This window comes from Paroedura picta, chromosome 1 (genome assembly GCF_049243985.1).
Source record: "Paroedura picta isolate Pp20150507F chromosome 1, Ppicta_v3.0, whole genome shotgun sequence".
Taxonomy (NCBI): Eukaryota; Metazoa; Chordata; class Lepidosauria; order Squamata; family Gekkonidae; genus Paroedura; species Paroedura picta.
The window spans coordinates 63,336,802-63,463,959 of record NC_135369.1 but is presented as its reverse complement, the minus strand read 5'-3'; the positions used below and the strand labels follow the sequence as shown (position 1 = coordinate 63,463,959).

At 43.3% G+C, this 127,158-nt stretch overlaps 2 protein-coding genes across 2 annotated transcripts; one reads left to right on the top strand and one right to left on the bottom strand.

Annotated features, from left to right (window-relative positions):
* Positions 1–35,367: 35,367 nt before the first annotated feature.
* LOC143839121 (carbohydrate sulfotransferase 9-like) lies at positions 35,368–40,111 on the top strand. Its single transcript, XM_077340958.1, has 2 exons — positions 35,368–35,619; positions 39,199–40,111. The coding sequence occupies exons 1-2, from the start codon at positions 35,523–35,525 to the stop codon at positions 40,005–40,007; spliced, it is 906 nt and encodes a 301-aa protein (XP_077197073.1). The 5' UTR covers positions 35,368–35,522; the 3' UTR covers positions 40,008–40,111.
* Positions 40,112–40,298: 187 nt separating this feature from the next.
* On the bottom strand, positions 40,299–121,945 carry XDH (xanthine dehydrogenase). The gene is made up of 37 exons (XM_077340945.1): positions 121,701–121,945; positions 109,955–110,012; positions 107,684–107,780; positions 106,394–106,502; positions 103,496–103,622; positions 101,262–101,323; positions 99,645–99,713; positions 97,871–97,933; positions 92,605–92,691; positions 92,006–92,147; positions 90,998–91,090; positions 88,458–88,609; positions 85,899–85,992; positions 85,043–85,152; positions 80,076–80,260; positions 79,221–79,395; positions 78,026–78,115; positions 77,571–77,740; positions 73,620–73,743; positions 69,801–69,920; positions 67,684–67,780; positions 67,130–67,254; positions 65,510–65,643; positions 64,404–64,491; positions 63,444–63,530; positions 61,295–61,486; positions 60,772–60,917; positions 59,881–59,962; positions 59,155–59,250; positions 58,907–59,035; positions 57,925–57,999; positions 55,027–55,079; positions 52,590–52,704; positions 50,893–50,958; positions 49,248–49,436; positions 46,145–46,312; positions 40,299–45,406 (listed from the first exon to the last, which is right to left on the bottom strand). The coding sequence occupies exons 1-37, from the start codon at positions 121,746–121,748 to the stop codon at positions 45,356–45,358; spliced, it is 4,068 nt and encodes a 1,355-aa protein (XP_077197060.1). The 5' UTR covers positions 121,749–121,945; the 3' UTR covers positions 40,299–45,355.
* Positions 121,946–127,158: the final 5,213 nt, after the last annotated feature.

The following is a 127,158-nucleotide window of genomic DNA, read 5'->3' as shown; positions in this document are numbered from 1 at the left end:
ATGTTTAGTGACTGCAGGAAGTACTGCAGGTAAATGCAGAATTACAGTGTCTTTCAGCATGTGCAGGTGACATTTTCTACCTGGTCAGCAACTTGTCGGATATACATATCTCACTTTAGAACACCTTCCTCTGTTCCACAACCCATGTATATCACAGGTGTGTGCATATTTATTCATTCAATTTATATACTGCCTCTCACTGTGATGTCTTGGGGCAGTGTATGTGGAAACCAATTTTTAGAAATTGAAATACTAATTAACTCCACAGGAAGTGAAGGATTGTTCTCATTCTAAAAGGTTCACAAAATTAAGAAGAAAAATTGTTGCTAGTAATCTTCAGCTGCCCAATTTAACTGTACATAGAAACTGCATCTTGCGTGGGCTAGTAGATTATTGCAGCAGACATAAATCCTCTACATTTCAGGACTCAATGCTTGTAGCTCTGCAATCAGGAGCTGATATTCTCAGCCCTCCCTGCATAGCACAAGTCAGTAGAAATCCATTACAGGCCAGATACCTCAGCAATGTTTATAAACCCAGCCCTACCGGGCCCTTCGGCATAATACAATTTTGTAGAGCTTTCCATTCCTAAAATGTTTAATTAGGATGGATTGTTAATTGGTAGCACTTCCCGGAAAGTTGTCTTATTTCCCTAGAATTACAATGAACATACAGTGAACATGGTGTTTCCCAGAACTCACTGCAAGCATATATCCTGCTGGCATTTTTTTCTCAAGGCCACTATATAGAAAAGCAGACTACAATCAAAGCTCAGCTTCAAGTGGGTAGGTAGCCATGTTGATCTGAAGCAACAGAACATAGTCCAGTGACACCTTTGGTGTAGTGGTTAGGAGTGCGGACTTCTAATCTGGCATGCCAGGTTCGATTCTGCACTCCCCCACATGCAACCAGCTGGGTGGCCTTGGGCTCGCCACAGCATTGATAAAACTGTTCTGACCGAGCAGGGAAATCAGGGCTCTCTCAGCCTCACCCACCTCACAGGGTGTCTGTTGTGGGGAGAGGAATGGGAAGGCGACTGTAAGCCGCTTTGAGCCTCCTTCAGGTAGGGAAAAGTGGCATATAAGAACCAATTCTTCTTCTTCGTCAAGACCAGCAAAATTTTATTCAAAGTATAAGCTTTTGTGTGCACACATACATCCTCAGGTACAATTAAAAGGGAATTACCAGTTCATGCATTTAAGTAGGTGAGCAGTAAATTAACATGCAGTATAATGAAGATGTTTAACAGATTCAGAGGCCAAATAGGAATAATATGCTTAATTTATATGGCTAGCATGTTTTGGTTTAATTCTGGGGGCAAACATAGTGAAGGAAATAAATCTGTCAAAATTGGGGGATAATGGGCAGGTATATCCTTAATTGTGGAATGCTGAGAGTAATTCAGACCCCACCATTATGCTTTATCCATCACTGCTCAAGCATGGCGGCAACCTTACAGCATCCTCTTTGAAGTGGGTGATTAACTGTGTAGAGCAGGGGTAGTCAACCTGTGGTCCTCCAGATGTCCATGGACTACAATTCTCATGGGAATTGTAGTCCATGGACATCTGGAGGACCACAGGTTGTCTACCCCTGGTGTAGAGTATCTCCCCTTTCCCCAGACCAGAGAAATACATTCCAACCTACCATTCCAAATTACATTACATTCTACTATTCATTATACACTACTTCTGCTATTCAGTGTAATTTAGAATGATAGATAGAATCATAGAATTGGAAGGGTCATCTAGTCCAGGGGTAGTCAACCTGTGGTCCTCCAGATGTCCATGGACTGCAATTCCATGGACATCTGGAGGACCACAGGTTGACTACCCCTGATCTAGTCCAACCCCCTGCACCATGCAGATTGTCTATGTAGAGTTATCTTCAGCCACTCCACTTTAAAAAAAAGATGCTGTAAAGATGCCTTCATGCCTTCATGCTTGAAGGGAGATGGATGGAGCATAATGGCAGGGTCTCATTTAATTACTCTCAGCAAGCATACCACAATTATGGAAACATCTGCCCTTTAATCCCCAGTTTTGACAGCTGTACTAATAATTCATTGCTATTGTGATTCTGTTGCATCTTTCCTGCATCCCATCCCATCAAGGGGTGGTATGCTGTCATTTTTAGGTCTTGAATTAAGGCGTTCATAAATATTTTAGAATTGTTGCAGGTGAGATGATTTGGGGGTGAGAATGAAGATTAATTCCTCATAGGTAATAGGTGACAACTCCAAAGATTGCAGCTTGTGGTTAGTTCAAGTGTCCTAGAAGGGATATTTGATGCGTCTGCAAAACCCATTTCCCCCCACAAATGTGTGTATGCCATATACCAAATTTTATGCCTGAGTTGTACCTTAAATCATCTTCTCCAAATTAGTACATGCATTATTTATTCCACACTTTTCTCCAAGGCATCTTAACAACCTCATTTCCTGTTATCTTCTCAACAACTGCCTTGTGAAGTAGGTTAGGCTGAGATGATGGCCCAAGGTCACCCATGGCAGTGTAGGCATTTGAACCTGAGGCTTCCAGGTCCTGGTTCAGTACTGACAACTGCATCAAACCAGCTCTAAAACATAAAACAATTCTACATGTTGGATATTTTTTTAACAATTTAAAGGTTTACGTAAAGGCATGTGACAGCTTTTGAAGTCTTGTCTTCAACTTGACCAAAAATCTTAGCAGTGCCTGCTACCTGTTTCCAGACAGGCCATTATATCAGCATCTCTGTAGTTATCTAGTGCCTCAGGCTGCTCCCCAAAATAGAAAAAGGGGTAGCTAAAAGCCTCCCCCCCATTTTCATACCCAAAGAAGAGATGCCAAACATTGTTAAAATGCATAATGAGATCTCCAGATACTATTTTTGCGAGACACCTCACTCTGACTTGCTAAGTTTATTTTAGATTCTAGCCACAAGAAACGGTTGGTGTTTGTGACAACAAAGAACAACTATTACAGAAAACATACAGGGATTTTCTCATGCTTAATGTGTAATACACCCAAGAGGACAACCTAGTCCTCTTCCTAGGTCAATTGTAAGGACAAAAAGTCATCTCCTATGTCCAAACACATCTGTAACTAAATAATCTTTGTTTTCAGTTAATCAGGATGTCAACTTGATCTCAGGTCACTGTTCATTCTGTCCCAAATAAATATGGGTGAAGGAAAGAAGGTTCTTGTATCCTGCAACTAGCAAATAAGACAATCTGACTCCACTATCACAAGGGACCCACACCCAAGGATAGGAAATTAGTTATATAAGATGTAGGATTCAGCTCTGACCCTGCTCCCGGTTCCTGCCAGGGAGCCATCCTTTGTCACTCTGAGATCTCCCCACTTGACCCCCTGGTTCTCTGCAAGACCCTTTTTGGCCGTCTCCCTAGCATAACTCTGATTCCCAAGCTACCTTGCATAACTTTTAATTCTGTTTCTCTCTCTTTCCTAGCATTCTCTTCCTCATGATCTTTGGAAATACACACACATCCTTGCAACTGTCTCTTGAACTAGCCATGAGTGAGACATAATTGGACATATAATTAACAAAGATTTTACTAACGTAGGCATTTGAACGATTTGAACTTGCCAAATATTTTGATTACTGCCTTTCAAATTTCCTTTCTGCCTTGCCTTAAGTCTTTCCCATTGTGGTTAATAAAAGTCAACTCTTTTAAAACAATGGTTATTTTCTGGGAAAATATCCCACCAATCTGCTGTCTGAATATGTATGTGTGGTATCTTCAAGTCACTGTATGGCAACACTGTGGGCCATTCCGCACAAGGACCAATGTTGCCAATTGGTTTCACAAAGCGGAAACGCTATTTTAAATAGTGGAATCTCAGCGTTCCACATACCTTAATTTGTAGTGGAATCCAGTAGCGTTTCATTCATTCCCCACAAGTTTCCGACCTCGCAGGAATTGCTAGAAAGGAAGCGAGTTTTTTCTGTGCTTGTTCCCACCCCTGGCCGTCAATCAAATGGAACAGCCAATGGGCGGTTGTTATCATGCTCCCAAAAAGCCCTTTCCCTTTAAGCACAGTTTAAAAAACACACACACACACATTGCAATGAATATGCGTTGATTTGTTGTAAACGGGGCTGTGCAAACTGTCAAACAGGGGGCTGTGTTGTGCTTGGGGACTTAGGGGAGCTTTAAAGCATTTTTGTGGAGGGACTGTAGCCGGAGAAGCCTCGCTGGGTGAATGAAGGCTTGCTGGTTTGTTGCTTTCCCCGCTCCGAGGGGGGGAAAAATGGCGATCGCTTCGCTGGAAATTCGGAGGAGAGAGCCAGGGGGAGGGACTTTGTTGCAACCGCTACATTGAGAACGCACATATCTTTTTTGCAAGTGTTGCAGGTTGTTGGCAAGAGTGTAGCGATTTTCTGAGGGTGAATCCACTTTTCTGGATTCCTTGGAAATCGCTACAACGAAGCGATTTTGGTGCTAGTGTTGCAGGAGTGTTGCAGATTGCTCACGACGTCATGCAGAACGTAGTTTTAGTGGCGAAAACAAAATGTAATACTAGTGCTATATTAAAGTGGTGCGGAATGGACCTGTGAATTACTGTCTTTCAAGCTCATGGCCTAAGAGCCCAGTGGTAGTTCACATGTGAATGGCCAAGTACATACGCTACCCCAGGATATCAGGATAATCAAATTAATTCCTCAAGAACTACAGAAAAGATATGGTCCTTGGTCCTACTATACTGGAAACATGGGAACCCAACTTCCCTGCAAGGTTGGGCAATAACTATCTTTGGCACTGAACTCACATGCAAAGTGTTTTGCAAGGAAAGTGAAGTAGAATAATGAGTCCAGCTGTTCAAGTGGTTATTTCCTTGGGAAGGAAATTATATATGAATTTCAGGCCCCAGCCTGAAAAAGGTGACCACACTAAGACTGAGAGAAACCTCTTCCCACAACAGTTCAGCTATGAAGAGAGAACTATAGTATCTTCCCCCAGGAATGGATTAACATTGTGCCCTGCAGCCCCTAACTTCTGGAACATAGTGCCCTCCATTCTTGTCCCACAATGCAGAAAGAACATTTCATCTCCCCAGAAGAATTTCCCAATGCCACTCTTACATGGGTTACTCTTGGCACTGCCATGCAGACCTGAGCATGCTGGTCTCAAGCTGGGTAAAAGGGGGGGGGGGTTAAGGAAAGACCTGGCAACCTACCTTGTAAAAAAAAATTCCAAGAAAATCCTATGGTACAACTCTTAAATGATTTCAATATGGTGCCCAATGTTGAGTCCCTTAGGCCAGAAGGTACCCGACAAGTGACTGAGAAAGAGCAAGGACCTGCACCAAGTAGCCCTGGGAGTGATCTCTGATGCCTCCCTATCTATGGGAGCTCATATCAATTGGCATTTTACCATCTGTGCCAGGCAAGGCTACTAGCATCCTACCTGTCTCCAGAACACTTGGCCACAGTCATCCATGCGATGGCCACTTCCAGATTAGACTTCTGTAACTCACGCTACACGGGCCTACCCTTATCTCTCACCCATAAATTGCAATTGGTTCAAAATACGTCTGCTGGTGTCCTCACAAAGCCATCTTAGAGGACCCACGTTCAGCATGTGCTGAGGCAGCTGAATTGGTTGCCAGTTAGCTTCCAGATCAGATTTAAGGTTATTAGCATCCCCATATTGAAGAGCCGAAATGCTGATATATATCTGAAATATATATATTTCAATAGAGGCTGAATTTCACAATTTGGACATTCATAACATTCACATTCAAAAGTGAGGACAACCGTGGATTATTATTTGAAAACAGGACATATCTAGATACCGTTCTGGTTGGATCCTATACTAGAATAAACAAGAACAAAGAACCTTTTATTACATGTATTCTGTATAATTTTACTACATCTATAGTAGCCTTGGGATAGGTTTTTTCTTTTGTATTGTATTCACTACAAACCGTCCCACTTGTCTGTATTTCCTTATTTCCCCCGCAAAGCTCTTTGTTCTGTGGGTTTGAATCGGTTGGTTGTCCCTGGCCCCCCGGAGGTACACCTGGCCTCAACCAGGGCCAGAGCCTCTTTAGTCCTGGCCCCGACCTGGTTCCGCAGGGCCTGTAAGATGGAGCTCTTCCATCAGGAATTTCGTTGAGACCAGGCTACGAAGATCAGGTCCTTCCCAGTACAGGCCCCATAGGCAGGACATCACCAGAGGATGCCCTCTCCTGGGCATGGTGGTGGCTGTTACTACAGGGTATGGATGGATGGAAGGGTTTATAGATTGTTTTTTTTTTGTGCCACCTGTATTGTTTTATATTGTATTGTTATGTATTTTATGTGTATTTTAAATTTTTATTGTAAACTGCTATGAGCCAGTAGAGTCCAGGAGTGGTGGCTAATAAATATGAATAATAGATAAATAAAAGCCACATTATGAAATAGCCTAAGTGCCCCTTCTGGTTGGTGTTTATGTTACAAAGTGAATATTAGTCAACAAGAACACTTAGAAAATTTATTGTGTCAGCAAACTAATTGTTTAGGGTTTGCCAAAAGGTCTTCCGAGGTTAGTACTATCAGTTTCTTTTTCTGTGTTCAACATTTCCCTAAGCCTTTATATCAGATTTCAACATTTCCTCAGGGGCAGGATTCCAACTGCATGAATATGTAGAACTTTTTTTTCCAACAAGAGACAAGTGCCAGTAAAACCAGCATGACCAGGAAAAGTTTGACAAGTTTTGTAACTGAAGTAATCTGAGCTCCTTCCATTTAAGGTGTCTCTATTTTCAAATAGTAAGGCAAATCTAGACAGCATCCTAAAAAGCAGAGACATCACCCTGTCAACAAAAGTGCGTTTAGTCAAGGCTATGGTATTCCCAGTTGCAATGTATGGCTGCGAAAGTTGGACCATAAGGAAGGCCGAGCGTCAAATTGAGGCTTTTGAACTCTGGTGCTATAGAAGACTCTTGCGAGTCCCTTGGACTGCAAGGTGAACAAATCGGTCAGTCCTAGAGGAGATCAACCCTGACTGCTCTTTAGAAGGCCAGATCCTGAAGATGAAACTCAAATACTTTGGCCACCTCATGAGAAGGAAGGACTCCCTGGAGAAGAGCCTAATGCTTGGAGCGATCGAGGGCAAAAGAAGAAGGGGACGACAGAGAATGAGGTGGCTGGATGGAGTCACCGAAGCAGTAGGTGCAAACGTAAATGGACTCCGGGGAATGGTAGAGGACAGGAAGGCCTGGAGGATCATTGTCCATGGGGTCGCGATGGGTCGGACACGACTTCGCACATAACAGCAACAACATTTTCAAATAATGATAACCAAAAGTATTGAACTCAAAACCTCAAACTGCCAAGAGGTCAGTAGTTCTGTTTTGGTTTATTAGAATCGTGTTCCAACAAGGGTTTCTTTTGCTAAATTAATTATTTTTCTTCTAAACAAATAGCCATTGATGGCCCTTTGGCATCAAGAAAATTCATTCCTTTGGAGCTTCTGTATATCAGGGTTGCCAGAATGTAATCTAGAGAATGCTCTTCTCCTTAAGGGCCCCTGCAGTGGTTGAGAAAGATACATTACTCATCTCTTCTCCATCTCCATCCACAGAGGGGCAAAACCTCACAGAGGGGCCAAACAGTCTGGCATGCTATTGCTGATGCTATTATGAATGCTAATACTCCAGAGTGCTGTTGTGAACTCTCTTCTACATATACTGGCAGTGTATACGGCAGTGATGTTGGTAGGACAGGACTTCCTTCACTCTTTTTTCTCACTGTGTCTACATAAATTGTGTCTTGCTTCTCTCTCTAAAGTACTGGAGAACTAATGGAATGAAGTGTGAAACCTGAGGAGTCTGTATTTGCAGGAAAGCAGGATGGGTAAAGGAAGGGAGAGAGGGGAAGTGGTTATTATTTTAATTTTTTTTACCTGGACTGATTTTTTGACCTGGATCTGCATGGAGCATTTATTCCAATCCCAGATTGATTCAGTCTCTGCTGTCTACACTGAATGCAATTTCCATTTTGATTTTGGTTGAGATAAATTTTCCCTCTGCAACAAGCATGATTGATCCGGAGTGACCCTACCTTTTCCCCACAATATCTTGGAGTGGATATAACCCTCCAAATTTGAAAAATCAGCATGAGTAAAGGTACAGCTCTTTGCTTTCCACAAAATAACTTGCTGCCAAGCCTCCAATACTGTAGAAAAGCCCTGATTGGCCAGGGCTTCAGTTCAAAGGCTTCCTCGTTCCCAGGTTGCAAGATTTCCATTAAAGGGGAAGCCCTTATTATTGTTATTATTATTGTTATTGCTATTGCTATTGCGATTGCGATTGCGATTGCTATTGCTATTGCTATTACTATTAATTAGATTTATTTCCTGCCACTCCCCGTAGGCTCGTGGCAGGTCACAATAGTCCTATCCCCATTAAAATACCCATTAAAAGACTTTAAAAACAATCCCAACATGGCGGAAGCTCTCATTATTCCTATCCCCTGCTATCAGAGCGGCAGGGAGGGTGGGGAAGAGATCTAACTTACTAGGGCCGGGGGGGGGGAATGCTGGCACTCATTCGCTGACCCCGGCCTCAACCAAAAACCTGGCGGAAGAGCTCCGTCTTGCAGGCCCTGCGGAAAGCTGGTAAGTCCTGCAGGGCCCGCAGCTCACCCGGGAGTTCATTCCACCAGGTAGGGGCCAGGACCGAAAAGGCCCTGGCCCTGGTCGAGGCCAGGTGTGCTTTTCTAGGGCCAGGAACGATCAGGAGATTCTCCCCCACTGAGCATAAGGCCCTGCGTGGGATATAGGGCAGTAGGCGGTCCCTAAGGTATGTGGGTCCCAACCCACGTATAGCCTTAAAGGTCAAAACCAGAACCTTGAACCTAATCCAGGCAGCAATTGGCAACCAATGCAGCTGCCTCAGCACAGGCTGAATATGGGCCCTCCAAGGTATACCAGTGAGCCTGGATAGTCAGGGAGGTATCGATGGTCACCCCCAGATTCCTGGCCTGGTGCGCGATGGTAAATTGCGCTCCTGCCAGGGTGGGTAAGCGCGCTGCCTGGTCCTGCCCTCTGCCTCCCAGCCACAGGACCTCCGTCTTGGAGGGGTTGAGTTTCAGCCGACTCTGCTCAAGCCATTCAGTCACTGCTTCCAAACATCTGGCGAATGGTTCCGGGGGGAGTCCAGGCGGCTGTCCATGAGGAGATAGAGCTGGGTGTCATCAGCGTACTGGTGGCAACCCAGCCCAAAGCTCCGTACCAGTTGGGCCAGAGGGCGCATAAAGATGTTGAATAACGTGGGGGAGAGGACTGCGCCCTGCGGTACCCCACAAGGGAGTCCCGTAGGGACGCAAGAACTCTTCCCCCACCGCAACCCTCTGGGTCCAGTTCTGGAGAAAGGAGCGTATCCAGCGCAAGGCTGTGCTCCGTATCCCCATGCCGGCGAGGCGATGGATCAGAAGGTCGTGATCCACGATGTCAAAGGCCACCGATAGGTCCAAAAGGACCAACACGGCCGACCCACCTCTGTCCAGCTGGCGACGGAGATCATCCAAAAGGGCAACCAACACCGTCTCCACCCCGTGGCCAGGACAGAAGCCTGACTGATATGGATCAAGTGCCGAAGTTTCCTTGACTGATATGGATCAAGTGCCGAGAGCTGGTCAGCCACAGCCCTGTCCACCACCTTGCCCGGGAACGCTAGATGCGATACTGGGCGATAGTTGGCAGGGTCCTGCAGGTCCAGCTTCTCTGGACAGAAGCTCCAGAAGCAGAGATTTGCCTCTTTAATTTATTCCCCCTCCTCTGCTTTCTCCAATCATCTCCCCCCCCCTTCAAGAAAAGAAAGAAAGAGGCTCCTGCTGTGTTTGGCTCTCCCCCCTTCTGAGCTTCCCTAATCATGTGCAGAACACTTTCCTGTTTCAATGAGAGGGAGGATAGAGGAAGACCCGAGTTCAAATCAATCTGAATTCAGCAGCATCCATAACAGAATAAACAAAGTAAGTGCAGAATCAACCCTGAAGTCCAGATGGCATTCAGAGACTTCAGAGGATGTGTGTGGTATCTTTATCTCCCTGTCTCATAAATAGAGGCACACTAAGCTTGCCAATCTCTAGGTGGGAGCCTGAGAATCTCCCACAATTACAATTTGTTTCCCAACTACACCAATTAGTTCTTCTGAGTAAAATGGCTGTTTTGAAGGGTGTCCACTGTGGCATTATACTCCACTGAGGTCCCTTTCATCCCCAAGGCCTGCCTTCTCCCCATCCTCAAATGACCCCCAAATCTCCAGGATTTCCAACCCAAAGTAGGCAACCCTGACACATACATTCCTAACCTTAACAATCAGCAGTCAAATAATCTTTTTTTTAGTTTAAAAGATTTTTATTTCTTCAAAAATAGGAAAAGTAAATAAAAATGATCACTCTGCATCAATTTTTTAATATATCTCCAAAATAGGACCAAGTTATCCAACAAGAAAGCTATACCACAAGACAGAATCCACTCCGTATTCAAATTACATTTCTAAAAAATGTAGACACTTTCCTTCTGCCCCAAACTGTAACAGGGAATCATGGACTGAACAGAAAAATTGTCATTCAGAATGATACATTGCTTTGTATGATTTATATTTTCTCCAGTGGAGGTTCTCTGTAAGTTTTGTCTCCAAGGATTTATTAAGCCAGGCATGAAACTAAGGAGATTTTAAACTATGTCAGGTAAACTATGCCAAATTTTAACAAAATATGAATTCCGTTATTCATGTTTTAGTTGTGGTTAGGAAATTTCAAACCAGCTCATTGTATTGCTTCCCCACCAGTTTGGAAGATGGGCCAAGCTGAATATTTACAGCAGTGGTTCCCAACCTTTTTGAAGTCCCCTTTCTAAGATGAATGATTTTTGTTTTTGTTTTTGCGGACTCCCATGAGCTGATAGTTGTCCTATTGGTATCTATTGACTGAAAACTGTATGGGGCTGCCATAAACCTGCTGGAACTGGATGGGGAAAAGAATGCCATTGTGGAGGGAATTGTGTAAAGAACAGTGCAAGAGAGCGTCTAGGGTGACACAGCATGACTCTGCTGCTTGACTCTGGTCCCTTAACAATGCAGGCAAAGTCACATTTGCGTAGCTCTCTGTGCCTGACAATGCAAGGGGTATAGCAGAAGACAAGGGAGAAGGGGGATAAAAATAAAACTTTTTTAAAAGTACATATCTACGCTTCCTGATCAGAATTCAGAACAAAAACAGGATAATAATTTACAACTCTGAACAATGAAAATACTATCAGTGCATATGTACCAAATGGAATGTAAGATAATAGTTCTATTCCATGCCGTTTCCCTTTTTCCTCCACCCATTCCACTATCTGTCCTAGCCTGAGAGCCTCTCCTCTACTTCCATGGATGGTCCTACGCCCAACACAAGCCATAAATTATTCACAAACAACTCCTGAAAGTAGCAATGACCCCAAAGTAACACTTCCACCAAGTAATAGGAACTTCCTGACACACTGATAAGCATTTCCTGTTTTGAGCTTTTAAAAATAATTTACCTCCCCCCATACATTTTATTGAGAGAGAGAAACAAACTACTGTACAGGATTCCTTTCTCCCTCCAATTCCTCTTATTTTAAATATTCTGATTATATTGTTTAGTCTCAAGTCCCATATTTTAAAAGACCACATTAATAAAAATATGTACAGTTCAAGACAACTAATCTTGGTCCAAGTTCCCTATAAATTGAAATGAATCATTCATTTTAATTTCCTTCTGCTTGAATGTGGACCAGGCCCCAGTTCTATGCAAGTCCCATTTGAATCAATAAAACCGCTGTATTTATCCAGGTATCTACGCACCATGCCTGCATTATTATTCAATTATTCAACATTTGCTGGAATTCTAGTTCCAGTTTTGCTTCCCCCTCCCCTCTCATAGTGAAGTGGCTTTTGAGTTTCACAGACTTTAACATCAGACTTAATACAACAAAAAAAAAAAGGTGGGGAGGAAAAAAGTGGGGAGAAAGAAGATGAAACTATTGATCAGGAGCTTGATGGAAATCCATTCTGCCATCATAAAATAGGGAGTTCTTTCAAATTAGTTTGGTTAGGCTGCAATAAACAGGTATATTTAAGATTAAAACAGAAGTCCAAGGATACTTTAGAGGCTAAAATAATTTATTCCAGACAGCAAAAGTTCTCATGATTTAGAGTTGACTTCATCAGATGCAGCCATAACAATAATGAATATATAAAAGGCTACAATAGATTTATATTAAAGAATGCCTGTTACAAAGATAGGTCAAGTTTAAATAAAGTCCTGTCAAATGTCATTTTATTCAGATTGGGTAAGGACTAGAAATGCCAACCCCTCCAGTAGAGGCAGGGGTCCCCTGCTTTCAGGTCCCCCCCTCTCCACCATAAAGAGAAGCCCCCCCCCAAAAAAAAATCAAGGAAGAATGCTGGAAATTAATGCAACATGCCAACATTTATTTGTTTGTTTGTTTATATACCGCCCTTCCCAAAGGCTCAGGGCAGTTTACAGGGAACAAGAAAGAAGATACAGATAACATATGATAACAACAGGTGATAATAACAATAACATTATAACAACATTAACATGATAATAACATGAGAGAATAACATGAGAGAAATCGTGAATGCATTATGTCTAAAGCATGATCTTTGCCTTTGTTCTCACTAGCAGTGGATCCTTTTGCACTTTCCCTTCTTATATTGTACTTTTATATGCTATTAAAGGCTTGTTGTTGTTGTTGTAAAAAAAAATAAAAGAGAGAATAATGGGATTGCAAAGGAGCCTCAGATCAATTCTTACTGAGACCCAGTGGGTTGTGCAGGTTCGTAGTAGTTGTAGGAGGAGGAGGGGGCTTGGGAGCCAATTGAAAGCGATGGTTTGGGTCAACCTCAACCAAATGCCTAGAAGTGATGTTGGCACATCAGGGATGTTGGATGGGAAACATTCTGGGTTTGGGGCAAAACTCTATGGTAGAAACTAATTCTACCACAGAGTTTTTGCCCCCAATCCAGTGTCAACCTCCCCCCCACCCCCAGATATCTCCAATCTTCCAACATCACTTCTGGGTCACGTAAGCCTGTTGTATTAACCTCCAGCGTTCCTCCCCACTCCCAGTGAATTTTCCCCTACCTTCCACAGGCAGCTCAGAGGAACTTAGCAACTTAGGCAGAATCAACACAAACAAAATCTTCCCAAAAAATAGAACTAGCATCTGAACCATATACTTTTGCAGCAATCTATTTAACATCGCCACAGTTCAGCCCAGTGCTCTGTGATAATCTGCTCTCAGTCCAACATTCATGTCCCAAACTTCTGAGGACTTAGATGGAGCAAGACTCAGTTTCAAAATGCACAAACTTGACTAGGTTGGCATGGCTAGTGAAACTACATAGAGCAGCTCAGGTCACAGTTGATAATGGATTTCTCATAAAGAATCGATTACCAGAGGTTAAGCTAGAGAGAGATTTAATTCTGACATGGATTTTCCTACATTAATTCAAACAGGCAGTAAAAATAGAATTTCCTGTTGAAATATGAAAAGATTCCTGTTTTTGCAAATGTCTGTAACACCAGGAACCTAAAGACTGCAGGCTAAGCCCCCATGAAAGATGGGACAGGATGGCATTCATACTTTCCACTGTCACTTGCTAAAAGGAAAGCGGAATTTGTGATGTCACTGAGAATTTCCTAAAAAGAAATATTTTCGGCTTTTGGAAACTATTTTTGATACTTTTGTGTCAATGCTCTTATCGGCTAACTATTTGTGTGGAAGGGGACAAATTCTAGGGATATGCAGGAATACATCCGGGATTGATTGCTGGTAATTAATAGTGGGTAGATAACGAACACTGGACAATGTTGCTTCTTTCTCATCCTTATCTCTGCATTGTGCCATAACTTGTAAAGTTGCTCTTCAGAAATACTCCCCGTAATCTGCTTCCTGCTCATGACTTCTTTATTTCATAATTTTAAGAAAATGTAGTTTAAAATAAAAAAAATTAAAAAATAACGTTTAGTTGCTGTGGTCCATGAATTAATATGCCACAAATTTTGATTGTGGTGATGGGGCATGGAAGATAGGAATAACAGTTTTTAAAATATTTTAAAGCATGGCACACAACTTGTAAACATTCTAATACAGAAGCTTATTCACCTGAATATAAAAGTTGCCCTGGCTTTAATAACCCAGGGCATTTCCGCACCCATTAAATGTAGTGAAATGCTTACATTACATAGTCATTATATTCCAGCCCCTCCATATGATGTTGCCAACATCCAGCATCTGGCCAGTAACTGGCTGGCTACATCCTCCATTTTAAAGCACTAAGTGGGGAACTGCATAAAGTGGATTTCCCAACCTATTTAGTGCAAGCTACAGGAGAGCAACCAGCAGAAGGAAGTTATGGAAGCTAAAACGCACTAAATGTGCCTGCCTCATCCTGCCCTCACACCTGCCTCCCTCTCCCTTGCTCCCAGGGACCAGAATGTCTTTTTAAAAATGGCTAACATCCTGCAGCAATGAATAGGTAGACAAGCGTGCAGGCGATGCCCCCCCAAATTTTCTCCCAAAGTTGTAACACAAAGCATGCCTCATGTGTCATTTTATCAGCTTCAACTGATAAAGCCCTCTTGGAATGATATGGACAATGACAAGAGATCATGTATCCAGCTGGGTGCTTTCTGTGCTGATAGAAGTAAGTCCTGCCATTGTCTTAAAGCAGGGGTAGTCAAACTGCGGCCCTCCAGATGTCCATGGACTACAATTCCCAGGAGCCCCTGCCAGCAAATGCTGGCAGGGGCTCCTGGGAATTGTAGTCCATGGACATCTGGAGGGCCGCAGTTTGACTACCCCTGTCTTAAAGCCATAGCTACAAACCAGAACAAGAACATGAATGGAGGGAGCCCAAAGATCAGACAATTGCTTGCACCTCTTGTAGGCTGCTAACAGGAAAACATCTCTTTCTCCTGAGCCCTAGTAACCTCCTCACCTGGTGAGAATGGAAAGTACATATCTATTTTAAAACCAGAAAAGGGGAAAAGTCATGGCGCTCACACACTGCAGTTTTACTGGAAATGGTGAAATACTGAAGCAGAAATTGTGTACAGGGCTGCTATTGTTAGAAATATAGTTGACCTGATTTTGTAATTACTAATGAAATTGTTATCTGTCAAGCTCATGCACCAATTCCTCATCCATCTTTTTTAAAACTTATATTTATTAAATCATCTCAAAAATCTCCAAGTCAGTCCAATGAGCAACTAAATAGAAAATCCATACAAAACAATCAAGAAAAAGGACAGCCTAGTATTACATAAGAGGCAAAGGAGGGAGAGTTGAAAATGAAATTATTAGGACGTAAATTAATGAAGAACAGTGATGAGTATTTCTAGCAGACCCACCACTTCCTTTTCCAGAAATTTATCACCCATTTGATTATGCTTATTCCAGTAAGAGACACATTGAAACTGAGGAGCAAATCAGACCTACTTATGGGTCCTCTGGGAAAAACCACAATGCTAAAGTAAACACACTTTGCAGTAATAAAATTCCTTGTGGCAGACACACACCCTTAGGGTAACGCTTAGATGTTCAGTCTGGCAGTTCTGAATGAGATGGCAGGTATAATAGCACCATTCTTTTGTCATCTGCTACTTGCTGGAGAATGAGCCTCTTGTGGCGGAGAGTGGTAAGGCAGCGATATGCTGACTGGAGCTGTCTGCCCATGAGGTTGGGAGTTCGATCCCAGCAGCCGGCTCAAGGTTGACTCAGCCTTCCATCCTTCCGAGGTCGGTAAAATGAGTACCCAGCTTGCTGGGGGGTAAACGGTAATGACTGGGGAAGGCACTGGCAAACCACCCCGTATTGAGTCTGCCATGAAAACGCTAGAGGGCGTCACCCCAAGGGTCAGACATGACTCGGTGCTTGCACAGGGGATACCTTTACCTTTACCTTTACCTTACTTGCTGGAGAAACACTGAGGGGCTTTCCGCACCGGGATCCTTGTAGCAAATTGTTTGCTGAACGAAAAATCGCCATTTAAAATAGTGCAATTCGTCATTATGCATACCTGACTTTGTAGTGGAATCCAGTTGCGTTTCTATCGTTTCCCACAAGCTTCCGGTCTCAGCAAAAATCGCTAGAAAGGAAGCGCTATTGCCGAGCTCGTCCCGCCCCTGGCCGTCAAGCAGCCAATGGGCAGCCGTTAGCATGCTCCCAAACAGCCCCTTTCCCTTTAAGAAAGGTTTTTTTTAAAAAAAAAAAACACACACACACCCATTGCAACGAATATGTGTTGATTCGTTGCAATGGAGAGACCCATCAGCTGGCAGGTGTGTTTGAGCTGTCGTTTCATCGTTGCCACGCTCCCCCCAAGTGAAAAAAAAAATCCCCCCCCCTCACGGGCCCGATTTTCGGCCGAAAACAGTATAAAAAATAAAGGGAAAATACATCAGCAAACGGGCTTCTCTGTTGTTTGTGCTTAGTGACTAAACAGCTCTGGGGAGGGACTGAAGCCGGGGAAGCCTCTAAACAGGCTTGCTGGTGGGTTGAACTTCGCTCGCTCGGAGAAAAAAAAATGGCGATCGCTTCGCCGGAAGATCAGAGGAGAGAGCCAGGGGGAGGGACTTTGTAGAAACCACAACAATGGTAACGCACAGAACTTTCCCGCTAGTGTTGCAGATTGGTTGCAGGGGTGTAGCGCTTTCCGGAGGGTGAATCCACTTTTGGGGATTTCCCTGAAAGCGCTACAAGGAAGCGCTTTTTGCGGATTGGTTTCAGGTGTGTGGCAGATTGTCAACGACGTTGTGCATAATGGCAAATCAGTAGCGTTTTCAATTTGCAACCATTGTGCAATTTTGAAGGCGTGCGAAAAGCCCCTGAGTTACAATGAGAGTTGGCATTGAGTTTTTCTAGCCTCAGGCTCTATGCCTTAAACTCCAGAAGAAGAGCTCTGCTGGATCAGACCAGTGGTCCATACTGTATCACACAGTGGCCAACCAGTTCCTCTGGAGGTCCAACAACAGGACACAAAGGCAAAGGCCTGCCCCTAATGTTGTATTTTGGCCCTGGTATGTCTAGTAGCTATAGCTGAGTCATGAAAAGGCATTTCTTTACTTTGATGAAAGGGGATCAGTGGTAACTGCAGCCCAAATCACATTCCTAACCCATCTGCAGTGCAGGCAGTTGATGGCACACTGATGGCTTCCCTGAATTTATGCATGAGGCCACCCTGGCTCTACGATTTCAGCTACCAAATATGTATAGCTTATGCTCCTTCTTAGCAAAATTTCATGATGCCTGAGGGAGGTCTAGCACTTCCTGTCCCCTTAGCTGCAAGGTCTACAGGTCAAGGATAGTGACACTGCTCAAGGGGCTCCTGACCCAGGTCCATATGATTCAGGACTGGTCTGAAGGTCAACACTTCCCCATCCAGATGTTGCCCCAGGGTGTTCACTTAAGCTGTACTGTGTACCATTCAAGCAACCGGACCCACACTTATTAAAGCCAACATCGAATACTAATGCTTAGGCCATGCTTTCTCAACCAGGATTTTGTGAAACCCTGGGGTTTCCTGGTAGCCCTGGAAGGGTTTTCTGAATGGGTTGGAGTTAATTATTTTATATATATATTTTAAAAATTGTTAAATATTTATTGGGTGATAGCACAATAAATAGACATGTCAATTCACTCTCTATGCCAATACCATTCCTTTTGACTTTTTCCTGTTGTGTAATGGCAGATTTTACCTAGGCCTTTGTATCACATTTGTCATGCTCAAGGTAGCCAGTTGGTTTGTTCAGCTCCCTAGTCTGATATAGTTCATAGTTTTCACTTCAAGGAGGGACAGCTAGACTCATGGTGAGGGTGCAATCTTGGGTTGGAAATTTTCTGACAATAGAAGATAATTTCCAATTATTTTCCCCCTCCTGTTGCAGAAATCCAGTTTTCCCCTCCATTGTTCTTGAGAGAGTCCTGCTCCCATATGAGCAGCATTTCAAGGACCATTTTGGGTTGCAGTGGGAAGAGGGAGGAGAAGAAATCCTGCACTATTGATGAAAGTGATGAAAAAAACCCTGGCAAGCCGGGTTCGATTCTGCACTCCCCCACATGCAGCCAGCTGGGTGACCTGGGGCTTGCCACAGCACTGATAAAACTGTTCTGACCGAGCAGTGATATCAGGGCTCTCTCAGCCTCACCTACCTCACAGGGTGTCTGTTGTGGGGAGAGGAAAGGGAAGGCGAGGAAGGGGGAGAAAAAAGTGGCATATAAGAACCAAAGTGGCATATAAGAACCAACTCTTCTTCTTCAAAATCTCCTATTTTTCCTATTGGACCAAGCAAAGGGACCACCTGTTCAATGATCCCCTGTCATAAAAATGTCTGAAACAATTTGTCATCTGTTAGGTGACAGGGAAGGAAATGCATGCTGACATTGTTGCTGCCAAAAGTAATGGAAGGCATCCACTACATGGCAACAAGAGTTATCTTTGTTCAACATGGGGTCTCCAAGCTTCCTGGTTTTAGTCAAAATACTTCCGTTTGAGTATTTGCTCAGAATGAGGGGTGGCTGGAAAGCGGATGCCAGAGCTCAATAAGCTCTTTGCTGACTTGTGCTTGAATTCCTCCCCTGCTGCTTACTTGCTCCAATAATCTTCTCTTTCTGCTAATGTGTGTAGTCCTTACCCGCATATAGGGGAAAGCAATGAGCAAGAACAGAGTTGCTTAATGTTAGGACTAGAGATGAGCATGAACCCGCTCATGGACTAAATTAATTTTACCTGGTTCATTATTTGCAAAGCGATGTTTGTAAACTGAAGCGCAAACATGAACTTCCGCAAGTTTTGATGCATTCAAATGAGTAGCCGTGTTGGTCTGAAGTAGCACAATAAAATCAGAGTCCAGTAGCACCTTTAAGACCAACAAAGATTTATTCAAGGCATGAGCTTTCAAGTGCATTTAAACCTCTGCTTTCTGCTCTTCATGAAAAATAAATGAGCAGTGGGGAGCAAAAAACTCCAAACCATTTACTTTCTGCTTTCTGCCACTCAGCTTTTTGGTTTAAATCAGTGGTCCCCAACCTTTTTATCACCAGGTACCGGTCAATGTTTGACAATTTTACTGAGGCCAGGGGGGGGGGTAGTCTTTTGCCAAGGGATGTTGTCGCCGCCACCTGAGCCCCTGTTCCACTTGTTTTCCAGCCGGCGCCCCTGACTTCCAGCTGGGGGGCGCTGCCATCAGCAGCTGTGCAGTGCCACACCGAGGGGGAACCCCAGCCATGGCGGCCGCTGGAGAGCAGCATAGGTGAGCCGACGGTAGAGTGGCAGGGCAGCCCGTGAGGCAGCAGCCGGGGAGGAGGATGAAGAGGAGCCACGGCACGATACCGACTGACCCACGGACCAGTACCAGTTGTCGGACCAGGGGTTGGGGACCACTGGTTTAAATAACTCAGAGCCATTTAACCCCATTTTCTGTTTGCTGCTGCTTTTGGCAGTAGGCAGAAAGCAGAGGAGAAATGGGTTGGAGCCATTTAACCCTCTGTTTTCTGTTCCTTTCCACTTTTCACAGGGAGAACAAAGGAGGGATCTAAATGGCTCATAAACTAGCATATCAATTCATGGTTCAGTTCATGGTTCATGGTTCATGCACGAAGCTGCAAAGATGCAGTTTATACCCATTTCTAATTAGGATACTAGTAATTTCCCTTTCCTCTCCCCTATTATGTCAGGCATTATATCTGGTGTTATTCTTATTCTTACTAGACAGAATTGTTATTATCATGTTGTTGTTTTTTTCTGAGAGAGAAAGCAAAACCAAATGTCATTTCTATTCCTGCTGTCATAAACATCGATAATGACAGCTTGTTGGGAAATGCTGGCTTTCTTACAGGAGGACCAGCTTAAGTGCAGCTTGTTTTTCAGTATATTAAATGTACAGTGCACTATCACTGACCACTCAAGTCTTCTTGTGCTTGTAATGACAAACCACAACGTATCACGGTGATAAAAAGTATACCTGTGACTCTTTTCTCCAATTGCCAGTTCCCTTCTTGAGAAAAGGTAGTGTATAATGTCATGTGTAATCCTTGCTCGCATAATAAACTCTTTGGTGGTTGGCATTATTATATCTCCAGAGCAAATTAGGTCCATTGTAGTGAAACTGGGACAAACAAGTGCAAAATTAATGAGCAAGGGAGTAAGATACGAAGCAAATTGAGGCTACCTAGTACAAAAGTCATATTTCAGTGATATGAAATATTTATTTGTGATGGTTTGGATTTTTTTAAAGCAGCAATTTAGTTAATGAGTTACAATGGCAAAACATCCCAGTGTGAATTTATATATCTTATATAAGAAAAGGACCCAAGTTACATAGTCCTGGGAGACACATGAGTGCTATTTACCTTTGACCCCCTCCCCATGACACATATTTGAAAAGTGTGGCATAATGACTGTCTGAATTTCCTGGCTCCCTGCACCCTGCAGCCGGCAGGGAACAGAAGGTTTCCCATGAAGCAGAATACCTGGCCTCTACAGATACACCATGTGCTATGCCAGGATCTCTCAAGAGTTGTGAGAGTTCAGGATAACACCTGTATGGCAAGGCTAAAAACAGTGAACCAGGTCTGGAGAATAATCCCCTCACCTGATAACTTCCCTACAGCAGATCGCTTGGACCCATTAGGCACGGCAGCAACCATGCTGGGCTGCGCTTCCCATGTACTCATGGGGAAGGGAATTCCCCAGAGTATGGGCTGCCCTGGCGTAGCACACGCAAATGCCGTAGCTGGAAAACCCAACACGCTGCCTGGAGGCAGCAGCAGTGAGGAGGGGAGTGGGGAAAGTGGGGGGAATGGGGCCCTCACTGCACAATACCACTCTCCCACCAAGATGGGGGTGGGGGACTCCCCAGTCAGTTCCGCAGCTCCACGGAGCTGACAGGGGCATGCAGTATCTCTCTAGGGACACCAAAGGTTGAGGTAAGGGCTGGGCCACAAGGCCAAGCTCTTCCGCTTATGCATGGGGCTGGCCTCATCCCCCGCTGGCACCCGCAGCAACCCAGGGAACGAGGAACATTCCGCATTCCCTTGTTGCGGGTCTTCCGGAGTGCTACACAGGGCCAGGACTGGGATGGCGGCACAAGGGCGGCTGTCCTGTTGCCGCCATCCCGGATTTCCAGCCCCATGCAAAATGAGTCTTACTGAGGCATCCTTATGTAGGAGCAAAAGGCAACACTTGTCCTGCCTTGACTCTTTCTGTGACTGCTGCCTGTCTGCAAATGCTGCCACAAGACCTTCAAGCCCAGGCTGCCAAAGCGGAACGTGTTGGGAAACAGAACAGCTTTAATTCAAACAGCTGCTCCAAAACAAACAATAACATCTCAATTGGGGAAAGAGAAAAATAAGAGATTGCTTGTCACACTGCAGCCCAGAACTGTAAGATGTGTATAATAGTCTCAAATACTTAATATATTTAAGGGTGACAGCCCCCAGCCCCTCATCCCTGCTGCTATTGAAAAACATAATTGCTGGGCTGACCGTGTAATGCCACTCCCAGGAAAAACCTGAACGTGATGTCATGCCACTTTTAGCATTCCGCAGGGCCTGCAACACAGAACTCTTCCACCAGGTCTATGGCTGAGGCCTGTCACTCTTCTGCTTCTGTGAGGTCCCTACCATTTCGGTCCTTTATCATACCCATCTTTGCATGAAACATTCTCTTCATATCTCCAATTTTCTTGAAGAGATCTCTGGTCCTCCCTATTCTATTGCTTTCTTCTATTTGTTTGCACTGTTCATTTAAGAAGGCATTCTTATCTCTTCTAGCTATTCTCTGGCATTCTGCATTCAATTGGGTGTATCTTTCTCTTTCTCCTTTGCCTTTCACTTCCCTTCTCTCCTCAGCTCTTCCTCAGCTTCCTCAGAGAGCCATTTTGCTTTCTTGCATTTCTTTTTCTTTGGGATGGTTTTAGTTGCTACCTCTTGTACAATGTTGCGAATCTCCATCCATAGTTCTTCAGGCACTCTGTCTATCAGATCTAATTCCTTAAATCTATTTGTCACCTCTACTGTATATTCGTCAGGTATATGATTTAGTTCTTACCTGAGTGGCCTAGTGCTTTTCCCTACTTTCTTCAATTTAAGCCTAAATTTTGCAACAAGAAGCTGATGATCTCAATCACAATCAGCTCCTGGTCTTGTTTTTACTGCCTGTATAGAACTTCTCCATCTTTGGCTGCAGAGCACATAGTCAATTTGATTTCTGTGTTGACCGTCTGGTGATGTCTATGTGTAGAGTTGTCTCTTGGGTTGTTGGAGAAGAGTGTTTGCTATGACCATAGTATTCTCTTGACAAAATTCTACCAGCCTGTGCCCTGCTTCATTTTGTTCTCCAAGGCCAAACTTGCCTGTTATCCCGGTTATCTTTTGGCTTCCTACTTTAGCATTCCAATCCCCCATGATGATAAGCACATCATTGTTGCTTCTAGAAGGTGTTGTAGGGCTTCATAGAACTGATCGACTTCATCCTCTTCAGCAGCAGTGGTTGGGGCATAGACCTGGATTACTGTGATGTTGAATGGTTTGCCTTGGATTCAAACTGAGATCATTCTGTCATTTTGTATCCCAAGACTGCTTTTCCTACTCTCTTATTGATTATGAAGGCTACTCCATTTCTTCTGTGAGATTCTTGTCCACAGTAGTATACCTGATGGTCATCTGAATTAAATTCACTCATTCCTGTCCATTTGAGTTCACTGATTCCTAAATGTTGATGTTCAGTCTTGTCATCTCTTGTTTGACCATGTCCAGTTTGCTTTGATTCATGGATCTGACATTCCAGGTTCCTATGGAATAAAAATCTTTACAGCATCGGACTGTCTTTTCACCTCCAGTTACCTCCACAACTGAGCGTTCTTTCGGCTTTGGCCCAGTCGCTTCATTCATTCTGGAGCTACTCATACTAGCTGTCTGTTCATCCCCAGTAGCATATTGGACACCTTCCGACCTGAGGGGCTCATCTTCCAGCGTCATATCGTTTTGCCTTTTGAACTTGTCCATTGGGTTTTCATGGCAAAGATACTGGAGTGGTTTGCCATTTCCTTCTCCAGTGGATCACCTTTTGTCAGAGCTCTCAGCTATGACCTGTCCATCTTGGGTGGCCCTGCACGTTATAGCTCATAGCTTCACTGAACTATGCAAGCCCCCTTGCCACAACAAGGCAACGATCCTTGATGGGGTACCAAGGTACAAGATGCCTGTTTCAGACATGATGCCAGCTTCCCTTCCTTTCTTCTATCCCTCCTCAAAATAGTGATACAAGTGATACAAGTGCTCAAGAAGACCCTCTTGCTATTGTCTTCATAGAAGAAGAGCTGTTTTTTATATTCCACTTTTCACTACCTAAAGGAGTCCCAAAGTGGCTGACTAAGATCTTTTCCTTCCTCTCCCCAGGTTTTTTCCTTCCTCTCCCCTGTGAGGTAGGTGGAGCAGAGAGAGCTCTAAGAGAACTGCTCTGCAAGAACAGCTCTAAGAGAACCATGACCAGTTCAAGGTCACTAGAAGCAGGAGACTTTCCATCTCCTAGGTAAATGATTTATTTGGAACCATACACTATAGTTGAGAAAAGTCAGCTGATCATAGCCAATTTGCTGATTCAACTTCAAGAATTCATTCTCGGAATCTAACCTGTGTTCTATTTTTAGAAGCCCAAGAGGTCATTAATGCCCATGCTATTACCTTGATTCAAGAAACTTGGGGCAAAGAATTCATTTATTTTTCTGGTTCTATATCTTTTGTTAGCTGACCTACCCCTAGCTCCAAGGGTGGTAGACCAAAGGGTGGCCTTGCTTGTTTGATTTATTCCTCTCTTAGTTGCCACAGTTTATAGCTCGTCCTAGATTTTGGTTATATTTTGAGTATTAAACTTGTATTCAAAGGCCATCATCTTGTCTTACTCACCACTTACAATTTTCCAAGGTTAACCATTGGTAAATATTCTTCTAAATGAAATGACATCAAATCTAGGATATTCTGCACTCTACAAGATCCCCCCCCCCCAAAAAAAGCCTTTATTTCATTATTTGAATACCTGAATGGGATGTTGTAATCAGTTAATTATTTTTTCTCCCTATGGTGCTGATGTTGATGATTTGGACCTCTTAACCCTGGATTGGTTTCTAAAGACTCCAAGACAAACACTAGGGAAAAGATTTCCTTCCAGTATCAATTTAAATTAGGATTTAATATCCTTAATGGCATTAGAGATTTGGGAGATTCAGGAGAATTTACAACAATTACTGAGAAGAATGGGGAGTGGGGTGGATTTCTGTTTGACTTCCCCAAATCTTTTCCCTAATTGCTCCAGGTTTGGCATGGGCGAACCACTGGGCTGCAACCACCTACCACTTGATGTGGCCTTTTGGTGACAGTTAGATTGACAATCAGAGATAGAGCTGTTCAGTAAATGTTCAGTAAATCTGTTCAGTAAATGTCATGAACTCACTGGGGTTGCTAATAAATCTCAGGAGGCCTTTAAGATTTATTATTTCAACACGTCACAAATTCTTATGTCCCAGTTCATTAATGAAGCCTCATCAGTTAGGCAATCAATAATTCTGGAACAAATTTTCTATCTTTTTGAACACTTTTTGGTCAAAAGGCCATCCAGGCAAATTTGGTTCTAAAACTGGCAATAAATCTTGGTTTGACAGAGATTTCTTGCGTGCCAAGAAATCTGCAGTTTCTACCACATATAGGCATATTAAATCTAAGAGATTATTGGCTACCTTGATTAGCCAAAAGAGACAATTTAATACAAAAAACAAAAGCTATTAAAGGAAGCCTGGAATAGGCTGATGACAGGCATTAATAATCATAATGCCATAAATTTTGGACCCCAGTTAATAAGGGCCTTGAGGCAACTTTTAAAATATGATGTCATATCTCTCCAAGGGACTGGGAAAGCTATTTTGAAAACATCTTTGCCTGCAAGTAGCAGTATACATAATTTATAAGAAAACCTTCCTCCCTGCCCCACCCCCAAAATAGCCAGCCTCATCAGAAATCTCAAAATAGGTAAGTCTCCTGGTTCTGATTTAATTGTTAATGAACTCTTTAAGAATAACGTCTCTGGCTGAAGTAAAATCTTAGCCCCTTTCTTTTCAAATATCTGTAATTCTGGTTCCAGACCACAATTCTGTCTTAATTCGATAATTCTTCATATTTTTTTAAGTGATAATTCTTGTCCTGATAATTATAGCCTGATTAGTTTGCTATCTTGTTTAGGTAAATTATTTAATTCTTATTTGCTCATAAAATTATGAAGTTGGGTAACAGACAATCAAGTCCTTATGCCCTCTCGGATTGGTTGTAAAAGATGAGCCTCTGTTGGGCAGTTCTTGTCCATGTAGCTGAGAAACACACTCAGCTAGGGGTGAACTTTATGTGATATTTATTATTTAAAAAAGACTTTTGACTGTATTATGGGGGAAACTCGCAATGATCTCTATGGATCATCTGCTTCTTTGGTTTATTTGTAAATTATATCAAAATAGCATTGCACCAGTAAGATGTGGGAATAATGGTCAATTGACCAAAGAGATCAAAGTAAACAGGAGGGTGTTATAAGCTTACCTTTTGGCTCCCTTCTTCCTTATATAAATAGTGTTGATAGTCACCTTTCTGGTGAACTTGTTCATCCCTCCACCTGTCCCAAAGATTTGTTTCAAATCTGTTTTACATCAATTATGCCATGCTGCTATCTCGAACTTGTGTTGGTTTGATGCCTATTGAATGCCTTTGCATTTTAATGCTCAAAGAAGTCCTTAACTATGTATTATCAAAGGACCAAAGTTGGGTTTTTTTTGTAAAGGTGCTCCATCACATCATTTAACTTGGACTATAAATGGCCATTTGATTGATCAGGTGAACAGCTTTCATTATCTTTGCATCCTTTTTATTCTTATAATCTGTCCTGAGTAAGTCACAACACTGCTGCTAAAAGTTAGCATCAGTTCATTTGCCAGCTCTCCTAAGATTTGAAAGATGTAACTATCTACCTGGTGCCATTGGGGCCTTTCAGATGAAGGTAGTTTCTTCATTATTATATGGTATACCAGTTTGGTATATGGTATACCAAAGAGCCAGTTTGGTGTAGTGGTTAGGAGTGCGGACTTCTAATCTGGCATGCCGGGTTTGATTCTGCACTCCCCCACATGCAGCCAGCTGGGTGACCTTGGACTCGCCACAGCACAGATAAAGCTGTTCTGACCAAGCAGTGATATCAGGGCTCTCTCAGCCTCACCCACCTTACAGGGTGTCTGTTGTGGGGAGAGGAATGGGAAGGCAACTGTAAGCCGTTTTGAGCCTCCTACAGGTAGAGAAAAATGGCATATAAGAACCAACTCTTCTTCTTCTTCTTCTTCTTCTTCTTCTTCTTCTTCTTCTTCTTCTTCTTCTTCTTCTTCTTCTTCTTCTTCTTCTTCTTCTTCTACCATGGACCATAGCTAAGGTCAATGATATGACTTTTGTTTAACCTCCTTTTTACGTTCATTGTTAAGTCTGCCAAAGTGTATTTCTGGTCCAGCCATCCGTCTGGAATTTGCTGAACTATTTCTGGTGGCTAAAGCTTGGATAGCAACATTCCTTTTCAGATTAAAAACCATTTATTCTCTAGAAGGGTTGTTTTTATACCGTCTTGCAAAGGATGGCTTTCGGAACTCATGGCTAAAATTAGTCGAAGATAGGCTACAGCAGATGGGCTTCTTCTTTGAGATCATTAACCAAATGGAATATTTCTGATTACGTCTAGTGTGCTGCGTTTAAATAAATGGAGCACTGGCTGTAGAGCTCAACGGGTCTGTTCCTCCCAGCATAAGGGGTCTATGCAAAGGACCTTTCTGACATGGTCAGTCATACAAACATCCTGTAACCCTTATACAAATCTGATATCATCTTCCTTCCAGGATGAGAAGCTGGAAAATAAGTGACAATCACAGTTCTAGCCCGGAAGAAAACAGGAAGAGCCAGCACTGAATACCAAGTTTAATTCTCCTTGTACCTGTTTGTGTGTTGGAAGATGTGCTCTTTCTCTCACCCCCTGCCCTTGGCTCCATTTTAGAGCCAGTTCACCTAGCCCACAGGGCTTACAGCAGGTGCCTGAAATCCTCACCCATGCTGGCTTCCTGCTCCTTTCCAGACAAATTATGCATGGCTTCCACAGACCTATGATTAAACAGTTTGTGCAGCACCTCGGCCCTACATTCTGGTACTTTGCAGTGGTGCAATTAAAACTTCATGCTGGACATAGTAACATCTTTGTATCACCCCAGGCAGGGACGAAGTGTCAAGCCCCAAACTCACACAACTCTGAGGGCCATTCTGCACTCGTTCAAAATTGCACAATGGTTGCAAAATTGAAATCTCTACTGTTTTGCTGTTATGCACACCTTCGTTGACAATCTGCAACACTCCTGAAACCGATCCGCAAAAAGCGCTTCATTGTAGCGCTTTCAGGGAAATCCCAAAAAGTGGATTCACCCTCCGGAAAGCGCTACACTCTTGCAACCAATCTGCAACACTAGCGGGAAAGTTCTGTGCGTTACCATTGTTGCGGTTTCTGCAAAGTCCCTCCCCCTAGCTCTCTCCTCTGATCTTACGGCGAAGCGATCGCCATTTTTTTTTCTCGGAGCGAGCGGAGATCAACGCACCGGCGAGCCTTCGTTTACCCAACGAGGCTTCCCCAGCTGCAGTCCCTCTCCAGAGCTGTTTAAAGTCACCAAGCACCAAGCAACACACAGCCCCGTTTGCTGGTTTATTTTCCCTTTATTTTTCACTGTATTTTCGGCCGAAAATCGCGCCCGTGCGGGGGGGGGTTGTTTTTTTTTCACTTGGGGGGAGCGTGGCAATGATGAAACGGCAGCTCAAACACCACCTGCTAGCTAGATGGGTCTCTCCGTTGCAACGAATCAACGCAGATTTGCTGCAATGTGTGTGTGTGTGTTTTTTTTAAACCTTCCTTAAAGGGAAAGGGGCTTTTGGGGAGCATGATAACGGCCGCCCATTGGCTGCTTGACGGCCAGGGGTGGGACAAAGCTTGGCAATATCGCTTCCTGGCTAGCGATTTTTGCCGAGACCGGAAACCTGTGGTAAACGATAGAAACACAACTAGATTCCACAACAAAGGTATGTATGCATAACAATGAATTCCACTATTTAAAATTGTGTTTTTTCGTTCCGCAATCAATTTGCTACATAGATCCTGGTGTGGAATGGCCCTGAAAGTGGGTCCACACTTGAATAGAGACAGGCTGATTAGGAGATAGGGTTGCTGGGAAAAACCTGGAGATTTGTAGGTTGGAGCTTGGGAAGAGCAATGTTGGGAATGAGTGGGACCTCAGCAGGGTCTAATGCCCTACAGCCCACTCTCCAAAGCAGCCATTTCCTCCAGCAGGATGGATCTTGATGGTCTGGAGATCAACTGGAATACCCAGAAAGCTCCAGGTGCCACCTACTTTGGGTGCCTGATGAACTGATCCTGGGGCTACTTTCTCTTCCACCAGGCAGTGCAAAGGTGAAAAGCATGAGCAAGCTATGTTTGGGAAGTCCCTGATTCAAATCCCAGCTCAGTCATAATGGCCACCGACTACTCAGCGTCACTCAGCCTTCCGGCCACCAATAGAGGGACAAGAATGCTGGCCTACTTTGCAGAGTTACTCGAAGGAATTCAGAGAGGTTTTGCCTCATGCAGCTGAGGAAGCCAGCTGTTCTCTACAGTAGCTTGTTCCAGATTTAAAAACCTCTTAGACTGCATTCCAAGGTCTTACTTAACCACAAGTAAAAATTGTGCACCAACGCAAGTAGCTGCTGGGCTCCTGTGCATGCCTCAGTCTCCTCCCTCCCCTCCCAGGTAGTGGATAGTGGTCCAAAGCAAACTCTGGGATCCTGCAAGATTAAGTACAGTGTCTGGAAGCAGGCAGAGCCTTTAAAGTGTCCCCACCTTCCCACTTGATTTAGCTGCTGTACATCTGGAATTTGCTGTATTAATGCACATGTAGCTATCTGAGGATGTAAAAAATATTGCTCCATGGATACATATGCATGTGCATCAAGTTGCAACCAACATATGAAAAACCCAGCAATAGACTTTCAAGGTGAGGAGGAAGAAGTGCTTTACCATTCACTTCCTCTGCATAGCTTTCCTTGGTGAGTTCCCATTATTGATTTATTGATTTATTAATTTATTTATACTTTGACTTTTACCCCGCCACTCTTGGCAGTGTCATCTCATGGTGGCTTACAATATAAGTCAAAAATACACAGTATAACCTATAAAACCCTATTAAAACATTGAAACATTAAACAGTCTCAAACAATATCAAAAGATGGTGGTATCCTGCTTAGCTTCTGGAAGTTGACAAGACCAGGCTATACCATGCTGCCTCCCTCCTCCCTCCGTAGTGGTACAAGGCAACCAAAGTTAAGCACCCTGAAGGCCCGTCGTTTCCAACAGAAGATATTGAAGAGCTGGGTTGGGAAATTCCTGGAGGTTCAGGGGTCGAACCTGGAAGGGGAGGGAGTTCAGAGGGAATGTTACACCACAGAGAAGGCCCTCAGGAACTGCCATGTTCTCCTGGAGAACTGGTTAATGCAGCCTAGAGACCACTTGTAATTCCACAAAATCTCCAGGCAGTACCTGGATGTTAACAACCCCAGCTACTGTTCTTTTTGTACTGATGAATTGTAGAAGGCTCTTAAACTTCCTGTTAAATCAAGGTATTGGCAGCATTTGCTGCTCAAAAATATCTAAAAATGTGGTTCCCAACTGAAATCTTGTAAAAAGGAATGGGAGTAAGTTTCCCATTTACTCCTCCACTGTACATAGTAAAAATATCCCTTGATGAATGGGAGACATCACATACCAAGGTTCTGACACCCGGAGACAGACGCCAGTACAACCTGACCTCCTCTGCAAACCCTTGTGTTAACAACAATAGCCATTTGTCTTGATGTTTTTTTTTTTTGTCTTTTTATTTAGCCTGGAATAGCAAAGGCTCCAGTTTGTGCATTGTACCTAGATTCCACTCATGTTTGCTTTGTTTTGTGCAAAAAAAAAAAAAAAACACCAACCCCAAAACAAACACAGGTGGCAGTTCTTTTTATATTTTGAAGAACAAAAAAACTTAACAAGGGACCTAACAATCTGGAAACAATTCAGAATCTACCATATACTGAGTGCATGCAAATGTAATTAACTACAAATGTAGTTATCTTCTTGCATTTCTCCACACGTCTTCAAAAATGCATTTGACTGGTGTCCTTATCAATTATACGGATACTGGCCCTGTTAGATCCATGGGTTCAGAGAGACCAGGACACTGGGAGTTCATTTCAGTTCTTTATTGTGATCCCAGCATGATCATAACAAGAACCAAAACTGAACTGAAGAAACCCACACCCAACCCCAACTCATATATTCAAAAGCCCCACAATAGATCTTCCCACTTTAAACTGACTGGATCCAGCAGACGGGATGTAGCTGCACATCGGTCAATCACAATGAAGGCTTATAACCCTGGCTTGGCCCTCAAGCTTGGTCCTTGGCAGAATACAGACACAACAGGCCCCTTCCACACTGGGTGTTTGCTTAGCTTGGATGCTAACAGGAATTGAGATTTTTCTCATTTCCACTCAATAACTTTTTTGAAAGACTGCAACAAGTCCACTGAGTGATGAGGAAGTGCAGATCTTTCTTGGTCCAACCCACAATGATTATTGTGTCCTTTGCAGTGGCCAATCCACCCATCACACACACACACAACCAGGTGCAGGGGCTGTTGGACTATTCTGGGGCCAAGGGCAGGGCAGGATAAGTGAAGCTATCAATTGCCATCTTGTTAATTGTTAATTGTGTTTTTAGGAATTTAGGAGTTTAACAGTGTTTTTATCATTTTATTGTAAACTGCCATGAGTCAACCGAGACTGGCGATATAGAAATCAATAAATAAATTTTAAAAGCTGTAATTGTTGTTGCTGCACTGCAGAACAACATTTTGGTAAGTCTCTGCCCCCATCCCAGTCCCTCAAGGTTTGCTAATCAAGGACTGGCAACCCTATGAGAAGGGGTGCAGCATTAATACTCAAATAGCCCAGATTAGATAGCCCATGATTACCCAAGAAGTAATTATGCTGCAAACTTCTATCTGACAAATGTAATATGAGATGGGATCCATACACTCTCTGTGTGCAAGGAACTCATGAATCAGCCCCCACCTGTCCAATGGCTTGGCTCCGAATCCTTTCCTCTGGTGCTAGCAGCTCTCTGATCAGTGTTGCACAATGACTAGAATGCATCTGGTACAGGAGAGAGCTGAGGACATTCTCATTATTACCTTTTTAACCCACCATTTTGCCAGCATTTTATACAGTTTAGGCCAATAGACAAAGATGTTAGCCAAGACCACCCAGTGAATTTCACCTTTGTGTGGGGACTCCAACCCAACCTCTCAGTCACTTGGGTTCTCACTCTTCTAAAAAAAGCACGTGAAAGGAGACAATTCATCACTCTTTCATGATGATGTAAAAGGATTTTGACCAAAATGAACAGACTGGAAAGTTTCCATAGTTACCTATTAAAAGAAGGTACATGGGTTTCATCTATTTTATGCTTTAAAAGTGTGTGAGTTATTCACAGAGATTTCAGTGCAAAGGAAGTTAGGCATTTGGACCTAAATTCCATTGAAAACAAAATGGATGTGAGCCAAAAGTGAAGTCCTATTCACCTCAATGGAACTTAATCCTGCCTAATTTTCTTCGGATTGGAGTCTACCAGAGTTCCCCAGTGCCACTGAACAACAGACAGTGTATCTTCAGCCCCCCCAGAAGGGGAGCAGAGTGCTCTCTTCCTATGTAGGCACATTCTAGTCATTGCAAGAAATTGGGCAGAAAGCAGCCAGCACTAGTGAGTAAGATGGTGATGGTGTACAATGCTTCTAAAATCAGTGCAAGAAGCCAGTGGGCAAGAACGGTTAGAATGTCAGCCTAGACCCTGGGAGAGCCAAGGTGCTTCAAATCCATACTATGCCGTAAAGCTCAATCAGTGATCACGCTAGTCACGCTGCCTCAGCCTAACCTCCCGCACAAGATTGTTGTGAGGATAAAGTAGAAAAGGGGAGAATGCAGTCAATCATTTCGGGTCCCCATTGGGGATAAAAGTGGAGTATAAATAAATAAATAAACCAGCAAACTCTCTGTCCTAAAATATAAATATATTGAGGTTGGTTAAAATATGGGTCAATCAATATTAGGGCCATTCAGTTGAACCAAGTTGTATTCAAGAATATAAGCTTTCTTGTGTGAGCACACTTCGTCAGATATAATGAAACAGTTTCCCGAACCATAGGCACAGGGAGTGAGAAGGCAGTTATTCAGTGTGTGAGGAGGAGAGTATGCCTGCACGTGCTTTGCACATTCAGTACTCATCACTGTCAACACTGTCCCATACAGCTATAGGTGACCTTGAGGACACTTCAAACAGGTCATGCCACTCAAAGCAAGCATTCAGCTGAAGGAGAGGCCCCTTAAATAATTCAACAGCATCTTTCATAAGCTGAAACAGAGGTTTTCCTGGTTTCTATCTTGAGCAGAGTCTTCAGCCTTGACTTAGCTCTGGGAGTAACACATAAAGCAGATGTGCCTTTAAAGCTGGGAGCACTTATAAGCTTCTCCTTTCCTTCATCATTTCAGTGAAGCACATATAGGCATTCATACCGTTTCCCATGAATTTGCTGCCCTCTGGTGGAAAGTTTACACAGCAAAGAAAAAAGCCTGAGACTTCCTGTGCAAGAAGACAACACCAAGGCAAAGAGCCAGCAGTCACCAAGGATATACTGGACAAGAACTACAGTCAGTTCTGGCCCTAAGTCAGCTGCCTGTATGAGACACATATTCCCAGATCTATTCTGATCCATGCATTATGGGTTGAATCCAGAGAATCATGAGTGGAATCACTTTCACAACTTTACTCTCTTTCTCTCTCTACACACACACACCGAAACACACTCTAGTCCTGATGGTCAGAGAACCTTTTGTAATGCTGTAAGACATGACATGAGGGGAAGTTCCGATGGACAATGTCTTCAGGGATGGAGACTAGAGCGAAAGCCTTCTCTTAGCTCTAGTCTTTCGCCTGAAAACCCTGCTTGATAATATGACACGGCTGAATACTGTGCTTGCTCTGTGGCCAGTGGAAAACACAATCTGGAACTGACATACTTCAAGGATGGCATTCTGCCCCTCTATCCCCAAAATTATTTCACTCTTTTATTGATGTGGAAACAGATTTGATGTCTGTTTGTCCCGCCCCTGCCCATGACAGACAGGCAAGGGAAAATGGGAGTATGCCAGCAGAAGTTAAAGGTGACAGCAGCTGAGGACCAAGCAGGGCGGAAGTCCGGCGGCAGAAGAGGCGGCTGGCCAGGACCAGTGCTGAGACCCACCGCCTCCCCCACCACAGCACCCATTCATCCTCTCACTGTGCCCAGCCTCTACCTGAGGCTGGGCAGCCCACTCGCCTTCTGTGGCTTTCAGGCTAGGATAAAGGAGTCTGCTGGGGAGTCCGGTCTGGGTGCAGAAGATGGGTGGCAGCTTGCACCAGCTGTGCCCAGCCACCACTGCATCCCCTTTATCTTCCAGCTACACCAGTCTCCACCGAATCCGAGGTCTCCTCCAGGTCTCCTCCTGGCTTGATGCCAAGGTGAGGGGGCTGGAAGATGGACAGCAGTGGTGGGGGGTCATGCACATTACGTGGAATGTTAACCACTGCACCAAGCTGGCTCTGAGGGCTGGAGGCTGAGGATACCAGGGTTGGAGGGGGGAATGACTTCAATAGGAAATAATGCTAGAGATTCCACCTTCTAAAGAAGCCCTGTTGTCAGGGGAACTGATCCTTATTGGCAACACCTTATCCCCTGAATTGTTTGTTTGTTTGCTCTTTTGGCTCTACTGCTGACTTCTGAGCAATCAGGCCCAGCTAAGAAATTGTCCCATAACATCTCTATAGTCAAATCAAATCAAATACATTTATTTTCGTCAGCGACCAGTACAAAAATAGGTAAAGGTATCCCCTGTGCAAGCACCGAGTCATGTCTGACTCTTGGGGTGATGCCCTCTAGTGTTTTCAAATTCTTATTTTTATCCAAAAGGAGTTCCTTTAATTTGCCTTGTCTAGAAGTAGCCCTTAAGTGAGTGAAGATGGAATACAGCAATTCCTGATGTAATTGGTTATAAATACAGCAATCAAAACCCACATGTTCAGTGTTCTCGATGTTACCATCCTGGCATATACAAATACGTTCCTGGGATGGAAGCTTATTATATTTTCCCTCTACCCATGCTGAAGGGAGAGCATTATAGCGTGATAATGTAAATGCCCTTCTAAATTCAGAATTGTCAATATTAGAAAGACTAGTAAATAAGCCCGCTGCAGTCTGAATGGGAGTGTCAGGGGCCGGCTCTGCAGCCATGCTGGGGAGGGGTCCGGACCCGAGGGCAGTCATGGGGCAGTGTGCGAGCTGGATCCAGCTTGTCCTGGCCTCCCCCCCCCGCCTGCCCGCGGGGCGGCCTACCTTGCTCTGAATGTCGCCGGTGTAGCTGGAGGTGAGAGCACGGCAGGCGCGGCAGTAGGTGAGCAGCGTGGCTGCGGCGGGGGCAGGGGCGGCGCAGGCCGTGGGGCCGGAGACAGTCGGCGAGTGGGCCTCTGGCCAACATTGCGCGGCAGCTGAGGGATGCAGTGGGGGAGTGAGCGGTTCGCAATTGGTCCCTTGTCACCGGACTGACAATCGGAGGGCCCTTTGCACCTGCCGATTAGGCCCTCCGATTGTTAATCCGGGGGAAGGGGCCTATCGGCACCCTTCCTCATCACGGACAGGGCCCACCTTGGGGGGCCTTACCGAATTATTTAATCCACTCCACGAGGTGCGGTTAAAGATAGGACATAAAAGATTTAGAAGAGAGGTGTCATACAATGGATTATTGATTCTATTCAAATCATGCTGTCTTTCCACCTCCTGTATTCTTTGCTTTACCAATTCTTTGGCATGGTCAAAACCCAAAGAGAGCAGAAATTGTTGGGATAGACCATAAAATCCTAGCTTCCTGTTGATGGCCTGTACCCATGGAGCAGTAAATGAGTTAAATAATATTAAATAGGATAGACCCCTGGGAAAGAAAATCTATAGTCACAATGGCAGATATAACACACACACTCCCACACATTTTAATGTCATGCACCCTCATGCAGAAAACAAAGCTGTGAGCTGAACTTCATTGGTCAACTCAGTATCATTGTCTGTTGGTGACAGATGTATCAGGAAACAAAGCCTGTGTACAAACAGGACTTTAGCCTTACCCTGACTGCAGTTTCTTCCCAGAGTAAACACCCAGGGGCCTGTTGCTGGCATTTCGTTAGGTATCTACTTTGCCTGCTGTCCCTAGCAGCAGCCGCTTTGGTAGTCCAGCAGGCCAGACAATGCGTTTCTTCTCTCGTCTCTTCTTGGCTTCCCTCGTTTTCGTTTCCTTGCTGTGGTGCAGCCATCTTCTCTGCAGTCGCTCACCTCAGAGCCAAGGTAGTGTTTTTTCATTCACAATGGAATGGTCTGCAAAGCAATTCTAATGTAGTAGATGAGTTCTCAGATTATCATCAGATTAGTATCTTCTAAAAAGGGCCATCAGAGGGGTTGGGACGTTAACAGCAATTAACCATGCAACCCTAAACAGAGTTACACTTTTCTAAATCAACTGATGTTAGTGGGCTTAGAACAATGCATCACTGTTTAGGTTTGCACTATTAGAAGGGCAAATTTTGTCAACTGCAAACTTTTATCGTCTTCGCAATGGTGCCGTAGTAGCCCCAAAGCTGTGGAAGCTTCTGTGAGGAGTATTCACAGTTCTATTCCTCACTAGCTTATATGTGAGCCCTATCTTACTACCAGTGTTTATTTTCTCACACATAAACACACACACACCAAGTTCTACTCTTCTCCTCAAATGAAAGACATTTCAAATCAACTTTTCTAACCAACTTTCATGCTGCCCCTTAGCAGTCAGGAGATAATCACCGATTTCGTCCTCCTAGTAAGGAAACTTGCCCAGAACCCAACAAGACCACCCTTGGTCTCATACCCAGATTTATTCTGATACTCAAGCCTGTTTAATTTCCAGAGAAAGGCATCCTTCACTTCCCCTCCCTTTTTTTTAGCACATGAAAAAAAATGTGATCACAAAAGGAAAAATACTGACTAAGTAATTTCTGTTTGTAGCAATTGAACGGAGGCTGGGATTTTAAAATGTTTATCTCTACACATTCAAAGATGAAAAGAGAAGAGGACAAGCACCATTCTCTCTTGTTCTCTCCTCAAAATGACTCCTTTTTTCTGTAATGAAAAGATCATTCCCTTCTTTGAATCCTATATTTACTAAATCCCTTCTCCCCCAAACCTGCTTCAGTTTTCAGTGGAACAATAGTAGTTTCTATTGGTAGATACTTACAGGGGCCTTCATGGTGAATGAGAGGTCAGTTGCCTCACAGAAAAATCCTTTTATACAACACAGGAAAGGTAATGTCTGTAACAACTACTGACTTACCTGAGATCCATACTGGAATCCAAATTGGAAAATCAAGGGCCTTTTCGCACAGGGATCTTTGTTGCAAATTGTTTGCGGAATGAAAAATCGCCATTTAAAATAGTGGAATTCGTCGTTATGCATACCTGCCTTTGTAGTGGAATCAGTTGCGTTTTTTAGCATTTCCCACAGGCTTCCGGTCTCGGCAGAAATCGCTAGAAAGGAAGCGCTATTGCCAAGCTCGTCCCGCCCCTGGCCGTCAAGCAGCCAATGGGCAGCCGTTAGCATGCTCCCAAACAGCCCCTTTCCCTTTAAGAAAGGTTTTTAAAAAAAAAAAACGACCCATAGCAATGAATCTAGGTAGATTCGTTGCTACGGAGAGACCCATCCAGCTGCCTAATGTGAGCTGTCGTTTGATTGTATGATCGTTTGCACGCTGCCTCGAGTGATAAAAAAAAAATCCCCCCCCCCCTCTCACGGGCCCGATTTTCGGCTGAATTTATTTGTAAAAAATAAAGGGACTTTATTTCAGCAAACGGGCTTTTCAGTGGTTTGTGCTTAGTGACTAAAGGTGAAGGACTGAAGCCAGGGAAGCCTCTAAACAGAAAGAGGCTCGCCGGTGCGTTTATCCCCACTCGCTCGGAGAAAAAAAAATGGCGATCGCTTCGCTGGAAGTTTGGAGGAGAGAGCCAGGGGGAGGGACTTTGAAGAACCAGCAACAATGGTAACGCACAGGTCTTTAGCGCTACTGTTGCAGATTGGTTGCAGGAGTGTATCGCTATCCGGAGGGTGAATCCACTTTTCTGGATTCCCCTGAAAGCGCCACAACGAAGCGCTTTTTGCTGATTGGTTTCAGGATTGTTGCAGATTGTCTACGACGTCGTGGGTTATGGCAAATTAGTAGCGTTTCCAAATAGCAACCATTCTGCTACTTTGAAGCCGTGCGAAATGGCCCCAAATTTAGGTGAGCCTCAGCGTCCTACTTTGTGCACCCTACATCTTCCAGTGGTGAGAAGTTCCAAGGGCTAGTGCTTGCTGGTGTTGATTCCCCTTTGGAAGGCAGCATATCTGGTGTTTTTGTCATATTCTCTTTATTTGCAAATATGTAAAGCAAAAGAAAGGTATAGCTGCAGGGTTGCAGATCTGCCTGTCCACATAGATCTGCAGAGAAGAAGAGATCTTCCACCCCATGTGCTTCAGCACCTCAATAAGAGTCTGACTGCTTCTCTTCCAACGTTTAAATGCTGAGATTTCTTTTCATGCCAATATTGATCTTTCGCCCCTCCTGCTGCCACCAGCTAGGTTGGAAGATCATTTCTTCTTACCCACTCCTCCGCATGCAGCCACAAAAGATCCTTTTGTGTACAAAATGTATATAAGTTGGGGTTTTCTCAGGGGGTTCCAGTCTTCTTGTTGCTTCCTTCAACATGTACTCACTGCTGAGATCAATAAAGGGCTGCTTGTTTGTCCAGTAGCCTGGCGTTCTTTCCTACAAACCCACATATTATACATACTTCCTGATGTTTTCCAAACAATTTTCTCCTATGTCCTGATTGGCTTAATTGGAGAGGCCCTGCTCCTTTGAGCACACTTCCTCCCTCACTACTTCAACAACAGTTAGTCAGTTAGACTCCTCTCCTCTTGACACAGGCATCGCACTTCTTTATAAAACCATTTGATTTTTTTAAGCAGCTGGTGATCTGTTCCTCCTTTGCATATTTAAACTCTACCAACAGTGCCTAGGTTAATTTTCCTTGAATGCTATGGAAAGGAAGGATATGAGTTTTTCAAATAAAGCATAAATAGCTAAATCTGCTCTAACCTGTCTAGAGCATATTTAGAGTTAGTGTGGTGTTAGAAAGCTAGACTAGAGTCTGGGAGATACAGGTTTAAACCCTCACTCTGCCATGGAAGTTTTCTGGGTGACGGTGTGCTTGTCACACGTTCGCCCTGATTTGCCTCAGAAGGTTGTTGTGAAGATAAAATGAAGAATGTTGTAAACCATTTGGGGTCTCCATAGGCATAGTGACCATATGTCATGAAAACAGTGGGACGATCTGTACTTTTTGGCCAGACCATTGACGGAATGTCCCGCTGCCGCGCTCGGGAGGCGATGGTGAGCCAAGGAGGGCGGGAGGGAGAGAGGTGAGGGAGGGAGGGGGGTGCAGCGTCTCTGCCGCTGCACTCGGGAGGCACCAGTGAGCCGGGGAGGGAGGGAGGGAAGTGATAGGGTACTGTTGTGGTGGCAGCTGCGGCAAAAAGCACACCCCGCAGAAATCCATCTCAATGTTTCTTCCACTGATTATCCAGGAGCCTTGACCTGTCTAGCCCAGAAAAGCAAACAATTTGCAACAAAGATCCCTGTGCGAAAAGGCCCTGAATGTCTATTGCCTGGCTGCCACAAAGTCCTAGGACCTCCTGGCTACAGTCCACACATGCCATATGATAAGTAAATAAATAAGCCACTTGGGTTAGTTCCCCAGCAATGCTTCCAGATAGGCTAGAGAAAAGAACTTGATCCCAGCATCTTTTGCAAACTCTGTTTACCAGATCAACTCCCCTCCTCATCTCATGTTATGCAGGTGACATAAGCGTAGAGGCAGAGGATTTGCCAGTGACATTTGATACTCTCCTACATATTCAGCAGCTCAGGAAAAAGACACTGAGATCCTTTTGTGGTCAAACTGCTAAAATGACTGAGCTTCCCTGTAACGAGCAGAAAGCTTCCCAGGTGGTGTCTTCAATCCTGGTGAACAATAAACTTCAGTTACTGTACTGCAAAGTCCCAGCCACTGGGGTGGAAGGCTGGGAGCATCAGTTGGAGACACTGGAGGAGAAAGAAAACATTACCCTGCAGCTGCCAGTTCCCATTCACCAACACTTTGGCACACCAAGGATGCTGAGCCAGTACAACCTGACATCAATGGAGACTCTGCTGAAATCTTACACAAAAGTGATCTTCATCAGGGAACCTTTCCAGAGACTCATCTCTGCTTACATGCATGGACTGGCAGGTAGCCTAACCTTCAAGGAGTTTGTCCAACACATCTTACACCGAGGATCCAGTAATGCCAGCATTGAGTGGAAACCACTGGTCAGCCTGTGCCAGCCATGCCTCGTCCACTATGATTATATTATCATGTTTGGCTTCCTTAGCAGTGAAGTGCCCCATCTGATGCAACGGGCTGGGCTTCTAGGGGACCACCAGCTTCCTAAGTTCATAGACTTTAAAATCCATTGGACCTACGACTGGCTAGAAGAACAGATGTTCAGCACACTCTCCCGGGCACAGAAGAAACATCTGTGCCACTTCTTCCGCTTTGACTTCGCTGCATTCCACTTTCCTAACAGCTTGCTCTGGGACCCTACTTGCCTTGCAGGGAGCACTTAGGGCCTTTGTGACTTGGTGGATGGATCATTTCTTTGCTATAAGAGAATGTTGCAGAATTGAGCTGCTCTAGGTCAGGTTTACTATTGCTGTGCAAATGGTAGGCTCTCCGCAGGTTCTACTTAAGACAGGGTCAGACTAGATGAGTCCTTGGACCTTTTAAAAAATCATTTAGCAGCAGGAATTGCCTGAATTGGATCAGGACCATAGCACTGGGAAAGGGGGACGTTTCTTTTCAAAAGCAGTCCCACAAGCTATAATACAAGATGGTTTTTAATAAACAAACTTCCAAAATGTTTTTAAAAGCACATTTATATTTCAAGATTGTCAATTTTCAAGAAGAATTTCTTATACATTCAGGTCATAAAGATATTAACTAATAGTAAATCTCAATAAAAATAATTTGCAAAGTATACACTTGAAAATGAGCAAAATACTTCCTGGAATCATGTCATACAGGGTTAACAACAATATGTCTCTATCATCCTTTTTCAGGATATCATACTATTTTTGTGCCTTTGTTTAGTATAACATTAAGGGCTTTAAAGAAAAACATTATACAAGAAGTATTGCCAAAAGTTACCTTTTGAATTCTCCAATTATAGCAGAAGAGCCATGGATTGATCTAGAACGGTAAATGCCATTCAGTAGGAAACGATAGTTGTATGTTTCTAACCTTACAGTATAACACTGGGATTGAGCTGTATTTTAATTTAGTCTTTCTATATATAAATCACAAATTCCATACAGACCACAGCAAAGAACATTGTAATAATCATTTAAGAGATTAGACCAATCCACTGTCTTTGCTCCAACTGAACCCCAAAAATGTGAACTATTAAAATGTTACTAATGAGTTGCCATCTTGGTAGTCACAGCAATCAACTGATGTTACCTTATTATTAAAGTACAACAATATCATTCAGTGTTCCTAATCACAGGAATATCACAGGCACCTAGGAGGATCCCAATATACAACCAAATTATAGGAAACCTGTTTGGAGTGTGCTTAACTCATATCCATACTTCCTTTTACGAGTTAGTTCTTCTATTGCGCAAGCACCATTACTTGTAATCAAGGCTCTGAAGCTTCCATACATTATGGTCACGCTACTGTCAAGAGGAAACAGTCACTAGTTTCCTATATACAAAGTGTCAACAATTATAGAATGTGATCAAAAGGCATGATGCAAATCAATATCATCAATTGAACTACTGGCTCCTTGCTTTCAAGGCATGAGAGATTATGAAGTTACATTTCATCAACACACAGTCCAATCCTAAACCCTCCCTTTTATTCATTTATACCCCACTTTTCTCCCCATCATTCTCTTCTCTGTTTTATTCTCGTAACAACCCTGTGAGCTAGGTTAGGCTGAGGGCAGGTGACTAGGCCAAGTTGACCCAACAAGATGCTGTCACATTCAAACCTGCAATTCTCAGATCCTAGCCACTGCTGTAAGCGTTAGGGTTGTGTGTTCTAGGCATCCAAGCTGAAAAATATCTCATCAGACTCTGGGTTAACTCCAAGCCATGACTTCGCAGCTGAAAGTGAAGAAAGGATTTAAAGTGGCCGAGATCCCCCCAGTGCCCTGGATACCCCCAAATGATTCTCCATTATAGCACTGACTATAATGGTTCACATAAGTTATAACAGAGTCAAAAAAAATTCAGCATAACTAGATATTTACTGAATCCAAATACCAAAGCAGTATGGAGATTTGGGAATATTGGTAAATACTGATATTTTTCTGGTTCAATATATCTGAACCCGCAAATACCATTTGTGGGCTGTTTTGCATACCCCTAGTAGGCATTACACTGCACAATGGATCTAGAAGGATGTAACTCTGCTTGGGAGATCAGAGTATAGGTTGTACTGTTTCTGTTTTAACAGGTAAAAGGAGTGGTAGGGTCAGCTAGATTGCATTCAGACATATCTGGTAATATCTATGAAACCGCACCTCTTGTGAAACGGATACTTTTCATGATTAGTCAGGACTCCCCTGATTTCCCCACCACAGAAATTCAAGCTATCCCTTTGTAAGTGCAACTGAATGGCAATTCATGAAAACATTCATATACCATGCTGTTCCACTTTGCACTTTAACATCCTCTGGATGAATCTGCTAAAGTAAGGACTCTGGAAGTCTTTACTTCCAGTACAAACATCCCATCACAGAAAAAAAATGCAAACTAACTTGGGTTCTTGTTTGGAGTATTTTTGACAAACAATTGAGTGTTTTATTCAACCTCTTTGTACTACAAATTATGGAATCGGACAAATTCCTTCGAATTTTAGAATCATAGAGTTGAGAGGAACCTCCAGAGTCATGTTGTCTAGCCCTCTGCACAATGCAGAAACTCACAACTACCTGCCTACCTACAGTGACCACAATTTCATGCCCAAATGATCCCCCCCCATACCAAAAATCTCCAGAATTCAGCCTGGTCTAGAGGAAATTCACCTACCATCCCACAGTGGTGATTAGGAATTCCCTGAGTATCCAAGGAAGGGCCACAAGAGCAAATACTGGCCCTTCCTGCCCACCCACTCACAATCTGCCCAAGTTCATAAAATCAGCATTTTTGTCAAATGACTATCTAGCCTCTGCTTAAAAACTTCCAAAGAAGGAAAACCCACTACCTCCTGAGGATGCCTGTTGCACTGAAGAACTGCTCTGTTAGGAACTTCTTCCAGATGTTTAGCTGAAAATTCTTTTGAATTAATTTCAACCCATTGATTCTGGTCCGACCTTCTGGGGCAACAAAAAACAACTCTGCTCCATGACAGCTCTTCAAGTATCTGAAGATTGTTATCTTCTCTCCAGGCTAAACAGACCAAGCTCCCTCAACCTTTCCTCATACAACTTGGTCTCCAAACCCTTCACCATTTTTGTAGTCCTGCTCTGGACATGTTCCACTTTCTCTACATCTATCTTCAGTTGTTCCCAAAACTGAACTCATTACTCCAAGTGAGGTCTTACCAGAGAGAAGTAAAGTGGTAACATTACCTCATGTAATTTGAACACTACACTTCCTTTAAAATAATCTATAAATTAAAATAGTTCTAAATCCTGGTTGTCTTTTTAGCTACTGAGTCACACTGCTGACTCATGTTCCATATCTGGTCTAGATCCTTTTGACATGTACTACTGCCAGACAAGTCTCGCCCATCCTTTAGTGATGCATATGATTTTTCCTATCTAAATAAAGAAATTTATATTTATCACTGTTGAAATTCATTTTATTCATTTTAGCCCAGTTTTCTAGCCTGTCAAGATCATCTTAAGCCAGTTTGGTGTAGTGGTTAGGAGTGTGGACTTCTGATCTGGCATGCTGGGTTCGATTCTGCACTTCCCCACATGCACCCAGTTGGGTGACCTTGGGCTCGCCACGGCACTGATAAAACTGTTCTGACCGAGCAGTGATATCAGGGCTCTCTCAGCCTCACCCACCTCACAGGGTGTCTGTTGTGGGGAGAGGAAAGGGAAGGCAACTGTAAGCCTCTTTGAGACTCCTTCGGGTAGAGAAAAGCGGCATATAAGAACCATCTCTTCTTCTTCATCTTGTATTCTGATTCTCTCTTCTGGTGTGTTTGCTACCCTTCCCAGTTTAGTGTAATCTACAGATTTAATAAGTACCCCCTCAATTCCTTTATCCAAATCATTTATAAACTAGAATTTAAGCCTGCTGTAATGAAAATACAGCGGGCACTAGCAGGGCTCCTGGCAGGGCTCCCCATGCCAGCCCCCCCTGCCCAACAGCACAGTTTAGGCATGGGGAGTCAGCATCCCAGGGAGGGCAGGGATGTCGGGGGAGTGGTGGTGGTGGGGCCTCCCCATGGCTCAGGACCACTGCGCAGGGGCCGTGTAGCGTCCCATGGGGTCAGGAACATTCCCCAGGCCCCTCCCTGCAGCTTTGGAGGCAGATTCTTATAGTGTGGAGGCCCTGTGGAGTGGGCTTGCCGCCTCAGCAAGCTGCAGGAGGGCGCACGCCCCCCCCCCCGCGGGGAGGTACCTCAGTGGTTTTGGCTCGGGGCCGTTGCTGGCAGTCGTGGTTTGGGGGGGCATGGCATGGCTCAGGGCTCCAGGATGTTGTGGCGGCTCTCCGTTGTGGGGGGGGGGCGGTTAGGGAGGCACGTGGCATCGCAGTCTGGAGGCTCCGGGGCGGGTCTTGGGGGAGGCAGGCGGTTTACGGCCACTGAGTATCATGGATGGCAGGCCTTGGTTCTCCTCCTTGGTGTCCCATCTTTGGGAGTGGTGGTGGCGCAGGTCGTGCGGGCTAGAACACCTGTCAGTTCAGGTGAGGGGCCAATCAGCGTTGGCCCCGATCCCGGACAGGTACGGCCTACAGTGGCCTTACTGTTTTATTTAAGAGGAACGGATATGTTGAATACAGCGCCCAGAACAGATCCCTGAGGCACTCCACTCATCCTAACAAATTAAGAATGCTCTTGGAAGCCACCCATTCCAGCCTATGATAAGCAAATCCACGGGGGAGGGGGCATTCCACAGGATGAAAAGAACCCTGGCTTTCCAGACCATATCAGTACTAAATGATGGCATCTTCCATTACGGAATCAGGTTACAGTTGTACATGCACTCACAGTACATTCCCAGGCATAGTTATGACCTTCTGAGCCCATTGATTTCAATGGATTTAACTTTGCTTAAGATCGTCCTGTTAGCTGTGGGGAAGCTTCTATGGAATCAATGTATCTTGCTTCCAAGTTATGAACTCAAATGCAGGGTATGAAGACAACTCTCATTGTGCCACTGCACAAATCTGCATTTTGTTTTAATGTATCTGATACGCTCAACAAACAGGAAAAGAATTTGGAAAGAGAAGCTGGGAGTTTGTCTATTAGACGCAATGAAATCTTTTTATATCCATGGGAAATTCAGCATCGTCCTAGTGCATTGTTGCCTTCAGCCATCCATTCCAAAGATTAAGGGGAAAGCAGAAAAAGAAAGATGGGTTGAACCGAAGCCTGCCAAAATTGTCCTTTCTTTGAATTTAAGGCTCATATTTTAAAATGAACAGATTCACAAACAGGTTATAAGCATTTCTATGAGCTCCGCCACAAGCTTAAATTAATCTTATAAGGAGTTTCAATTTCACAGACAGCAAAGCCATCATTTTTTCTCTTCATTAAATTTACATCCCAGCAATAATCCATCAGTGATAACCCTTTTCTTAGGCAACTGAATATTTAACAGCCAGATTTTTAAAATGTCATGAATCATTGGGGCAGTCACAAGAACGCAGTTCAGTCTTCAGACATGAGCGTTGTATCTTTCGGTCCCCTGAGGTAAAACCAGCTTCATGAGTGGAGACCGTTTCTTCAATCATACTCTCACAGACCATGGCTTAAAGGTGCCTGGCTCAGCAGAGGGACACTGGACAGGGGGAAAAAATTAAATGATTTTAATATGAAGGCAACAAACAGCTCTCTTTGTCTGAAATTCCTATACCTGTTCAAAATGTGACAGATTGTGGTTGCCTGTCACATGGCACAACTGCCTTTTGATCTCCTTATATTCCTTCTGGCCAAAGACAATGGGGAAATCAATGAGTGGAAATCCAGTGCATTTTCCCCTCACAGGCAGCTGCCATAGCAGTCCCTGATTCAGGTTCCAAAGTCATCTTCCCAATTTTTGGGTCGTATAGTTGTCCTGAGAAAGCAAATGACCGCTCCAGGAGTTCAAAGACAAGGATATTAGAGGATCTCTGCACTAGAATCCTGCTTCCTGCTACTTAAAGAGAGTAGGAAACCAATCAGGTTTGGGAGGAATCAGCAAATGTCTGGCAGTCCCACATGCTGATCTGGGAAAGCTACCACCCTGCATCCCAGACACTGTAGACTCAGGAGTGTGGTTATGGCTAAGCAGGGAAAACCATTAGAAACTGCTTCTAGGTTGAACCCTTGTTCTCCTGAACCTTGCTGGTACAGAACTGTGCCACAGAAGACAAAAATACTAAAAAAAGAAGTGAGCAACATTTACCCTTTATCGGGTCCACAAGGATAGTTAATAGATAAGTAATAAAAACATGTCTTAAAAACCATAAAACTCAAAATGTAATTAAAATAATTAAAACCAAGCTGCAATGCACATAAAAACATGAAAACAACATACCAGTTTGGTGAAGATATCAACACACACATTGCGTATTCTCTCTGGGGTGGCTGGGCTGTCAAGTCTGAAGGGTTGGTTGAGACCTGATTCTGCCCTCGCAGAGAATATTGCATCTTTAATAGCATAAAACACAGAGGCTGACAGGAACAGGGGAGGCTCTCCCACAGCCTACAGAGAGTAAAGAAAATTAAAGACTGCATCCATCACAGCATATTCAACAGGGAAACTTTTGTGGAATGGATTGTCCTTGACTTACAATAAATTCAGGACTTGGAAATGATCTTCATAGATTCACAGTTTCACTACTAGTATCAGTTTGGCCAGGACACAACTTTAGGAGATTTTTTTTAAACCTCCTTTGCACAATTTAAACTGCCTGTAAACACTTTGTGACTTCACCACTCACACACATTTTCAGAAGCAACAAATGTGAAGAAAACTATCTAGAGCACTGTAAGAGTAAGGACTTACAGCTTAGAGCCTCTTGTGGCGCAGAGTGGTAAGGCAGCCGCCTGAAAGCTTTGCCCATGAGGTTGGGAGTTCAATCCCATCAGCCGGCTCAAGGTTGACTCAGCCTTCCATCCTTCCGAGGTCGGTAAAATGAGTACCCAGCTTGCTGGGGGGTAAACGGTAATGACTGGGGAAGGCACTGGCAAACCACCCCGTATTGAGTCTGCCATGAAAACGCTGGAGGGCGTCACCCCAAGGGTCAGACATGACTCGGTGCTTGCACAGGGGATACTTTTACCTTTACCTTTAAGAGTAAGGACTAGATTGGCTTACTCAAAAAAGATATGTCACAGCCCTATGTTCACAGGAAGGCCCTCCCCAAAAGGCTCCCAGATGCTAGTTCATCATGAGCATTTGGCAATGCATCCAGCCTTCGGAAATCCTTCTATATGTAGATGACACAGCAAGCCCACTCTTCTGCAAAGCTGTACATAGGCTTCCAATAGCAGTCATGGTTTGTGTCTGTTGTCATATATTTGCGCCCAGCTGAAGACCAACAGGGAAAGGGGGGAAAGGGCTACACTGAGAATTATGGGGCTTCTCTCTTACATGTTTGGACAAAGGATGAATCATACCGAGTGTTCTTCTTGGAACACATGCATGTTTTATCAAACAATAAAGTGCAATTTGGGTTCAAAACAAAATTGGTTCCATAACCTAAATAGGCACAAAAATTGCTGAACAACTCAGGCTTTAGTAACATGATTGATGTGCTATGAATTGGGGGTGGGGGGTGGGGGGTATCCCAGTTCATATCATTAAGTACTGCTTGGCTGGATCCAGCTTGAGCATGGTGCAGTGAGAGAAGGGGCTTCCGTCTTCTTTCCTGCACCATTTACTTAGCTGCAACAACCATTGGGGAGGTTGTCCCGCTTGTGTGGGCTCTACATATGCAGCACATGGTCTCCAAAGCAAGGCAAGGAGAGCCCATGCAGTGATTTTACCATATGAAAATGGTACAGGGAGAGAAGGGTGAAGCTTTCTTTTCCACACTGCAACCTTGCAGCAGTTGAGCAAGGCCAGGGGTCATGTCACATGGATAAGCTGCCCATCTGTCCTGACTTCCATGGGACACTCATGCCTTTGAGGACATTGTCCCGTGTCCTGCCCGGGTCTTCAAAAGTCCCGCTAGCCACAGCTAGCGACCAGCGGATAAACTCGCCGCGGCTCAGCACAGCTCTGCCCGGCCCCGGATGCCCTGCCTTTGCCTTCGCCAGCACTGCCACAACTTGAGGTGAGGTCCATGGCAGTGGCAGCAGCGGTGGCAGAGCAGCCAGCCTGGCCCAGGTGGAAAACCGACGGGCTTGCAGGAGACAAAGGAAGGGGCTGGCGCTTTCGCTTTTGGCAGCCGGCCTGCCTGCCTGCCTGCACCAAGAAACTTGGCTAGGGAGCGGGCCCACGGCAAGGGGAAGGAGCCAAGGGGAAAGGGCTCTTGCCGGGGGGTGGGAGTTCGGCATAAAGTCCTGCTTTTCCTGTGAGCGCGATAGGATGAGAGCTGTGCGCTCGGGAGGCGCGTGCACCAGATGGATCCTTGCAAGAAGTGACGGTCGGAGGGAGGGAGGGCCCAGGTTGCCGCCTCTGCCCACGTGACCTTCGGGCCAGGCTGGCCCCCTTCCAGGTGTCCCGCTTCCAGGTGTCCCTCTTTATCTTTTTAAAAATCTGGTCACCTTACACATGGATTGTTTAGTTAAGGCCTCAGGAAGATATTTCCAGTTTCCTCATCTAGAAAGCTAGTTTGCAGGCCTAAATAGTGACACCCTTCTTAGTGCACTGTCACACTGCACAGTGAAGCTGTCACACGGCTGAGGATTATCTCCCACCAAGCAGAGCTTCCAGCTCGATGGTTTACAGTCACAGCTCTATCTAAAAGTACTGCAACAGCATGGCTTAATAAATGATACTGAGTTAATGTACAACAGATAAAATGCAGATGAATGAAGCAGAAGGGATCAAGCTGAATATCTAATTCTCCAAATGGAGTTTATTTAAAGAAGCCTGCAGTACCTTTATTATCCTCGTTTACTGCATTAGAGAGAGTAACTACCCTTGCAAGGAGGGAATATTTATAATGTTATAAAAATTTGACAGCCAGAAACATCAGTAAAATGAATAAATTCACAATGGTGAGAACACCTTACAGCAAAGCTGCAGCTTTTAGGACAATGTATTGTGTATTTTCCCAGCTGAACAGAGTCCATAAAACTTTTCCAGGTAGTAAATACTCATCCCAGAGGAGACAGAGTTGCCAACACAAAACTGGCAACTGGTAGGAGACCAACCTGGGTTGGGGGATGGGGGGTTGAGGTCCTACTAGTTAAGCCATAGAGTTTTGCCCAGATGCTAGAATGTCCCCAGCAATGTGCTCACATCACTCCTGAACACATGGAAAGTGACATCAGTACATCAGGATGCTGCATGACCCCCTTCATTTCCTCACATATTTTTCTTCTACAGCTGAGCAGTGGCAGACAATGATCACTGGAAGTGGGGAATTCCAACCCCCCCCCCCAAAAAAAAGAACGTAGCAATTCTAAATAGAGTACAGCAGTGGAAATAAATAGCAGCTTTGCTGTATCTCTCAATAATAATGTACCTTGGATGAATAAATGGCTTTGCTATTCGGACAGTCCCGCAGAAGAGACACATGGAACTCTGTCGGAATGTCGCCAAATGCAGGAATTTTGTACATTCCAGGCCCTCGGGTGTACAAATTGCCTTCTGGAGAATAGCGTAGCTCTTCTAAAGTAAACAATCCAAGCCCTTGGACAAATGCTCCTTCTATCTGCAAAAGCAAGCCACGTTGAGTTACATTCCGCTTTGTCCTGCGGTTTTGGTGGTTCCCATTACTGGGGGCACTTTCTGTCAGTTCTGGTTTCTGGGCCACCTTGCAAACCTAAAAGATGTTTGGAATTTCCCTCTGTACATTAGAAATGTGATTCATAAAAATTAAGAAATAAATAGATGTCTTCTCCATCTTAAGCGGATATGGCATTATAAACACTTACTGTACATATTGCCAGTGCACTGTGGAAAAACTGCTGCTTCCAACTGTATCTTGAACTGTATCATGTATCACAGTTATGTTATGCCAGGTTTACATATGATGAAAGCTATGAAATGCATATTATTTGCTAATAACTGGTATCTAAAAGAAAGAAATTGTATAGCTGGAGGCTTTTCTATTAATGTTTGTTTGGGCCTAGGACACTTTTGATAATAAATATGTGAAAACAACTACTAGTTGATGTGGGTACTACTGATGGTAGATACTGTTTGCAACTATGACTACACTAAGCCCTTGCAGGCTTAAGTGAACTCCCTCACTTCATTCTAGAGAATTTACTAGCTAATGCAAGAAAGCTCAAAACTGAGCTGCATGTTTGATTCTAAGGTCCCAACAACCAAATCTTCAAGCAGTCTGCAGATCTCAATAGAGAAACAAAGCCCAAAGCTGCTAAGGAAGGAAGAACATGGGGCAGATCTGTGATAGTGCAGGATTCAATTTATGTCTTTTGTACTGCTGGGATCTGTGGGATTTCCTCCCCTTTGAGACTTGCTTGGTGCCAACTTTATTATCCTTTTAGAACCAGGCCATAACACTTCTTTTTTTTCATGCTTTCAGCCACTGGGTTCATTTTCCAGCTGTCTTTACAGTCTGCTTCTAGCCTCAAGGCTGCTAAGAGATACCATTTTGGTCTGTTATTAAGTCCCTGGATTGTTTTTATTCTTTTAATATGAAAATATGGATAAGGCTACATCTGTTGTTTTTATTATTTCATTTATTGTTTCCATTCTGTAAGCAACACAAGCAGCTTTCTCAAGAGACAGCTTATAAATTTCCTAAGTCAATAAAGCTAACACAAAAATACAAATAAACGGAGGCAAAATAAACTATTAATAAAGACATCAGATAAAACATCATTAAAATGACACTAGGGAAAAAAAGCATCTAGAACCACTTTTAGTAAAGAAAACACACTCTGGAATAAGCAACTTGGATAATTCAGTTTAAACAGAATTTAGGATAATTCCCTTAACAATATCCTTCTGGTGTAAAGAAATGTATCATTGTGTCAGTAAACTGATAAGCAAAGTAGTTAATGATAAATTAGAAATTAGCTCTCTTTCAAGCCCACTGCTGTTTATCAAGCCTACTGCTGCTAATTAACCAGTCTGATCTGTTTGCTAGCCATGCGTGCCCAATTCCACTCTGCAAAGCATCACCATTTATCGCTTACCTGCCCTATGTCGATAGCAGGATTCAGGCTGGTACCCACATCCATCACAATGTCTGTACGGAGATTCTAAAAATGGGTCAAAGTAAAGACTGAATAAGGCGAGAACTAATATTATAAATTAACCCAAGCTGGGTCTTTGTCAACCATGCAGGTTTTTCATTGGGTTCAAATCTCAGTCCAGCCAAAAAGAGTCAGTTTTTATACCTCACTTTTCACTACCCAGACGAGTCTCAAAGTGACTTACAATTGCCTTCCCTTCCTCTTCCCACAATAGACACCCGGTGAACTATGTGGGGCTGAAAGAGCTCTGAGAACTGTGACTTGCCCGACATGCCCCAGCTGTTTGCACACGGAGGAGTGGGGAATCAAGCCTGGTTCTCTTAACCACTACTGCACGCCGGCTCATCAATTTGCAGTAGACAAACCACTTGGCATCAGCCACCCAACTACAACACAGCAATCACCCTCCTCAAAACTCTTCCATGAAGGCTTTGGCACAACGCTGTTAGGGCCAAACCAGATGTGACGGCACCCCCATGGCAGCCACAAGAATGCCATCGCTATTTTAAATTGATTTTAAAAAACTGCTAAGTCCCAATCCTGATCTGGCCCACAGTGTGGTGCTCTTGTTCCCCTCAGGTTGCATTTATATCACAGTCCTTTACATGTTTCAGGAGATGATACTTGGTAAGAAAACGATGAAGATTACTAGTAGAGGCCTCCAGGCACTTGTGCGGTAGATAGGTCTACTGAGAAAGCCGTTGGAAGCAAAACGCAGGTTATGCCAGTTCCTTGTTTGGATTCTGGATTTCCAGTGGCATTCCTACAGTTATACAAGACTGTTCTCTTAAAGTATTGGATATACTTTTTCTGCATTGCATAAATTCTTATCATTACACAGTGGGTTTTTCCTCTTTTGCACAGCAGCAGTACACTGCATATCCTATTTGTATATTTGGTTCAGGGAAAGCAAGTCAGGTCCGGGAACCACACTCAAGTAACCAAAACTGTATTTTGTAATTTGCCCCGAAGGCTGAATCCACACATTGTATGATATCATGCTACTATAAACACTCCAGAAGAAAAATCCAAGAGGTAAATGACAGCATAATATTCACTGGAGTTCCTACCTTTGTCAATGTACATATAACTGCATATTCGTCCCCTGTTTATTTTGTTACCTATGCTGTTTGCTAGCCCAGAAGTGCTCATATTTCACAGGGAACCAGATTCACAAACATCATCAACTAAAATATCCCCATTTACCTCCACTCCTGGCTTAGAGTGACACCTGGAGTTCTCCTGCTCTTATAGTTCATCTTCAGATGACCCAGATCAGATGACCCTGAAGAAATCGGCAGCTTTGGAGGGTGGCCTATATGGCAGTTTAACTGCTGAGGTTCTTCCCCTTTCCAAACCTCCAACCAGGACCGGTTTATCTATGTAGCATGAGCCATGGGTCCCATGCTTCCCACGCATGGTGCCTCCCCCTCCCCCAGGGATCACGGCTGTAGCCTCTCTCCTTCCCCTTTAAGGACACTCAGAGTGACACCCCTTTCCACTGGGGGAGGGACTCCCAAGAACTCTTCTGGTAGAATCATCTCTGAAATGCCAGAGCTACAAATTAACTTCCTTATCAATTACTTTATGTTACTGAAACAAAGAAGTGCTTTTGATACCTTCCTAGGTTGCCTCACCTTGTGGTCACCTGTTAGGCAATCTATCTCAACCTCAGAGCAAGCTACACCATAGGTGAAGTAATGGAAGGCCTTTCCCTCATTCTTCTCAAAGTCATATCCAAGGTCAGGAATTCTTGAAAAAGAGCAAAAAATTAATCAAGGGATGAAATCAGTATGAAGTTTACTAACTCAATGGGCATTTCTCCAAATTGAAAAAATAGCATTATGCCAGCGCCGTGGCGTAACGCTATTAAATAATGAGCCTACAGCCATTCCTCACCTCCTGGCTCTCTCCCTTGCCTCTGCTGCCTTCTCACACTTCTGGGCACTCCACATGCCTGCTTGAAATGGTGGAAGAGAGGAACGCACTATACTCGCAACTCTCCTCCTTCTCCGCCTGTCAATGAAGCTAGGTAGCAATCACCTTTCTCCCTGTTTTAAAGGACCCACAATGCAAGCTAATTTTTTAAAAAGGAAAACTTCTCCATTGAGACACCTAAGCATCTAATAATAGTGGTTTTTTAATGCCACCTCTTTTGTAATCTTGTTCCCGATTTGGAGTGGATGAGTTAGAGAGGCATGCTCAGTGTGTTAACTGGTGGGGAAAATGTTTTTTTTCTTTGCCTGGGCGATTTAATGTGTATTCATTGCTCCAGGCAGTTTGTTTAAATCCCCATCCCAGGGTGAAGGGAGAGAGAGAGGCAGCTGCGAGGGTGGCCGCCGGAGGTGGAGATAGCACTACTTCGGCTCTACACATTTCCTTGGCATGTGGCTTGCTGAGTGCTCTCCTCTCACTTGTGCTACATAGTTGGGGGAATCCACTTTTTGGGATTATGTAACTATCGCTTTAAGCTGCCAGTTTGCTGTTTGGACACTGGATGTTGGCGACGTCATGCAAAATACCAAAAATATGGTGTCTGCAAAAGGTTAGCATTACACTTTATTTTCCGGGTGCAGAAAGAGCCAACGCTATTGCTTCAGAAGTCACCATTCTTCAACACAGGAAATTCATAGGAAGAAGTTACCTGCAATTTTTTGAATTAATGGTTTATTTGATAATAACATCAGTAAAAGCATCTTTAAAAACATTTCAGGTTAAAATTCCATTGATGTTCCATTCTTCCATAGCACCACTGACATTTCTGTGTATGTTATTCCGAAACCTACGGTGGAAGGTCTTTCCATGCTGGGAGAACCCATATAGTTGGAGATGTTAAGATGGTAGGGCAGTGGGAAGCCCATAACTGTTAATTCTTGTCTTATTCTAACCTCAATCATAGGCCTGGTATAAAAGTCCGATCTTACAAGCCCTGCAGGACTTCACTAGTTCCATCAGGGCCTGGATCTCAGTTGGTAGCTCATTCCACCAGGAGCCAAAAAGGTCCTGCCTCTAGTTGAGGCCAGTCAGATTTGTATTTGCATATCATAGTGCTCTCCAGGGACATACTGAGAAAGGCTGTCTTGTATTTGTTTAGACCTTAACAAAGACAAAAGCTTCCTCTTACAATACAAATGTTAAAAAATCTCAGTAAAACTAGGAAGACGGGGTTCTCAAGCTACTAGTACTGTTGTGAATGGTTACTGTGCTTACTGTTTACTCATCTGAACTTTACATCCCTTTTCAAATTTCATTTGGCCTAATTGCAGTTTTTTGTTTACCCATACATTTTTCTGTATTATATGATACTGTCTGTGTCTATTTGCTAATTAAGGATAATCATGCATCTGATTAAAGTTGGTTCTAGCTTATGCCACAATAATCAATTTTTAGAATGCCACCTTCAAAATGGCCTTCCACCCAGGTACCAGGCCATTCTTCTCTGCTCCTCTTGTGCCTTCCATATTTGATGGGGTGTTGCTGCTTCAAGAGAAAGCCAAGTCATCAATTTTAGGATATATCAGCAGCTCTTCCAGTTTTTTTTCAACTGGGGCCTGGTTCTTGGGGGGGGGGGCGTAACTGAGGGGAGACTTTAAGCCTGAGCCTTCGGGGAGGGCGGTATATAAATCTAAATAAATAAATAATAAATAAATAACTGGAACTGGAAGCAAGTGTTATGAGGACTGGGCTCTAACACCATCAGACACCGTGGGCTTAGATGTGAAATCCCTTCCAAGCCAGCATGCTCAGTTATACCCTCTGGTAAAGCTGTTTTTTTTTTTTCCTGTATTGCCTCCTAACTATGCTACTAGCAAACTCCAGGGGATGTAGGGCCAAACAGGTGTTTCTCTAAACTGGCTAACATGGTGGTCTTCAACCCCCGGGTTGGAACCCTTGGGAACAGATGCCAAAAAACATGTTGTTCTTGTTACAATGAAGTGACATGGCCATTCCTCTAGAAGTAGATATAAACCTAGCCTTCATGAAAGAAAGATTACAGAACTGTATATTTTTAAATTATATAAGCTTTCATATGTAATTGTTCCATATCATTCAGACTGAAGATTGTTGACTCACCTATAAAATCCTGTAGCAGACAGACTCACACAGTCATGGTAGGCTGCTGACACCTGGTGGAAACATTAAAATAACATTCTTTTAAAGAAAAAAGTGGGAGTGGCACCCTTACTTCTCTTGGCCTGCAGTGCCTGTAACGTATCTTGAAAAAGATCAGAGCTGATGTGTTCATGATCAAAACATAAATGAGTGCAACAAGTCTGCATGTTAAAAGGAGACTACTGAAAACATAAAACTTTGAACTCCCATGTGGGGTTCCTTAGGGGGCGGTACTCTCCCCCATGCTTTTCAACATCTATATGCGCCCTCTAGCCCAGCTGTTCTGGAGCTTTGGGCCGAGCTGTCGTCAGTATGCTGATGACACCCTGTTCTATCTCCTCATGGACGACTGCCTGGACTCACCCATGGATACATTTGCCGGTTGTTTGAAAGGCATAGACGGGTGGCTAGAGCAAAGTCACCTTAAACTCAACCGCTTCAAGATGGAGGTCCTGAGGTTGGGATGGGGGGAGGGGGTAAAGGAAGAAGTTGGGCTTCAGGTTTTTATTTTTCTCACTGGAGAAAGTTAGTTTTATGGTTTTATTCATTATGTGGGACTATTTTATTGTAACCCGCAACGAGATGGTTCTTCAGAGCAGCAGGTAAGAAATCAAATAAATTAAAAAATGGATAATCATAGAATCACAGAATTATAGAATCATAGAGTTGGAAGGGACCTCCTGGATCATCTAGTCCAGTGGTCCCCAACCTTTTTATCACCGGGGACCGGTCAACACTTGACAATTTTACTAAGGCCTGGGGGGGGGGGTAGTCTACTTCTCTCCTCTCGACCACTGCCCTAATGCCCTCTGTTGCAAAGACATCTGTTTCTTACTCATTTTGCTTGCTTGTGGGTTCAGTGTGCCTCACTATTTCTACAGCTGGGAAGCATGCTTTTTGCCTTTTTCCGAGGGACGTTGCTGCCGCCACCTGAGCCCCTGCTCTGCTTGTTTTCCCGCTGCTGCCCACCCACTGGGGCATCTGCGTTGTGTCAGCTGCGTAGTGTCAGGCCAGGGAGGAGCCCCAGCCATGGTGGCCACCGGAGAGCACCAAAGGTGAGTCGGCGGCACAGTGGCAGGGCGGGCCCCCAAGGCAGCAGCCGGGGAGGAAGACGAGGAGAAGCTGTGGCCCGGTACCAACTGATCCACGGACCGGTACCAGTCTCCGGACCGGGGGTTGGGGACTGCTGATCTAGTCCGACCCCCTGCACAGTGCAGGACACTCACAACCCTATCGCTCATCCACTGTAAACTGCCACCTCCTTGACCCTCCACAGAATCAGCCTCTGTTTAAAAATTTCCAAAGATGGCGAAACCACCACCTCCTGAGGAAGCCTGTTCCACTGAGAAACCGCTCTAACTGTAAGGAACTTCTTCCGGATGTTTTGACGGAATTTCTTTTGAATTAATTGTATCCCACTGATGAAACTCTGCTCCATCTTCTACTATGGTCTCTCATATCAATTGTTTTTGTCTATGAGTTATGACAAGGCTATAGATCTTGTTAAGACAAGAGTGATAGAAGTAGAGAGGCAACTATCTCAACAATATTCAGGACCCACTCTTTAGGAAAGATCTCCTAAACAGGAATACCCAGATGCAATATCATAAAAAAGTGGTAAATCCTGAGCACAGGAGATCCTTTACCCTCCTTCGTCACAATGCCCTACCCTCTGCTTACTTGAGTGGGAAATTTGATGGACTCCCTCTCAAGGATCGATTCTGTATCTGCAATGAGGGTCAAGTAGAGAACACAGAACACATCTTATTTGAGTGCAAGCTGTATAATCATATTCACACAGGTACATTAGTACCAATGCTTATAGAATGCCCTCATGACCTAAGAAAGCATCGCCTGCAGATATTGCTATCAGATACAGATAATTTGTTAACTAGCAAAGTAGCAAAATTTGCGTGGCTAGCTTTAAGAATTAGGAAAGAATGGGTCACTAACTAAATAAAATAAAACATTTAATAAAGACTTAGGCAGCCCAAGTTTATGCATATTTAATCAGAAATAAGCCACACAATACTTAATGAGGCTTACTCTAAGGTAAATGCTATAGGCTGCAGCCTTTGGGGCTTACGGTACAATCCTAAGCAGAGTTACACCGGTTTTTTGCCCACTGAATTTGATGGGCTTAGAAGAGTGTAACTCTGCTTGGGATAGGACTGTTAACTCTACCTTCTTGTTCTGTGCTTGCCAGTTTATGCCTATGATAGCTCTGCATCCCACAGCAAAGCTAGTACAGAAAATGCACATTCACCAGTGCCGTTCCCTTGATGTCTCCCTGCAGGAGCAAAGGATTTCATGTGGTGTTGGAACAAGATGGTGGACTACATCAAAAAGGAGAAACTATCCTGACCCAAGTCAGGAAACTGCCCCACACACACACACACACACACACACACACACACAAAGGGTCAAAATAAGGAAATGCCCTCAAGCCTCTTTAGGGTAAAATGTATTATAAAATTAAATGTAAATATTTATTAAAATTAAAACCCTAAGGCTTAAAATATAGCCTCATTAAAATCCAAGTGTATATTCATACTAATGTCACCACTGACCGGACATGTTTCGGCATTGCTGCCTTTATCAATGGTCAGGCTTAAATAAAGCAACATACAGGAACAGAAATGTTAAATATACAGTTGGCTCCTTTACATATCAAAGATTTATTTAAGGCGTGAGCTTTCGAGTGCAAGCACTCTTCCTCAGACTACACGGCTACCCATTTGGTCTAAGAGCTGCTAGACTATCAGTCTCCTACTATAAGCTTTCAAAGAACAGAGTGACAGTAATCATAGCAAATTCACTATACTTTGCAACTGCAAGCTGCAATGGCTGCAAACATACCCAGTCTTCCCAGGATCCTGTTGGATTAGCACCTTTGATCGGCTCCAATCTCTTTAAGATGGTGTGACAAGCATTCTTTAAAAAGTAGAAATAGTGACACATTAACTTATTGTCATCTCCTACAGCAACAATGTACAATAATTCTGACTGGTTGTTGGGATCTCTGCTTCAAAATGTTCCAGACTGTGGCTGTAATCTTCTACTGATCTGCTCATGAATTGGCTCTATCCCAGAGATTCCCAATCAGGGCTTTCCCCTACATCCTGCCTTAATGGATTTGGCCAAAAGCTATTCCTGGCATAGTCATGAAAGCAAGGAACTAGCTGCTTCCATTGACCTGGGGATGGTATTCTCATGGGGGCAGAGCCTGAGTGCCTACTCCTGCCTCAAACCACCTTCTCCCCCCCCCCCACACACACACAGTCCTCCTCAAGCATGACAGGGAAGCATGGCCAGAACCATTTATGCACTGGAGGTTTCATGCCGGGCTGCAGGCTGGAGTTTTAGTTGTGGCAGGTTGTCCCACCTCTTCCTGCACCCACATGGGGGAGCACCTGGCCTGGTGCACGTCGTTCGACCCTGATTTGTGCTCCTGCACAGGAGCTGGGGCAGTGAAGTTCCCAGTGCATAAACGGTCCAGATGACATCACTTCCAGAGCAGCTCCAGGGCTCTTCAAAGCCTGAAAAATATTTCAGGGGTTTCTCCATGGTCAAAAGGTTGAAAAGGTTGCTCTAGACATATGGTGAACCAAACATTGCCACATTCCCCAAACTGCAGGGTCTATATACATTTCTGTTCTTTAGAAGTAATCAAATATCACCAACACTCCCACAAAATTGGTGCAACATTCATGTTTCCCCTTGAACTAACATTAAGAACATTGCCTAATCTGTAAGTCTGAAGCTACAAGCACAGTACAGTCTCTTGCTGTAGGTAATCAACAATGGTAGAGGAGGTCTGCATGTAAGTAGCATTTCTTACTGAAACAGCCATCCCATTGATGTCTGCACTGACAGATGCAGCTGTGGGAGAGGTATTTGGCACTGTGTTGGTGCTTGTCTCACTGATATGGATTTTAGAGGTGGGTATTCCCAGAGTTCTGCTGGCAACCTGTAGACAGAGAGTATCCATCATGTACTTATGCAGTGGTCGTTGGTTTTCATAGCAATCAAGTGGAACAAACATAATATTTACAAAACCAGTTCTGGGAGTCAGTACTCATCATTTACCTGGATCATCTTTGTGTGTAGTCCCTGGCCCATCTCAGTCCCACCATGTGTGATCAACACTGAGCCGTCAGTATAGACATGCACCAAGGCACCAGCCTGCAACAGCAAGCAGAGGTAGGCATGAGGCACTGCAGTCCTAGTTAGCCTATGTACAATCGGTTCCCTTTACCCAATAATCCCTTGACCCCACATCAGCCTGACACCATTGAATGCCCTGGAGATTCAATCATGTGTAACATTTCTCTATGCATTTAGTACACATAAATCACTCAAAGATTTTTAATTACATCTCTATAGTCGCCTATGCCATACAATCATGATTGAACTTGTGAGACTTTTTATATTTATTAGGAATCAGGAGAAACTGTGTACACTAATTTGTTTCAGGAGATCAGAAGAATTTGGAACCAAATTCTCCCCAGGTATATCATTCTGAACATTCCTCTTACAAAGGAACTTTCTGATTTTATTTTATTAATTATTTGCTATAGGGTTTTCAAGACAAGAAATGTTCAGAGGTGGCTTGCCATTGCCTGCCCTTGAATAGCAACTCTGGACTTCCTTAGCTCTGGACTTCCCATTCAAGTACAACCAGGGTTGACCTTGCTTAGCTTCTGAGATTTGATGAGATTGGGCTCGCCTGGGCTACAGCTTGACACATTTTGACACACAGAAAGCATAGAATCTTGCTTTCCAATTGTAAAGCAATTAAGGATGCTTCCCAACCTGATTAAGAAAGGGAACTGTGAAGCTGATCCCAAACTTGGTTGGAATAATGGCCATGCCTCTCTTCTTCCAGCGATTCTGCCTGGGAGAACAGAACAGCATCAGTCTTTCATGTTTGTTTATTTCCTCGTTGGCATGCATTCATCTTAAACTGGATACACAGCTTGTGCCTTCTAAGCAATGCAGTGTCTGAACAAGTCTAGCAAATAAGAAGAATTAAATAAAACTAATACTTAGTAATTAGTGGTCATTTATATTGATTCCTGGATATAAGCCAGTTAAGGAAAATACAAATACTATGAGTACCAGGTTCCCAAAAGTAGGAAATTGAATATAACTTGTTTGAAAGAAACATTTCTTAAGATTGTCTAAGCATGGAAACACAACTGATAAATTATCACACACACACATACACACCCTCATAGGTTTGATGCAAAGACTTCCTTCCATTATGAAAAGGTTCTAACTTTTCTGTATATGTCTTATCTATAGATATAATCTTATATATAGATAAGGCCTATGCTTTTGCATGCATATAATCATTGTTTTATTAATGAGCCTTACACCAATCAAAGCTAAACAATTTGGGCTGCTTTGAGTGGGAATCAGATCAAAGTAACTCACAAGGCAATCAAAGAGTCTCATTCAGTCTTCCAACAAGAGCCTTTCTCCATTCATTTCAGTCATCAGTACTGACAGCATATCCCCAGGGAATGGAGAGTTGGTTGCACTATGGGTCATTGTAACTTGTACTGAAACTCTCTGAATTAAAGTATCCCAACCACAGAAGAGACAAATCTAGATTGCAGCATGCCATAGTACAAAAAGTTTAAACTAGAACTAGAATTTATGAGTTACACCTAAGATAATTCTTAAAAGTAAGAAACCTACTGGTTGAACTCATCAATGAGTTTCCTTCTGGAGTGATAGTCTGAATTTACAAGGCATTCTTCCCAGCATCTTCGCAAGGTGAATCCTTCCAACTTTTGATTGAAATGAGTCAAATCTCCTTCATTATACATATTGAGCTTTCGTACCTTTCCAAAAGTAAAGGATAAGTTAGTAGCTTTCTACATTTCAAAAGTCTGTGATTTTTTAAAAACTACATTTAGAGCTAAATGTATACAGAGTACCTTGATCCTAAATGCATTTCATGCAAGTTAATTCCAGTAAAAGTCTACAGAGAATTGGTATGTAAGGGAATGGTGACCAACATCCTTGGAATTTAATCTTATGAACAGTTCTGATAATTGCTTGGAATCCAATCATATTGCTTCAGGGAAATTGCTTCCACAGTTTACTGGTTAACACTCATTCAGTGGAGGAAAGATAATTTACATTAATTTTACATCATCTGAAGACCATGACCATCCTAAACACCATATATTGTGTCTGCATCTCTGTACATGGATACCTCTTCCGCTGGCAATCCACACTTCAAGGCAATGTCGCTCATCCAGCACTCAGCAACCATCATTCCCTGGGGACCTCCAAACCCACGGAATGCTGTGTTGGCAGACAAGTTTGTTTTACACACTTTGCCTATACCTTTGATGTTTGGGATGTTGTAGGTATTATCCATGTGGAATAAGGCTCTGTCCATAACCTGGTAATCAATACAATGCAAAACCTTTAATGGCATTCACAATATAAAACAATATACAAATCGGTTCTGTAATACAATTCTAAAAAACTGTGAGGAAAGTTACAACAGGCAAAGGAGCAGCAAATACAAAAAGATGAAGCCAGTGACGTTTACTTCTTTACCCTGTGGGTCATTACTATAGATAAAAACTTGGCTACCTGTTCAGTGGTCTCAGAGCAATTATCGATAAGCATCAATTCAAGAGCCCTGCCATCTGAGACATTAGGGAAGGGTAGCAGTGGGGAGATCAAGTCAGATCTGTGGCCAGATACAGAGGTAGATCGGCAAGGAACAAATTGAACAGGCTTGGGGCTAGTACACAACCCTGCTTTACACCCTTTGATACAGGAATTTTATGGGATAAAGTACCCGAGCCATCTAATTTTGGCAAAATTAGAGGAATGTAATATTTGAAGTAAAAAAAGGAGATGGTGTTCTATTCCCAACTTCTTTAATTTCTTCCATAATAAGGGATGCTTGACTAAGTCCTTATGCAAATCAATAAAAGCTGTATATGATTTCCCCCGCCCCCTGCTGGGAGTATTTTTCAGCAAGGAAGGCCAAAATTGAACAGTGATCCAGGGTGGAATACTGAGGCATAAATCCGATTTGTTCCCTACCCAGTAAATTAGAAACATTCATCCAATCTTGCAGTAATCCATAAACACAAAGCAGGACAAGAATTTACATTGTATTGTTCAAAGCTTTAATTTTTAAAATATATATCAAATACTTTCCCTCTCATACCCATCTCTTTCCCACCCCTAACCAGGCTGGGGGGGGGGAGAAAAAATATTAAATAAATCAAAATAAGAAAAAAAGAAAACAAGAGATGAACCTTACCCAAGCAGATTTGTGTTATATTAAGTTTCAGGGAGCTCTAAATATTTGGCCCAAATTCCATTTTATTTCCCTGAAACTCTATTCTTAAGGTATCAAATAGTCATCTTTGGACCAAAGACAGCAACTAATACCAAAACAATCCAATAAGGTCATTGATACCTGGGTTGGTTCAATAAATTGGGTCACATGGGCCCATTCTGCATGGCGGCTACATTCCTGTAGTTACAAGATTTTAAGAGTACTGGTGCATATTCTACCATCACATTCAGCTAAGAGTTTCATTGGCAAAAGGTGCATCCAACAGGCAGAAGGCAGGATGTACCACATACCAACAGAACATACTACCTTTAGTTGAGCAAAGGGATAGGATATAATCTGTTGAATTTTAAAATAAATATTGACTAATGTAATTATTTCCTTAAGATAGCATTTCTGAAATCAATTGGCAGTGAACATTTTGTAAAAAAATCCACAATGATGCCAATTAAATATTACCAGTGCAATCCTAAACAGAGTTAAATCTTTTTAAGTCAAGTGACAGCAATGGGCTTAAAAGGGTGTAACTTTGTTTAGGATTGTACTTTACCTGTTACTTGCAAATGTGCAATGAAACTCTGGCATCATTTGACAATAAAAAGATTTGGGGAAGGAGATGATTTTAAGTGAAGGGAAGGGATCTAACCCTTTAGCTGACTGCAATTTTTCTGATCCAAGTCGTCCCCAAAGCTGCTTTTCCTGCTGCATGCATATTTATGCTTGAAGGTGTGTACAGATCCCACTGGAGGATATGTGTAGGAGAGTTTTAAAATAGCAAAGAGAAGGCAGGGAAGATATGCAGCCTACTGCCCAAAATTGCTTCCTCAGGAATCTTCCCCCAAGGTTCTTATCATCATCATCATTTTAAATAAAAGCCACTGAAACATCATTTCACACATTTTAGTAATATATAGAGCCATTTTAGCTCTTCATATGCCCCCAGAAATTTGTAATCTTAAATATTTAAAAACTCAATATCTTACTTCTTTCTATGCCAACAGGTGACCAAACAAGAGCAGATTAGAATGTTTCTACTTACACCATAAGAAAGATCAACAGAGTTGCCTCCATTGCTATAATATGAAACTTCTAGACCAGTAATCCTTCCATTTTTCTTGAAACCAATCTAAAGGATAGCAGAAAAACATTAAAGAATTCCATTTTTGCCAGTTTCAGAAGCTTTGATTTGCATTCAACTGAGTTTCCTGGGCATGGTAGATAGGCCTAATGGAATGCTACTGAGGCATATTTGGCTGTCTTTTCCCCACCAGATACTTTCTTCAAACCTTTGGAACATCTGTCTGTGAAACTGGAAATACTGAATTGATAGTACGAGACAAACAATTTCTACCTAAATTGTGATGAAGCAAAGAAGGACAGAATGATTCTAATGATAATTGATGCAGAAAATTCTTTTAAAAGAGTAAAGCGGGAATTCTTGTTTCACATGTTCCATCTTTTAAAATACAATTAAAGTTGTTGAAGATGGCAAAATCAATATATACAACAACAACAAGCCTTTAATAGCATATAAAAGTACAATATAAGGAGGGATAGTGCAAAAGGATCCACTGCTATACAGAGAAAACAAAGGCAGAGGTCATGCTTTAGAGTAAGACAAAATACGTTCACAATCTCTCATGGCAAGATATAAAAACATTGCAACTGGTTCAATTATATCTGGGTTCTGGGATGTCAAAAGAAACTGAATCTTGCGTTCATCCGAATGCACTTCTCTTTTACACAGCAGTGAGTTAAGAAATTTAGCTTGGATCGAGGAATAAAATGGACAATGAAAGAAGACGTGTGTAATTGATTCTATATTATTACTATGAAGCTAGAATAGGTTGGATAACTAAATGGATAAAAGAAGATACAGCATTCACTCTAGCTGAGCAATTGTTTGTGTCAATATCTTTGAAAGTCTGGATTTGATTGAATAAAAGAGATAATAAGAAACTATACATTATAATAACTATACACTATAATTTCAGGTTACCTTATACTGTCCCAAAAATGGGTGTCTTCCACCAGATATGAGCATATCTTCATCTCGATCCAGCATGCACCTTACTGGGCAACCAGTTCTGAAATGTCCACACAAATCAGGCTGAGAATGAGACTGGGGTTGAGACTATTTCTGACACATTTTACAAGGATATTTTCCAAAGTTACCACCTTTTTCATTTCCTAAGGAGAGTGCCTCTTGATCTCCATTTGGTTCTTTCTAACTAGATGATTGGACCCTCATGAATGTCCCAAATCTATACTGGATTCCATAAATTCCAGTGCCAATTTTGGATTTGCTAGGATCCATTGGGTTCAGTTAGTTCCAGTGTAGCTGCTGCAATTCAGTAGTGGTCTTACTGAACTGATGAAGTATCTAAAACAAACTGTTTTGAACCTTACTTTACTGTTTTAGCAAACGCTTCTATAAAAGGAAGAAAAGTTCTTTCCTCGTTATAAATCAAGAAGTTTACTTTCATTTCAAAAAATGAGTATACTGTGTTGTTACTCACCTAACGTTTTTCTGTAAACTGCCCTGAACCTCAGGGGAGGATGGTAGATAAATGCAAATAAATAAAATAAAAAATACTAGATCATCCTCTGCTAATATTCCCAGCTCTTCTCATAGTATTGTTTCTGCCCATCCACCCATTCCTCACAACAGGTTTGGGATCATCTTTTAATTCCAACCCATATCCAGATGTGCTCTTTGCAAGTCTCACCTCCGCAATACCTGGACAGCAGAAACTTAGTACATGTACGAAGAGTGTACTGAGAAGGAAGCAATAGCTCTGTTGGTCTACTGTTGCAAATAAAGTTCTGCCCAGGTCAAGTTTTGGGTACACCCCCCTTAACATGAGACATTATGGATGACTTGGCTATTTCTGTTATTTCCTGATATTTTTTTGCCTCTCCTCTATGATGCACACACAAGTTCCAGTCTGAATACAAGAAAAGCTATAAATTCATACATGAAGAACAAAGGAGGGGAAGTATATGCAGGAGGCTTTGGAGCTGAAGCATATGTATTTTCTTAATCCCTTATACAGAAAGATGAATTAGGATTGACAAGCAAGACCTGGATGCACTGGAACTTACTTAACTGCAGCCACTGCAACAGCAGTTGATACAATTGTACTTCTTGTTTCTTTTCCTCCAAATCCTCCTCCCATTCTCTTTACTCGAACCACAATTCGGTTTGATGGGACCCCTACTGCTTTGGCAGTAAGCTCCTAAAATGGAAACAACCCCCCCACACACACACACAATATGCATATCAGTCCAGTTAGCAGAAAAAAAGTAGCTGAAAAGCATAAACACTGGGTGCTGTTTTCTGCATAAACAAGCTTTCATACATTAGTTTGTTTATTATTGGACTTATATACCAGCCTTCCCAGTCAGCTGACTCAGAGAAGCTCACAAGAATAAAAATACAATTAAAACCAAACCAGGGGAAAAAACCACCAACTGCAGCCCCCCCCCCCCATGCAATGGATGGAAATACCACCTCCTACCATGTGGTATTATGGCAATCTTCTTTGTGCTCTAAACTGGAAATTTCCAGTAAAGTTTTCAATCTTTATTTACTGGCTTTTCCAGATATTATTGCCTTAGCCTCAAGAAACTGGATGCTTACGAAGTCTTTTAGTTCTCTGTTTATATATTCAGAACACTCTACAAAGAGTGATGAAAATATCAGGCTGGTAGCTTTGAAGAATAATAGTTTCACTTTTCCATGAGAGTATAAAATATACCATTTCCTAGGAGTGATCTGTTAGTATATCTTACATATATTCTTTCATCATCACCAACACAATTTTGCTATTCAGCGTCCATCTCTAGCCGGTACTTTCTTTGCAATAAGACAGCCAAAAGCTGGTAAGCCTCTCAGATAAATACATACTGGAAGTGAAGATATATGTGACCTCCACAAAACCTGATTAGTCTTTAGACTAATTCAGAGCAGATCCAGGCACCCACACCTACTAACCAAGATGGTTAAGGAGACACAATAAGAAGACCTGCTAGGCAAAGACCCAACTTGACCCCACCCACTTTCTAAAAACTCTTGGCAGATGCCAGAAAAAGTGTTAGTGGGTGCCCTGAGGTCCACAGGAAAAACATTGAGGAGCCCTGTCTTAGACCACTGAACTCATCCAGAAGGAAGCAGCACATCTGCTGAAGGGATGAAATTAAATCTAAATCACAGCAATATTAAATCAATTGTCTCTGGATCCAGTTCAAGGTGCTTTGGGCTTTAAAGGCCTTTTATAGTTTGTGGTCCATACACTCTAAAGAATGCTTCTCCGATATGAACTTAGATTAACCTTATGATCATCCCAGTGGATGTCTGCTTTCTGTTCCCTCCCTAAAAGAGGTACAGTCAATTATTTCTTGTACCAGGATATCTTTGGTGGCAGCCCTATCTTTGTAGAATAAGCTGCATTTTAATTGTCTCTAATATTGGAATTTTACATGGAAGCAACTTTGAACACATTTGGAAAGCAATTTTTAATATACTGAATAAATAAATGAACTGACCCAGATGTAAACAGCTAAATGTAATGACTTTATGAACATCAATGTCTTCATATTTTGCTTTTAGTTAGCTTAGTAAGCCAAACAGATTTACAAAAGTAGGACTATAAAAGTAAATTAAATCTGAACAGCCCCCCCCCCCTTGAAATATCAAATCTGCTCCCGGACAGGACTGGTCACCTGTGTGACTGCTGGATTCTGGGTCGATACAAAGAGCTCCATTTCTCCATCTTCCCCTTTTGGCACAGCAATCGTGCAGTGAGTCTCCAAATAAAAATGCTCCTGGCCACCTATGTAGATTTCCTCTGAAAAATAAAGAAAACCCTCAATGAAAGTTGACCAGAAACTATCCAGTCAAATAAAGATCAATAAAATGTGAGGCCTGTTGTGCAAATATCAGTCATTTGATGGCAACTGCATAACAAAGGTTCATTGCTATGAAGACTATCCATGTAGCACATGCTGTGGACCTCATGCTTCCAGGGGCCCTGCATGATGCTTCCACCCCCCCCCCCATCAATGCTTTAGCCTCCCTCCTCTCCTCTTTTTCCACTCTAAGTATACTTGGAATAACACCCCTTTCCACTGGGGAGGGGGCCCTCTGCTCCCATCTGGCTGCTCTCACCACAATCGTATTCTGCTAGTGCCCTGCAGATCCTTAAACTGGCTCTGCAAATTCTTAAAGTTTAAACCACTCCTGGAAAGAGACTGGATGAATTGGTCTTCATGCTCACCTTCCACAATGTGATCAGCTTCTTCAAACCCTTTCTGAATATTTCCTTTTTCAATCTTCCTTACAATGTCAAAAAAAGACTGTTTCTCAATGGCTTCCTGTCCAAATGAGAATAAGTTACTTGCAGTTGCAGCAATTTTCCTGTATATTGACAGCTGGTCATGTCTACTTCTCTATTGAATCTAACAAGGTGCTTTGCATGCTTACCTGCAGCAATTAGCTATTTCTCTCCATTTGTACTAGCAGTGCTACAGAAGATATTGTCACAAGGAGTTTAATGCCATGCCTTGTTTTTCCTCACAGTCTGTATATTTTGCTTCTGCCTGTTTTACTGCTTCATAATGATATATAGTATCTTAAGTGGAAAACATGTTTACCAAATTCCTTGTAATTGGGGAGGGTTTACAAGTGCAGAACATTAAGGAGGGTCCCATGTTGGATTGGATTCACCGGCTCTTATCTTTGCTAATGGCATATGGCCCAAGTGTTATGCATCCTTGAAATGAGGAATTGGGAGAGAGATGTAATCAATCAACTCTGTTTACCTAAACCAGCCTTTCTTAACTTTTTTGCCATTGAGAAACCCCTGAAACACTCTCCAGGCTTTGAGAAAGTGGCACAATTGTGCAGAATATGGTTGGGAAGCATAGCTGTGTACATGCCAGCTCAGGGCTCCTTCCCTCCCCGCCCCCTCCAGAACCATAATTGGGTAGGCCAACATGCCTATATATGGTTAATATCACAAAAAATTAACTAATTTTAAAAATAAATAAAAAATTAATTAGCTCCCACCAATTCAGAAAACCCTTCCAAGACCATCAGGAAACCGCAGAGTTTCACAAAACCCTGGATGAGAAAGCCTGACCTAATCCCTAAGATTAGGGAATAAAAAGCAGTGTGATGGCTCAGCAAGGGGATCTTCAGTGCAGGCTGGGCCCAAGTGCTGCATACAAAGCCAAAAGAGCAACAGCAACACAAGGGGACCGACAGATTTCTCTGGGGAGAGAATTCTAGAGTTTTAGCACCATGACCAAGAAGATTTTCTCCCACCTTGCCATCTGCCTGATCTCAGAAGGCAGGGGAACCTAAAGCAGGGCCTCAGAAGATTTTCATAATGGCTGGGCGGGTTCATAAGGACAGTAGTTTGTATATATTGGTCTCAGACCATATTAGACTTTGAAAGTCAAGACCACCTGCAATAACCTAATCTAGATATAACCTGTGCATGCACCTCAGTAGCCAGATCCTTTCTGTCCAGGGAAGACTGCAGCTGATTAACCAGTCAAAAATGATAAACGGTACTCTTGGCCACAGTTGCCACCAGATTATCCAGCAGTAGTCCTGAGTCATAGAATCATAGAGCTGGAAGGGGCCATACAACCCCCTGCTCAATGCAGGGTCAGCCTAAAGCATCTAAGAGTGCCCTCAGACCATAGCTTTAAATTAGCCAGATTTGAGCTGAGATCTTGATCCTAGGCCATTTTTAACATCCCAGTCCCAACCTCAGCACCTAGGACTTTATTTCAACATAACATCCAATAGTAAGACAGTCTCACTTTCAATATGACATCCAACAGTGAGACAGAAGAAAGACCAAGTGGGAAACTCACATTATATCACTATAGATTATGCAAGGACTATGTACCAACTACCCTACATTTGCTAAACAATCAGTACATACAACTAATCTTACATGAGTTTTCCTTTTAAACAAATTTAGAACCACATATTGAATCAGTAAAATGATGATGATGATGTTATCCATTCAGTCGTTTCTGACTCTCGGCGATTCTATAAGAAAGTCTTCGCCATGCTCTGACTGCTTCTTTTAGTTGTTTCATGGTCATCCCTGTATCGGCTTTGATCGTGTCGAGCCAGCGGATCCTTTGGCGACCACATTTCCTTTTGCTGCTGACCATGCCGATCATTAATGATTTTTCTAGTGAGTTTGATCGCATGATGTGTCCAAAGTAAGTGAGCTTTAGCCATAATATCTTTCCTTCTAATGACATAGAATCAGTAAAAACATTCCCAAATAACTGTTTTTAAAAAGGATCTAAGCATCCAGCATTCCATAGTTTTGAATTGACACGTCATATTTATGCCTTCTTACCTTACCTGAATGGTGACAATTGGAGTAAGCTCTTCATATGTGATCTTGACAACTCTAGCAGCTCTTCGGGCATGATCTTGTGTGTCTGCCACTACTCCACCAATGATGTGGCCAACACATGTGACCTAGGAGTCCAGACAGTTTAGTCTACTTGTGGAATTTTTCTTTGCTGTCTCATTTTCATTTTGGAGAGATGGTTATTTTTGAAAATTACAGCTTGTGTAATGTAACATTTACAGTTCCATTCTAAGCAGAACTACACCTTTCTGAATACATTGAAGTTAATAGGCTTAGAAAGGTGCAACTCTACTTAGGATTGCACTGCAATGTGTTTAAAATGTGTCAAGCAACGGTTTAAGAACACAGCATCATTCATATCGTAAAACAGAAGTGGATTCGTATCCGCATTAATTCTGTTGCCTGTGACCTTCCACTTCAAATAGGGAAAGTTTGTGTCCTATGCCATTTTTTATCATGAATTATCCTTGATTTGTAGTTACTGATATTTCCCAGTCTGTAACGCTAGTTACAACTTCATTTAATAAGTGCCAATCTCCCCAAAATTGTTTTGCACAAATCTCTTGCATCATTTTTCATCCCAGCTTTTATACACTCCTCCATCATTACAGACTTGCTTTATTTAAAAATAAGCCATTTCTTGTTTATTTTTTTGGGGGGGGGGATAGAGAGGGATAATAAAGTACTGGAAGTCCCAAAGGTTTAGTCCTAAACAGAAATTGTTGTTGTTGTTGTTGTTGTTGTTGTTGTTGTTAGGTGCGAAGTCGTGTCCGACCCATCGCAACCCCATGGACAATAATCTTCCAGGCCTTCCTCCATCATCTTCCCCGAAGTCCATCTAAGTTTGCAAAACAGAAATATATCCTACAAATAGAATTACTTGAGAAGATGTTTTTATACAGGTAACCCAGGCTAGTTCAATCTTGCCACATCTTGGAAACTAAGCAGGGTCAGCCTTGGTCAGTATTTGAATGGGAGACCACCCAAAATCTAGGGTCAGGACACAGAGGCAGGCAGTGGCAAACTACCTCTGAATGTTTCTTGCCTTGAAAATCCTCCAGGGTCAATATGAGTTAGCTGTGACTCGACAGTAAAAAGGAAAGGGTTTATTATAATGGAAGGTACTTTTATAGAGTGAATAGGACCGTGGACTACACCATTGTGTACAGTAGCAATCCCCATTCTGTGGGCTGCAGACCACATGTGGTCCTTCAACTAATTGGACGCCTTCTCCCCCCCCTCCAGCCCTTTACTTCATCCACCCCCCCGGCCCTTTACAACACACTTCGGGTGTCATTGTCTCCCATCACTCCCAGATGGGATTATCTCGTTGCAGAGAAACAAGCTCAGGGTTCCCATTGATTTGTCATTGTCATGAGTTAAAATTTCCATGAAAATAAAATGTTCCTTATGTTCATTGATGTGGCGTGTCTGTATTGTATTTTGAAGGGATGTTTAAACATTACCATAGCGATCAGAGAGCGTTAGGGCAGTGGTTGAGAGTAGAGGAGTAAACTACCCCCCACCCACCGGGCCTCAGTAAAAGGCGTTGAGTGGTCCCCGGTGATAAAAAGGTTGGGGACCACTGGTGTACAGAATACATTATGTAGGCTTCATGTGTCATTCTCTCACAGCATTGCTTTCTACTTAAATAATAACATTTTCTCAACTGCTTAGCATATCCTGTCTAACCATGTTTTTGTTTTATTTCATATTTCTGTAATGGTTGCTAATGAGATCAATCAATTTTTATTTTTATATCCTGTTCTTTCCCTGGTTGTCTCCCGGTGCATAACAACAGAATTTAAAAACAGGCTGTAAAAATTTACATAAATAAAATATTTACCGGTTTTAGTTTAAGTTAAGATTAAGAGCCACTTCATCAATAAAATAATTTCCAGGGGGACTAGGCAGTGTTGGATGGATTTTATTAGGCAGATGGGTTCTCAAACTGGGAGCCCAGCATCTACTTGTTATGATTTCCTGGCCTCAACCATAGGCTTGGCAGAACAGCTTTCTTTTACAGTACTTTCCTTCCCTCTCCAGAATATCCCATCACTGAAAATATGGCTGAGAAGTGGGACAGTGGAGCATTATGGGATATCTATTGTTTTTTATTGTTTTTGTTGTATTTTAACTAGATTTTTTAATGTTGTAAACCACTTGGAGCCTGTCCACAGAGAAGAATGGTCTATACATTTAATAAATAAATAAACTGTTTAAGGTCCTGGAAGGCCTTTCTCACAAGAAAGAGAATTCCACCAGGCCAGAACTAAGGTTGAAAAAGCCCTGGCCTAGGTTGAGGCCAGTCTTATATCTTTGAGGCCAGAGTCCCTAAGCAGATTTTAACTATTTGAACTTAATGCTCCTTGGGGGACAAAGGAGGAAAGGCAGTCTCATAGATACAAGGGTCCCAGACCATTTAGGGCTTTGAAAGTAAGAATCAGAACCTTGAACCTGATTCAGTCTCCAATTTGGAGTCAGTGCAGCTGGGTGTAATAAGTACTCTCCGCTGGATGCTCATAGGGCTGCTGCATTCTGGAGTTGGAGTTTCTGGAGCATTTTCAAGGGCAGCCTTGCATATAGCGAGTTACAGAAGTCTAATCTGGAGGTGACTACTGCATGGATCACTGTGGCTAGGGCAGAGTCTGCACTTTGTTTATTCCATTGTCAATCCTGTTGAATTCAGATTGCTTTGAACTCGGATCTTCCTCCCCCCCCATTGAAACAGGAAAGTGTTCTGCATGTGGTTAGGGTAGTTCAGAAGGAAGGGGGGGGGAGCCAAGCCTCTTTCTTTTCTTGAAGGGGGGTAGAGAGGAGCCAAGCATGGAGCCTCTTTCTTTTCTTGGAGGGGGGGGGGAGATGATTGAAAAAGGCAGAGAAGGGAGAAAAAATCCAGGATCGACAGAAGTTGAGAAAAATTAGGGGCTTCTCCTTTAAGGCAAGTTTGTCACATGACCACCTGTGGCCAATCACAGGTCCTCTACCATGGAGGAGAGCCCAGATTCAAAACAGCCTTTAAATATTGAGGCTTAAAAGCACTCTAAGATATTGCACAATAAAGGTAGGGTCACTCCGGATCAATCCTTCTTGCTGCAGAAGGAAATTTTAAATCGCCCCAAATCCAAACAGAAATCACATTCTGTGTAGAGGGCAGGGATTGAATCGATCTGGGGTTGGAATACAAGCTCCATGCAGTTTACACCCAGGTCGGATGTTGATAGGTAAGGTGCAAGTCATTGTGCTTGGCAAAGAAAGTAAAATGCTAAATGAACAACATTTGTGATCTGGGCTGCCATGGACAAGGAGGCACCCCGAATCACACCCAGGCTTTTGATAGTGTTCAAAGATTAAATGGGCCCCACCAAGAGCCAGGAGTTACACTACATCCCCATTGACCTGCTGGTCCAGCCAGAGGATCTCCATTTAGCTGGATTTAACTTTAGCTAACTCAACTTGAGCTAGTCCACCATGGCCTTCAGTAATTTAGCCAAAGAATCTGGGGGTGTAGGCAGTTGGCCATCCATCAGCAGAAACAGAATGCCCCATCTTTCCAATTAAATAGACTATGAAATTGGCCTTGTATCTCACTGAGAAAGGCAGACTATTCATAAAGTCATTAAATAAATGAAATAAGTTTAAGCTCATTGATTACAATTGATTTAGAAAAGTATGAATAACTCTTCTTAGGTTTGCCCTGTAAGATTCCTAAGAATAAGCAACCAAGTAACATTTTCACACCTTAACCGATTCATGAGGGACAACTTTGTACATGTTACAAAATTTTGAAAAAACAAATTACATACAATGTCTTCTGCAAAGACAGTTTCATCATTTTTCATCCCATTGATATTACTTCCAGGAACATCCTTGGCAGAGACAAAACATACAAAGCCAGGCACTTTCTGGGCCTCTGTTGTATCAACAGAACTGAAGAAAAAGAATAACACAAAGAAAGATTACTGTGGCAGTTTGCTCAGAAATTAGGATATGCACCATATTTTATTAGTTTCATATTCATTTATATTTTTGTCACTGACTTCACTTTCTACTATCAGTTTTATAATTTACATTGTGTAAGCATCCTGTATGTGGTTATTATGTGTATCATTTATCACTTTAATGCATAATGCTCATTTTTTGACATGCAAGTAATATTGAAAAATAAGAATGAAAGGATGCAAGGTAATTGAAAATGGCATGAAAATAAAGAATCATGGGCTCAATTCACACCACAGAAAATAAATCAAAATTGGGAGTAAAAAATGCAGAATGACAAATCTGAATAATCCCTAAAGTCTGAATATTTTGCTCAAGGAGGGTTTTCTGGTTCAGTGTTACTCTAGACATGGTCTGACCAAAATTCCAAGATATAAGAACAGATACAGTTCATTTTAGCAGACTGTATAGCTTGCTCTTTTGGGAGTGTTTCCAGCATTACAGTTTGCAACAGGAAGCACTGCTGCTTGCTTGGGGGTATAGTCTAGGACGCTGGCAGGGGCTCATGGGAATTGTAGTCCATGGACATCTGGAGGGCCGCAGTTTGACTACCCCTGGTCTAGGAGGTCATGAAACATGAGTAGCAGAAAGAGACTTGACCTAGGCCTAAACTGTTTTAATGAAGAAGAGGAGAAGAAGAAGAGTTGGTTCTTATATGCCGCTTTTCCCTACCTGAAGGAGGCTCAAAGCAGCTTACAGTTGCCTTCCCTTTCCTCTCCCCCACAACAGACACCCTGTGGGGTGGGTGAGGCTGAGAGAGCCCTGATTTCCCTGCTCGGTCAGAACAGTTATATCAGTGCCATGGCGAGCCCAAGGTCACCCAGCTGGTTGCATGTGGGGGAGTGCAGAATCGAACCCGGCAAGCCAGATTAGAAGTCCGCACTCCTAGCCACTACACCAAACTGGCTCTCCAGTTTGAGTGATGCAGCAGTTATTGTATCTGCTTAAGTTGCACAATATAATGTTTTAAACTTAAATTATACTCACCTGATACCACAGCATAATAGATCTTGTACCACATACATAGTTCCTCAACTTGCATAAGCTTCAGAAGATGAAGTGTATGGCGACTACTGAGCTCCTTCCCCTTCCTAAGCCCCATCCTCCCACACTCAAATCTTCAAGAATTTCCCAAGCCAGAGCTGGCAACCCTCCCTGCGAGACACTTTATGTTGCAGCAGAGTGACTGGCCCAAGGTCACCCAGCAGACTGTCATGGCAGAAACAAATAGTACAGGATTTACTCAGTTGAAGAACTTTTAAATGACTCTCCCCCAGAAGCATTAGCCAGCTGCCTGGAAGCAGTGACGAGATGGCTCAAGCAGAGTCGTCTGAAGCTCAGTCCTTCAAAGACGGAGGTCCTGTGGCTAGGTAGGAAGGCCCCATGCGAGGAAGCGCGCCTGCCTACCCTGGATGGCGTGCAGCGCTCTACGGCTCACTCCGCCAGGAACCTAGGCGTGATTCTGGACGCCTCCCTCACAATGGAGGCCCAGATCACAAAGGTAGCGCGGCTGGCATTCTACCATCTCCGCCAAGCCAAACTACTAGCGCCCTACCTGGCCCCGGAACACCTAGCCACAGTGATCCATGCGACGGTCACCTCTAGACTGGACTTTTGTAACTCGCTCTACGCAGGCCTGCCCTTAGCCCTGACCCGGAAACTACAACTGGTTCAAAATGCAGCAGCCAGGATCCTCACAGCAACACCGTGGAGGTCTCATATCCGGCCTATTCTCCACCAGCTGCAATGGTTACCAGTTGAATTCTGGATCAGACTAAAGGTTCTGGTTATTACCTTCAAGGCCATACGCGGTCGGGGCCCAGTGTACCTGAGGGACCGCCTCCCCGCCTATGCCCCCAAAAGAGCTCTGCGCTCTACTACCACCAACCAGCTAAGGATCCCTGGCCCTAAAGAAGTCCGTCTGGTCTCGACCAGGGCCAGAGCATTCTCTGTTCTGGCCCCTACCTGGTGGAACGAGCTCCCAGAAGAGATCAGGGCCCTGACGGAGCTTAAACAGTTCCGCAGGGCCTGCAAAAAGGAGCTCCTCCACCAGGCATTTGGCTGAGACCAGACGTAATCAACAGCGACCAAGGGCCCCTGCTCCCCCCCACCCCCCCTCAGAATTCAATAAATAAACCACCCCCCTCAGAATCCCATCAATAAGCCCTGGACCTGTTTGTAGTACTATATTGTTATACCGTTATATTGTGCTGTTATTTTGGTTACAATTATTAGTTATCAGTTATACATGTTACAGACTGTTTTATGTATTGTTCTCTGTTATGATGTAAACCGCCCTGAGCCTCTGGGGAGGGCGGTATATAAGTATGATAAATAAATAAATAAATAAATGCATGTTTGAAACCGTCAAGTCCACTTTGCAGAGTACATGACCTGAGAAATGTCAGAAAAGGCTACGGATCTTCCTGCACAATATTCTTCCAGATTGTAGACAATACACGTCACTTTCCTGAATGCATATTGAGCCTTCTGGCATAGAACCTCTCTTCGTAAAGAGGGATGATCCCTGCACATTCCTGTGCTACTGGGGAGCTATTAACACATACTAGTACAGAGATGTCTTTCCAGTGACTTCTACTCAGCAACCATAGCTCATGAATCAGCCATGAGTGAGCCTTAATTCTCATGCTTTTCCAAGTATGTGTGGCCTCTGTGTTGGTAACATTCTCCTTTTGCCTGAAAATCTGGCTCTAGATGGCATCTGATGAAGTAGATTCTGGCTAATGAAAGTTCATGCCAGAATACATTTGTCAGTATTTAAAATGCCATGGCACTTTATTTTTGCATTTTTACACGGCCCTTCATGGGCATTTGGGTGTACTATATTATATGGTACTATTACATGCCATTAGAACCCAATATTTTTAAGCAATGAGTCCCAGAAAATGCCAAGTATCATAAAGCATAGTGGTTTTTAAAAACAAAGGCTCCTTTCTACAAACATTACAAAAGTCTTTGTCATCAGTTTTGTACAATGAGCATGTAATCAGCTCTACAAAAGTAAGAAATAATTATAAAGAAAAGCGTAGGTTTGTAAATTAATGTTTGCTTGATGAATAAATATGTTTTACCAAGAGAATACAGATCTAAATTCCTAGCTTTAGCATGAATACCAGGACACTGCAGCAGCTATTCATAAAAACCTACAAAATTTGTACTGGGACATAAAAACATCATGTGCTAATATCTCATCCTAGAATGTCAGTATGTGATGACTTTGAAGCATATGACCAGGAACCAAACACTTTTTTCTTTGAACAGGTGTTTCCTTTCTTGCCATATTTCAGTCTTAGGTGGGAAATGAAGCAGCAGCATGGTTGTTGTGAGGGCAAAACTAAATATTCATTCCAGCACTGTGTAATTTGGCTCTCATTGACAGTGATCCCATTTTGGGAGAGCATTATGTTTTAATAGCCAGAAAGCACAGATAAATCCTGTCTCCTCCTTAGAAGTCCCGGCAATCTAAAAGCCATCCTAAGCATCCATCTCACAAGGCACAATGGGGGTCACATGACTAGTATATAAGAGAGTAATTTCTGTTGCAAAGCACTTGCTTGGCATTCAGAAAAGCCCTGGCTCCTGCAGTTTCAAATAAAGGATTGGGTCCCAGGTGACCTCTACTGGGACTCTGAAAAGCCACATCTAAGTACAGCACATGATACTGGGCTAATAAGCCATGGGTCTGATTCCACAGGGCAGCTCCTCATATTCAGGTGTGTGTTCCATTCCAAACTTACATAATTTTAGCATGGGCTTTGGTGCTGGTAACAAGTGTTAGGTAGAGCTCATTCTCATAGCGAGGTATATCATCACAATAGACTGCTTCTCCGCTTGCCTGTTTGACTGCTGAAAGATGCACCATGGGTCGTCCCACCATATCTTCAATGGACTGTCCTGCAGGCACTTCCTGTAACAAAAAAATACATAAATCCAAAGTACTTTATTTGGGCTGTGGGTGAAAGAACGATGCTGATAATTCAGCACTTCTATCAAGCACTGAAAGTGCTTGCATGTTCTTCAAACATAAAAACACAATGAATAAATACAAAAGGCAAGGATTAGTGAAAATACACATCTGTTTCTTGGAATGACAGAAAACACAGCAAAACACACACACACACACCAAAGGCCATGGCATAGGTAGCACTGGAAGCCATGATCTTTTCTTGATCACTGGATTCTTCCTACTTACTTGGAAAAGTTGCACATTATTAACTGGATCTTTCTGGTATAACTCAGTGGCACTTGTATACCTAGATGGGATTACTTCATCAAGATTGTTCTGCAAAAACAGATATGAAACTCCAGATTAATTTAATCGCCTGGGGAAGTTTACAAACCTTGTGTACAAGGCTATTACATGGTTTTTAGATTCCTGATCTCATAGTCTCTCTATACTACTTAGAATAGAATCATAGGATCATAGAGTTGGAGGGGGCCATACAGGCCATCTAGTCCAACTTCCTGCTCAATGCAGGATCAGCCTAAAGCATCCAGGATAAGTCTCGGTCCAGCCACTCCTTGAAGACTGCCTGTGAGGGGGAGCTCACGACTTTCTTAGACAGCCGATTCCACTGCTGAACTACTCTGTGGAAAAACGTTTCTGATATCCAGCTGATACCTGTTTATTCAGCTGGAAAAGCCACCCATTTTGTAATTTGTCTACAAGATTAATAGTGCTCTCAATTGATTTTAATGGTTATAGACTGGAGTAATCCTGCACAGGACTGCACAGTAAGACAGCAATCTTAACCAGGTATACTCAGAATCATACGCAGGTGTATTTGGTTGGGCTTGCTCCCAAAAAGTGTTCCTAGGATTGCACTGCAAATGTTCCAAAGCACCTGTTTAGCCCACTTCATTCTCTGCTCCAAATTTCTTAAGAATAAGGTACTTCCTTCCTTATCTTCGATGTGTTGCTTTTCTCATTACACCTCTTGTCCTTTAAACCTTTATGGCAAGTATCCCATAGCTACCATTCTCTACCAATAGATGTTCTCATCTCCTCATGAATTATTATTCTATTTTTGCACTGTTCGCTTTGGTGGATAAAGTATATAACACATTAACAGTAGAGCTAGTCGCAGATTAATAGTAAACACTGTCAAACACATTAAAAAATCCAATCAGTCCTTTACTGAGGAAACTGCAATAGCACAGAGATTACATGATGACCTTTTTCCTCATCAGATAATCTGATTATAGTTCATCATCAAAGAGGGAAGCTCTGGTCCACTGGGAGCCTAAACATGGCCAAACCACCTACAACAGATACTCCTAATTCCAATTTCTAAAGATCTCTAGAATTCAACAGAAATTGTATTTGTCTTTTCATACCATGAACTTGGGCTGAACCTGTATCATAGAAAGATAATGAAAGCACTCACATTACCATTGAGTTCTATACTTAATTTCTGAAGCACAGTGAGATAGAACTTAAAGAAGAAGCTGAGTGTGAGAGTTCGTCGGAAGTCCACCATACCACCTGGAGCTGAAGGAGACAGATTCATTTCACTTGCCAGCATGCAGCAGGCCTCCTGCAAAAGCTTTTCTTTCCATTCCCTGCCAACGAATGAACCATCAATCAAAACAGAAACTCTTCCAGTACTGAAACATTTCCCTTTACCCACAATCCATTTGATACAAATCATGAGGCTGTGTTCAGTTCCCCTGCAGGGCCATCAAGAGGAATGGGAAACAGGGAAACAAAATTCAAGGGGCCCTGGTCAGTCTGAGGGCCCATGAAGCTGGGCAAGTCATGAGGTTCTTATACAATGATTGGGTGGGATCTCAGTAGTGGGATGGGAGCTGAGGGGACTTTACTTACTTATTTATCATATGGAATGTGTGTAACGTAGCCAGGAGATCCTAGGATTGTCTGCCTGTGAAGCAACAGGCATTTGGAGGTGGTTTGCCATTGCCTACCCCTGCATCACAACCCTGGTATTCCTTGGAAGCTGCCCTTCCAAGTGCTAACCAAGGCTGACCCCATATAGCTTCTGAGATCTGACAGGATCAGGCTTTCCTGGGCTATTCAGGTTGGGTTGGGCCAAGGGGAGTTATTGTCACAGTGTAACCTCCTTGTTGGCTTTTGACTGCCTTCCCATGCATATTCATTGCAACAGGGGTTGTGGCAAGACCAATGTGGCCGACTCAGGCAGTAATATGGGCAGAAAGCTCCTGCTTTAGTATTATAAAATGGAATGAGATTATTCTGCAGCACACAAGTCTGTCTCACCTACCTGCCAATGAGCTCTTGACAGGTTTTAGTAGCCAGGACAGTTGTGGGAGCCATCCCACCATAGCTCAGCTTAATCTCCTGTACTTGGCTGGTTCTCTCTTGGAACAAGACTCTCATCCCACAGGTCACTATAGCAATATCATCCTCACGCCGAGAAGCCTGCTTGAATGCTGAGAAATATTCCCCCTAGGGGAAGAAGAAGTTTGTTTTGGGTTCCTCATGTGGATCAGAGTGTGATCATTGTAATAAGCACAACAAACTAGTCTATGTCAACATAAACAAGAGTAGGACTGAAATAGTAGACTTGCTTTCATTCTATATTATCAAGACATGGAAGCAAAATTAAATGTTTGCAGGGATGGACTAGGATGGAACACCGTTTTTTTTTTCTTCCTATGGATCCAACTGAAGCTTTGAAGGAGTGACTTAATAGCCGAAGAAGCATGTTAAGAAGGACTAAATTTTCCTGTTCATCTGGGTTGATAAAAGCACCCTCCCTCAGCAACTTTCCTTGTTCTCTAAAGTAGCGATCCCCAACCTGTGGGCCGCAGACCACATGTGGTCCTTCGACTAATTGGAGGTTGGCTGCGAAGGAAGTCTTCTCCCCTCCCCGGCCCTTTACTTCATCCCCCTCCCCGGCCCTTTACAACACACTTCGGGTGTCATTGTCTCCCATCACGCCCAGATGGGAATATCTCGTTGCAGAGAAACAAGCTCAGGGTTCCCATTGATTTGTCATTGTCATGAGTTAAAATTTCCATGAAAATAAAATGTTCCTTATGTTCATTGCTGTGGCGTGTCTGTATCTTATTTTGAAGGGATGTTTAAACATTACCATAGCGATTAGAGAGTGTTAGGGCAGTGGTTGAGAGTAGAGGAGTAAACTACCCCCCCCCACCCACCGGGCCTCAGTAAAATTGTCAAGCGTTGAGTGGTCCTGGGTGATAAAAAGGTTGGGGATCACTGCTCTAAAGCAGTAAATTGGATTGCTAATTAGCTTTTTAAAAGCGTAACCATACATCTCTCTCCCTTCATGAACAGGATGCCTCTCAGAAGCTGCTTTAAAACATCAACAGTTGTTTGGGGGGGGGGTTTGCTGTCTAGTCACAGCTGACTTATGGAGGCCCCATTGGCTTTTCAAGGCAAGAGACATTCCAAGGTGGTTTGCCATTGCCTGCCTCTGCATAGCGATGCTGGTATTCCTTGGTGGTTTCCAATCCAAATACTTGCCTCGGCCAACACTGCCTAGCAACCAAGGTCTGGTGAAATTGGGCTATTCAGCTCAGGGCCATCTCCACATTGGCAGGGTCATCTCCAGCAAAACCTCTGACTGAAAATACCAATTGTGAGCCATTAGTCTTTCTAGGAAGTGTACAAGCTCATCTCAAGACAGACCAATTGTCTAGTTTTTCTTGATTTTGCCATAAACGGATAAACCGGATAGCCTAGCTGACCTTGCCAGATCTCAGAAGCTAAGCAGGGGCAGTTCTGGGAGTATTTGGATAGGAGCTACCAAGGTTTCTATGCAAATGCAGGCAAAGACAAACCGCTTTTGATCATCTTTGCCTTTAAAACTCCATGACATCACCATAAATCAGCTGTGTTTTACAGTAAAATAAATATATTTCCATTCAAACATCAATATTTTACATTCATGACAGTGTATTAATTAAACAGGCAATCCTGCTAACTGGCCATAGTAAGGCCATGGAGGACATTAGTACTTGTATGAGATACAGGGTCCTCCCACAGCGTCCCCTAAACTTAGAGTAAGGCTTAGAGATGGCTTTGTAGCATTGTAGATTCCATCATATTCCTCGGTGTCTAAAGAATCAACTATCGGAATAATGGGTTGAGTGCAAAGGCAGTCATTGCATTTGACACCATAGATTATTTAAATGTGTACATAAAAATGTGATAATAAAAGAAACATTTACTTATCAAAAGCTAAGATGGGCCTGAAGCTCAAATTTATAACAGTGTAAGAAGAGCCCTACTGGATCAGACCAGTGGTCCATCTAGTCCAGCATCCTGTCTCACACAGTGGTGAACAAGTTCCTCTGAACACCCAACAACAGAGCATAGAGGCCGAGACCGTCTTTTGATGTTGCCACCTGGCTCTTGGATTCAGAGGTTTAGTGCCTCTAAATGTGGAGATTCCCCCCAGTGACTGCGACTAGTAGACTAGATAGACCTACTCTCCATGGATCTGTCTAATTCCATTTTAAAGCTGCTTATTCCTGTCAGCATCACCACATCTTCTGCCAGTGAATTCCACATGCTCTGTGTAAAGAAGTATTTCCTTTTTCTGTTCTGAATCTACTGCCCATCAGTTTCATTGGATGCCCGAAGTGGATGAAAGAAATATCTGTGTCAATTTATACTGGTGCACAAACCTGGGCTTGTTAAAAGCAAGGTGTGGAAAGACACCCTTTCCGGTTATCTGTGGCGGTTAGAAAACAGTCTCATGTTACCCAGCCACTTTCCCCTTGAGATTCCCTCTATGGACAGACTATCTGAGAAGAATCTAGTCTTTAAATAAATCATGTCCCTTCTTGACATATTTTTCTCTCTTTTAGTGTCTGTCAAGCTCTTGTAACTGTCCAGCACTGTATTAGAGGAATCCATTAAACAGAATGTGGACATTGCAGGCAGCTGAGAGCTACTTGGGCTACAGAAAGAGAGGAGAGAGATCAGCCTTCTTAAGCCCCTGAAAACTTAAAGACTTCTAGAGCGGACATTATTGTGGGGAGTGAAATAAAAGATGTTTCTAGAATGTTTCTGGTGGGCCTCCAGCTTGCTTTTAATCATAACCTCAGTGGTGCTTTCAAGTATGTGAGGCTGGAAGCACTTGATAAGGAAAGGGACCCCCCACCACCACCACTACATTCTGTTGCCTGCCTGTCATTCTGGTTTTACTTCTTCTGTAAGCCCTGACAATTCAGGTAAACTATGCTGGGTGTTTTGCTGTATCCTTTCACACTGTATCATCAAGCTGCTTTCTCTTTGTATTTGTTTGTTTTGCTTTACCCTGCAGGCCACAGGAATTCCCTGCCACCACAGTGCTTAGGATGCAAGATAAGGTCTACATGTGTAAGGAGGCTTGTAAAGTATGCAGAAGGAAACTGCTTTATTGGGGGAAGAGATTATGCAGCTTTTGTGACTGAACAGCTAACACACTTCCTAGTGCTTCATGCTGACAATGCTGTGTTGAAAACATCAAGAAGCTGCAATGCTGTGCACAAGATTTAATGTCAGTCTTAGATCTGGTAGGACTAAATGTCATCTTCTGTATGCTCAGCAGAGGGTGCTAGGATTGTGCGATGAGTTACATTTCTAGCAGGATACATAGATTGGCGTACGGAACACAGGAAGGAGGGAATTTTCCCCTTGTAAAAATTTAAATGTTTTGCACAAGGCACTATTTTATACTGAGGCTCAGAAGGCAAAGCAGATCAGAAATTCTCAAGATGTAGCAATGCTGAGAAAAGATATAAATCTGTTTTTAATGTCATAGCCAACAATTTCATGTAGGGTTGCCCGTCAGCTAGAAACTGGCAAGAGACTGGGGAACAGGAATCTGGGGGACACTGTAGAGCAGGGGTAGTTAAACTGCGGCCCTCCAGATGTTCATGAACTACAATTCCCATGAGCTCCAGACAGAATTTGCTGGCAAGGTCTCATGGGAATTGTAGTCCATGGACATCTGGAGGGCCACAGTTTGACTACTCCTGCTGTAGAGCATTGCTATTATATCACTGGAAGTGGCATCACAGTGATGTAGGAGTTCTTGGAAACTCTATGGTAGAGTAGAACTGATGTCACTTACCCCAGAAATGACATAATGTCATCATGCCAATGGCAAATTTTTCTGCCGCTGGTTGCTGGAGCATCTCCCCCCCCCCCCACACACACACACACTCACTCTCTGCAGATTAATGGCAAATCTAATTTCATGTGATCAGTGGATGGTATCCTACCTTGTTGGAAGAAGTTCCTGAGGATCCTTTCTCCAGTTTCTCCAAAATAAGTGGCTCTTCTATTGGAAGAAGAGCTGCTTGAGTTGGAGGAAGGCTCCTTAGGCTGGAGGGATGCTTCTGCCTTTGCCTACTAGAGTGTGACTTTCTAGGACACCGATGCTCCATGCTGAATTATCCTATGTGACTCATCAGCTTTTAGGATGGTTTCTGAACAGGCATTGCTCAGTGCTGTTAAGCATATCCTGGCAGCCAACGACCTAAACATTTACAGTTACCATACACTCAGGTCCTGGCAGGGGGCCCTGCCTTTGGAATGCACACCTCCCCCTCAAGTAGACTCCTCAAGGGAAGAATGCCAGAAACACGTGACACTCTGTCTTTGAGGCAAAACTGTATGGTTAGATGTTAACGCTACCATGGAGTTTTTGCTGGCAGGGGCACATGGGAATGGTAGTCCATGGACATCTGGAGGGCCGCAGTTTGACTACCCCTGCATTACAGAATGCTGTCCTTTAGACCCTCAGCTTGACTGGGTGGGCACAAAGGTGATCCCCCCCTCTCTTTCCAGCATGTAACCAAGGAAATACCCTGGCTCAAATGTGCTGAGATGGCTCTTTGTCCATGTGGAGCATCACCCCCTGACATCCCCAATGTGCCTATATCATTTTCAGGTGATGTAGGCTCATCACATTAATTTCTGGAGTTCCTCCCCATTCCCATTAAGTGCACCCTTCATCTCTTGCCAGCAGTTCACAGGGACCTGGCGACCCTATAACGACTGGCTTTTTAAAATGGAAACTAAGCTTTTCAGGAAATAAATTCTGCACCTAAATACCACTTTCTCTGCATTTCTTGTATGCCCATAAAATATCCTGGCCATAAAAGGCTTTCAAGAACAGATTAATTTTTGCTATTTGTCTTCTCAATAAAGCACCACCAGTTTCTACTCAGCCTTGCAAAACAATTCATATTCCACCCATCGCTTCACCTTCCTGCTGAAGGGTATCTCAACCGAGAGCAGTATTTCCTCAGGCTTTAGTATGGTCTTTCTATAACCAGTAAAGAATGTTTCATCCATTCTGACAGTCCTGCTGCCATCTGTAAATAGGAAGACAGGGCACATCGTGGATGGAATGCATAAACATATCATCTCCCTTTCACACAAGCCATTATCATTCTCAGAAACGCAACTCCTATTTTGAGGCCATAAAGCAATCTATGCTTCTTGAAAAACACAGTCTAGCGATTACATCTATAGCATATAACTAAAGCAGGATGGGAGTAAGAAAGGAGCCCAGGCAGGACTAGACAGCAGGACTGTGACAAGCCTGAGATCACCCAGCTGGCTGCATGTGGAGGAGCAGGGAATCAAACCCAGCTCACCAGATTAGAAGCTGCCGCTCTTACTCACTGCACTAAGCTGGCCAAAGTTTCCCATCAAAATTTGCAAAGGAAAATTTTGAATGGAATCTTTGGAAGCAAGTCTTTTTCACCACAATGACCCTAAAATGTAGAGATTAGAGAGCTGTACTTAGCAAAACCAGTAGCAACATTATTTACTAAAGGTGCAAGAAGCAACAACTGTGGTTCTCTCTCAGATTCATCCTAGTGGCACTTGCTGCTACCATCTGATGAAGCAATTTTGACACTCAAATGCTTATATCCTGGGAAAATGTGTTAGTCTTTAAGGGGCTACTGGACTTAGATCTTGTTCTGCTACTGCGGACTAGAATGGCTACCCATAAGAAACCACTGCTACCATTGTAGATATTTCATCTTAAGTAAGGAAGCAAAGTAAATTATTGATGATGACACACCATGCGCCAAAATTTAGAGTGGCTTACCTTTTGACACCAAAGTCAGTTTGCTCCCACTTGCCATAAATACAGGATTTAGGTCAGATATTGGGCTTGCAGTCATTATATTTCCCCCAAGAGCCTAAGGTCAAAGACACAACATGCACAAATTATACATCCAGTTCAGAAGTTATCAGGGCAATATGTATTTAAGGCTGCTACAACATTATCAAGTGAGCCAAGAAATTGATTAAGCCACAAGATTCTGATTTTGCATCATGTTTATTAAAAAATTCCATTGCTAGCAGTAGGGGAGAAGATTAATGAGACTATATATACTGGAATGGATCCTACCATATCAAACTACTCCACTGAGATACTTTAAATCCAGGCTGATTCTGTGAAGGTTCAAGGGGGTGGCAGATTACAGTAAATGAGTAATTGGGATGTGAGTGTCCTGCATAGTGCAGGGGGGTGGACTAGATGACCCATGACATCCCTTCCAACTCTATGATTCTATGATTCCATGATTCTATGATTCATTGTTTTGGAAGACCATGGAGGCTAGGAGTGATTTAAGCTCTTTATTAGGACCTCAACATGGTACAACAAGAGGGCAGAACTGAACCCAAAACCCCAATCCATGCATGTACAAAAGGATTTTCCTCCCAATACATTCTGGGATCGGGCATTTTGGCTGATGCAATTGCAGAGTCCTGATCCTGCCTTGGACCACAAACTAAGTCCTCAACAGATCTACAGATACAATATTAGGGGAAATGCATATATTCCATTGGTGACTTTAAAGAAAACAAAAAGATCAGATGGTGCAACAAGGGGAAAAAATACTGCTCAGACATTGAGATAAATGATAGCTTGGTATAATGGTTGAGTCACAGCATCTAGTCTGGAGAACCAGGTTTAATTCCCCACTCCTCCTCCACATGTCAGCTGGGTGACATTGGGCCAATCACAGTTCTCTCAGAGCTCTCTCACCCTCACCTACCTCATAGTGTATCTGTTGTGGGGAGAGGAAGAGTAGACAATTGTATGCTGCTTTGAGACTCTTTGGGGTAGTAAAAAGTGGGGTTCAAAAGAAGCTCTTCTCTAAAAAAAATTGTATCAGGAAACATGCCACATGGAGAACCCCTTACCACAGCTCGATTTCAACAGTTCCGGCAGCAACAGCGAAACTACACAAGCCTGCCTCCATGTGGAAAACCTTTCCTCAGTTGTTTTCTTCCTGATCTAACTAGCCAGCAAGGGTCAGGCTTGTTTCTCAGCATGTAGCAGGAGGGTGAAACTGGCAAAAAACAAAAACCACCTCTGCTTTCATCTGCACAGATTCCCCACTGGCAACCAGCAATGGGGAGCAGCAATGGGAAACCTAGAAGTGATCACATGCTTCTCTATAAATTGCCAGAAACTCTATGGTAAAACCAGTGGCCTTTCCGCACAAGGACCAATGTCGCCAAATGTTTTCAGTATGCAGAAACACCATATTTAATAGTGGAATTTCGTCATTCCGCATACCTTTAATTCTAGGGGAATATTGAAGTCCCAGTAGTGTTGTATTCATTCCCCACAGGTTTTTGGTCTCGCTGGAATTGCAACAAAGGAAGCAATGTTTTCTGTGCTTCTTCCCGACCCTGGCCATCAATCAAACAGAACAGCCAATGGACTGTTGTGTTCATGCTCCCGAAAAGCTCCTTTCCCTTTAAAAACTGTTTTTTTTTAAATGCAAACACACCAGTTGCAATGAATATTTGTTCAATCATTGTCTCAGAAAGACCTTTTTTGCTGGTGTAGGAGCTGGCGCTTAATCGTTTCCATCTTCAAGTAACTTAATCTTCAAGTAACACCCCCCCCCCCGATGGGCGAGACTTGTGGCCGAAATTACAGGCAGTGTCGAACAGGAGGCTGTATTGTGCTTGGGAACTTTAAAGGCATTGCAGTAGGGAGCTTTGTTTTACTGTTATTCACTTCTATGGAGGGACTTTAGCTGGAGAAGCCTCGCTCATTCGTTGCTTAAGCGGGTCTAAAGAAAAAAAATGGTGATCGCGTCTCCGGAAGTTCGGGGACAAGAGCAAGGGAGGGACATTCTTTCTACCACTATTTTGAGAACGCACATGTCTTTCGCTGATGTGTTGCAGCTGGTGCTCAGAAGTGTAGTGTTTTTTTCAGGGGGAATCCACTTTTCTGGATTTCCCCCTAAGTGCTATAAAATTCCGATTGTTGCAGGAGTTTGGCAGGAGTTTTGCGGTTTGCTTACAACATCATGCAGAACATTAAATTAATAGCATTTATGAAAGGTAAGGCTTTGGCTACATTTAAGTCATGCGGAATGGCCCCAGGTTTTCCCAGAAGTAACATCAGTACTCTCTAGAGCTGTAGCAGATCCACCAAGAAAAGGTGTTATGTATGTGTAGTGAGGCACTTCACTCTGGGATGAGGCATAGCCCAAGTTCTCAATATAAAACCAATCAGTCTTGGCTCAAAGTAAGACTCAGAAAATATTGGTTTGTTCAGATAGAATTCTCTCTGATTTCCCTTTCCCATCTCTCTCTTCTTCCTTGTCTTTAGGAGAAACTACTTGGAAAAACTTACAGCAACATTTCGGATTTGAGGGCCTGCAAACCATCTCAGTTGTTCTAGTACAGCCTGGAACACCTCTGTTTTGTAAGGTGGAAGATGGCCCACAGCCTTCCGTAGAACCTCTTCCACATGGCTCAGAGTGCAGGAAGCTCCAAAACTGATGCCTGAAAAAGCAAAGACCTGATGGACTGGACCAATAACTGCATTGTATGAAACAGACACTGATATTCAAGTTGAAGGCATTGTGGGTTTTTTATCCTTGTGAGTCAGTTTTGAGCTATTAGAAGAGTCAGGGTTTTATTTCTTTCATCTAATGTGTTTGGTGAGGAAGGTCACCTAATTCTGGGGCATCAGGGATCGTAGTTACCCAAGATAGTAAAGTCATTAATATGCCATATTTTACCACTTGGCCAGCAGCCAGATTGAGAAACTCCAAAGCTGTGCTGTTTTTGCTTTTTGTCATGAACAAGCAGGTATAGCTCATATACATGTGCACTGACAGGAACTGGCTTCCTTTGTGATGTATGGCTATCAGTTCGGACACATACACATCATGCACTGTGGCATGGAGATCTGCCTCATATAAGAACCACATGGAGGAGGTTTTGTACTATTTGTAGAATGAACCCATCCAGATAGCATATGTATTTATCTTAAGTGTAGTATGTCTGGAAAGACAAAAGAGCATTCCATTCATAAAACACTTTGCACAAGCTTAGGTTTACATGTGACCATAAGAAGAGCCCTGATGGAACAGACCAATTTTCCAACTAGTCCAGCATCCTGTCTCACACAGTGCCCAATCAGTTCCTCTGGAGGTCTAACAACAGGACATGGAAGCTGAGGCCTTCCCATACAGTTGCCTCCTGGTGCTGGTCTTCTTAGGATTACTGTCTTTGAATGTGGAGGTTCCCTTAGTCTCCATGGCTTGTAGCCACTGATAGACCTATCCTGAAAGACCTATCTGTCCAACCCCCACCCCCACCGTAAAGCTATCTATGCTGCAGCCATCATTCTGTGGCTATCACTCTGGCAGCACCTTCCTGAATCTACTGCCCATCAGCTTCATGGGATGCCCTCGAGTTCTAGCATTTTGAGAGATGGAATAAAATTTTTATTTGTTCTCCCAACCATACAATTGTTCAGAAGTCAGGCCAAAGGGCTGATGGACATCCTTAAAGAAGCATGGACAGGATGAAAGAATATTGAAAGCAGACATATAGTCACAAAAATACTGGAGCTACATGAAAACCTGCAAGAATGGAGAGTGGCTGCAGACAACATGCAAACAGCCCAGCAGAAACAGAAGACCTGGTATGATGCCAGAGAGAGAGAGAATTTTCGAGCCAGGAGACCAAATGCTCGTGCTGAAGCCTCAGGGAAAGCACAAGCTGGAAGCAGCTTGAGAAGGACCTTTCAGAATTGTAAACAAGATTTCAAATGTAAACTCTCTGGTAAATGTGAATCCTGAAGGGGGAGCATGTAAAATGTTTCATGAGAGAAGTAATCTGGTCCTTATGGCCAGAGAAGGGCAGAAAGAGAAAATTCCATTAATGTGTTGGGGGAAGATAACTAAAGGTAGCACAGTTAGTGAAAATAATCCAACATCAGCCTTAATCAAAGCCCAACAATGGCACATTAAAGTTGTCTCAGGATCAGTCCTTCTTTTTTATTTTTCCAGGTAGAACCAAGGTAGCTCATCTGGAATTAGCATCCTAAGGCCCTTCCCTCACTGCCTCACTGCATCCTCAACTACAGGAGGGGGGGTGACACTCTCTACCTCCAGTTTGTGAGGGGGGGGGGCTGATCTTCTTACCGCCCGGCCTCAGCTATAAGCCTGGCGGAAGAGCTCCGTCTTACAGGCCCTGCGGCATTTCTGTAGGATAGAATGGTCTGCCTCTGGTGCAGCTATGGCTGCCAACCTCAAGTTGGAAAATTCCTGAAGATTTTGCGGGATAGACCTGGGTAGACTGAGGCTTGTGGAGGGGAGGGATCTCCCTTGGATATTATGTCATAGAGTCCATCCTCCAAAGCAACCATTTTCTGCAGGGGAAGTGATCTTTGTAGATTGGTATCCTTAGGTACAGCGAGCATGGGCATACCTTCAGCCGTCTGCCTGCCATGTGAACAGGGAAGGCTTTAAGGGCAGCTTTGGTTTGCCTTGGCATGTCAGCATCAGTGTTGTCATGTGCCTTTCAATGTGGTCATGCATACTTCTGACAGAACCAGCCATAGTATGGTATATGCAAAATGTCTCCTAATCTCATTGCTATGGTTTAATAAAATTTTGTACCAAAAACAAAACACGGGACAAAAAATTCCATGTAATTCATAGCTAAACATTTTAATTACTTCTTACTAAACTTACATAATTTCAATTATAAATGTTATTTTAAATTGCCCAGATACAATCAGCATATATTGGCCTCGGGAAAAGCAGACAAAAAAGGACTCCACCTATCATATCAGTATCTTTGTAATCCTTCACCATGCTTACGGATACCGAGTGCTTCTTCCCAGTCCCTTAAGGCAACAAGCACGTTGTTACTTACCCTCCTCTGAGTGCTGAACACAGTTCATTTCTGGTATCCAAGTTGGTGCTATTATCACTGGGTACAGCATGTTCTTTAACCTCATTTCAATACCTTAAGGAAACAAAATCTAGTGATGTCACTACACACAAGGCAGGCAGGCAGCCAGGACTATCAAAAAACAAGGCTATTTATGCAATAGTCCCATTTCCCTTGAAGTGATGACATGTGGCTCTCTCCAAAACAGTCAAAAATCAATGAGATTATCCCTCACATTTTCTCAATACATGACGACACTTTTGTTTCTAGCTGGTCTTACTATATTAGTAGGGAACAGGGGATAAGCTCTTGGGACATGGATAAATAAATTGCAGATAGGCAAGTTTTCAGAAAATCTAATTGGTGGGCTACTATATACCCTTCACTTGCAAGATGCTTGGTTTGTACTCATTCAAACTGTGTAGTATTTAAAGCCTGGAAGGAAAATCCAGTACCAGAATTAGAAGGTGCATATCATCAATTCATCATGATCCCAGTGGGAGGGAACACCATGTTCTGGTTTCTCAGGCCATCCTTAGGCATTCAGGCCTGGCAGACATGTCACTGGCTGTTTAGTGTGGGCAAAAGCCCCATTTAAATGAGACAATATTCAAAGTTCAAAGGCCCACGTGAGAGTGCTTTTGCACATTTAAATCAGGCCTCAGATAGCCATGTGAAGAGAATGGCACCAGACTTCTATGCATCCCATTTTGGTTTATTTCTCCACATCACACACAACCCCACAATCATGCACACATTTCCATTTTACCACAGAGCTCCATTTTTTAAACTTTCCACCATTCTCCCCTCCAAGCAGCACAATTATTAGCATCGTCTTAAAAGCTAGCTGAATTGTGAAAAGGTATTAAGTAGTTCAACAGAGAGGCTTAAAAAGCAGATGCTTTCCCAAACAGATTCTATCTGATAAAGTCAATTAATTTTTTAAATTGTGGTTGAAAAGCCAAACAGGAATCCAGTTCTTGCTCTTACCCACTTCAGTATTCCCTACCACGAGCTTGGCATTGGGATACTCCGCTTTGAGGGTCACCAGTTCCTTGAGTGTTGAAGGCTGAAACCACATCACTCTCTCACCCTTGAAGCACAACTGTTTCTGAGGTTTGTTCTTGTGATTCTGTGAAAACAACACTGGGTTTAGCTTCACTCACGAATAATCCAGGATAGCCTGATCTTGTTAGATTTTGGAAGCAAAGCAGGGTTGGCTCTAGTTAATATTTACATGAGAGACCACCAAAGAATTCCTGGATTGCACCCAGAGGCAGGCAATGGCAAAGCACCTCTGAACATCTCTAGCCTTTGGGGTTACCTTAAGTTGGCTGTTATCAGATGGTACTTTACACTACCTTCAGTGAAATCCAAGTGGGGTGGGCAGAGTCTGGCCAGCTCGTTAGCAGGCCCAGGACAGAGCTCCTTAGCAGGCAGTCAGCAAGTTGGCCCTATTCCAACTTGGACAGCCGGACACATTCCACCCCCCAGGCTGTTTCACAAATATATAGAGGAACCATGGATAAGGTTTAGAAACGTCCCTAGAGAAATATCTCCAACACACTGTGAACTAAAAATGTACCTACCAACAACTCTGGTGGGAATATCGGTTCCTGGGTAGGGTCTAGAGGCTGGAACTCAGCACAGTTGAAGAGAGGTGAAGATGCCATTGCCTACACATGACAAATAACACATTTACATAAGGACTGCTCTTTCTTCACTTAACCAAGACAATTTTTTTCTTTCATTCAAAAATGAAATAAAACAGTCTAGCATATAGAGTGGGTAGGCACTGAGATGCTTCATACTTATTTTTCCTTTATTTTGGGTATTTATACACACTTTTCAAGAGCCTCTTGTGGCGCAGAGTGGTAAGGCAGCCGTCTGAAAGCTTTGCCCATGAGGCTGGGAGTTCAATCCCAGCAGCCGGCTCAAGGTTGACTCAGCCTTCCATCCTTCCGAGGTCGGTAAAATGAGTACCCAGCTTGCTGGGGGGTAAACGGTAATGACTGGGGAAGGCACTGGCAAACCACCCCGTATTGAGTCTGCCATGAAAACGCTGGAGGGCGTCACCCCAAGGGTCAGACATGACTCGGTGCTTGCACAGGGGATACCTTTACCTTTACCTTTTACACACTTTTCTTCCCAAGTGAGAAGCAAAAGGGCCTACAGCAGCTCTCTCCCCTCCTCTGTTTTATCCTCACAGCATCAACCCTCTGTAGCAAGTGAGGCTGTGATCACCAACTGAACTTCCATGAAAGAAATGGGGATTCAGACATGGGTCTTGCGGATCTTGCCCTGGCATTCTGACCACAGCATCACACTGGCTCTTTATTCAGAGTAGATTTCTAATTGCAGAAAGAACCTTTAAAAAGTGGAACATGTGTCTGAATAATAATCACCATTGTTGTTGTTGTTGTTATGTGCGAAGTCGTGTCCGACCCATCGCGACCCCATGGACAATGATCCTCCAGGCCTTCCTGTCCTCTACCATTCCCCGGAGTCCATTTATGTTTGCACCTACTGCTTCAGTGACTCCATCCAGCCACCTCATTCTCTGTCGTCCCCTTCTTCTTTTGCCCTCGATCGCTCCCAGCATTAGGCTCTTCTCCAGGGAGTCCTTCCTTCTCATGAGGTGGCCAAAGTATTTGAGTTTCATCTTCAGGATCTGGCCTTCTAAAGAACAGTCAGGGTTGATCTCCTCTAGGACTGACCGGTTTGTTCGCCTTGCAGTCCAAGGGACTCGCAAGAGTCTTCTCCAGCACCAGAGTTCAAAAGCCTCAATTCTTTGACGCTCGGCCTTCCTTATGGTCCAACTTTCGCAGCCATACATTGCAACTGGGAATACCATAGCCTTGCCTAAACGCACTTTTGTTGGCAGGGTGATGTCTCTGCTTTTTAGGATGCTGTCTAGATTTGCCATAGCTTTCCTCCCCAGGAGCAAGCGTCTTTTAATTTCTTTGCTGCAGTCCCCATCTGCAGTGATCTTGGAGCCCAGGAAAATAAAATCTGTCACTATCTCCATTTCTTCCCCATCTATTTGCCAGGAATTGAGAGGGCCGGATGCCATGATCTTTGTTTTCTTGATGTTGAGTTTCAAGCCAACTTTTGCACTCTCCTCCTTCACCCGCATCAACAGGCTCTTTAGTTCCTCTTCACTTTCTGCCATTAGAGTGGTATCATCTGCATATCTGAGGTTGTTGATATTTCTCCCTGCAATCTTGATCCCAATTTGTGACTCCTCTAATCCCGCATTTCTCATGATGTGCTCTGCATACAAGTTAAATAGGCAAGGCGACAGTATACAGCCTTGCCGAACTCCTTTCTCAATTTTGAACCAGTCAGTGATTCCATGTTCAGTTCTCACTGTTGCTTCTTGACCTGCATATAAATTTATCAAGAGACAAATAAGATGCTCTGGTATTCCCATCTCTTTAAGAACTTGCCACAATTTGTTGTGCTCCACACAATCAAAGGCTTTAGCATAGTCAATGAAGCAGAAGTAGATGTTCTTCTGGTACTCCCTAGCTTTCTCCATGATCCAGCGTATGTTGGCAATTTGATCTCTAGTTCCTCTGCCTCTTCGAAATCCTGCCTGTACTTCTGGAAGTTCTCGGTCCACATATTGCTGGAGCCTAGCTTGTAGGATTTTGAGCATAACTTTGCTAGCATGAGAAATGTGTGCAATGGTGCGGTAGTTTGAACATTCTTTGGCATTGCCCTTCTTTGGGATTGGAATGTAAACTGACCTTTTCCAATCCTGTGGCCATTGTTGAGTTTTCCAAATTTGCTGGCATATTGAGTGTAGCACTTTTACTGCATCGTCCTTTATGATTTTGAATAGTTCAACTGGAATGCTGTCACCACCACTAGCTTTATTGTTGCTCAGACTTCCTAAGGCCCATTTGACTTCACATTCCAGGATGTCTGGCTCCAGGTCAGTAACTACCCCACTGTGGTCATCAGGGATGTTAAGCTCGCTCTTGTATAGTTGTTCTGTATAATTTTGCCACCTTTGTTTAATCTCTTCTGCTTCTGTGAGGTCCCTACCATTTTGGTCCCTTATCATACCCAACTTTGCATGAAACGTTCTCTTCATATCTCCAATTTTCTTGAAAAGATCTCTGGTCCTCCCCATTCTATTGTTTTCTTCTATTTGTTTGCACTGTTCATTTAAGAAGGCATTCTTATCTCTTCTAGCTTTTCTCTGGAATTCTGCATTCAATTGGGTGTATCTTTCTCTTTCTCCCTTGCCTTTCACTTCCCTTCTCTCCTTAGCTATTTGTAAAGCTTCCTCAGACAGCCATTTTGATTTCTTGCATTTCTTTTTCTTTGGGATGGTTTTAGTTGCTACCTCTTGTACAATGTTGCGAACCTCCGTCCATAGTTCTTCAGGCACTCTGTCTATCAGATCTAATTCCTTAAATCTATTTGTCACCTCTACTGTGTATTCGTCGGGGATATGATTTAGTTCATACCTGAGTGGCCTAGTGCTTTTCCCTACTTTCTTCAATTTAAGCCTAAATTTTGCAACAAGAAGCTCATGATCTGAACCACAATCAGCTCCTGGGCTTGTTTTTATTGACTGGATAGAACTTTTCCATCTTTGGCTGCAGAGCACATAGTCAATCTGATTTCTGTGTTGACCGTCTGGTGATGTCCATGTGTAGAGTCGTCTCTTGGGTTGTTGGAAAAGAGTGTTTGCTATGACCATTGTATTCTCTTGACAAAATTCTACCAGCCTGTGCCCTGCTTCATTTTGTACTCCAAGGCCAAACTTGCCTGTTATCCCGGTTATCTTTTGGCTTCCTACTTTAGCATTCCAATCCCCCATGATGATAAGCACATCATTTTTTGGCGTTGCTTCTAGAAGGTGTTGTAGGGCTTCATAGAACTGATCAACTTCATCCTCTTCAGCAGCAGTGGTTGGAGCATAGACCTGGATCACTGTGATGTTGAATGGTTTGCCTTGGATTCGAACTGAGATAATTCTGTCATTTTGGGGATTGTATCCCAAGACTGCTTTTCCTACTCTCTTATTGATTATGAAGGCTACTCCATTTCTTCTGCGAGATTCTTGTCCACAGTAGTATACCTGATGGTCATCTGAATTAAATTCACCCATTCCTGTCCATTTTAGTTCACTGATTCCTAAAATGTCGATGTTTAGTCTTGTCATTTCTTGTTTGACCACGTCCAGCTTACCTTGATTCATGGATCTGATGTTCCAGGTTCCTATGGAATAAAAATCTTTACAGCATCGGACTGTCTTTTCGCCACCAGTTACTTCCACAACTGAGCGTCCTTTCGGCTTTGGCCCAGTCGCTTCATTCATTCTGGCGCTACTCGTACTAGCCGTCTGCTCATCCCCAGTAGCATATTGGACACCTTCCGACCTGAGGGGCTCATCTTCTGGCGTCATATCGTTATGCCTATTGGAACTGTCCATAGAGTTTTCATGGCAAAGATACTGGAGTGGTTTGCCATTTCCTTCTCCAGTGGATCACCTTTTGTCAGAGCTCTCAGCTATGACCTGTCCGTCTTGGGTGGCCCTGCACGGTATAGCTCATAGCTTCACTGAACTACGCAAGCCCCCTTGCCACAACAAGGCAGCGATCCTTGAAGGGGGAATAATCATCATATAACTTCTAAATGTATTTCTCCACCATCAGCTTAAGAGCATCCCCACCAGCTAACCCCACTCACAAATAGCACTGTCAGAAACAGCCATAAAGGCTCTCATCCCATTGGAAGCTATGCAGGGTCAGCCCTGTAGCACTTGGAAGAGTTACCTCCAAGGTGGACCAGGGTCATGACTCAGGGGCAGGCAATGGTAAACCACTTCCAAACATCTCTTGCTTGGCAGCCAGGCAGACCTAAGATCTCCTGTCCATATTATACACATGCAATACAATGAATGAATGAATGAATGAATGAATGAATGAATGAATGAATGAATGAATGAATGAATGAATGAACTTTCCAAAGTTCCAAATGTCATTTTATACCTCTAGGTGGATTGGCTGACTTTGTTTTGTGATGACAATGCTTGGGCAGTTTATTGGGCAGTTTTCTGCTGGCCTCCCCAGGTCCTGCTATTTGCCCTTTCACGTGAAAAGCCCCAAGGTTCACAGGTAATGTTGCCCTGGTACTAAGCAGAGCACCACTTCATGACAGATAAATAGATTATAGGATTAATCTTATGCTTTGCTTCAAAATAAATATCAGCACTTGACCGGAAAAAGACTTTCAGGATGAAGACATTTTGTTTCATATGTCATACCCCCAACAATGGTTAGTGGACCCCTCCCTGGTCCTGCTGTTGTATGTTTATGTGTTTTTCTTAAATTATTTTATAATTTTAAACACTGTTTTAACTGTGCAAATGTTTTCATGTTTGCCTCCTTGTTGACCTTGATTGGATAGATAGGCAACATAAAAATGTGTTAAATAAGATACTAACAAAGAATGGGGTGAGAGGAGATTCAAATGAGTAGCCGTGTTGGTCTGAAGTAGCACAATAAAATCAGAGTCCAGTAGCACCTTTAAGACCAACAAAGATTTATTTAAGGCGTGAGCTTTTGGGTGCAAGCACTCTTCCTCAGACTAAGAACTGATCATCATGTCAGTAGAAATATAAAAGCAAAATTTAATCCTGTTGCATTAGTAAACTGTGTCACAGCATCCACACACAGCCATGTGATAACTCCCTGCCAAACCAGCCAATCAGACCCCTCAAACCCATTTGTAGTTCACAAAGACATATCAGAAATAAAACTGTCAAAGCCAGTGATCCAGGGGGGGAGAAGGAGAGGGAGAGAGAGTAAATATGAACAGATCTGAAAGACTTACTGTGTCATTTGCATTCATGCAGCAATCTAGCCCATTGATTTTTCTTTCACGGCACCCCCTGTCCTGGGAGAGGGATGAAAAAGAAGCACTGTCATGAAATGAAACAACTTTTTCCTATGTAGAGAACAAATAATATTTCTTATTCTTGCTGTATTTTTCACAGACAGTTCAGAAAAGTTAATTAAATCAAATATTCAGGACTGGGAAAGATCAGGCATGACCTTTTTCTAGATTTTTACACAATTTAGTTAATTATTAAATCAAATTTCACATATTAAATGTTGTTATAAATAGACAGTATATTTTGTACATTTGAGCAGAAAGTCTGACTAGAAGTTTTATTTGTTTTATTTATGTGAATTGATTTAAATTATTTATTTAAAACATTTTTATCCTTGGACCAAGGCAGTTCTTCTATTCACTGAGGCATCCATTTTATACCCTGTCCCCATGTTATGCTCCCCTGCTTCCCAAGAGTAGTTCTGAAATGCTTAGCAGATTCTAAAAATAAATTTTAAATACTTATTTGTAAAAGGCATGTCTCATTTTAAAAGGTCTAAAGTATATTTTCCATAGATCCAAATCCATTATCCAGTATTTCTTAATATGAACAGAAAACACTAAAACATCTTCATAAAACTTACAAGGTAATATTTGTAGTCACCTCAGGTCATATCCACAATACATAATGAATCCAATGCTTCTTTATTCTTTCCAGGGAACCTGGGATATTTTTGCTGGAGGGGTTAGTGGGAGATTTGGTCACCACTCCTGGACTGAGAGCTAGCAGGATTCTACCTAAGCAGGATGGAGGTTTGCCTATTCTAGGCTGAGAAATTGATGGAGATTTGGAAGGAGAACCTGGGGAGAATGAGCTTTAGGATGGAGAGGGACCTCAGCAGGGTTTAATGCCATAGAATCCATCCTCCAAAACAGCCATTTTCTCCAGGAAAACTAATCTATGTCATCTGGATATCGGTCATAATTCTGGAAGAAATCCAGGCCCCACCTGCAGGCTGGCCACTCCAGTTGCTGAGATTTTGCCCGTTTGTTTACACCACCCTTCCCTGAAGGACCTCAACATGGCAGACATAATTCTTACCTCCTCCATTTTCATCTTCACAACAGACTAATGATGTCAGTTAGGCCGAGAATGAATGATTAGCCCAAGGTCATCCTGTGAACTTTATGGTTAAGTGAGGATTTGAACCCAGGACTCTGTTTCTAGGTCAACACTGTAACCATTACATCTACATATTTGCAGAGACCCCAAGACTACTTCCTGAGAACCATCACAGACTTCACGAAGACAGCCTTAAACAGTTCCCTTCTTTCCCCCAGGAAAACCCTGAGAACAGAAGCAGTGAGGAGGCTACAGACCAGAGAATTCTTAGCAACAATCAAACTACAGTTCTCAGGATTCTCTTTTGGGAAGTAATTATGCTTAAACTGTTATAAGGTTTGCAGTGCTGGCATGCTTTAAACATCTCAGAATGTGATTTTTGAACAGAACTAATTCTCTCCACTGGAAAGGATTTGCAGAGGATTTGTGGGAGAAGCTGTCATTCGACCAGTGGTTCAGGCCAATGCCTTCCTCCAGGACAACAAACTTGTGCAAGGAGCCTTAATCCAGCAGAATAGATGTCTTCGCCTGGTGGAAAGCCCCTTGCACCGACAGAAGACTCCTTGGATCAGAGGAAAACTCCACTATTAGCAAAACAAAAACTTTGGATCCAACCTAGACTTTAGAGGACTACATATTTATCCAACTTACCACATTGTTTTCCTTTCCAAGCATGCAGCAACCCAAACCGTTAACTTTTCCCCCACAGCATTTCCAATCCTAGGCAGAAAGAAAAGTTTCAAACACATTTTTTTCCAAAAAATGCGCATTTTATGTCATCAAGGCTTGGGCACTTGGGCACATGAAATATGGGTGCTCTTCATAAGCCTGGCAAAGAGGAGGGTTCTGCCACTCCCATCAGGCAACCACAAAGAGGTTGAATATGCTCCCAAGTATCTCTTTTATTGAGGCTGCAGAAGCTCCCTTTCTCCAGTGCCACAGTTCATGTGGCTCCTGTCTACAGTGTGGCCTCCCAACTCTCGTTCACCAACCAATCCAGTACATGCTGAACAACAGTTTTTTAAGAAGAGGAAGAGATGTTTTTGTAGCACATTTTTTACTAGCTGAAGGAGTTGCAAAGGGGCTTACAATCATCTACCCTTCCTCTCCCCACAACAGACACCGTGTGCGGCTGAGAATGCCCTGGCAGGAATGTGATTGGCCCAAGGTCATCCAGCTGGCTGCATGTGGAGGAGTGGAGAACCAAACCCAGTTCACCAAATTAGAGGCTCCTGCTCTTAATCACTACATCCAGCTACCTGTCCAACAAGCAGCCCCATCCAACAAGTGATCCTGCCCCAGGAACCTCTGCCAACTGATCCCCACCCCAGAACAAATCTCATAGCCTATTTGGCAGGAATTTTGGCAGATGGGTGGGCAGAGGCATGTCAGGTGGGGTCTGCAGCTGACAGAGTGTGCTCCCAGCCACCATACCTCAAGGCCGAGTTCTGGAGGCCAGCCACCCAGTGCCTATGTTCGAGGAAGGAAGCAGGGCTGGTATGCCTAGGAAGGGGCGAGGGAAAGGGGATATCCAGCATATATGGGGCATGTGTGAAAGGAGTTCTTCATTTTTTAATTTAAAGAGTCCTCAAAGTATGCATAATTCACCATCCTGGAGTGGCCCTGAACTGCTGTTTTCCTGATGGGCATTGCTAGACCATGAATTATGCTTTTAGAAAGAAAATGTAATATTTTTGTAAGAGACTAACATGGGTTTATGATTGCTCAGAAAGGGAACTATATGTGGGAAGGGATTAAAAAAAAAAAGGAGTTTTGATCATTCTAGGTGTATTAACCATAAATTATTATGAGCAAAAATGTTCTCTAAGTCTATCAGAAACTTATAAAAACCACTAGCAGAAAAGCCTATTGTAGGAAAAATACAACAGGCTCTAGCCCTCTACCCCACCCCAACCTGGGCAGCCCCACCAGGGCTTGACCAGGCTGCAGCAGGGCTGCTTCGGGGGGGGGGGGGAAGCTGGCAGGGGTTCCCTCCCTCCTAACCAACTTGGGCCCACAGTCTCAGGAACTCCCTGTCTCCTAGCTCGTGCTGGCTGGCTGCCTTACCTATTGCAGTCAGTCTAGTAGTACGCGCTGGCACTTCTTCCACCTGGAAGAAGTTGGAGGGGGATGCAGCCAGGGATGGGACAGCATACCTGATTGGCCATTCATTGGACTGGTGGCCAATCAGGTAGGGGATGAGTCCCAACTCCTCCAACCACCCCAGTTGGGCTTTATTTATGTTACAGATTATTTTTAGCCACTCACCCTTGCAAACGTTCTGTACCCTTCCAGAATGGGCCTGTATCCTGTACATCGGCAGAGATTTCCTGTGTTCAATCAAGTTCAAAAATGTTAGGGGAAGAAGACTGCTACTATGTACAATACCAAGTATTTGTATTCACAATTGTGAAAATGCACCACAAACACCCTCAATCCCAAATAACAGAATGGTATTTGTCATCAAGTGGTTTGCCACCATTGGTCCTTCCCCAATATAATTTTTGGCATTATGGCAAACCATCTCTGCTTCTCACTTGTTTTGAAATGCCCTTGCTGGTGTTGCCATAAATCAGTTGTCATGACCCTTACGGAGGTTTCTACATGATGACCAGTTCATTTTGCTTTATTAGTTTTGTACCTTTCAGTTGTTCTGTGGGGACTAAATGGTCCCAGAAATGATAGAATGTCTTTCAGTGGCTTTTCTTCCTGAATTTTCATTTTATGTTAGAGGGTTTTGTGTGTGGTCAGTTTCTGTCTGCTTGGCTAGACTAACTGAAATGGGATTAGCAAATGCCTGCTCTTTGTTTTTAAAACCACATTTATTTAGCTGGGTCATGATGGACATCGATGCTGCTGCTTCAACCAACTGCCTAGCTCAGACTACTAACCTGGTTGCATCTCAGTTTTTAAAAAATCATTTGGGAGACAGGGAATGAATACTTTTTTGATTCCACCAACTATTATTGCCATTTATTTTGGATGACCTCATCTTTGTCTCTCTTGTTGATGTTTGTATGCATTGCTGATTATACTTACCTAAAATTTTAAAACATGTATACACAACTGATGAAGAAATATCAGTTGTAGTACATATTTTCACAGACAAACAGGTGTTCTTAACAGGAAAAACTCAGCACAAAAGACTAGAAAAAGTAAAAAGCTTGTGAATCATGTATCTCTAGTTTGGTCCCAATTCAAACTCAAACTGTCACAAAGAATTTCTGCGCCATGACATCTCTCTCTCTCTCTCTCTCTCTCTCTCTCTCTCTCTCTCTCTCTCTCTCTCTCTCTCTCTCTCTCTCTCTCTTCACACACGGACATGCACACAAAGAGAGAGAGGCCAAGCCCTGTTGGCAACCCTCCCTGAGCCTTCCCTGGTATGCAACTCGTTTGCTTGCTCTCACATACACACACAAACACACACACAAAGAAGAAGAAGAAGAAGAAAAGTTGGTTCTTATATGCCACTTTTCTCTACCCGAAGGAGGCTCAAAGCAGCTTACAGTGGCCTTCCCTTTCCTCTCCCCACAACAGACACCCTGTGGGGTGGGTGAGGCTGAGAGAGCCCTGATATCACTGCTCGGTCAGAACAGCTTTATCAGTGCTGTAGCGAGCCCAAGGTCACCCAGCTAGCTGCGTGTGAGGAAGTGCAGAATCGAACCCAGCATGCCAAATTAGAAGTCCACACTCCTAACCACTACACCAAACTGGCTCACCAAACTGAACGAGATGGAAAATACAGAAAGTCTTTTTTTAACTACAATGCAAAGTAAAGTAAGAATTTCTTGTGTCACAGTCTTAATGATTTCATCTGATTTCCTTCACTTGATTTCCTTCCTTCATCTGATGTGTCAAATCCCAAATAATTATTATAAATGACTTAATATGACACTTACAGGATACAAAAGGATGTATAATTCTTGTTTTATTCATGGGATGAGGAACTGAAGCTAAGAAACGAATGTTTACTCAAGGGCAGTCAATGAGTTCTCAGTAAAAGAAACCTGTTTTGCCACATCTTTATTGAGTCAGACATGGTAATCCTGTTGAACCACATAATTTTGTTTGCTGGACAAAGTGTACTGTCATGGCTGAGAGAACTATAATAAAATTCCAGGTAACAAGAGTCTTTTTGAAACACATTAAAAGATCCCAGCCCTAATAATTTAAAATAAAAGCCTGTCCCCCCCCCCATGTTGCTGCTTATTTAAAGTAAGAAAAGTTTGCAATTTTCAATATTTTGCATCCAATACAATGTATAGGATACCATGTATAGGATACACTTGGAGTGGGTGTTGGTCATGGTAAACCTGGCTTTGCACTTACTAAGTGAAATTAGTAAGCTTGGTTTTGAACTGTTCAGCTTTTCATATGTCATATATATATTTGGAGGGATTTAAATGTAAGAATAACCACAGAAAGTAACCAACAATAAACTATTTTGGGCTGGAAATTTGGCCAGAAAAGGTGCAAAGGAATAAGATATGAAAAACCTGTACCTTGAAAAGCATCTTCAATCTCTTCCATTTTGGGTTCAGACTGATTGTGAAGAAGTGTGTACATGGACATGACAATTCCTGGTGTGCAGAAACCACACTGGGATCCATGACTTTTTGCTATTCTTTCCTGAGAAAGAGAAAATCTGTCTTCACCAGATTAGGGATTCCCTAAGTGAGAAAGCATTCCCATAGTGTTTGTTTCATTGGACAATCTTTCCCAGTAGAATAAGCAGGGACAATACATTTCCATAGAACAAAAGCACACAGAACAAAGTACCAAGAGATCATAGGAAACTCTAAGAGTGAAGCCAGATAAGACAATTAAAAATGTATTCCCAGATGTCCAGTCCACTTGGCAACCAGAAGACCTGGTGAATCCCATTCAGAATGACATGAGGTCTTCCCTCTGCTGTTTTCCCAATCCCAAGCAGTCCCCCAAAGTTGCTATTCAATGTGTTGGAAGAATACAGGGACTCATACAGGCAATCTGCATCCCCCCCCCCTATTGATTGATTAATTTATGCTTTGATTTATATGACTGCCCCTCCCAGCATACCCAATGAGCCTCTTGTGGCGCAGAGTGGTAAGGCAGCTGTCTGAAAGCTTTGCCCATGAGGCTGGGGGTTCAATCCCAGCAGCCGGCTCAAGGTTGACTCAGCCTTCCATCCTTCCGAGGTCGGTAAAATGAGTAACCAGCTTGCTGGGGGGTAAATGGTAATGACTGTGGAAGGCACTGGCAAACCACCCCGTATTGAGTCTGCCATGAAAACGCTAGAGGGCGTCACCCCAAGGGTCAGACATGACTCAGTGCTTGCACAGGGGATACCTTTACCTTTACCTTTTACCCAGCGTACCCAGCTCAGGGTGGTTTACAACAGTCGGGCCCATAACAGATTTTTTCAAGACAGGAAAACAGCACTAAAAGGAGAGTTAACTCCCCTCCCACAACATGGCTCCAATTCATATAAGAGCTCCTTGTGACTGCTGCTTAAAAATAAAAATAAACAATTGAACACAAGAAATCTGAGATCCTAATCACAACTTCCAACGTCTTTTCTTGTCCGAGTCCTCAGTGCTAAAATGCATCAATCATCAGTTTTCACTTAGGCACATAACACACTTGACTACCAATTGTGAGAGGGACAAAAACAGAGGAGGGCTTCATGCATGAGCCTTCATGCACAGATTGATGGATTTCTGGAGGTATTCAGCTGGGATGCTCAACTGGATGGATTTAATGGACAGGCATTCAAAATCAGCCTGAAAGGTTTTATTTATACTGTGCCCTGGGCAGTAAAAAACAGCATGTGCAGAAACCCACCCTACCGAATGGGAGATCTCCATGTGTGATGCTCTGGGAAAAGGGAATGAAATACTTCAAGACCTTGGAGTGGAAAACACTTCCTAATCCCACTGTAGTTTAAAATAAACATCACTGTTGTACAAACATCTATCCTCAAAACAACCAAGGCTCTGTTCCTACAAGGAAGTTACTTTATACATCAGTTAGTTAGCACCTTGGCTGTTCAAAACCCTTCTTTCCCTCACCCTGAAAACAGAGCACATTAAGAGGTGCCTTTCAGCTATTGGCACTCAAACTTATACACCAGCTCTGGGGAGAGAAATACCTGGAGACTTTGGGAGTTGAGTTGGGAGTGGGAGGGATTTGGGGAGGGGAGGGACCACAGTGGAGTATGATGCTATGGAGTCCACCCTCAAAAGCAACAATTTTTTTCCCGGAGAACTGATCTCTTTGGTGATGAATTATAATTCCAGGGGATCCCCAGATCCCACCAGAGGTCTGGCATCTCTGGTCCACTTTGCCCAAGACAAGGCCCTGAGGCAGAAAACTCAAATGGTCTCCTCTCCTTGGTAAATAAAATGCTTCTAACAAATATAGTAATAATTTATTGTTAGACTTAAAACCGAGTACTTGGCCACACTTTCAATAATGTTTCAACTAAGGGCAGAATATAGAGATCTACCAACAATGCATGGTGTAGAGCAGGGGTAGTCAACCTGTGGTCCTCCAGATGTTCATGGACTACAATTCCCATGAGCCCCTGCCAGCAAATACTGGCAGGGGCTCATGGGAATTATAGTCCATGGACATCTGGAGGACCACAGGTCGACTACCCTTGGTGTAGAGGAATTTGACATCTTTCTCCCTCTCTCATAATACTAGAATGTGTGGTCCTATGAAAATGGTTATCAGTCCATTTGAGATAAACAAACACACTTACTACTTCACCCAACAGCTTACTTGAGGTAAGTAATGTAGTGAGGTGATGGCCGCTTGCTTAGGTGCCTTTCAAAGGGGATTGGATAGATTTAAAGAGGAGAGTGCTGGCTATTAGACATGTCTGTCAAATGGGATCTGTGGGCTTAGGAACAGAATGTCAGATGCTAGGAAGCAGTCAGCAGGAAGGCTTTTTGGAAACAGGACACTCATTGGCTACTCTTATATTCTTATTAAAATATTCAATATTATCATTTCCTATTATTTATTTAATTTGTATACTACATTTCCCTACAATTGGTTCAGGGTGGTTCACAACAATAAAACCACATATACAATTAAAACCAAAACAAAATTAAAAACCTAGCCTCCCCCCCCCATGCCCTCTTAACTCCCTCTACTAGCTACCAGACTCGAGATGGTACAATCAAAGTTAAATCAGTCCCTTGACTTAACCCTGATGAATTCTGCTGGTCTTCTCGCACCTCTTGATGTTCATAGAATACCAGCATTTATTGCAAAATCTCCAGTGAACCAAGCCATGATTGCCAAAAGTGGTGGGGTAAGATCCAGCGGTGTAAAGTGCCATGGATAAAGCATAAAGATAATACCAAGGGACAGATGCTTCACGAAAATGTAGTTACAATGCTATAACTTACCTGTACTGGGTGCAACCTTGTCTTTGTGCTTCCAATGCCTTCGACAGTTGTTACTGCTACGTGGTGGAGGGCACATATAGGGAATAAGCAAGCATTGGCAGAATAGTGTCTAGATCCATCAGTCAAGGATATTTTTCACTTGGTCTAGCCTTATGCTGGGACTTTCAAACAAGGCCAATGAAATCACATTAACCTTGTACTGGAAACTGCTCACATAGCGTTGGCCAGAAATAATGAAGTAAACATTGTAATAAAATGTGAGTGGTTTAAAAAAATTCCAAGGCTCCCAGACCTGAAATGTACTACAAGGTACTGAACACAGCTGATACCCCAATATTAGATGGGGCTGTGCATTGTGCCATCTCCCTAGGGCAGTGGTTCTCAGTCTGGGGGTCAGGACCCCTTTGGGGGTCAAACGACCCTTTCACAGGGGTCGCGGCAGGGCAAGCAGCTTGGCCGGGGTAGGGGGGTGCCATCCACACAACAGCCTTGCAGATAGATCAAGATAGAGCGTTTGTCTGTCTGGAGCATTGGAAAAGAGCGAGATCGGCATGGTGGGACAAGAGGCAGAGCTGAACTGAGGAGCCCGGGGGGGGAACAATCTATATACAATCACAAACAATGGATCTTCATGCCATTGGTCAGTTTTTTTTTAATTTCTGTGAAAGAACACTTGCATAATTTTATGAGGAACTGTATTAAAAGGTCATGGCGTTAGGAAGGTTGAGAACCACTGCCCTAGGGAGATGAGCGGAAGAGTAACAGATAGATCTCCACCTATCCGTAGCAGATGCAGATTTCTTTTGGATTCTTTAAATGTTGAAATGCATCCATATACAGAAGCCCACCCAGATATTTATTCCCATTCAAACAGTTCCTTAGGCAGATCTAGAAGACCATCAGTGCACAGAAGCCTCCTTTGACATACACACGTGTCTGGGCACATACGCACACACATCTTCATTGCGGGATCAGGGGAGAGATACATGGCCACAGGGAATATGGGGGAGAAAGAGAGTTCTTAGCAGGGATGATGTCATGTGGTGCTTTCCCACTTGCTAAATAAAGCTGTTTCAATCCACTACAGCAACCAGTTGCAAGCAGATTTTACCATTTCACACAGTAAAACCCAGCTGCAAAGTGCATTGAAAATGCATTATTTAGAGTGTCTGAAAGCCCCCAAAGCTGCCATTTTCTCCGGAGAAGCAGATCTCTAGAATCTGCTAATGAGTTATAATTCTGTAATTCTGTAAGGCCTGTTGTTCCATCTCAACACATTTGAAAGGATACATGATTTTCTTTTGGAAACTGTCAAATTTGGAAATCATGACAGTGCAGGCACCACATCCACCTTCTCCACAGCCCAGTTTAGTTCCGCATAAACCCACTAATGGAATGTAGGTTAAGAAAAATATACCAACAAAACAAAATAGCTTGAAATGCTTCTATAGCCAGTAATCCTTACTATAGGATCAAGTTTCACTTCCATTTGCAAGGGGAAACTCTGCACTGTCTCTCATATTCTTCCTTGAGCTCCTAACAAAAGGATTAATATAGCCTAGCTTTTTCTAGTATCCCCACAAGCCATTTCTGCTCCCATATGAGAAAGCTAGAGGCTAAAGTTAGTGATGATTTGGGTTTTTTAAAAAGTATACAAGCTTTATCATTTGTTGAACAGTATACAACAAAGATATAAAAATTATAGGAAAAAGTTTCCTTCAGAATTGCTTATCTGGTGAAAGGGATCATCTGGGGTGGAGGAAGAGGTGCTGAATTGATTTAGAGGTATAAATTGTATTTATTTGATGCTACCAGTCATGCCTGACTAAGAGGAGATAATATGATTAGGCAATGGCAGTAATTATGCAACAGGGAAATCAATGAATGTTTATTTCTGGTAAAAAAATGTTTGGATTGTGAGACACATGCAGTTCTTCTCAGAAATATTCTGAAATCCAATTAGCACCATACAATCATGTGCTGTATCCGAAGCTGGAAAGGGCAGGGTTTTTTTTTTTACAAGGAATAAGGCTGACTTTGATGGAGAAATTCCCATATTTATGAACCTCATTCTCAAACCTGTCCCATCAGGTTCCTGCCCTGAGAGATACTGATCTGTAGCTAAAATGTCAAATATTTGATCTCTGTGTTCAGGGTTTTTGTTGTTGTTTCTTTTTGTGTTTTCATATTAAATCATATTAAATTGGGCTACTTTCCTGGCAGATGGGGATCAGTAGCCCTGCCCACCCCTGGGGGGTGGTAGTTGGCGGAGGGGGTGGATTTGGTTGTGTTTTGCCATATATCTTGGATGCTTGTATGGATTGTTGTGCATTTTATGGATTGTTTCAGGGGGTAATTTTAATGGGGTTTTATGCATGTTTTGTAACCTGCCACGAGCCTCTTGGAAGTGGCGGGCTAGAAATTTAATAAATCATCATCATTATCATGAATCATCATCGATTTTAAAAAAAGCTTTGATGGTGCCAAAGGACTGATGGAAAGTTCTAGCATCAAGATATAGGGTTGCCAGCCCTGGGTTGGGGAATACCTGGAGACTTTGGGGGTAGAGCTGGGAGTGGGAGGGGATTTGGGGTGGGCAGGGACCTAAGTGGGGTGAGGCGGGCAAGAAATCCAATAATAAATAAATAATACTATGGAGTCCACCCTCCAAAGCAGCCATTTTTTCCAGGGGAATTGATCTCTTGTCACCTGGAGATGTAGCCTGGCATCCTTACTAAGATAAACTCCTCAGGCTGCCCCATCCCCCCACAAGCTGCTCTGAGTACCCATTGTGAAGAAAGGAAGAGTATCAATGAATCAAATAAATAAATTGCTGTATGGATCCAGAGATTTTACATGGTTTTCCCCCACATAAATAAAATGGCTGGATCTGCATGGTTAGCCACCATATTCAAAAAGCTTCATGGCAGTGTGCATGCAGAAGTGAGGGCTGGAAGCATTAACTGGTCACCTCAGCTGAATGACTGATGCTGGATTTTAATTTTTTGCTGCAGGAATGAGTCTGGGGCTACAGTGATTCTGTGGTAGAGCTTGCCATGAGACTGAAGGACAGCCACTTTTTCAGGGAAAACAAATGGACCATGATGCTACCAAGCATGCCCTTTGTTAATTACAGGATTCCTCTCTCCCCAGCTTCCGGGACATAGAGGGCAGCATGTTCCAACTCCAGCAAATCTAAAGGATCTGTCTGTTAGTATTAGCTTATTCTTAGTTAGTATTAGTTCATTCTTAGTTCATACTATATCCAGTTGAGGATTTATATTACCACACCTCAGCAACATAATCCAGTTCCTCTGTGGTTTCCACTGCACTGACCAGAGGATCCCATCCATTCTTAAAAAAAAAGAATTGTTAGGATGTGTATCTGTTTCACAGTCATGAGTAGTAGCATGAAGGTTATTGGCTGCTGGATCAAAGACAGCCAGAATTTAAGTTCTTTGGTCAAATTTGTGGGATTGGGTATCTCCCAAAATTTGAATCCAGCAGCTGCATATCATTAGGCAGCCATGAAATATCTTAACCACTTGAATTGTCAGATACGTTTCCTTCGAAGATAAGTTAGCAAAGTAGTTTCTGGGTCCACATTTTTCTCCACTACCTGAAAGACACACAAAAAATCCAAACAACGTTAAAATTCATGTGTAGGTGTACCTGCATACATCACAATGTCAGAAACAAGGAGGATATTGCTACTGAGCATCAATTGTTGTAATTTTAAAGGTATTTCCAGCCATAAGTGGATTTTGATAAAATCACCAAAGTCTCAATGACTGTGAATGAAAACAACCTATTAAGGGCAACAAATGTTCAATAAATAAGAGACTTGAAAGACAAGCCAATAAAAGTAACAGCATATGGAGGTCATCTAGTTATCCAAGGTCTTAAATTATATGCACCTTTACCATTGCCAGACTTGCAAACTGCCTTTGTTTGTTTACTTATCGATAGTCAGCCTTTCTCACAGGGACTCAATCAGATTATACATAGTAGGTCAGTACAACAGACAAAATGGGTCATTCAATAACCAATGCATTAGGATTTTAGAAGCCTGGAACCAACAGAAAATAATGAAGCATAGCGTAAGTAGGCACATGACACATTAACAGGTACTGGAATTACTGTACATAGATAAAATCATACTTAAGCTATACACAGCAATATAAATCAGTCTCAAATCATTTATTCAAGCACATTTCTAAAATCATTTTGTACAGTGCAACCAAACTCCGATGAACTCAAAAGTGAGGGAAACAATGTTCTTCAAGACCTCCACCATCCTAAGCAGTATTACCTCTGTGTTTTCAGAGTTTAGTTTCAATGTGTTCACTTTTAGCCAACTAACCATTGCAACCAGGCAGCAATTCAGGATTTCTATCACATCACCAGGAGATTTAGATAAGAAGAGTTGTTTTGTAGATGCCACTTTTCTCTTCCAGGAGTCTCAAAATGGTTTACAATCACTTTTCCTTTCCTCTCCTCACAACAGGCATTCTCATTTATTATTATTTTCTTATTTATTGTGTTTATATACCACCCTCCCCGGAAGCTCAGGGCGGTTTAACAAGAAACAATACAGGTAACTGTGAGGTAGGCGAGGCTGAAATATATATAAGCATGTATATGGCTAAGTATCATCAACATATTGATGACAACCAAAACCAAAACTTTGAATAATTTGCCCAGACGGATTGAAAAAAACAGGAGTCAGAATTCAACACAGGTTCCCACACTGGTTTCCAATAGCAACCTTTTGAGTCTAATCCATGAGGAATGCTTTGAACCATTCTAATGTACATCCCCTGATACCATCCAGAAGCCTCAGCAGTACATGAAATACAGTATTGAAGGCTGCAGATAAATCCAATAACCGCAACACAGAGACTTGGCCGACATCTACATACAAATGGAGGTCTACATCTAAAGCTGGCAAAGCCTTCACAGTCCCATGAATTATGCAATTGGACTTGGAGTTTTGTATTTTATATTTTTGTACACCGCCCTGAGCCAGCTTACTGAGAGAGTAGTCTAAAAATCTAACAAACTAAACTCTCTCAATCACTTTGCCCAAAAAGGAGAGATTAGAAACTGGGTCATAATTGGCTACCTGGTTTTTCTGAAGGGATTTTTAAAAAGTAGTGGATGAATAACCACCTCTTTGAGTAGCCAAAGGAGTGGCATCTGCCAGGGTACAAATAAAGGCCTCCCCAGATCTTGTCTACATCTATCACAGAAATTGGTTCAAAATTACTCATAAATGTGCCAGGCAATGTATTTAGGTCTTTTTTCCCATGTACCTATGTTATAACTGACATTCAGATCAGAGCATATTCTTGATATTTTATCAGCAAAAGACTTGGCAAAGGTATCACAATTTATTCATGGTAGGTTTGCCAGCTCCAGATTAGAAAATTCCTGAAGATTAGGGAGGTAAAGTCTGAAGAGGGTAGAATTTGGGGAGGGGAGGGACTTCAGTGGGATATAATGCCATAGAATTCAGCCTTCAAAGTGACCATTTTCTCTAAGTGAACTGAGTTTATTCACCAAGAGATCAGTTGTAATAGTGAGAGATCTCCAGCCACTGACTGATGTTAGCAGACCTAGTTCCTGGGTCATTAGAGGCTCAGATCTGGGTATCAACAGGCTAGGCTACCATGAATAACTGGGATGAACAAGAACTAGCTGATGTTATATGGGTGCCATATAGAGGATGGAGCAGAGTTGTTCTCTCTTGCCTGGAGGGATGGACCAGAACCAATGGGATGAATTTAATTCAAAAGAAATTCCATCTAAACATCAGGAAGAAGTTCCTGACAGAGTGGTTTCTCAGTGAAACCAGCTTCCTTGGGAGGTTGTGGGTTCTCCATCTTTGGAAATTTTTAAACAGAGGCTGGATAGCCATCTGACGAAGAGGCTGATTCTGTGAAAGCTTAAGGGGGTGGCAGGTTACAGTGGATGAGCGATAGGGTTGTGAGTGTCCTGCATAGTGCAGGGACTAGATGATCCAAGAGGTCCCTTCCAACTTCTATGATTCTATGATAACTTTGGGAGGGAGTTTCTACAGTTTACTATAACCTTTTGCTTTGAAAGCCCTGGCCTGCTTTACTTTCCCAACCCAAGAGATATTGAACAGAAGGGCTTCCCAAAAATATCTCTACATATACATAGGTTGTATGGGGCAGGGTTGCCAGCTTCCAGGTGGGGCCTGGCAATCACCTGGAATGATAGCTGATCTCCAGATTGCAAAGATCAGTTCCTCTGGAGAAAAAAAATGACTGCTTTGGAAGGGGAGCTATATGGCATTATGCTCAAGTGAAGTCCCTTTCTTCCCCAAACCCTCAGCAGGATCTTTCCAAACAGAATGCAATCCTGGACTTCAGGAATTTCCAGAACTGACAACCCTAAAGGGGGTAGTCTTTTTTTTTTTTTTTTTTTTGGTATCCTTTTTCTCAGGCCATTTTAGGGTCCTGACATTTGGCTGTAAATTTCCAAAAATCACCTTTGAGTAAGGACTACATTTTACTATCATTTCTATCAAGGCCCCCTGTTGTTGTTCTGTGCAGTGTTGAGCAAACTGGAGTATGCAAGTGGCATTGTCAGGGAGATGTCTGGTGTGGGGGCCCACTAGGGCCAAACAAAACTAATTATCTCTTCTCCAGCTCTTCCTTGGAGTTTACGATTGCAGCCTGCCTGGCAAAAGCAGATTTGCTGCTTAGACCCTGCCTGCCTATTTGTTTCCCAAAGGCAGTTTAGCAGCTTGCAGGAACACAATCCCTTTTTCATGACACTGCCTCTGCTGCAACCCACAGAATTAGGCTGGTACTTTCTGTCAACACCAAACTGGCACTTTTCTTCCCACATGCAGTGCAAGAAAGTTCGGGCATGAATAAACATGTTTATTGTGGCCAGGCTGACTTTGTGACAAGTAGAATTACACAGCACTTCTACAGTCTTAGCTTCACACCTGGCCTTGCCCACCCTACTCTTAAACTGCAACCAGTACCTTTCTTAAGGAAACCATGGACAGCGTTTTCCCGTCACTCTTTCCCTAGGGTCCCACTCATTGGATTCTCTTCCCTTTTTTATTCTAAAAATTAAAAATTATTCAATAGCAGAAATTATATAAGAACATGTGTGTCGATCAGCTATGTATTCTGTTGACTGTACTTGAAACTTCCTAGTTCTAAAAAAGCTGGCCTCACATGTCAATAAATGTTGAAAGCAGCACAGGTGACTAGTCACAGCTTCATGGCCTGGTCAGCTCAGCTAGATATAAAGAAAACTTGGACATAAAAGTCATCGGCAATAACGTATGAATATCCCTTTGTACTCTGACCTGACCTGAACAATTCCCTCACGAAGAACAGCAAAGATCACCAGAGGGAAAAGGTGTGCCTGGGGCCTCTGGAACAGAGAAGGAGAAAGCTGAAAGAATGTCCTGGGCAAGGAGCCCATGAAAGACACCTTGCCTGAGGGAACTGTGCTGCCTAAGCAGGTAGCCATTGCAGCTGATTCTAATGACAACGTCAATCAAATATGCCAGAAAAGAGGCGAGGCTTCTTTGTGTGGGCAGGCAGGAATATAGGACAGCACCGCGTGCAATCACCAGAGTGTGTGCATGTGTGTGTGTGTGTGGGGGGGGTCTTTGGCTGGTTCTAACCTCCCCATGGCAAGGAATTCATGAGGCCATCATTGCTTATTTTGCCTTGTAAGATCATACCTTTTTTGTTCTGTTGGCCTGAGGAAATTGATCAAGATTACTTTTTCTATCAAGGCAGTTTTTCTACATGTCTGCCTTGTCAGCTTGGCATGGGGTTGGATTCAGACGCTTAGAAATAACACCAAGGATATGCTGGCCTCCCTGTTTAAAAGTCCACCACTTAGACAAACTCTCTAAGAACTCTATATGGTCACCTCAGTTCAGTCACCATTGAAAAGTTCCTCGTAAAGGGAAGGCAGGCATAGGTTTTGAACAATTTGGGTTCATTATTTAATTTAAACAATTTAATTCTAGAAGTTTAAGACCTAAATTAATATTTAATTTTACTATGTATCTTGAACTTTTCTGTAAGCTGCCCTGAACCTCCAGGGAAGGTAAGGGTATAAATCCATAAACAAACAAACAAATATTGATTGATTGATTGATTGATTGATTGATTGATTGATTGATTGATTGATTGATATGCTGCCCTCAAGGCAGTTTACATAAAACATATAAACAATACATGAAACAATTAATAACATATAAATAACCGTAACATTAATACTAATAACTGACCATTGTGACAGTGCAAACAGTGCAAACAATGCAATAGTGCAAACAGGTGCACTGATGGAGTTCTGGGAGGGAGGGAGCAGGGGCCCTTCAGATGTTGTTGGTTATGCCTGGGCCTCTTCTGCATGATGGATAAGCTGATGAAAACTCACTAAATACACCGTTGTTTTTCTGATCTCTGCACAGAAGAGTTAATTTACTCCCCAAAACTGATTTTGCTCTGCATGGTGAACTGCCTCTTCGGTGCTTTAAGCGTCTTTTAAGCATTGTTTCTGAAAGATGCTTTTCACCTATCCATTTCTCTCCTGCCTGCCTGAGATGGCCTATTAGCCATGCAGAGAAGCTCTTTAGTTATACAGATTAGTGACTGCATTAGAGAACAAAGCGGAGTTGGCAAAACTGCAGGGGGCAGGGCCATGAATTGTTTCATGCAGAGAGCACTGGAACGTAGTTTTTCAACATACTATATTCAATGCAGAACAACCATTGTATTATAATAAAGTAGTTTAAACTGGTTGTTTTTAAACTGTTTTATTTGGCTCCATGCATAATACCTCCTTGTCTCAACCAAATGTCAGGCGGAACAGCTCCCTTTTGCAGGCCCTGCGGAACTGTTTTAGCTCTGTCAGGGCCCTCATCTCTGGGAGCTCATTTCACCAGGTGGGGGCCAGGACAGAGAATGTTCTGGCCCTGGTCGAGGCCAGGCAGACTTCTTTAGTGCCAGGGACCATTAGTTGGTTGGTGGTGGTGGAGCATAGAGCTCTTTAAGGGGCATAGGCAGGGAGGTGGTCCCTCAGGTTCACTGGGCCCTGACCATGTATGGCCTTGAAGGTAATTACCAAAACCTTTAGCCTGATCCGGAATTCAACTGGCAACCCCTGCAGTTGATCAAGAATGGGCTGGATGTGGGACCTCCACGGTGTTGTTGTGAGAATCCTGGCTGCTGTGTTTTGGACCAGCTGCAGTTTCTGGATCAAGGCTAAAGGCAGGCCTGCATAGAGCAAGTTACAGAAATCCATTCTAGAGGTGACTGTCGCATGGATCACTGTGGCTAGATGTTCCGGGGCCAGATAAGGCACTCTCAGCCTCACCCACCTCATAGGGTGCCTGTTGTGGGGAGAGGAAAGGGAAGGCGACTGTAAGCCACTTTGACCGTTTATGCACTGGGAACTTCATTGCCCCAGCTTCAGTGCAAGAACACAAATTGGGGGCGGATGAGGTGTACCAGGCCAAATGCTCCCCCATGTGGGTGCAGGAGGAGGTGGGGCAACCTGCCATGACTAAAACTCCAGCCTGCAGCCCGGCATGAATCCTCCAGTGCATAAACGGTCTTTGAGCCTCCTTCGGATAGAGAAAAGAGGCATATAAGAAACAACTCTTCTTCTTCTTCTTCTTCTTCTTCTTCTTCTTCTTCTTCTTCTTCTTCTTCTTCTTCTTCTTCTTCTTCTTCTTCTTCTTCTAGTAGCTTGGCTAGGTGGAGATGGTAAAATGCCAGCCGTACTACCTTTGCAACCTGGGCTTCCATTGTGAGGGAAGCATCCAGAATCATGCTCAGATTCCTAGCGGAGTGAGCCATAGAGATCCAAGAGTGGGCAGATGCACTTCCTCACATGGGCCCTTCCTACCCAGCCACAGGACCTCTGCCTTTGACAGATTGAGCTTCAGACAACTCTGCTTGAGCCATCTCATCACTGCTTCCAGGCAGCTGGCTAATGCTTCTGGGGGAGAGTCAGGGCGGCCATCCAACAGGAAGAAGAGCTGGGTGTCATCTGCATATTGATGACAACCCAGCCCAAACTTCCATACCAGTTGTGTGAGAGGGTGCATGAAGATGTTGAATAGGATAGGAGAGAGGACCGCTCCTTTTCATTCAATCTTGCCTAGCTTTCCACTTTACTACATTTTCCTCCATTCCACATGGCTTTTGTAACTGCAGAACCCATGAGCCACACCATAATCCTTTTGAGTGGTTAAAGGAGATGTCCCTTTCTTTTTTTCACCAGCAGAAAAGATAGTTGGATCTAGCCTCATTATCTTTTGCTATGTTATCATGTAACTTGGAAGGCAAGAGTTATTCTGAAGTGGAACACTCAGTCTGTAGATTTCCAGCCAACTCATCCTAGCTTGTTCACTTTTATCAATTCCTGTTAGCTATAAAGGCCAATCTCTTTGGTCAATAATCAACATTCAGGCATGCTTCTCTTTCCAGTTCTGTGGCAGCCTGTTATTTTGCTGGTGATTATTTAAGGGGATGTCTGGTGATCATGTGCTTTTGACTTTGATTCATGTATAAAACTAAATGTTGCAGTTTATTCAGCCTACCCTCGTGACATCTAGTGGAATAACATGAAGCAAAGGGCAATTTTGATGTTCTCCAGAGTTACTCCCACTGCATTTTTGTGCTCTGATTCTGTGCTTTAGTTTACATGCCCAGATTTTCAGAGCCTCCAGGTTGTAGCTGAGATCTCCTGGAGATGGAGATCAGATCACCAGGAGACAATAGCAACTTTAGAAGGCCGACTCTATGGCATTATACCCCAATGAAGTCCCTCCCTCCCCCAAACCCTCCCTTCCTCAGGCTCCACCCCCAAAACCTTCAGGTATTTCACAACCTGAAGGTGGAAACCCTAGGTGAATGCTGGCAGGGGCTCATGGGAATTGTAGTCCATGGACATCTGGAGGGCTGCAGTTTGACTACCCCTGCCCTAGGCTAATTCACATGTTCCAAAGTACTTGCATCCTCAATGTGTCCACCCTGTCTTTTGAATCAGACATGTACTAGTATTTCTGTGCTGGAGACTCAATTCCCAAGTGTGCACAAGCCTGGCTTGGATTGGGATCATGTTGCACATGGCAATGAGGTTTAAGGTGTCTCCCCATGCTATTTTCCCAGTGTGGGAAATGACCCCGCCGAGCCACTATTTGTCCTACTGTGGAAACTTATATGCACAAATGCATTATGCATTTTCTCCAATAGGGCGAATAGCAGTTCACTGGAACATCTTAGATGTGCACTAAGGTTTCCAAGCTCCCCCTGCCCACCAGCAGGATATGGGGGAAGGGCTATCAGATCCAGGTGGAGAAACTGCTGGAGATCTGGGAATGGAGCCTGGGGAGAACAGGACCTCCGTGGGCCGCGATGCCAAAGAGTTCACCCTCCAGAGCATTCATTTTCTCCAGGGGTACTGATCTTTGTAATCTGAAGATGATCTATAATTCCAGAGGATCCCCAAGTCCCACCTGGAGGTTGGCATCCTTCCTGTTCACTGAAATCTTGGTCCAAATTAGACCTCTATGTGCCAGGACATTAAGTCCTGAGCGCAGAATTCACAATACACATTTGATCCAAAGGTACAGGGTGACTACATGAGGAATCGAAGAAGAGGAGGAGGGGCTGATTTTTATACCCCACTTTCCCTTCCTCTTCCCACCACAGATACCTTGTGAGGTAGGTGGGTCTGAGAGAGCTCTGAGAGAACTGTAACTGACCCAAGGTCACCCAGCTGGCCTCATGAGGAGGCATGAAAAATCAAACCTGGTTCTCCATTAGAGTCCACTGCTCTTAACCACTACATCAAACTGGGTGCAAGGACTTTGTGACATGTGAATCATCCTTGACTGCAGACACAGGCAGAAACCTACATGGTAGCAATCTGTGCAAAGCAGGGCAATATCTTGGTTCATGGTATAGCACCAGAAGATACCACCACAAAATATGACACAGCAAGGGTCATATTGTGTGCTCCCTCAATTAAGTTCTGGAGAGGTGTCATACACATGTTCTAAATAAATAAGCAAAGCTATTACAGAACACAGAGGACACGTGGCAGGTAGTTCATTTATGTGCCAAGACCTTCTAGCCATTGTGCAGTAAGCTTACTTGATATGATCTTTATAACTTCTTGTATTTTAGCAACCCAAGGCCATTTTGGTACAGAAATCAGCATAAACTGGTATTTCCAGAGGTATCCTAAGTAGTTACCTCCTGCTAAGTGTCAATCAACAGACAGATGTGATGCTGTTTAGGATTGAATTGGCTGACTTATTGAACCCGTCTTCTCGATGGCTTGACAGAAAGCATCATGGCAGAAGTGAAATTTGAACATAGGATTAGCTAAGGCTCTCAGCCACTATGTTACACAAGTTACTATGCTATTTTGACACATTGCTGCTGTGGAACACAGGGGTGGCCAAACTGGCTCTCCAGATGTCCGTGGACTACAATTCCCATGAGCCCCTGCCAGCACACGCCAGCACATCTGGAGAGCCACAGTTTGACCACCCCTGCTCTAAGAAATAACTGTAAAAGTAATGCCTGACAAACTTAAGATGGCTGTAGTTCAAGGTCACCAGTTCATCATCAGCTCATGGCTGCTTTGCAAAATGCAGAATGTTGGGCTTATACAACTGCACTGTGCTACAGCTGAACAGCATGACTAAAGCACTACATCTTTTTTCTTTCACAGCAATACATTTTTAGAAGAAAAAAAGACGTGTCCTTTGATGTACCAAAATCCTTTGGTATATCCCACACACACATGCATACTTCTAAAGAAACGTTGGCTAGTTTTTTCTGTCTGTGAGTGGCGCTGCCATTCTCTCAGAACAAGGGACAAGGAACCCAAACAAGGGACCCAAATCAAACTGCTGATTTGGTTAGAATGTCCTTTCATGATCACTGGCTGATATGCCTATGAAACAGATTGGGCCAATTAGAATAAAAATACGATTATATTAGGAGGAAATAGTGCTAGTGCTAATAAAACCACTATCTTATCAAGTCTCTCTGTATCACTCAGTTCCATAGCCTTGAAGCCATGCTAAAAAAACAAAAAACAAAACAAAAAACAATACAGCCCATTTGTAATGTCAGGCTGTCAGAAAATGAAACCAAGTAACCTTTCCCTTCAGTGGCAGTGTAGGGTATCATGTTCCATTCCAGCCCCTGGGTCAACATTCCCAGGGAGGTGTGTCACAAAACTTCTCACGTTCTTCAAGCCTCTTGCTGTTGGTAGCATTACATAATAACAATTTATTCTTTTTCTGCATTGATTTTACATGAGCAGAACAAACTTTTGCAACTATGAGACTTCCTGATTTTCAAAAGAATGAGCATGGCTCTCTCTGGCCATACAGACTCACTTTATTAGGCAGAGGTACAACACAAACTATCCCCTAATATCCCTAATGAATTGTGTGCTCAGCCAAGTGTGGAAGCTCTTCAGGCCAACTCCTGATGACAGAAAACTCTTCACATAGAAAGAAGCCCTGATTCCACACACCCAAGAAAATCTTGGGGACTCTCCAAAGTCTTAGGCGGAGATCTTCACAACCCCAAGATTCATTTTGGAGATGCTGGAGATACTTGATGGTTTGTGGATATACAGGGAATATTGGAAAATGAACTATGCGCAATAAGGTTTTCAAATAAGTCCCTTTTGAAAGCTAGTACCTGGATCTGAACTCAGCCCTTCCCATTCTTTTGAGACTGAAAGGACAAACATTGTCCAAAAGCAGCCTGCAGCCTTCTCACCCTCACATGAGCAGAATGCTAGGAAAGGCACTCAGGTTGCCTAATAACAGCTTTACAGCCTCTAAGGGTTGAAGATCAGGCCTCCGTCAAGGGGAAAAGAGAGTGAATCTGTTCTGTGATTTGCTGAGGATACCCAGCCCCATCTCCTCCCCTGACCCCTCCCAGCTGTACAAGCAACAAGAGATCACTTCACAGCTGTTGGTGCACAATGTTGTGTGACATATTTCATAATACCCCCTATGTGATAGTGCTGGGGTCTATCTCTTTTCCACAGCTCCAGGCAAGGAAGCAGAATTCTACCATGCCAAACCAGATTGGTCTAAAATTATTTACAGTGAAACAGAGGGGAGGCGCTAATTTGCTCTGCTTTGTTTAGGTCAGTCCTGTGACTAGAGCAAAAAAATCTCCACAGAGTCAGACAATCCTGAGTTCTTTAATGTAAGCAGAAATTTACTGGGTCAAACAGAACATCTGGATACAATGCCCTGCCTCTGACTCAAGAATGGGACCACCCACCTGCTGTTCTACCTCTGGCACACAGCTGTCTCTAGCATTTGATCTCTTTGAGATGAAGAATTTTCTGTGAGTTTGTGGTCTCTTGGGGAAGGAGTTTGTTGGGGGGGGGGGTAAAATTAAAGTTAGCATGTGCAGCACATTTGTCCTGTGCTGTCCAGCTATAAAAGATACGATTGTTTGATTCAAGGTCAGTTTGTTACTCACTGTACAAAGGACAATGCGAGGCATGTGCTGAATACCTACATAAGTGGCATCATAAGCATTCGTATGCTTTATAACGATACAAAAAGTACTCTCAGAGGATGTCTTCGCATGAATGTTTAGATTTCATTGGACATCTCTCAGTAGCACAACTCTGCTCTGTTCTGTCAAATTCAGGGATTGAGTGCCCAATTTTTAACATTTGGACTCTGTCACAGCTGTTTCAAGAAACAGCCTGAAAAGCACTAGCAGTCTGTTTTGTTTTCAAAGAAGTTTGACTGTGTCACTCAGAAAACAAAAGCAACCCTTCACTGGGTGGTTTTATTATCGGTTCTAGCTCCCTCTCTTTGAATAGGTGCATCAATGTGACATGATGGTCAGTGTGTCACCTGGGACACCCAGGTTCAAACCCTCCCCCCTCTGCCATGGAAGTTTGCTGGGTGACCTTGAGCCGCTCAGAGCCTCACAGCCTAGCCAACTTACCTCACAGGGTGTCTGTGAGGGCAAAATGAAAGGGGAGAAAGATGTTGCCTACTGAGAACACCAGAGTAGGGAGACACCTAAATAAGTGGCAACAGTTTGACAAATGACAGCGGTGCCGCTTTCCCATACATGAAAGGACTGTAGCTGTAGCGAGGGTGGCAGATCTGGGAGCTGCAGGCTGAAGTAATTGTGAAGCAGCAGAACTCCTGAGAACTGTAATCCATGGACTAAGATACATACACACACACACACCGTTTTTTAAAAAGCACAGACTCCCCTACCTTCTTGCCATTTATGAAGAAGACAAGTTCATCCTTTTCTGAAGCCATTCTGTGCAATTTTCCAAAGACACCCCAGAGAGGAAAGGGGGAGTTCCAAACCACACCACTCAGAGCAGCCTCAGCACCACTGCCAGTGGATTCCCAGGGACACCAGCCACGCAATATGAGTAGTCCTTAGGAATCTTCCACCTGACTTGGACAGTAGTGCCCTGAGAGAGCCCAGTTATATAAGAGACTGCCGGAGGCGTGCCAACTATACTTGCCCGGTGCTGTTCCTGCACTAATGATAGCACAGGAGAAATTGAGAAAGAATAAAGCCACCGCCCCTTTCTATGGAAGGAGATTAGACTGAATCAAGTACATTGCTGTTCCAGTAGAGAGACGGTGCCAAGGCTGAAGCAGGCAAGCTTGGCAGGAAACAAGCACTGCCAATTGTGAAATACCTTGTTCCTTCAAGTTCCATCTCGGTTTCTCAACCAACTCTCACTTATTTTTCCTACAACTGAGGCAAGCTATTGTCTGCCACACACCAACCACTCCATGTTCTTCACAAGCAATAACTTCATAAATGCTCGTTAAACGTGAAATTTTATGCTTAGTGAGCTATAAAGTATAAAGATCATTTCAGGTGGGAAAAAAGATGATAGTTTTTTTCCAGAGTGCCACAGGTGGTATTGTTAAAAGTATTTAAATCCCATTATATTCTTACCTTTATTCATTGGTTTTGTAGATGTAGCTAATGCTTCAATTCTCTGCTAAGCTCTTTTAGCAAGAGAAAAGAGTGGGGCCAAAAGAAATGGGGACATGCCCTGTAGGAGAAGTCTCGATCATATGACCAACACTATTGAACAAACGACTGACACTTTGCCTCTGACAAACCACTACTTTGACCAATTAATTAAAACCACTGCCTTCTAGTAGAAGTTTGCAGAGTTCCTTCTAAGAGAAAAGGATTTCTTAACTTCCCTTGCCAGCTAGTCCAAGAACGGTTGGACAACCAAATGCTTTTTTCTTACACTCAGCCTGTTGCTGATACAATTTGATCCCAGTGATCCCCACCAAAAATCTGATCCAGCTAACTAATGTCAAAGAAGGAACCACTCTACATGGGATCAGAAAAATTATTCAACATCCTTGCTTGCCATGTGATTTGTTCTGTCTTAAAGTGCAAAGCTAAATGTACATATAAGAAAAATCCATTAAGACAACAAGACTTTCAAAGAAAAGATTATTTGGAGGATGAGATCCACATGACAATCACATTGCAGTTCTTAGGGCCACTCTGCACCCAGAAAATATAGTGAAAGGCTTACCTTTTGCTGACACCATATTTTTGGCATTTCAACTGTCGTCAGCATCTAGTGTCCCAGCAGCAAACTGGCAGCAACATCCTCCATTTTAAAGTGCTAGTTGGGGAATCCACAAAAGTATCCACAAAGTAGCACTGTCTCTGCCTCCAGCGCCTGCCCTCACCCTCACCCCCATCTCCCTCTCCTTTCTCCCAGGGATGTTTTTTTTTGAAGCAAACTACCTGGAGCAACGAATATGTGTTAAATCATCCAAGCAGAGCAAAAAAACAATTTCCCCACCAGTTAACATACAAAGCATGCCTTTCTAACCCCCCCCCCCAAAATAATCAAGAATAAGAATAGTTTTTTAAAGCTTCAAGGCTCATAATTCTAAAGGGGTGGCAGTAAAATAAGCATTATGTAGCTACTAGTAATCAAGCCCGCTGCAGCTAAATGCAGCGGGCGCTAGGGACTTACTGTGGGAGGGGGTCCCTCGGCGGCGTCCTTTCGGCGGCGGCAGCAGTCTGATGGGGCGGTGGCTGCCCTGGGCGGCGTTCTTTCGGTGGCGGCAGCCAGGCAGGGAGCCCCCGGCAGCTGCGCTTTGCGCGACTGCCGGGGGCTCCCTTGGGCGGCGGCCTGACGCGGTGAGAGGCGCAAAGCGCCTCTCGCCGGGTCAGGCCGGGAGCAACTGCAAAGCGCTGTGCGCGGCTCGCAGTTGCTGGGGCTGGGAATCAGAGGGACCAATCGGCAGGCGCGAAGCGCCTGCCGATTGGTCCCTCCGATTGTCTGTCATGAGGAAGGGTCCAATCCGGACCCTTCCTCATCACGGACAAATCCCACCTCGGCAGCCCTTAACCATTTATTTAGTCCATGGCGCCCGCGGCGCCACAGGCGGTTTAAAGATGATTAGATGTATAGGCATATTGAATAACTTAAAAAAAAAGCCTTGCATCACAGACCCTTTAAAAACAATGAGAAAGGTGATTGGCTGCCTGAGTTGATTGACAGGTGGAGGAGAGTTGCATGTATAGCTTGTTCCTCTCTTCCGCCATTTTAAGCAGGCATGCGGAGTGCCAAAAAGCGACAGAAGGTGGCAGAAGGAAAGGAGAGAGCCAAGAGGTGAGAAATGGCCAGAGGCATGATTTTTGATAGTGTTACGCCATTGTGCTGGCACAACACTTTTTTTTCAATATGCAGAATGAGGCCCTTAATATATTCCAAATATTCCTATAACATAGTGCAACATATCAGCTTACTTATACCCCCAGTCTTTGGCACAGTGATCCCAGGATGCAGTTTAAAATGTAATCGAAATTCCCTGGTGCATCTCGCTTTCCGCTTTTATTTATTAAATGTACTTTGCCCTAAACTGAAGAATTGGATCCATGGATTTTCCAGAGATTTAGATTATTCCAGAGTTAAGGATTATTCTATAGTTATGTTTACTATCACTGGGAAGTCTTGACTGTATCATTTTGACAAGCTAGAAAGTACAGTTTAGTCATACTGCATAGGAGGTCAGCTGAGTTCATGCCATAGCAAGCTTGCTCATTGGATGAATGGGCCATTTATTCTAGGGTACCCTTGGCCCAGCCTATGCTCCCATTTTGGTAGTCCAGCAAATCCAAATGGCTAGCTCCTGTAAAATGGGCATTCTCCTTAATATCTTCTATTCTTGGGGCAAGGGAGGGGACTAGCAGTAAGGAACATAGTCAGCATGAACCTAGAGAAGAAGTAAATTTGTGGGGCATTTTTATCAAAGCCGCATTAAATAGTGAGCTTGTTCTAAGGTGCGCCTCCTTAGATTACAACTGGAGATGTCTGATGACATGTTCCTCCCCGCCCACTCATGCACAACAAATCCTTATACATGAAACGCTATCATGACAGGAAAACAGAGTTAGAGCCCTCTGCTTGGTATATGCCTGAGTATGTGCATGTTTGCACAGAGCATTGCAACATGTGACACACAGAAATACATCTGCAATCAGACACAGGTTTGTCCTTCATTGAGCAGGGGGTTGGACAAGATAGCCTGTATGGCTCCTTCCAACTCTATGATTCCATGATTCAAGTGAAAATGAAACACAGAGTTCTTACTTACCTTGGGCCAGCAAGACTGGTGACTTAATTCTGGGAAAGCAAACAATGATAATGGTATTCCAGAAACCCTGTATTGTTATGAGGATGAAAAGGAGAGGGTGGGTCTTGCATTTTGTCCTAGACTCCTTGAACAAAGTGCAGGTTCTTTAAATGTGATATGCAAAACCCTACTGTGCTGTTTCTCACATCTACAAGAATTGTGGCAAACATCATCCCTGAAGAAATGCACTTAAAAATAAACTTTTTACAGTTCTAAAAAGATAATTTTAAAGTACACTTCTTGAGAGATGTGGTTATGTGCACACTGGCAGCCATGTTTCAACTGAAACAAAATGATATACTCATTTGTCTTCTTCGAGTCCTTTTGTTTCTTCTAATCTTCTGTCTAGAATAGATATGAACTGATACAAGCTTGACAGAAAATGCACTTGCTTGAATCACTGGTGTATGTGTGCATGTGCTTTGTTTAGTTTTCATTATCAACACAGAGAAGACACGTTCCAGCAAGTTTTCTAATTACTTGAGGTTTGCATTAAAAACATGGTATCTCTCCCAGGGCTGAATTTTTGTATACCCAAACAGCAATGAATTATGATAATGACTAGGAATAAAGCCCATTGTAGTAAGAATACAATGGGTGCTAGCAGGTGCTGGCCGTTGTCGGGGGGCGCTGGCAGGGGCAAGAGAAAGCGGGTGCGCACGCTATGGGCACGGTAGGCCCGGCGAGAGGGTAGATAGGGAGAGGGGTGGGAGATGTGCCGGATTGGCAGCGGCACATAGTCTGGGAGAGACCCCAGAGGAAGAGGGAGGAAGACGCGAGGGCAGGCAGCTTACCGTAGCAAGCTGCCATTTTGGAGAGTGGGCGGCGGCTCGGCGGCAGCGTCCTGGTGGCGGTGGGGATCCACAGACGGTAAGAAGGGAAGCCGTGGGCTCGGGGGTGGGTCGTTGGCTGCCTCCGCATGTCGGTGGGGAAGGTGGAGGGCGGGCGGCGGCTCGACGGTAGGTTGTGTGTGGTTGGCGGCTCCTGCGGCGGCGTGGGCATGTTGGTGGGGATGTTGGAGCGCGGCGGGCGGCTCGTCAGCGGGGTCTTCTGGCGCGCGTTGGTGTCGTCGGCGACGGTTGAGGGCGGGCGGTGGCTCGTGGTGGGGGTGTTTGTTTGCGAGGCGTGTGGTCAAGGCGATGTTTCGCTGCCAGCAAAGGAGCAGGGCAGCCGTGTCTTCGACGCAGCTGCCCTGCTCCTTTGCCGGCAGCAAACCATATGGGGACGGAGCGTGGGCAGAGAGTCCGGGGCGGGCCAAGTGGCCAATTGGGAGGCGCGCATAGCGCGCCCCCCAATTGGCCACTTGGCCCCCGAGTGGCAGTCGGAGAGGGCCAATCAGGAGCTGCTTCTCTGCTCCTTATTGGCCCTCTCCGAGTTTTTATCCCGGATGGGTCCCACCCTAACTCCTCCCCACAACGCCTTACTCTTTTATTTAGTCCGCAGCGCCTGTGGCGCCGCAGGTGGTTTTTAGATAAGTAAATAATAATAATAATTCCTATTATAAGTACTCCAAGCATTCCACATTGATTATCTTAGTGACTCTTACTCATACAACAGACCTAGAAGGAAGACCAGCATTGTGACAAACACATCCATAAAAACATAAGAATGGGCCAGCTGGATCCAACCTGGGATCACATAAACTGGGCAGAGGTCTCAAGGAGCTAACAACTGCCAGTTACCTGCAACAGCTTACCTGCCACCCCTCCCTGATTTGTTCTCCAGTAATGAATTTTCAGATATGAAAAACAATGGCCTGGTTTTAAAAAGAATTTGAAAATGTATTGGTTTACAATTTGTTTTCAAGAATCCCTATTAAAAATCCCTATTATGTTCATTTTAACCATACGTGAACATTATATATGACATGTTATAACATATATGACATTTTATTGCCTCGTAGAATCATAGAATCATAGGGCTGGAAGGGGCCATACAAGCCATCTAGTCCAATTCCCTGCTCAACACAGGATCAGCCCAAAGCATCTCTCCTATAGCTTTCTCATATCTAACTGGAAAGAAACAG

Excerpts from the sequence above, each read along its gene's own strand:
- XDH (XM_077340945.1), bottom strand. The coding sequence starts at position 121,748 with ATGGCTTCAGAAAAGGATGAACTTGTCTTCTTCATAAATGGCAAGAAG. Across the intron at positions 106,503-107,683 it reads AGTTTCCAAAAGAAAATCAT|ACACTATTCTGCCAATGCTT; the intron begins GTATCCTTTCAA and ends TGATGGATCTAG. Across the intron at positions 58,000-58,906 it reads TCAATGGGATGGCTGTTTCA|AATGCTTGTCACACCATCTT; the intron begins GTAAGAAATGCT and ends TACTTTTTAAAG.
- LOC143839121 (XM_077340958.1), top strand. The coding sequence starts at position 35,523 with ATGCGTTTCTTCTCTCGTCTCTTCTTGGCTTCCCTCGTTTTCGTTTCC. Across the intron at positions 35,620-39,198 it reads TCGCTCACCTCAGAGCCAAG|GTGACATAAGCGTAGAGGCA; the intron begins GTAGTGTTTTTT and ends CATGTTATGCAG.